Source organism: Rhipicephalus sanguineus, chromosome 5 (assembly GCF_013339695.2).
Source record: "Rhipicephalus sanguineus isolate Rsan-2018 chromosome 5, BIME_Rsan_1.4, whole genome shotgun sequence".
Taxonomy (NCBI): domain Eukaryota; kingdom Metazoa; phylum Arthropoda; class Arachnida; order Ixodida; family Ixodidae; genus Rhipicephalus; species Rhipicephalus sanguineus.
In genome coordinates, this window is record NC_051180.1 from 2,443,352 (window position 1) to 2,587,530 (window position 144,179).

Below are 144,179 nucleotides of genomic sequence, written 5' to 3' on the forward strand. Positions count from 1 at the left end.
ATCTGCAAGCTTTTGCTTGAGCAGAAATGTTCTCTGCTTCAGTTCTTCAATTTCTAGTTCATTGATCCGCACTCTCCTTTCTTCTTCCAGTTCTGTGGCCTTCTCTGCGCGCACTCGAGCTTCTTGCTTTTCAGACCACTCTTTTAACTCCGCGCCCTCTAACCCCATGCGTACGCCCAACGCTATGAATTCCGCCAAACTCATCGCGGTGACTCTCTAGTTGTGCAAGTAGAAAAACAAATGGCTTCGACCTGTCCCGTCCTGTCGTAGGGGACGCCAATTTGTTACGCAAGTTTAGTCTTCTGAGATTGTTTTGAGGCAAGGCCTCTGACGGAAAAGGAAAGAGCCATTTTCAAACTCACACACACACACAAAAATTAACTTTATAGCACACAAGGGAAAGAAGTGAAAAGAAAAAAAACACGCAACAGCACCAAATAAAGTCAAGCTACGCCTAAACTAACACAATGGTGACCGGTGCTAACAAATGTATCTCAGTTCCAAGGAACGTTCAAAAGAAGCAAAGTCACCGGTTTTGAGTCGCTGGTGGTGGCTCGGGTGGCGGAGTCGTCGCTGACACGTTGACGGCGACGGCGCTCGTGGAGCGGACGATGGGTCGAGTCGGCGCAGAGGTTACCGGAGGGGGCGGACTTGGCAAAGCGGCTATAGCCACCTTTCTGCCCACGTATCGAGCGAGGAATCTGGCGGCAGGCACCCGGGCTCATCCCGTGGCAGGCAACCGGCAGCAAGAATCCACTCCCCCAACCTGGACGGCGACGTCTGCTCCACACGAACCGGAACCAGCTGGTCGGACAGCGGGAACGCCTCGTACCCACGAACGCCCGTTTCGGAGGACGTCTGGAGACCCTTCGACGCTGTCGGGCCCTTCGTGTTCGGCTCCGTAAGCCGACGACAGTGACCCTGGCACCAGCGTGTCCTTCTTCCGGGCTCTCCAAGTCCGACTCCTCCCATTCGAGCCCGTCGTCGTTTTCCTCCGTCTGCCGTGCCACCATCTGATTGGTTCTCGTCCGATTTCCACGTGCTGTGCCCCGCGAACTTCGTCCTTTTCTACGCGCCGCACGTGTCTGTTGTGTGGTGCCTCTGTCGTGTCACACCACCGCGTTTGCAGCGCTCGCGACACCATAACATAGCACCGAGTACACCGCACCGTCTTACTGGTCTTACGCTCACTCATCACAGAGGGAAAGACAAGCGCGTGTTATAAAGGTGTTATAAAGAAAACAATACATTATTTTGTGATGCCAAATCTGGAACACAATTGCAGAGCAATGCATACCCAGGTGTTTGAATTTGTCCAGATTTCACTTCCATCGCACGGTCACGCAAACTTTTTGCAATAAGCTTTACATAAAAAAGAATGAAGCATGTTTTAATTGGAAATAACTTCATATCGCTTTGTCATACACTCGGAAAACAAGCGTCGCGAATCTCAAGAACCTAATCCATCCGAAGCAAATCCGAAGCCTGTACTTCCCATCATTCCCATGGCGGTTTAAGCGCCGCTCAAGGAGTCCGCGTAGACACTAGCGCCAGATTCCCCTCTAGGTATCATTGTAAGAAACTCTATGTCGGAGGCGCATCTATTCTTAGACGAAATCCGAGAAGTCCTGCTTAAAGCGCTATCGCGCCGAGGAGGCTTGCGCGAAAATTGGATTCTTTTTCTTTATTTATTGCTTTATTCTTTATTCAATTATTACCCCACTTAGCCCGAAAGCGCTGCAGCAGGGGGGTTACAATGACAAGAAAAACACATCTTCATTGATACTGCACACTTGTTCACTTAATAAGCGGTTCCATTCGAACGGAAGAGAACATAAAAAAGGGCCCCGCGTGGAAAAAATGAACTCAAATGAATTCTGCCTCACGACCACCTTTTTGGGCACAATGGTTCCCGCAAAGAGAGTTGGCTCAAGCATTCGCTATCTGCAAAAAAATCGGCAGATCCCACGTACCGTGGGAGTCGATGTTATGCGAAGCATGCGGCGAGTAGGTGACTGTGGCGTAACCTTTTTACGGAGCGACACGTTACAAAATGATGCTAAAGATTTCTATAAATTTTACACGCACACATATATATGTTGAAGAGCCGCATATTTGTTATATAACCAGTTGTTTACGGTTGGGTAACGCTGCCAATGGCAACGTAGGTATTACCAGCACCAGAGCGGTAAGCTGATATGTAGTGCTTATAAGTGTCCCGAGAACGCATGCACGTTTCACGAACCCGTCTGCATGTGTGCAAGAAGCTCTTGACAAGGGCATTATCACCGTGATCAGCGAGCACCAGCAGCTGGTCATGACTTGTTAGAGGATCCGTTCGTGATCGTGGTGACGAGGGGTCCATGTGTAGAGAAGTATGTGGTATAGTAGAGCTGTTGGAATTCGTGTATGCCTCGGTCATTTCGTCGACCAATTGTCTGTCGACAGAGTCGGCGACAAGTCGGAACCTAAAGCCAGCCTTCGCGTTGGGGAAGTATAGGCCGTCGAGGCTGGTAGACCTGGATAGTGCTACGTAGACAAACATCAGTGGATGGTGTTTGTCGTATTCGTAGACTACCTGAGCGTATGTGGCCTACGTAGCCTAGTCTACAAAGTGGCTGTCAATCAATCTGGCATCATCCTCGGTCAGCATGAGGACATCGCCCAGCCTCGTAAGAAATGAAGAGGACACTGCGTCGCTCTGGTGGACGAAGTGCATTTTACGGTGCGGTGATGTGGATATCATATGTAACTTTCAATAATATATTCCTTCGGGGTCGAGCAATGCTTCAATATAGCTTGCTGAATCATAGGAATACAAACGTAATGTTTATTAGACTGCTATAAATGCGGAGCCAACACTGGAACTACAGACGTTAATCTGATATGACGCCTGTATCGTAGGAGTACACATCGTAGGAGTATAATGTAGTGTTTATTGCTTTCTTGTAAAATTAGATAGCCAGCAGCACAACCACAATTGACGTTGCACCGATATTACGCCTGCGTAGGCTGTTTTTCCAAACGAGTTTATAGACCTGGCGTGGCTCTGTGGTAGAATACCTGATTGCCACGCAGAATGCTTGGGTTCGATTCCTGCTGGGATCCTAATTTTCATTCTTCCCATTCGTTGAGTCAACGCTGCCGATGTTGGTTTTCCTAACGCTCTAGCATTTAAGTTACCAATGTCTGTTGTCGCCGTTCCTGGGTAGAGATAAACTGTCAATCACCTGTGGCGCATACCCGTACACCGCGGCCCGTGGTAAACGGGTATGTGCCACACGTGTCTAGTGGAAAGGGTTTGACGACGTACGCGGCAGGATTTTAACGTTATTCATGCCATGGCCCGGCAATCATATTCGTCAAATCCTCTTACCCTCCCATGCCAATTTTGGTCTACACCAAGTTAAGGAGGCGATCATGAGAGCACCGAGACGTAGGCGGCTAGGTAGATAGATAGATAGATAGATACGTAGATAGAAACGCTCAAAGTGCCAGAGGTTCGCTAAGAAATGCTTCGCAGTTAAAATGGCGACACGTGTGTTAGCAAAACGTCCACTGCGTTGCTCATATGTGAGTTGACTAACTTAGATCATAGATAATGATACTGAAAGCCTGTAGCCTTGTCACGTGCACAGGTTGCGCGCGAGTGTTCTGTTCTTCCCTCTTCTATTTCTTTTTCTGTTTTGTTTGAACAGAGCACTCAGTTGTCAGCCAGCGCTCGTGTTGTTAAGTCTTCTTCCGTGTCTTTCGTCTTTTGCGCTGCTTCACCATGAACTCAAGGAGTGTGTGTGAACAGGCCTGAGCGCCCCGAGGACTCGTTAAGCGAGAGTTCTCGGATTTTGACTTAGGAAAGGTGCGCGTGCGAGTCTCGTATATTGAAAAAATCTTGGTGGCCATACTTTTCTTTATGTTTTATTGCGATAGCAATTATATGGACAGTCTCGGATGAATTCTGCCGTCGCCGTCGCCCGTCATGCACCGTATATGTAGAAGTATATGTATGTATATAAAAGCCCCAAAGAAAAATAATTCAGAAAAATGCTTCCGAAGCGCGGAATCGAACCAGGGACCCCTTGCTCCGCAGCGAGTGGCTCTATCCACTACGCCCCGAAACGCAGATCCTCCACGTAGCTAACGGCGAGCGTTATATACACACCATTTACCGCTTGACAGACTCAGAGACGCTAGGCGCTTATAAGCGTTTCTTCATTACCAGCGAGATGGCGTTAGGAGCGCGACGGGTGGATTTAAAAGTGGTCGGCGTCGCGCTCGCTTCTTGTTATGTTTGCGCAGGGAGAACCTTGCCCTTCCGCTGTCTGCTCACGCGGTTTTCTCGTGCTGAGGGGAAGAGGGATGTTTCACGCTTTCACCGTGATGTCCGCGCTCATGTTACGGAGCGTACGTAAACGAACAAACAGAAGATGAGCGCGAACTATCAAGTGTCACAGCTCGACACTTGAAGCACTCTAGTTTCCTTCGCTGCTTTGGCCGCCTTTACAACAGGAGCGCTGTTCAAACTGAGAGTATCCATTGGCGAGCCTCACTTCGTATAGCATTAGTTTCTTGCTATCGCATTCATTGCTTCGCTCTTGCGGCGAAGCTGTGACTTTTTGTGGAACCCCGTGTGGTGGCGCTACAAATATTTACATTCACTCTCAGATGGGTTTTTATTTTCCTTCACATTTCGCGTCAGCTTTTGTGGCAGTGCGTAGCAAATGAAGTGAGTTTTAAGAAGCGGAAGAAAGAAAACCAGTACAACTTTTAGAAATTGGCATACTACAAAAGATACGCCAGAACCCACGCACTGTGGGAATCGATGTAATGCGAAGCAGCCAGCCAACAGTCGCATACATCTCCTTATATGTCTTTAACGCAAATGAAGTCATTGATGTCATGACATCTAGTCCTCTATATATCGCTATGTACGATATGGTATATACTATGCTAATGAAGCGTATATTCTGGTACATACAATGCACGACCTCTTCGTTATGTTCGTCATACAGTCATGTTATGCCCTACCAATTTTTGTATACCTCCCATTAACGAAACGACCCGGAAAACCAAAAGTCCTAGATAGATAGATAGATAGATAGATAGATAGATAGATAGATAGATAGATAGATAGATAGATAGATAGATAGATAGATAGATAGATAGATAGATAGATAGATAGATAGATAGATAGATAGATAGATAGATAGATAGATAGATAGATAGATAGATAGTGCTTGCCTCTTCTATCTGTTTATGGTCCGTCTTGATTAGCGCTGAACTTCTCATCTTAAATTTAGTACTCTCATTCGTTCATTGCCAGGAGAAGACATACAAGATGGACTATGAGAAGTATTTGCGTTTGCAAGCTTGTTCTATTTAAAAACAGAATGAAAATAAAACACTGCAATAACAACATAAGCTCTCCGTCGGTGAAGAAGCAGCAACAAATTCAAGGTAGTGGTTTTCAGACTATCGATGTCGTTACGCTACAAAAGCCTATCGCAAGGGTCACGACGAACGAACTTTTCGCATGAACGTTGCATCGAAATGTATTGACGGGCGGCGTAGTACTTGCAGCGCGTACCAGGATCGACTACAAGCTTTGCGCGAAAAACCCGTCATCGCTGAGACGCTCTTTCATTCTCGGTGACCCGCGTGGCCTAGTTCGAAGACCTTGTTGGTTTTAGGAGAGGGGCGTATCACGGGTGTCACTACCGAACAAGCAGCAACCGCCACCTCTATGACCGCAGAGGTGAGAGGGGAGCGCAAACATAATGCTGGCCAAAAATGTACCTCGGGCTTTGCGGCAGCTGCGGTTGTATATAAGCGAACGGTGGAGTCCATCTGTCCTCTAAGGCTGTGCGTCCAGGAGGAGACATGCTGACGAGATTCTGTGCGGTGAGTGCTCGTTCAATAGGCTGTAAATGACGTGCGCAAAGGAACGTGTCTAATATCAAAGAATAAAGCCGCGAGGTACTCTACAGCGTTTCACCACTTTCGTTAAGCACTCTTGAAAAGTGCAGACTAATAACGCTGCTGAAGCATTTCTCAGATAGTAAATTCATCTTCCGTGAATCTCGCATCTATGCAGCTTTTGTCACCGAGTAATCTCTATCGTCATCCACCACTACCTTTGGCAATATGTCATTTGTATCCACTACCGAGGGACATAAATCATGTTGCTTATTTCAGAGCTTATAGTTTCTGCAAAATGTATTATTACTTGTTCATTATTTCTGTGACCATGGTGCTTACTTCCTGATGCGTTTTTTCTTTGTTGCATGTAACTATATTCCTATATCTCACCAAATTTCTTCAGCGCACGTTCGTAATTGACGCTCTCCCGATTTATTGCCCGAATGGAATTTAGGGCATATAAATAAGTAAATAAATAAACCCTACTTCCCATGACTTATCAACGCTGGGGCGCAGTCATTGTAAACAGCGCTTAGTAAGCTGGAAAGTTCGAGCAAGAGAGCCAGTGGCAGCCTACAGATTCTGTGCAGTAAGCGGTCTTGCAAGCTCGTTCAGTGCAAAGCCGCTGTAATTTATGAGATTTTAACTTCTTGCGATGCGACGTACAGTCGACTGGAGAAGTTTACGGACCACGCGAGCGCGTGCAGGAATGCCTATCCACGCCATCTAGTGGTGCGCCACCTACCGCCGACCGCAGCCTAGGCTGAAAATTGGTCTTCCCCTTTTACCACTGGAATATCCAATTCCTGCTGCCGCGCAGCGCAATGTTAGTCCATTGTTCTCACGCAAAGCGCTCATCCGCAGTAAGGCCGTCACACTTCTACTGTAATAGCAGTATCACAGCAATCACGCGTGCCTCGAGTGATGCACCGTTTGGGAGATTTCAGTCTGCGCGAAGGGCTGTGACTGATAAAAGTTATATTGATGTGCTATTGCTCTTGAGGCAGAAGCACGTAGCCATGTTAGCCGAAAAGCGCGTTAAAAGGAGGGAGATCGGAAATTATTGAGCACAGTAAGAAAATATATAGAGGGATTAGTGCGCCTTGGGCGTAGCGCTGCCGTTGATCACGCTGACGCATCTAAAATGTCGCGAACAGGCTCCCGGCCACCAACTCGCGTGGTCCGCAAACGTTTGCAGTTTACTACACATAGTACAGACGGGACGCTGTCTCTACCAACGTTTGCGTAATGAGTCAAGATTAAGACTGTATAGTATAATCTGGCTGTACACTCTGCAAAGCGTGGCTGTTCATCCTACCTAGAAGACATAGAGGGCTTGTCCGGAAAGTAGCAGGACTGATATTTCCCGCCATAACGTGGCGAAGAATGCTACTGCGCTGGTTGGGTGGTGGAGAGAGAGAGAGGGAAAAAAAAAACATGGCTGATCCCTCCATCATAGGAATCGGTATAACACGAAAGTGAAACTTGTCTTCACAGAAGTAGTGCTTATTGTGTAGTGATATATGAGAGCTTGTACAATGTCTATTCGTTTTTGGCAGCTATAGCACCGTTTGACGTGGATGCACCCATGTTGACAGCATGTCTCTATCGCGACGACTAACGCCCATGATCATGATTAAACCGTTGTGGTAGCTGACGGTGTGAACATATATTTGGACATAGCGAATCGTGAATCCCGCGTAAGGATGATATCAACAAGCTCATAATCAACAATGGTACCCGGTATGCACTTCTTCAGAGCGTCGTCAATTAAGGAGAGAAACGGCACGGTGTGCGCTTTCTAGTGATGGGTAGCCGACGCCTGTGCTCACGCATACATAACACACACTGCGCTTCAGCAACACGGGAGGTAGAGGTTCGTAGTCTGAGCCGTAAACGCGTGCGTCCCGCTGGCCTCTGTCTCGCAGGCTCTGCTCTCGCTACACCAAGGCACGACATTCGCCCGTCGAAATCGCGTCCTTTCTGCAACGCATATTGCAGCAGTTTTGTTAGTCGGTGCTCTGCCAATTGAAGCAGTCGGCTGCGGAGAAATCCCGTAGGTGCACGTGGAAGCTGCACTACTCCGACGAGCCGACGCATGCTAACACGAAGCCAAAGGGAAAGAACGTAACTGCGTCAAGGGTGCCTCGGCGACGCCAGCGCGGCCAGTCTACCTCTCTGGTATCGAGACGCTTTAACCATGACCTCAGATATCGCGTGCAATCTCGGAGCAAGCGCTAGTAAGTGTCGATCGTGAAGCATTACTTCTTTTCACCTCTCACAGACGGCGGCACCGCCCCGCTCCGCCTGCCGCGAAAGAGAATGTGTGAAAGATATAAGGCGCGTTCTCGCCGTGCCTAGCATCTCCCGACATAGTCTAGTCGGTAGGGCGTCGGGCACTTGCCGTCGCGGCCGCCACGTGGTGGGTTCGATTCCCAGCGGGGTATCTTTTTCTTGATTTTTCTTTCTCACCAGTTTGCGTCCATTTTATCAACGTCATATCCGTGACGGATGTACTTGGTGGACCCCGGCATAAAACACTTTCGTGTTAAAAACAACTTTTATTTTCGAAACCCAAGTCCGGGTCTGAGCTCTAGGGTGAGGCTGTACTGACCTCCCCTAAGATGGTTAGTATGTGGTTAAGGAGAGTTGCTCACGAGGAAGTGGTTTCGCCCAGATTCGCAACCCAGGCCTCCCATGTAAGTATGTTAGAGCAGAGTGAATGGCGTTGTGGCGTGTTGGCTCTGGGGCAGTGCCTGTATGTGTGGGATAGAGTCGGTATGGAACTGCACACTTGGCAATGAGGTGTATTCGGGGCTTGTTGTATTTTATGCAATGTGAAGTCATTCGGTAGAGAGTATGTTTGTGCTTGCCTTAAGAGCGCGGTTTCTTGTCTCGAAAAAGCCTCGGGCGGTCTAGGGAGGAGGGTCTTATACCCGTATTCAGGAACCGACCTTAACTTATCGCGGTAAGACTACTTAGGATAGGAAGAGAAAACCTGCCTTATCGTGCCGTAAGTGCGCCTTATGAAAGGTGTCCTTAACTTGTCAGGTATGTGCCCTGGGATCCAGGGTAGGTAAATTTTTCCTACAAAATGATTACTTCAAGCAGCAATAAATGAGATTAATTGCAAGAAACCAATAACTGCTTCCATATTGCTAGCGAACACGCACAAAGGACGACATAGAAAGAGACAGGACAATCGCTAGACTTCAACTGATATTTAATCGACATGAAGGGCAGAATATACTTCTTTGCGCACACGCAGGTGCCACGACGCAAACAATGTTTTTCACCAAAAAGAAAAAGAAAGGAGAAATTCTCCGCCGCCTATCGGTAACGCCAGTTCGCACGTGGTTGCTTCTTACGCAGATTGTCTCATTCTTTTTTCGACAACGCGATCGATGGAGTGCTGACACATGTGTCACCCGGCTTGTGAATTTCGACAGCCTCTACTATTTCCCTCTTTCTCTGTTCCCCGCCAACGTACATCACAGAAGTGGCGTCATATGCAGGGCACAACCCTCGCACTTCTTGCAGTGCATCGCTAATAAACCACTTCCTGCAAGCGATCGAACAGCCGTACGATGCTCTCTCAACCTTTCATTGACGCGTCTGCCTGTCTCGGCACAATGCACCTTGCCACAGGCAAGTGGAAGTGTGTACACGACTCCTTCCTACAAGCTGTAAAATTTGACTTAGCACACGCAAAGAAATATATTGTGCCCTCATGTCGATTAAAAATCAGTTGAAGTCTAGCGGTTCTCCTCTCTCTTCCTATGTCGTCCTTTGTGCGTGTTCGCTAGCAATATGGAAGCATACGATCAACACCAACTAGCCCAGCTTACTGCATTAACGAAACCAATAACAGTACGCACAAAAGCACCCATGCGTAAAAGCCAGGAATGTTTGCTAAGGCGCAGCCCGCTTTTCGTGAAATCCGCATTCTTTGTCTGGCCACATTTGTTGAACCCCCGTCGACGCAGTGGGGCCGTGAGAGCGCGACTGCTATTTCGACGCCGTCTCACGTACGTTTTCCTTGTTCATTGATGGTATTTTTGTGCTCGCTTCAGCATTTATCGTTATCTCTCACTTTTTTTAACACGAAAGTGTTTTATGCCGGGGTCCACCAAGTACATCCGTCACGGATATGACGTTGATATAATAGACGCCAACGGGTGAGAAAGAAAAAATCCAAGAAAAAGATACCCCGCTGGGAATCGAACCCACGACGTTGCGGCCGCGACGGCAAGCGCCCGACGCTCTACCGACTAAGCTAACTCGCGAGATGCTAGACACGGCGCGAACGCGCCTTATATCTTTCACACATTCTCTTTCGCGGCGGGCGAAGCGGGGAGGTGCCGCCGTCTGTGAGATGTGAAAAGAAGTAATGCTTCACGATCGACACTTACTAGCGCTTACTCCAAGATTGCGCGCGATATTGGAGGCCATGGTTAAAGCGTCTCTATACCAGAGAGGTAGACTGGCCGCGCTGGCGTCGCCGAGGCACCCTTGACGCAGTTACGTTCTTTGCCTTTGGCTTCCTGTTAGCGTACGTCGGCTCATCGGAGTAGTGCAGCTTCCACGTGCACCAACGGGATTTCTCCGCCGCCGACTGCTTCAATTGCGAGAGCACCGACTAACAAAACCGCTGCAATATGCGTTGCAGAAAGCACGCGATTTCGACGGGCGAATGTCGTGCCTTGGTGGAGCGAGAGCGGCGCCTGTGAGACAGAGGCCAGCGGGACGCACGCGTTTGCGGCTCAGGCTACGAACCTCTACCACCCCTGTTGCTGAAGCGCAGTGTGTGTTATGTATGCACGAGCACAGGCGTCGGCTACCCATTACAAGAAAGCGCACACCGTGCCGTTTCTCTCCTTAATTGACGACGCGTTGAAGAAGTGCATACCGGGTACAGTGTTGATTATGAGCTTGTTGATAATACGCGGGATTCACGATTCGCTGTGTCCAAATATATGTTCACACCGTCAGCTACCACAACAGTTTAATCATGATCATGGGCGTTATTCGTCGCGATAGAGACATGCTGTCAACATGGGTGCATCCACGTCAAAACGGTGCTATAGCTGCCAAACACGAATAGACATTGTACAAGCTCTCATATATCACTACACAATAAGCACTACTTCTGTGAAGACACGTTTCACTTTCGTGTTATACCGATTCCTATGACGGAGGGATCAGCCATGTTTTTTACTTCACTTGATTTATGCAATTGTTTGAGCAGTTTTACGGCTTGTGTTCTTCTTAAATTGCGTTCATTATGAAACGACGCACCAAGGCGAACTTCACCGACGAAGAGCGCGGCGTCGCGGCTTCTTGGCGGATCTCGTCAACAAGTACCGTGGGGTACTGCGTTGTTGACATTCTTGCGGGCCACGAACGTGAACGAAACTTTGTAAACAGTGTACTGTGTGTGTGTGTGTGTGTGTGTGTGTGTGTGTGTGTGTGTGTGTGTGTGTGTGTGTGTGTGTGTGTGTGTGTGTGTGTGTGTGTGTGTGTGTGTGTGTGTGTGTGTGTGTGTGTGTGTGTGTGTGTGTGTGTGTGTGTGTGTGTGTGTGTGTGCTTATTATACTCGCGGAGAACTTTTCTTGGCAATGAAGCGAAGGCTACAGAGGCACAATGCACGTATCCTACCGCTAATGAATGTAGTCCCACAACTGCGCCCGTATTTTCTGCGTGAGATAAATAAAGTACTCCTTCATTTTCTACATGTAGCTCTTTAAGACGGAACACAGCGCACACAAGCGAGATATTTGTATTTCTTTTGTTTTATACGTTGTCACTTTGCGTTTTTGCGTGCGTGGCAAAGTCGCGCCTTTTACCCGTACCCTAGACGCTAAGCAGCGTTTGCGTCGAAACGCAAAGCTAGCGATCACTTTCCACGGCGTTACGAGACGCAAGCCAAACCGGACTATTTCGCGTAGCAGTATATGTGCAGACGCTCCGCCCCCGTAGCTTTCCCTTCTTTGCCAAGAAACGTTGTCCGCGAGTATAGAGGTGTGCGAATATTCTAGTTTTGAATTCGAATCGAATAGTTCCTAATCAAATAATTCAATTCGACTATCGAATAGCTAGTATTCGAAGTTTCGAATAATAGGACGAATATCTAAAACACGACAAAGGCCAATGGTGCAACTGGGTTAGGGGATGGTGGCTAAAACTAACGCTAACGTCGCTGTTCGTTGAACATTCACTGACATCCTGGTTCAAAAGCGAGCGCATGTTGATCTTAAAGGAGAATATGTCATTTCCGCACGTAGAAAAACACATGAGAAAACTGTCAAGTCCTTCACAACTTCGCTCTCGAAACGAAGGCACGGACTTCTTGCGTAGTTCGGTCGCATATGCCGCAAGCGCCGTAAAACGACCCGACTTTGGCCTGCGAAACCCTCGGTGATTGGCTTTGCATGTAAAAAGATGGTTGATCCCTCCGTCATAGGAATCGGAATAACACGAAAGTAAAGCGTTCCCTTACAGAAGTAACTGAATATTTGCTGTACATTGATATAAGAGAGTTCGCACAGTGTATATTGATGTCTGGCAGCTATAGCACCGTTTAACGCGGGTGCACCCACTTTGATGATTGGTGGTACATCTCCATCCCGACGACTAACGTCCATGTTAAATGATTACACAAAACGTTGTGGTAGCTGTAGTAGTGAATGGTGAAAGCGTAATCAGAGAACGAGGTGTGATAGCCAAAAGAGCGTAGCATATTCGACGTAGAACTTGGTCGCCATCCCGCGGCATGTTAAAATGTGATTGAACACCACGGCCGGACTAGAGGGAAACGCAAAACGCGTCGTGCCGACCCGGCCGCGATTTTTCTCGGGGCGAGCGCGTGAGCGGGGAACGCGGTGTAACAGCCAAGTGAGGCAGGCGCGCGTCGCAGAGATATTTTTGGTTTGGATTAGCGTGATGCTATGAGTGAGGCCGACGCTTTTACGATGCTTGTGGTAAAGTCGTCACCTCGCGGTGTGTTAAGGAATTGACAAAATTGAACTTCTATTGAAAACGCGCCGAATGGGACGGACGTGTAACGCGTTGCAGGTGCTAATGGCGGAGGCCACAGTAATGACGAATTACTTCATTTTACCGCTCCTAGAGGGCAACACCACCCCGCCGACCGGGAGAGTGGTAGATATAAAAGGCGCGCTTGTAAAGCCTCTAGAGTCTGTGACCGTGGCGCAGTGTATAGCGTGCCCGGCATATCTTGTTGCGGACCGAGCGTTCGTGGGTTCGATGCCCGTTGCCGGAACCTTTTTTTCTTTGCCATCTGATCGTGTAAATTTTTTGACGCCATTTCCGTGACGGAAATACGTCACTGAAGTCTTGGTGGACCCCGGCATAAAACACTTTCGTGTTAAAATTTGTTCGCGCTGGGCAGTCGCCACCGCCGCACCACTAGTTGAGAAACTCCCATCGATCCGGCGCGCAGTTAAGACGCTGCTGTGAACGGGCGCTCGAAGAAGTTTGGGCCCGGAGCACCCATGGCGATGAAGCACAACATTACCGTTGTCAGATGAGCCTTATACTTGACGATGGGGAAAGAAAACTGGCTACCGTAGGCTACGTCTGTTAGGAGGTGAGGAGTTCCGCTGCTGACTGGAATGGCGGCTCTACTATCAACATGCCTGCGCGCCCATAAAAGCTGAAACAAAGGACACTCCCGAACAAGTGTGTAATGAAGCTGTCAGCACGCTGTAGCCTCCCTGATTTTTCCATTGTCTTGCCGTAACTGGCGGTACACATTTCGTGTAAATATACTATTCGATATACGATATTTTTGGCCACTATTTGGCACTATTCGATTCGAGATTAAATTTCACTATTCGCACACCCCTAGTGATTGTCAATGTATATATCGTAATCATGACCCAGCACCTGGAGTATGACGTCAGGCGAATAGCCAGGCTAACAGCTCCTGCTTTTCATTAAAACATCTCTCTCTCTGAAAACAAGAAGACGGACGCCGTGTCCTTTCAGAGAAAACAAAAAACGTGGGAGCAGCTCGCGATAGAATTCATCAGCCGACACAATGTGCATCCGCGTACGGCCTAACAACTAAAGAAGTGTTTACGACACTTCGAGATATTTTACCAGTACGAGAAAATCTTTCTGCAATCAAGGCAGATATCCGCTGGGCCTCTCGTGACACGGTCCGCTGCGAGACATTGACAAGGTCGCTGCTCACAAGTTAAAACGTGCCCACTCCATTGAAGCGCAATGCGGTGAGCAGCTGCACGAGAGGCGGCACAGGGAACCCACAACTGTCGGTATTTTCCTGCAGACGCAGCACATCGAGCAGCTTTTTCACGGCACTTTTTGTAAAGCGGGAGCGGCACAAAAATTCGTGCCCGTCGTAGGTCTCCATCGGGTTCAGTCGATCGCTTAGGATTCGCCGCGACGGGTACGCGTATGCATACGCTGTGCCGTTCAATATTTCTTCATTGCTGTCCACATATAATCAACGAACTGCGCAAAGTTGTCGTCGCCCGCCATGCTGTGTGTCTACAAGGAAGCCTTAAGGTAGGTCATAGGCTACCTTAACCGAACCTTACTTATGACGGCGATAAGTAGGATAAAAGTTCTGCGGCAAGTACAAGGTTCGTTCTTGAAACGCGTTAAGGGCGGACTTATGGTTAAGGGTCACAAGCATAACTTTCAGCTACGTTTGTGAATTCGGGGGTTAGCTACCATCGCACCACCTTGCCTTGATAGTGTGTAGATCGAACTTAAGGTGAACCCCTTTCAAGGCACCGCGGTGAATTTTATTGCGATAGCAATTATATGGACAGTCTCGGCTGGTTTTAAAGACGATAGTCTTTCTTGGAGAACTTAAACGCAGAAATTTTGGTCTGTCTTTCTGTTTGTCGGCACGTTACTCGATTCAGCTACTCGGCCAAAGTTGAACCACTTGCCCAAGGGCCTGCCATCTTGAACGGCTGACTAGGTTCATACTTGTGTACATTGTTGATCAAAAGCAAACATTACGCATATCTGAGGCGCAACATCACTAGATAAGTATTAGGTGTTGTGTTCCTACATAAATACATAGATACGTAATTCTAGAGACCCTAGTTCTAGAGGTACGTAAAACACATAGATACGTAATTGTAGAGACCCTAGTTTCTTAAGCTGCGCTGAAAATGCGACTGCGCTAAAACTTGTCTTCCTCCGTGCCCTCTGCACGAGCTCATTGTTGTGTTTCGGTTTCGGTTCAGTATTGCACTGTACGAATGCCATGGGGCGCCGCTCTGGCATTCCTGTTTTACCCAAGCGACGTGTAAATAGAAGAGTGTGTGAGTACTCCTTGAGTGCGGACGTTTCTTCTGCTTCGGCGCTTCGCGCCAAACAGCGTGTTCGGGCTGGCTGGCGTTCCCGCCGGTCTTCGCCTGCTGCTGCGCCGCGACTACCAGCCCGCAACACAGCACTCATGTTTCCCGACGTATTGCCAGATGGTGTCCATATCTCAAGCAGCGCCTCTTCTATCGTCTTTACGACATTTGCAGCGAAGCACGCAGATACGCAGCCACTTTTTAACGTATATATATATATATATATATATATATATATATATATATATATATATATATATATATATATATATATATATATATATATATATATATACATACACGTTGCATGACGGCGGCAACGGCAAAAAAGTGGCATATATATATGATGAGCGAGAGGTCGGCCGTTCGATTCCGCGCGTATATATATATAAAAGCCACAAAGAAAAATAATTTAGAAATACTGTCCGACGCGCGGAATCGAACGGCCGACCTCTCGCTCAGCAGTCCGCGGCGTTAGACGGCTACGCCAGGGGGAGGTTACTCCGTATGCCTCCCATAGGACGCCTTAATTCATGACGTCAGCGCTGGCAGTGCGAAACGTCCCTTCAGTTACTATCCTGACGGCTGAGATTCAGAGACTCGAACTGCAGAATGGCGGCGCACACGGTATGCGTCGTCATGAAAACACCAGCCGCGCCTCGCACCTCCTCTCCTAGCTATCTGGCACGCACCGTTCTTTTTTTTATCCTTTTTTTTTGCGTGCGCGTGCTGCACAGCCTCCTCCCCCCTCTTCATCTTTTTTTAACACGGAAGTGTTTTATGCCGGGGTCCACCAAGTACATCCGTCACGGATATGACGTTGATAAAATGGACGCCAACAGGTGAGAAAGAAAAAAACCAAGATACCCCGCTGGGAATCGAACCCACGACGTTGCGGCCGCAACGGCAAGCGCCCGGCGCCCTACCGTCAAAGCTAACTCGGGAGATGCGACACACGGTGCGAACGCGCCTTATATCTTTCACACATTCTCTTTCGCGGCGGGCGGAGCGGGGCGGTGCCGCCGTCTGTGAGATGTGAAAAGAAGTAATGCTTCACGATCGACACTTACTAGCGCTTACTCCGAGATTGTACGCGATATCGGAGGTCATGGTACAGTGTACTAGAATAGTACACTCTAGTTATGGTTACAGCGTCTCGATACCAGAGAGGTAGACTGGCCGCGCTGGCGTCGCCGAGGTACCCTTGACGCAGTTACGTTGGTTAATGTCTTTCTTTGCCTTTCGCTTCGTGTTAGCGTGCGTCGGCTCATCGGAGTAGTGCAGCTTCCACGTGCACCAACGGGATTTCTCCGCCGCCGACTGCTTCAATTGCGAGAGCACCGGCTAACAAAACTGCTGCAATACGCGTTGCAGAAAGGACGCGATTTCGACGGGCAAATGTCGTGCCTTGGTGGAGTGAGAGCAGCGCCTGCGAGACAGAAACCAGCGGGACGCGCGCGTTTGCGGCTCAGGTTACGAACCTCTACCTCCCGTGTTGCTGAAGCGCAGTGTGTGTTAGTGTATGTATGAGCACAGGCGTCGGCTACCCATTACTAGAAAGCGCACACCGTGCCGTTTCTCTCCTTAATTGACGACGCTTTGAAGAAGTGCATACCGGGTACCAGTGTTGATTATGAGCTTGTTGATATCATCCTTACGCGGGATTCACGATTCACTGTGTCCAAATATATGTTCACACCGTCAGCTACCACAAGGGTTTAATCATAACCATGGGCGTTAGTCGTCGCGATAGAGACATGCTGTCAACATGGGTGCATCCACGTCAAACAGTGCTATATAGCTGCCAAACACTAATAGACATTGTACAAGGTCTCATATATCACTACACAATAAGCACTGCTTCTGTGAAGACACGTTTAACTTTCGTGTTATACCGATTCCTATGACGGAGGGATCAGCCATGTTTTTTTATGAACCCGCTCGCCCGCCCGCTCGCGCGTGCTGCGCCGGCGCTTTTTTTTTCTTTTTTGCATCAGCTTGCGCGTGCTGCGCCGCGCGTTCGTTGTGCGTTTGATTGTGCCCAATTTGCAATCAGGCATTCTGCAAACACTGCAGTCGTGCAGCATGTACCAGAACGCAAAAGAATGAATTGCACTCACAACACAAAATATCTTTGGTCTCGTTTTATTGTCCTCGTTTCTGAAAATCAACATTTTCATCAAATGTGGTGCGATACAGGCTCAGGAGACTAACAGAAGTGATCAACAGGAGATTAACATACACGTGTTCATGATCACTAAACAAGACGAAAGTTTTCGGCAAAGTTAAGAACTTAAAGAACAGTGGAGCAAAACACAGAACATAACACTAGGGCACATATTAAAAAAACACATTTTTTATACTGACAAAAGTGCAGAAGAGCTTTTGATATATGAGCACGATATTGCACAAAAATATGATAGCTAAAAAAAGTGAATATTCACTGCAATGAAAGCAGTTGAAATACCTAAAGATAGAATAATAATGTAAAGCTCATTTTAAAGACGTCAAAATGAACTCCACATAAACACAACTAATATTGGGCGCACTTTATTGAGTACATTTCCAAAAACGTTGATTTTTATATAACTAGTGATGATAACCGCGGAGAAAATGAACGGATGATATCGGAGGATTCCTGGAAGAGAGGGGCTTGAATTACGCCGATTCTGCAATTCTTCAACTTTTCTCTGGGCACATCGATCAGCTGTGTGGCGTTCCGGAATACTTTGAAACCGCTTCCACCCTAAAGGAAAGGGACAAGTTCCAATCAGATAAAGAGCGCCGTCGACTCGTGCAAAAGTGAACTCGTTTGTTCGTCTCAGAGCAGCACAAGTTTTCACACATATACCTAATGTCTCACGTGGTTGTAGGCGATGGCGAGTAATTCACCGGAGACAGATGCAAAGCACGCACTCAAGCACGCGGCTCTGTGCGAGTTGTAAACCTGTAACTATAGTTACGTCGCATGGGCTTCATGTCCGCTGCTTGTTCGTATAACGATGTAAACGCAGCATCGTGCCCTTTTCAAATCAGTCATTTTTGAAAACATTAACTGTAGCCCCACTGCAGAGAACAGCTAATCCGTGTGGACGTGAATTCAAATTGACGAAATGAAAACCGCGACTCAAAGGGCACGCTCACCTGTCGTTCTTTTGTCGCCGGCACCATATTCCAGGATTTGCTCTGGAAGTATTCGAGCAACAAAGCATGATGCACGAACAACGCGAGTCGTAAAACATCGCGACGCACAAGCACACAGCGAGCGAGCACCAAGAAACGGACGAACGACGACTGCTAACGCACGCCTTACCAATGCCAGACACGAAGCTTTCTAACGGATTTCAAACTCGGCGGCGCCAGCAAGGCGGCGGAAAGCGCGCCTCCTGAAGGAGAGGGAGTTGATCGCGCCAAAGAGGGGGTTGAAGAGAGATGGGAGGAAAGAGAAAGAACGCAGATTTTAACTCTTATCCCAGTCCATGGATGGCGCCTCAATTTGCCATACCAGTCACGTGGGTTTCTTTCACTGGCCTGGCTACGCCACGAAGAGTACCGTCTTTCAGCACGCTAACGGTGAGCTATTTATATACACCATTTACTTCAACGTGCTTTCTTACTTACCAGCTAGATGGCGCGCAGTGCGCGCGGGGCGCGCTTTAAAAGTCGTCTGCCCGCTCCTGCGAACGCCGTTGCTCTTCGCCCTACAGGGCGTGGTCGCCTTCGTGCGCTTATTTCGAGGAAAGAAAAGGGCGGGCGGGGGGTGAAGCGGGGGGTTGTATGTCTTGTGCTTTCCCCGCGATGTCCGCGCTGAAGTCACAGAGCGTACGAAGGTCACTTCGCTCGCTGCAGCGTCCGCGTTGGCGAAAGGAGCGCGCTGTTCAAACAGAAATAAGTAACAACTGTGAGTTAGTTCGCGCACGTCCTGTGTTTACCTGTTTGTTGGTTTCGTGCGTCCTGCTTTATCTTTGAGCAGTGCATTTCAAGTGTCGAGCTGTGACGCATGATAGTTCGCGCTCGTCCTGTGTGTGTTCTTTTCGTGCGTCATTTGCGCTTGAGCGACACGCTGCAAATTTCGAGCTGCTTTCCGTTCTTCGCGTTACATTCTAATTTGTTGCTATCGCATTCATTGCTTCGCCGTTGCGGCGAAACTGTGACTTTTTTGACAAAATTGGCGCAAATGCGAGTGAGACCCATGATATGATCAAGACTGCTTATGCGAGTGATGTCATTGGTCGATAAAATATTTTTGAGTGGCAGAAATTGTTTCGGGAGGGAAGAGAGCAAGTTGAAGATAAGCAACTGTCGGGACGTCCTTCAACGGCGAAAAGTCACGACAATGCTCCGAGCCGCACCGCCTTTGCTGTCATGCACTTCCTCACCAAACATGACATCACGTAGCTTCCCCAGCCACCCTACTTCCGTGATGTCGCTCCCTCGGACTCCTTCCTCGTACCCCGACAGAAAACGGCCATGAAAGGACGGCACCACGACTCGCTCCAGGCCATTCAAGAGGCCATAATGAGGGAGCGGAAGAGCATTCCAGTGTCTGCGTTCCTGGGGTCCTTCAGTGACTAACAGAGTCTCTGGAAACGCTATGTTGATGCAGAAGGGAAATATTTTGAGAAACCATTAAGTCCATGTGTAGAAATCGTTAATCATTTTTTCATGTAGTCAAGAGTTCGACGAAAGTTCGTCTGGTCAGGTATCATGATGGGGATATAGATGGTCTCTGTGTTTTTCACCTTGACTTGGTCAGTGACTGAATCTACATCCCTATCATTTTTTTAATTCAGTCCTACTACTTTCCGGAGAGACCCATGTGTTTTGAGAAGGAAAATGTTCGAGGCCTTTTCGATGTGTCAGAACGGAGCCTCCTTCATATGTGGCCCATCTATAACACTCGGCTATAAGGAACTTTGGTTTCATAGAGGCTAATGTAATTGGTGTCCTTGTATTTTATATTTTTACACACGTTTTATTTTTAGGTTGCGTGACGCTTGGGCAGAGAGAACTGTTTGACGATGACCCACCTCTGTCTCTCTCTTGGCTTGGTATATGATTTGTGGAGGCACAGATGCTGGCAGTCGGCACTTGTCCATGTTCTTTGGGCGCTAACAATACTTTATGCGGTTTCACGTGTGTGATGAGGTGCGCTGACGCCACTGAGAGGACAATGAAGCGGCGCCGAAAACGCTCAAGCACGCGCACTGGAATAAAAGTGCTTCGCTCATCTTGAAGATACCTCCCTGCACGTGCTCGCGGGGCGCGAGCAAAAGAAGAAAAGAACAGGCCACGTCGGCCGATCAGACTGAGCCAGAAGCTCGAGCAGAGAAGACGCGTTGTCCTGGTCGGACGTCAGCGTTCGGGAGGCCAACATCTGTCGGAGGGACCTGGTCGAGCGTCAACGCCCGAAGGACCTCGCAACGACACGTCTTCTGCCCCGGCGCCCAGCGGACGCAGAGGAACCTGCGATATCCCGCCTGGCCCTTCTCATACAATACCCGCAATGCAGCCACGACCGCCAAGTCAAGGCCCGTAGCGTGAGCGCGGCGTTTCATCGAACTTTTTAACACGAAAGTGTTTTATGCCGGGGTCCACCAGAATTCAGTGACGTATTTCCGTCATGGAAATGACGTCAAAAAATATACACGATCAGATGGCAAAGAAAAAGAACGCCAGGCCTGCGCTGAAACCACAGCACAGTCACAGCGAAAGCTGGAAGTGCGGCGTTTCTAGAACCGGTTGTAAGCTCACTTATACAAGTACCCACTACGCCATAAATACAAGCAAGGTACCCACAATGCCATAAATCACAACTTTTGTGAAGTTGGGAAGCACCTACTAAACCATTATTCGTCATTCTGCGGCGAAGCGAGGCACCAGCTACACGTCTGTAAGGCATTGTGTGCACTTTGTTGAAGCGACGACTGATGACGATGAAGAATTATGGCTCAGCCCTTTGTAATGGATTGGAAGCTTTAAACGGCCCACCAGTTATGCAATTTGCATTTGGTGACGCCCGGTCGTTATTCCCCTCTCCCGCCATGCTGTATAACATACGTTGACGTGGGAGCGTGAGGGGGGGGGGGCGAAGAACTTTACTGAGACCCCGAGGAAATGGATCATGCGCTTATGGACTTCCTTGGCAACCAATACAAGTGCACTTGCGAGGAACCCACTACGCTATAAATCAATGTAATTTTTGAGAAGTAGGGAAGCAGGCACTATGCCATTTTTCGTCATTCTACGGAGAGCCGTGGTACCTGCTATACGCATGTGAGGCATTATGCGCTTTGTTGATGCTGCGCCTGATGACGATGAGGCATTATGGCGGAGCCCTTTGTAATGGGTTGGAAGCATTCAACAACCAACTCGTTGCGCAATTCGCATTGTGTGGCGCCTGGTTACAGAATTCGCGTTGTGCGACGCTTGGTGCTCATTTTACTCTTCTACCACGCTATATTGCATATGTTAATGTGGTTCCTTGCCGACATGAAACGCCGCTCTTCCAGCTTTCGCTGTGACTGTGCTGCGCTTTCAGCGCAGGCCTGGCGTTTTTTTTTTTTTTTGCAAAGCAGTTTCAAGTACAGGCTTGGCGCACAGGTTGAATGCTGGGCTCCCACGCAGAGGGCCCAGGTTCGAACCTCGTTCCATCCTGGAATTTTTTAGGGGCGTAGCTCCTCTTTGTCTAACCTTGTCACGTCTCCGTTGTCCGGCGTATCTCCCGGCAGCCGGCAGTATCTGTCCGGTGGTGGTGCTGGTGGTGGTGTGCGGCGTGACCACCCTTACTGCGCGTGCGCATGCCCTCTCCCCTTTCCCTCTCCACTCACCCTCTCCCCTTCCCCTCTCCCAAAACCAGTCTTAAAAAAAACGCCAGGCCTGCGCTGAAACCGCAGCACAGACACAGCGAAAGCTGGAAGAGCGGCGTTTCTAGAGCCCGTTAAGCTCTCTTGGGGCTACAATACAAGTACACTAGAAAGGTACCCACTACGCCATAAATCACAATTTTTGTGAAGCTGGGAAGCACCTACTCAGCCATTATTCGTCATTCTGCGGAGAAGCGAGGCACCAGCTACACGTCGGTAAGGCATTATGTGCACTTTGTTGACGCGGCTACTGATGACGATGAAGAATTAAGGCTCAGCCCTTGGTTACGGGTTGGAATCTTTAAACGGCCCACCAGCTATGTAATTTGCATTGGGTGACGCCCGGTCGTTATTTCCCTCTCCCGTCATGCTGTATAACATAGGGTGACGTGAGAGAGAGACGGGGGGGGCGAAGACCTTTACTGAGACCCCAAGGAAATGGATCATGCGCTTATGGGCTTCCTTGGCAACCAATACAAGTGCACTTGCGAGGAACCCACTACGCTATAAATCATTGTAATTTTACTGAGACCCCGAGGAAGTGGATCATGCGCTTATGAGCTTCCTTGGCAACCAATACAAGTGCACTTGCGAGGAACCCACTACGCTATAAATCATTGTAATTTTTGAGATGTAGGGCAGCAGGCACTGTGCCATTTTTCGTCATTCTACGGAGAGCGTTGGTACCTGCTATACGCATGTAAGGCATTATGCGCACTTTGTTGATGCTGTGCCTGATGACGATGAAGAATTATGGCAGAGTCCTTTGTAATGGGTTGGAAGCATTCAACAACCTACTCGTTGCGCAATTCGCATTGTGTGACGCCTGTTTACAGAATTCGCGTTGTGCGACGCTTGGTGCTTATTTTACTCTTCTACCACGCTATATTGCATATGCTAATGTGGTTCCTTCCCGACATGAAGCCTGTATAGGGCCTTTTTGCAAAGCCGTGTGAAGCACCGGCATGGCTCAGAGGTTGAATACTGGACTCCCACGCAGAGGGCCCAGGTTCGAACCTCGTTCCATCCTGGAATTTTTTTCTTATTTCGTTTTTTTTTTCTTATTTCGAGCGATACTGGTTACGGACACCGGTGGCGGCGGCGGTGGCGGCGGACAACTACGGCGCCAAAAACGGCCGGTGAAATGATCTCATAACAGCTTTCGCTGTAAAACGGAGGGGGCGTGCACACATGAAGGCTCCCTAAAGACAATGCGCTGCGACAGTACGTGATATGTATCGCCCTCTCCTCTCCTACGCTTCCCCCTCTTTCTCCTCTCCTACGGCACCCCCCCCCCCAATCTTGCCTCGCGGCGCAGCGGCACCGACGCAGGCAGCGTCGCGAGGCAGCGTCGCGGCAGCGTCTTGTTTGAAAAAACCGACTGCTCCTCTGCACAACCGTTCACTGACCACCCCGTATATATAGGCACTGGATTTTGACCTCCAAGGTAGTGCGTGTGTGCGATTTCTCCTGTGCGTGATTAAACAATGAAAATTCACAGCGTACATGTAAAATTAAATGAGCTGCAAGTCGTCATAACTCTCATCGAACCTTTAGTATAAACGCGCCCGATCTCACGTCGGTGATGATGTACTGGGCAGAATTCACGGAAGATTCACGGTTTACCGATGAACCTCCGCAGCTTCGCCCACTCATCATCATTCACTCCGTGGATATGCTGTGATTTTTAGGGGCGAAGCTCCTTAAGGCGGCACCCGTTCGTCCCTCGTAGTCGTAGTCGTAGTAGTCGTAGTGCGTAACCAGTCTTACGCTTTGACCTCCAAGGTGGTGCCGGTGGGAGACTTTTCCTGTGCGTTGTTGAACAATAAAAAATTCGCAGCGTGCGCGTTAACTAAAAGCCGAATTCTTCTATCTCTCATTCCCCATTAGCAGCCATCGGCATGTTCCAGTAGGAAACGTTAGTAGAAGTAGAAGTGTAAGTGTTAGCTAAAAGCCGACTTCTTCTGCCTCTCATTCCCATTAGCAGCCATTGTTTACCTCCAAGGTAATGCCTGGTGAGATTTCTCCTGTGCGTGATTAAACAATAAAAATTTTGTTCAAAACGCCGTTGATTGATGAAGTAAACCAACGAAAGACGCCAGATGTTTTGTAAAAGCAAAACGAAAGAACGCCAGATGTTTCTAAAGCAAAACGAAAAGACGCCAGCTGCTTAACGAAAGACGCCAGATGTTTTCTAAAGCAATGGTTTTCTAAACAATGAAAATTCACAGCGTACATGTAAAATTAAAGTGAGCTGCAAGTCGTCATAACTCATCGAACCTTTAGTATAAACGAGCCCGATCTCACGTCGGTGATGATGTACTGGGCAGAATTCACGGAATATTCACGGTTTACCGATGAACCTCCGCAGCTTCGCCCACTCATCATCATTCACTCCGTGGATATGCTGTGATTTGTTTTCTTGTTTCGTTCTTTTTTTCTTATTTCGAGCGATAGCGGTTACGGACACCGGCGGCGGCGGCGGACAACTACGGCGCAAAAGACGGCCGCTGAAATGATCTCATAACAGCTTTCGCTGTAAAAAGTTCCATCAACGGGCATCGAACCCACGACTGCTCAGGCCGCAACAACAGATGCCGGGCACGCTATCCACTGCGCCACGGTCACAGACTCTGGGAGCTTTACAAACGCACCTTTTATATTACCACTTTCCCATTCGGCGGGGTGGTGGTGCCCTTTGGGAGCGGTAATGTAATTCGTCATTACTGTGGCCTCCGCGATTAACACCTGCAACGCGTCACACGTCCGTCCCATTCGGCGCGTTTTCAATAGAAGTTCAATTTTGTCAATGCCTTAACACACCGCGAGGTGGCGATCATAGCCCAAGCGTTCTAAAAGCGTCGGCGTCGCTCATAGCATCACGCTCATCCAAACCAAAAATAGCTCTGCGATGCGCGCGCCTCACCTGGCTGTAACACCGCGTTCCCCGCTCTCGCGCTTGCCCCGAAAAAAATCGCGGCTGGGCTACCTGGGCGGCACGACGCCCTTCGCGTTTTCCTCTGGTCCGGCCGTGGTGTTCAATCACATTTTAACATGCCGCGGGATGGCGACCAAGTTCTGCGTCCAATATGCGACGTTCTTCTGGCTATCACGCCTCATTCTCTGATTACGCTTTCAGCGTTAACTACTACAGCTACCACAACGTTTGTTTATTCATTCAACATGGACGTTAGTCGTCGCGATGGGGATGCACCACCAATCATCACAGTGGGTGTATCCACGTTAAACGGTGCTATAGGTGCCAGACATCAATATATAATATATAGTAATGTCGAAATTTGGGCGAGTTGGTGATAGTTCATGATTATATATGAAGCAGCGCACGACGACAGGCACAAAAGGAACGAAAGGGACACCGCTGCACTCTCAACTAGTTTATTTCGCAGAAAAACATGGTTAATATACAACAAGACGGTGTACCACGTGCCACAATGACGTTCAAGCTACATCATATTTTCTAAAAAGAACACTTCGCAATCGCCCAAAGTTATCGATGCTTGGCTAATGCAGTAATCTTTTCTTTTTGCGATGTGGAAGGCCTCGATCACTTCCCTGGTCACCTTATCTCTGTGACTGGAAAGTATTTCAGTCTCAGAGAACAGCGGGGAGCAGCCACACTCCGAACAATGCCGCCTTATGTGTGAGTAAGCATTATTAGCTAATGCTCTCTTGTGCTCCGTCAACCTTGTATATATGCAACGGCCAGTTTGGTCGATGTACATCTTCCCGCATGACATGAGCAAACAGTATACTACTGCAGTCTTGCACTCAACAAACGAAAAAACGTGCTTGACAGAGCACCGAAAACTATCCTTTTTTGTTGATCGCCTCCTATCCAGCCTGGCGCAGATTTTTCCTAGTCTGTTAGGAGCAGAAAAAACAACATGTATTCCATATCGGCTGCCTACATTTTTCAGATTATGCGATAAACTGTGTGCATAGGGTATTGAGACACATTTCTTTTTCTTTTCTTCAGATCAGAGAAGCCCCTACTTAACTACTCTTCCGGGCATTCAAAGACCGTTAAGAACGGCATAGCCTACTCATGCCTCCGTGCTGCCTTGGCAAAATCTTGTCCCCACAAAATTAATGATAGCTTCAATAGACAAGTAGATAGATTGGCTAGTGCGGGTTACGAAGAACATGTTCTGCGCAGATCAGCACAGAAGTTGGTTCGTCATGTGCGCAGTGGGTGTCTATGGAGCAGCCTCAAAAAGATAGGAATTCTGAAGAAAAGAAAAAGAAATGTGTCTCAATACCCTATGCACACAGTTTATCGCATAATCTGAAAAATGTAGGCAGCCGATATGGAATACATGTTGTTTTTTCTGCTCCTAACAGACTAGGAAAAATCTGCGCCAGGCTGGATAGGAGGCGATCAACAAAAAAGGATAGTTTTCGGTGCTCTGTCAAGCACGTTTTTTCGTTTGTTGAGTGCAGGACTGCAGTAGTATACTGTTTGCTCATGTCATGCGGGAAGATGTACATCGACCAAACTGGCCGTTGCATATATACAAGGTTGACGGAGCACAAGAAAGCATTAGCTAATAATGCTTACTCACACATAAGGCGGCATTGTTCGGAGTGTGGCTGCTCCCCGCTGTTCTCTGAGACTGAAATACTTTCCAGTCACATAGATAAGGTGACCAGGGAAGTGATCGAGGCCTTCCACATCGCAAAAAGAAAAGATTACTGCATTAGCCAAGCATCGATAACTTTGAGCGATTGCGAAGTGTGCTTTTTAGAAAATATGATGTAGCTTGAACGTCATTGTGGCACGTGGTACACCGTCTTGTTGTATATTAACCATGTTTTTCCAAGGTAAATGTAAATGGTAGCGAAGCTTCCATAGAAGCCCATACGTTCAGAAAATGGCTGCTCATCAGCTGCTCATGGGGCAGCTTAGCGCCATCTGTGTGAGGAGGGAACACTTCCGGCGGAACAAAAAATAAAGCGGATGTGACGCAGTATCCGGTAAAAAAGTGACGTCATTTTGTTGGCACTAGCGCGAAATTTGACCTCAAAATATTTTTCTTAGGCCCCTGATCGCTAAGGACTCGCGCTACGGCGAGCCGGCAAGCCCTTGGCGAATGCGCTTGAAGCCAACGCTAGCTAAACTAATATCGACCCGTGACTAAACAGCGGTGTTTAAGTGTACCGTCGTGCAATTCGCCTTGGTTTTACCAGGAAACTTTATTCTCTGAGCTTTTATTCTGCGTTCGTGTCATCTTCCACAGCGTGAATAAAGTAGGCAACAGCGTACCTCTCATGTTTGCAGCGTTGCTTATTTGCTTCGCACATGTGCAGGGGACGTAAAGAGCGCATTGCATATGTGCTTCAGTTCTAACGAGAAGAAATGACGCCTGGTCACGCCGAAATAATGATATTTCAGTTTTATTCAATGATCACAACGTAATTTCACATACCCTACACAATGAGTAACAAATGTCATAATAAGTACAAAAAAGATCGTACACTACGTGCACTACATTTTGCCTTTTGTTCCGATAAATTAACCTTACGTGTAACGTATCAAGACATGCTAATTGTAGTGATTGTAGCGCGACAGATAACTTAGTGATCTGCTCACCGATAACAGGAAATATAGTAGGCGCCGCGTGTTCACGAAGGAAACCGGGCAGCAAGAATACTGATCTATGAAAATCCAGCAAGCACACTACTCCGAACCGTTGCCCCGGTGTCTTATCTAGAAGAGAGGGCTCGCCAGGCTTACGCGTGTTGCTATTGCATCCTTGGAACACCACATCGTTTCCGCGAGTACCGAGGAAAGCGTTCGGCGTGAAATGTTAGCCGCCTCGTGCTGTTGTCCGTTGAACACTGTAGCCAACACGTTCACCAACGATGAAACGCACCTCGCAACTTCGCGCACACCAAAATCAAATTCTCACCACAATAATTCACAGAACGCATGCAAGTGCGAAACACCAGAACACCTGAGGGGGCGTGTCGCCGCAGACGAAGAAGACCTTGGACTGCGTCGCAGAGCAATGGCATGTGTCATTCTTTAGAGGGCGCTAATAAGAAGATTTTTGATAATGCATATACATTTTCATGAATTCTTTGTACACTGGATCTAAATAAATGTTATTCTGAAATAAATCTCGGTCATAAAATATAAATATTATTTTGTTGTTGAATGAAATTAGGTTTTTTGTTATTAGTGTTTGTTCCCACCACACCTAGTCGCGCTTCAATCGCTACTCCCATAACTCCCCATGCTGATGTCGCTGACAATAGGATCTGAACCGCTTTTCGCCCGAAGCTTCGCGACCTATTTGGATAGACCTTGGTTTTTCTGCGAAATAAACTAGTTGAGAGTGCAGCGGTGTCCCTTTCGTTCCTTTTGTGCCTGTCGTCGTGCGCTGCTTCATATATAATCATGATGTATTGTATAAACGTTCCTATATCAATGTACAGTAAACATTCAGTTACTTCTGTAAGGGCACGCTTTACTTTCGTGTTATTCCGATTCCTATGACGGAGGGATCCATCATCTATTTTTCTAAAGATGCTCCGCGTGTTTATTGTCTTGCTGTGCTTTGTGTTTGTGTTGTTTGTGTATTTTCATATCAGAATATATGTTTGTGAGCTGTGCCAGCTGCGTCCTCTTCCTTGCGGCCCTCACAAGCGTCTCTGACACCAAACAATAAACCTGCTCCCCGAACCCACATCGTAAGAACGTGCCATAACCACGACGTGATTATCAGGGACGGCGTAGTGGGGGACTACGCAATAATTTCGACCATATGGGTTTAATGACGTGCACACGAAGATAAGTACAAAGGTGTCCTTCGCATTTCGGCCCTGTCGAAATGGGACCGGCGTGGCCGAGAACCGATCCCGCGTTCTTGAGCTTTTAAGGTGCTATATACAATGAATTCTTCATAAGCTTTGTGGGGGCGCTGGCGGCGGCCACGGAAACAGAAGAAAGCCTCGAGCGCGCTCGGGCTTGGTGCGCTCGCGCTCGGCGGAACTGCGGGCTGTCAGGGCCTGGAGCTTGGCCATTAAAGGTTGTTTCTCCTCTGGCTCCGCCTGGCTCCTTGCGCTTCTCCCACAATGGCGCCCAACGTGATCCCCCCGGTAACCTTGGATCCCGAGTGGGTACGACTGCTTGAGATACTCAAACGGCTCGACACGACGACCGTAGCTTTGCTCGAGGCCACGGAGGTTCCGACCGGTGGGCTGCAGCCGACGGGGCCACTACGCACGCCGGCGCCTGGTGACGACCAGAGGGTGCAAGACGAGAACCGCTACAGCGCTGCTGATGGAAATGCCATGCCTGTGAGGAGAACGTCGAGAATGTGAATGTGCGTCGAGTGATTGCACTGGGCTTGGCAGCACCGTCCGGAGCACTATGATAAACTACGTGCTCTTCGTTCTACAGGTATTCCTCAGACTTCACAGAACTGAATGCTCTTCCCTGCTGGATTGATGTGGTCATTCCGTCACAGCGCCTACGACATCAAGTAACCGACAACACGTGCAAGTTGGGACGACGCTGCCATCGCTATCAGCATGGCAGAACGGACCCCATTATGGTGAAACGCTTCCCACGTCATGTCCGGAGAACCCTTTCGGTGCACCAGCGACCCCTGGCACGTGAGCGGGACAGCATAAAAGGCCCAACAGGATCCGCGCGCGCTTCACTGGGCTTGGCAGCACCGTCCGGAGCACCATGATAAACTACGTCTTCTTCGTTTTACAGGTTGCTGATAAATGGTCCCTTGTTGAATGCACTAAATCTAGTCATGTTGGTCTAGTTGTGCTGCCAAGCCCACAGCACATGTTGTTTTACTACCAAGAGTGTGTTCGCGTGATATTTTTGTTATTGCAACTGAGTGGTGACATTTAGGAAAACCCAGGTCCTGACAAAATAGACCAAATACTAAAAGCCGTCACTGAAATTAAGACATCGCATTCAGCTCTTGAATCGGGTCTCAAAGATGTCCAGCTAAGGCTTTCGCAGATTGAGTGTACGCTTACGTCATTAAAGCAATGTCAGGAGAAGGTCGAAAAATGCGAAGAAACCGTATCGGCCATGCGCAGGGAATTCACTGAAATGCACAACAAAATTGAAGGCCTTGAAAATAGAAGCCGCCGAAACAATATAGTTATCTACGGTCTTAAGGAAACAGAACAAAAACCAGAAGCGGTGGAACAACTGGTGACGCGAGGAATATTTTTCGAAATGTTGGGCATCGAAGTGAAATCTGTTGAGCGCGTACACAGACTCGGTTTTAAGAAGCCTAACCGCGACCGACCGGTAATACTGCGCTTCTATGATTTCACAGAAAAAATGGTACTACGTAACTGTTATAAACTAAAAAATACAGCGATATCTATATCTGAAGATTACTCAGTCTGTTCGTGAAACTCGGAAGAAGCTGTGGCAGGCGTCTGCGCTGAATCGCAGTAACGGAGATAAGGTGAAACTAGTTTACGACAAGCTGAAAATCAACGAAGAATACTTTACATGAAATGAGACAGAAAACGATATGGTAGCTGTGAAACATGCTCTTCCCCATGATCGCAAGAAGGCAAGCACTTCTCGAACGTGACAACAAACAAAAGACCCATTCACGCTGTTGTGTTTTAATGCCAGAAGTATTGTAAACAAAATACAGCAGTTTGAAGAACTGTTGCTATTTTACGGACCTGATGTAGTAGTCATTACGGAAACGTGGCTAAACCCCGACATTCACGACTCAGAGATAGTGCCGTCAGCATACGCACTGTTTCGTACAGATCGAGATGGCCGTGGTGGGGGCGTAGCCATCGCCATTAAACGAAACCTGTCTTTTCAAAAAGAAAGCGGTATTGCTGGTCACGAAAGTGTGTGGTGTAGGGTCCTGATTAATACCGTTCCTGTGTTGATTGGTGGTGTATACCGGTGTCCGGGTGCCCCTGACGAATATCTTGTAAAGCTACAGAACTTTCTTCACGGCTGTGTGAACGAGCGAACGAAAGTGATACTTACTGAAGTTTTTAATATGCCAGAATAAATTGGGGCACTTTTGCCAGCGGAAACGCTGCTGTTAAAGGTTGAGACATACTTTTTGATATAATGTTCAGTTTCTCGTTGACACAGCTTGTGATGGAACCGACTCGCATCCATGGGTCGACATGTTCAGTGCTCGACCTTGCGTTTGTGTCTGGCTTCTTAGCACCACAAATAAGTATTGAAGAGGGAATCTCTGACCACAAGCTCATTCTATTAACATTTCATGGCATGGGTAGCCGCGTATCGCATGCTACGACGTGCATATCAGTTAAAGATTACTGCAGAGCGAACGACGAAAGCGTTATAGACTTCTTAGAAGCATTACAAGACGATTTCTTTAAAACGTCATCGGGTGTTGTTTATCTATGGCACAAACTAAAATCTGGAATCTCACATTGTGAATCAACCTTTATACCCACTAAGCCAAAGAGAACTAAACGTAAAACGCCATGGATTACGAGAAGCATAATTCACCTAAAAAGAAGAGTACAACGAATCTGCAGACAAAAAAAAAAACAAATCCTTTGCGTTCAACGAGCTTTCGCGCCAGTTAAAAACGGAAATAAAGACTGCTAGAGACAACTTTTTCTCAAACATTTTAACTGATTTTATGGTAAACCAACCGCGTAAATTTTGGAAGTACTTATCTAAACCAGAAAGCTCTGTGACTAACATGGAAATATCGGGTAGTATCGTTGAAGACGCGCGGACTATTGCAGATGCCTTTAACACTTACTTCCAGTCAGATTTTACACGTACGCAGCCTTCGTATTTAGCATTGTCTAACGACGAAGGCCACATGCCAGAGGTAACAATATCAGAATCTGGTATACTCAACCTGCTTCTTCAACTTGAGGCCAAAAAGTCGCAAGGCTCGGATGAAATTTCTAATGCATTTCTCAAACGCTATGCTGCTCAGTTATCCCCTTTCCTGCCAAGGGTATTTTCTTTGTCGTTAGAAACAGCGGTGCTTCCTAGTGACTGGTTGTGTGCGAAAGTGGTTCCTATCCATAAAAGCGGGAACAAACAACTGATAAACACCTACAGGCCAATATCACTGACAAGCACATCTCGTAAATTAATGGAGCATATCATAAATAAAGCACTGATGAACTACCTGGAGGACAATAACCTGCTTTACCGCAACCAACACGGTTTTCGAAGGAAGCTTTCGACCACTACACAACTTTTAGAAATTACTCATGATTTTGTCGCAGCTATTAATTCTAGAAAACAGGTAGATGCGATATTTATTGATTTCTCCAAGGCATTCGACCGCGTCCTGCACTCGTTGCTCATACAAAAACTTGAATCACTTGGCGTTAACTCGAAAATAGTCTCTTGGATTGCTGCTTATCTCTCCAATCGTGCCCAGTATGTCTCCTTTAACAATGCTGAGTCTAACCGCGCCGGCGTGTTTTCTGGAGTTCCCCAGGGATCCGTACTGGGACCAACACTCTTTCTCATCTACATCAATGACATTTACACGTCTATGGAACCAGGTATTACAATGAGGCTCTTTGCAGACGACTGCGTCATATACTCTCCTACTAGCGCAACAGAGGACCAGGTAAAGCTCGACAAATCTTTAGAGAATATTGGAAAATGGTGTGAAAACATGGTATGCAAGTTAATACAGATAAAACTATGTGTATTACAATTACCTATAGAAAGACACCACTCCACTTCAAATACACTCTCTGGGGCAGACATCAAACACGTCAATACCGTAAAGTACTTGAGGGTCACAATAACGCAGTCTTTAAAGTGGGACGTTCATATTGATCAGATTTCTGCACGAACATTCAAGCAACTAGGCTTTTTAAGGCGCAAACTGACTGGCACTTCTCCTCAGGTTGAACTGACAGCATACAAAACACTGGTTAGACCCATCTTAGAATACGCAGCAATAGTTTGGAACCCGCACCAAAAGAACATGACTGACGTATTAGAAAAAATTCAAAATAGGGCTCTTAGATTCGTTTATTCAAAGTATGCCAGGCAGGAAAGTGTCTCCGCGCTGCGTTTGCAAGCACGTGTCGCAACTCTCGCTAGCCGACGACAGCTGGCTTGTCTGAAGTTTCTTTTCCTTCTTTCGAACAACTCAGTAAATATAAATAATGACACGTACCTAAAAGCTCCGAACCGTCACTCTAGAAGGACTAACAATGAGAAATGCGTACGCCCATTCTTGTCACGTTGTCACACGTTTAAGTATTCTTTTTTTCCCGCAGTTATAGAGTTGTGGAATGACCTCCCGAATGACGTCGTCAGTCTCAATCACTTGATTCATTTTTGTCGCTGCTGGAATCTCATTTAGAGGCATTGAAATAAATTGACTGGTATCGGTGCGCAAATAAACACACACTGTATCGCACATGTACTTGCACATTGTTACATGTGTTAACAGTTCTCACATGTACGTATTTCATGTTACTTGTTCCTAGGGCATAACCTTGTTATTGCTAGGTTCTTATTTATCTTGAACATGTATGCTAGTTTTTTTTGTTTTTTTTTTCGTTTTGCACCCTTGAAATACTTATATGCATGGTTCATCTATTACTTTTTCTTTGGTGTTGTCACTGTTATGGTTACATTGTACTGCGGATTTTCCCTTTTTGTTTTTTCCTGATATGAGGTCCACTTTATTTTGTATGCCCTCTCCTGTATAGGTCTGAAAAGGCCCACAGTATTGAATAAATAAATAAATAAATGTGGACGGCGCTACTGACGCGAAGAATATATGCAGCCAGGCATCACTAGACGATGACGACGAGGGCACTGGGAACGTGAGTGACGAGGAATATGTGGGAATCGCTCGAGGAGATCCTTGAGGACGAGGTTAGAGACTGCCAGGAAGACGAAGAGGCCGGTGAATCTTAGCAATGCGGAGGGCAGGTGAATACGGCGCTGAAAACTGGGAAGGGTCAGCTGACGACAACGCAGAGGACAAAGAAGACAATACCGCGCAAAACGCAGGCGTCAGCGACGTGAAAGCCTCAGAAACGGAACGTGGCCCGAGGTAAGACGTCGAGAAAGATGGAGGTGAGGAAGAGGTAGAGAAAGAAAAGAACGAGGCGGGCTGTGAGGAGAAGGACGCAGGTGTTGAAGAATGTGGGCTGGTTGAAGAAGTCGAGGGCGACAATTTCCTGGTGGAGCGAGATGAGAACGGCGAGTGGCTGGCAAATCAAGAAAATCGATCGCACTGAAAAAAGTGACGACGCTGAAGGCCATCGCTTCGGCTGCCTCCTCCAGGCGACGCAGGACTCATCAAGCGCTCCTCGAAGTCGCCGACCGTGGCGCGAACCTCGAGGAACGACTCTCCTGGCCGCCAAGCAAGGACAGCCACTAAGGGTTTTCGGCGAGGACGAGAAGGTTGACGTCGTGGAAACTGCCGCCATGGTGGCGTCCGTGACGGAGGGCTCAACGTGTGTACGGTATGTGCCCCGCCGAGGGCAAGGCTAGTGGGACACGAAATCCTTCGCTTCCGGGAGTAGACGGCCGATCACACCCCCGCGCACACCCCTTTCTTCAGAGGAGGAGGGGATAGTGCGGGGTACTGGCGGCGGCCAGGGAAGCGGAGAGCGAGAAGAACAAAACCTGGGACGCGCTCGGACATTGGGCAGTCGGGTTCGGGAGCTTGGTCATTAAACGTGGTTTCTCCTCTGTCTCCGCCTGGCTCCTTGCGTCCCTCCCACAGGTTTCATTGTCATTTTGCTCCCGTGGAAATGACACACAAGTGCATCGCATCTAGATTCACTGCCAGGAGGTGGAGTTGACACAAACAGCTAGGGAGGTCTTTGAAGCCATTATTATCAGACAAAGGGGCGAGGAGTGTATAAGCGTGCCATCTCTGGAATTACTAGATGGGAAATCTGCTACCTAACTTCACTTATCATAGACAATAATTACTGATCTGTGCTTGTTTTCTTAACAACCTTGCAGCACCAATATTTTTTTCGACAGCTAGCCCTAATGAGCATACAGAACGAATTTTTAATGCCCGAGGAAAATGTCTGCCATTCGTGCAAGCGACAAACGTGAATTGCGGCTAGTGGCCCAAATGGTGCGAGTATTCAGCGATTATACCACCGCTGCCCTGCCTGTGCGTACCTAAAATGGAAGGGCGCAGTATTAACGAGCCACCTCGTTTTTGTGCAATACTTGTAATGCGAAGCAGGCATGTGCGTCACGCTGCACATATTGTGTGTTCCCGCAGTTCCTGCTTGCTATCGCAACCACAGCCTCTGGGACTCTGCACTGCCACCTGTTGAAGAGCGGTGGCGGCGCTGCAGGAAGGCCCTTCTTAGGCACTAGCCTTCCAGGCGGCTTCAAGGGTGGCCTCGGAGGTGGTGGCTACTCTGGCTTCCGCAGTGATTTCCAGAGTGGCGGCTTTGCACCTGCTGGATTCGTGCCAGGCCCAGGAGGTTTTGGAGTGGGTCCTGCTGTAGCAGGAGGATTTAGCCCAGGGGCGCCTGCTGGCTTTGGTCCTTCCCTACCTATTCCACTGACATTATCCAGGCCACCAGCGGTCACATTCATCCCAGGAGGGCAGACAAAGGTCATTCTCGTAAAGGTAAGGCTAGCCTCCTGGGGAACTCACACTGGGCCTTTAGTGTACCTGGTACTGAATATGCAACAGGATAAGTGTGGTGCTTTGAGCTTTTCAAAGGGTGCGTGAGTGTGCCTGTCGCCAATGCAGAATTCTCTCTAAGAAGTGCTTTGCAAAATACGAGCTCCGCAGCTTTAATGTCTATAGAAGGAACCCTCGCAGTTGTGCTTGAAAAAACTTGGAGGTTGCTTGAGCTTCGCCCTAAAGAGTATGATAGCGTAATTGAGTCCCGTGCGCATCGCCTTCAACCGTGCCACTAGGACACAAAGGTTTGTGCGGGTAACAGTGGCCGTTCCAAACTTTCCTAGAATGCCTATTGCAAGTGTACTTGCGAAGTGCCCACTACGCCGTAATTCTTCCTTTTGCAAATTGCCGAAGTACGCCCTAGGCCTCCGTAAGGTGCCTCGCAACCAGCGCAGCTGCACACTTTGTAATAGGCGGGCAGCTTTAAAGCACCCACTCTTTGCGCAATTTACATGTTTTGATGCTTGGTGTGATTCTACGATTCTGCCGAGCCATATTACATGCGTTAAAGCAGTTTCAAGCACTGGCGTGGCTCCGTGGTACCTGCTTGTCACGCAGAACACCTGGGTTTGATTCTCACTCGAACCAAAGATTTGTATTGTTTGTTTATTTGCAACTATCACAAATTTTGGCTCAAGGACAACGCCGATTTTTCGCTCATAAGCAAAGACTCCACTGCCGACGCCGGAAGCTCTGCGAAACGAGCTAGGCCAACTTCGATCATTTTTCGAGGTCAATGGATTTCAATAAAGTTCGCTGGGTCCGTTCCTTTTCACGCTCCCGTCATATATGCCAAATTACAGGCAGGAGAGATATGCACATTCATTACAAATTAATTTTAATAATTGCCCTGACTCTTCACCTTCCTTCCCAGAATTATCGGCAACATTGTGATAGTGACGTCATTTTGACAGACCGGAAGTGACGGAACCGAAGTGCCACTACAGCGTCTGCTTTCCACAAGGAACAATTGTGTGCGTTTAGCCAGCACTTCGTTGGCTGCGCGTGCGAATTTCAGTTCCTTGTGGGCGTGCGTGCGATGAGTCGCAAGTGGTGTTGCGTTGTGGGCTGCACACGATTCCCCGTATAATTAACTTGACAAAGTGAGGTAGTGGGCTAGTTGGTTGTTCGTGATTGCAAAAACTGCGCTACAGTTACTGCGAAACACGAAGTTAGGGGGAGACACGAAACGAAACGAAGTGGACACTAAGGCGCTTGTGCTTGTAGTGTCCACTTCGTTTCGTTTCGTGTCTCCCCCCTAACTTCGTATTTCGCAGTAATTGTAGCGCAGTTTTTGTAATCATTCACTTGACAGTCACGAAACGCTCGCACCTAACGATTACCCCGCGTCTTTATATTGGAGTGTTTAGCTAGCAGAACCGGCTTACCACACGGAAAGTGCGTTTATACGGTACCAGTTGAAGAGTGCACATGCGTGAACATTTCCGTACGGAAACACTTTCTGTAACGTATACAGTGTGCACCGTGACCGGACCTATCGGTATACGGTGAGCTGCGTGTCATGCGAAAGGTGGCCCGTACTTGGCTAAATATTAAATTTATTCGGCCCTATCAAAGCGATGTTGAACGCCGCTACGGCCGAACTTATGCACTCTTCCCGTAGCAATATTAAAAAGCTTTAGTTAGTCCACAAACTTCTCAGCGATAGCATTTTACCCGGTCGCGGCACCACAAACTCGAGCCGCTTGTACAGGTGACGCCATCTGGCGGTGGAATACGCAGCCAGGCAAGCAAATAACTAAATAGGTGTGTTCTACTTCATCGAAGAGGAATGGCGATGTTAGTTGGCCTCCGAATGCGTCCGAATCGCGGCTGTCATTTTCCGACAGCTCCGAGGAGCTTGTACACGTAGCACGGTCATTCACAGACATGGTACAGCTGTTGCGACGGGGTCACCTTCCCCTGAGCGTCTGCTCTTCGCCGCTTTCGCAGCTTTCATACTACTCGCTGGTGGGACCGCCATGCCTTCCACGATTTTCTGTTCTTACCGACATATACGCCACGCGAAAACAGTACTGCTCGGTTGAGTTTCGGTTTCAGTGTCGGGCTTTTTAGGAGCGAAGCTCCTTAGGCCCGCGCTCCTCCGCGCCGTCGAAGCTCCCTTCTCCTAAGCATCGCTTTAGGTTTCAGTGGCTGGTGATTTAAGAGGAAATGTTGAAGCCTCGAGCGGTTTGGTTCTAGCGCACCAGAAATTCAAGGTTAAAAGAAATCAGCTCTGTGCACAACTGGCAATAATGGTCGTCCTCACTATCGCCAACTTTATCGTGGAATGTGAAATGACAACCATCATCCTAGCGCACTACGGGCGCTTTCTCGAAGGTAGCAGTAGCAGATGGTCTTTCCATCCGGCGACGGCGCAAAAGGACAATAAAACGCTGCGCGCGCCGAACGCGCGCGGCGTTCCGTCGCCGCCGTCGAAGGTCCCCGCCGCATCACCGCTCGCGCCCCTCTCCCACATGTCTCCCTCTCCCTGCGCTGCGCGCGCCGCGCATTCACTCGCTCAGTCGTTCCCGCCACCGAGCGCAGCAGATGCTCTCCCCATCCACTCCCCACCCTACCGCCTTCACGAGAGCCAGCAGCGAGATCAGGCGCACAGTCGTTTGCGTCCCATTTCTAAGGAGCTTCGCTCATCGGTTTCATTCGTACACGGAACTGCTAGTATTTAAATGCGAAGCATTTCTTAGCGAAATTCTGGGACTTTCAGCGTATCTATCTATCTATCTATCTATCTATCTATCTATCTATCTATCTATCTATCTATCTATCTATCTATCTATCTATCTATCTATCTATCTATCTATCTATCTATCTATCTATCTATCTAGCCGCCTACGACTTTGTCCTCTCCAGGCCCTTTCACTAATGTGATCTATACCAAAAGTAGTATGGCATAACAACTGTATGACTAACGTAAGTGACAGGTCATGACTTCAGAATCATGGCATGCATATCCTGAACGGCATGATTTAGATGCTACGGTGTTGGTGTTCTTGCGGCAATTTCGTTAGCTTGATATACAACAGAATCGGTATGGCGCGACAAGAGTGTATGACAAACATAAATCACAGGTCCTGTCGTGCAAATAATGACACGCATGTCATGTACAGCATGATTTACATGACATGGTCTCGGGGCGCTCGCAGCCGTTTAATCAGATGGGTATATACCAAAATTCGTACGACGAGACATTTCTGTATAGCGAACATAAATGACAGGTGGTAACATGAAAATCATGACATGCATGTCACGTACGTCATGACATACATGCCCCGCTCATGGTGCGCTTGCGGCCGTTTGGCTATCTTGACATGTTTTAATTTGGCATTGCATGAGGTGACTGTATGAAGAACATAAATCACAGGTGGTAACATGAAAATGATGGCATACATGCCATGTAAGGAGAATCTGTTCTGGGCCTGTTGGTACATACTTGAAGAAACGAAAAAACCAGCTTACGGACGCGTACACAAGAGGAGAAGACGACAGACACTCGCTGGAACTAGCAACAGGTTTTAATGAAATCATCACACATAACGTTCCCAGGAAAGTCAAGCGCGCATGCGTCCAACATGAAACACGTGTGATTCACAAAAAAGAAGAAAGTATGACATCAGTAGCCACTTTTTTCTAAGTAAACAATCTCTTTCTTTGATAATGACAGCGAAGGTACACTGATGCATTTTTTTGAACCATGTTTCTAGATTTGATAGGCTTCAATTACTTCACGCTCGTATTGCGTGGATCCCTTCCCAATGATTTGGGTGTCTTTCAGATCAGGAGAACAGCCGCACACCCGGCAATGAGCAGGCAGGTTTGCTCCTCCTCCCGACCTGATAGACGCTTCATGTTCTTTTAGGCGGACATTAATGCACCGTCCCGTTTGTCCAATATACACGCAACCACATGAAAATGGTATACGATAAATAACATTTCCGATGCACGAAGTGAAGCAAGATTTATGACCGGTACAGAAGGCACTCCTGGGTTTCCGCCCATCAATCCTGCCACAGAGACTTGATAGCTTACACGGCGCCGAGAACACAACGCGAACACCATGCCATGTGGCAACCTTTTTCACGTTATGTGAGACCTTATGAATATACGGCATGACTTCTACTTTCTTACGGTCGTCACGAGCAGTTTTGTTAGCACTGCTAGCTCGTTGTGCTTTAGTTGCCTGTTTGAGATTTTTTAGCTTTGTCTCAGTTACCGCCTTTAGAACAGTTTTAGGGAAGCCAGCCGCCTCCAGACGTTCTATCTGTTCTTGAAAACTTTGCTCCATCAAGTGATGGCAGCTTCTGTTCAGGGCATTGTTGATGCATAAGGTGGCTATGGCGCGCTTCACGATTTTAGAGTGTGATGAGTGAAACGGTAAAAGCATTTTCTGGGTACGGGCGCGTACATCCAACACACGTGACCATTATTAGAAAAGGTTAGTCTTAAATCTAAAAACCTTATCACATTGTCTGAAGCTAGTTCCTTCGTAAACGTAAGAGCCTTGCTGCACGCTTTGAATTTGCTAAGGATATCACATGACACCGATTCTAGGTCCAAAGGGTCCTTCAGGTTTACCAACAACAAAAAATCCTCAACATACCTGAAGATTTTTACTACCCTATCGTCATTTAAAGAACTGCTCACAGCATTGTCAAATCTGGAAAGGTAAATGTGGCATAAAACAGGCGCTACACTGGATCCTATGCAAATGCCATTTTTTTGCACAAACAGCTTATCCTCAAACTCAACCACCGTCGACGATAAGTACAAGGTGAGTAGTTCCAGAAACGAATCAGCAGGAACACCACAGGCATTCTGAAAAGAGACTGCCCCATTCTCGTCGATAAGCTCCCGTACGGCGACAAACAGTTCGGCGTGTGGCACAGAATAAAACAGTTCCTCTACGTCTAAAGAGAACGCCGTATTAACAATGGGCTCTTTATCGCGCAGAAAGTTCACAACAACATCCGAAGAGTTTGTGGCAAAAGTGTCAACTACAACAAGTGTATTTAGCCAGCGCTGAAGGTACTGACCCACAAGTTGCTGCCAGGTTCCCTTCTCCGTCACTATGGCTCTGAAAGGGCATTCGACCTTATGGGTCTTGGCTGCAAAGAAAACGGACAACTTATCCGTCTTTGTCTTCCGTACCTCATTGGCTAGCTTGTCCAGATTTGCCTCACTGAGGAGCTTGATGGCCTTTGTCCTAAGTTTTGCGGGTTTTAGGGTTACCGCTTTGAAATTCTTCGTAACCGCGTGCATGGCTTTTTTCCGAGAAGAGTTCGCGCGTGAGGACAACAAATCATGTAAGCATGATTTTCATGCCACGCTCATGGTGCGCTCGCGGCCGTTTCGCTAGCTTGATATTCACGAATATTGGTACTGCGTGACTGACTAGGAGGAACATAAATGAGGAGTGGTAACATGCAAACCATGACATGCATGTCGTGTAGGGCATGATTTAGATGGCATGCTCACGGTGCGCTCGCGGCTGTTTCGCTAGCTTGGTATACCCCAAAATGGGTATTTCGTGACGTGACTGTATGCCGAACATAAATGAGTGTTGGTAACATGAAAATGATGACATGCATGTCGTGTAGGGCTTGATTTATATGCCATGCTCATGGTCTGCTCGCGGCTGTCTCGCTAGCTTCACAAACCAATACTGGTGTTGAGCGACGCGATTGTATGATGAACACTAATGGCAGGTGGCAATATGACAGTCATGATATGCATTTCATGTAAAGCATGATTTACATGCCAAGCTCATGGTGCGCTCGCTGCCGTTTCCCTAGCTTGATATACAGCAAAACTAATATTGCGTGACCTGACTGTATGACGATAATAATATCTGGGGTTTAACGTCCCAAAACCACCATATGATTATGAGAGACGCCGTAGTGGAGGGCTCCGGAAATTTTGACCACCTGGGGTTCTTTAACGTGCACCTAAATCTAAGTACACGGGCCTCAGACATTTTCGCCTCCATCGAAAATGCAGCCGCCGCGGCCGGGATTCGATCCCGCGACCTTCGGGTCAGCAGTCGAGCGCCATAACCACTAGACCACCGTGGCGGGGCGACTGTATGACGAACATAAATGACAGGTGCAAACATGCAAATCATAATATTCATGTCATATGTACGGCATGATTTGAATGACACTGTCTCGGTGCTCTTCCGGCCGTTTTAATAACTGGATATACACCAGAATTAGTACGACATGGCATGAGTGCGTGACGAACGTAAATGACCGGTCATGCATTGTATATTCCAGAATATACGGTTCATTATATAAAAGATTGAACATACATGCATGCATGACAAACATGGGATATATACGAATAGTGAACTGCATATCATGACATGAATGGCTTCATTTTCATAAAAAAGGAACAAGGCAATCTATGTAGCTCTGTGCTGGCTGCATCGCATTACAGCGACTGCCACAGTGCGAGATCTGGTAGATTTTTGCTTATTGAATGCGAAGCATTTCTTAGCAAACTTCTGCGACTTTGAGTGTATATCTATCTATCTATCTATCTATCTATCTATCTATCTATCTATCTATCTATCTATCTATCTATCTATCTATCTATCTATCTATCTATCTATCTATCTATCTATCTATCTATCTATCTATCTATCTAGCCGACTACGACTTTGTGCTCTCCTGGTCGTTTGGTTAATGGGATGTATACCAAAATTGTAGGGCATAACATGACTGTATGATGAACATAAATGACAGGTCACAGCATGAAAATCATGACATGCATGTCATGAACGGCATAATTTGCATACCACGGTCTTGGTGCTCATGTGGCCGCTTCGTTAAGTTGATATATACCAATAATGGTATGGCGTGACAAGAGCGTACGACAAACATAAGTCACAGGTTCTAGCGTGCAAATCACTTCACGCATGTCATGTACAACATGATTTACATGAAATGGCCTCGGGGTGCTCGCGGCTGTTCAAATTAATGGATATATGCCAAAATTGCCATGACAAAACATAGGTGACAGGTGGTAACATGAAAATCATGTCATGTATAGCATGATTTACATGCCACGCTCATGGTGCGCTCGCGGCCGTTTAGCAAACGTGACATGTACCAATTGTATTGCGTGACGTGAATGCATGATGTACACAAATGGCAGGTTGTAAGGTGACGATCATGACATGCATGTCATGTATTACATGCCACATCTCATGGTGCGCTCGCGGCCGGTTCGCCGTCTTGATATACACAAAAATTGGTATTGCCTGACGTGACTGTACGAGGAACATATATTACAGGCGGTAACATAAAATCATAACATGCGTGTCATGTATGGAATGACTTACACGCTACGGTCGTGGCACGCTCGTGGCCATTTCGCTGGCTTATGCACCAAAATTGGTATTGCTAGACATGACTATACGACGAACATAAATGACAGCTGCTAACATGAAAATCATAACGTGCGTGTCAGGTACGGCATGACTTACATGCCACACTCATGGTGCGGTCGCGGCCGTTTCGCTAGGTTGATATGGACCAATTTGGTATTCCGCGACATGACTGTATGGTGGACATAAACAACAGGTACTTGAGAGAACGGCAGCATGGGCTAGTTGGTGATTTATAATCGACATATTTGCACAGCGCTACGTAAACGAGGACGTAAGACAGGACACAACACAGGCGCTGACTTCAACTAAATTTTATTAGCGAAAACGCTAGAAATATATACAGCTGATAACACCAGCACACATGAGCAGGTACTAACATTCAAATCGTGACATGCATGTCATGTATGACAGGATTTACATGAAACTGTCTTGGTGCACTTCCGGCTGTTTTGTTAACTGGATATATCTTAAAATTAGTACGGCATGACATGAGCACGTGACGAACATAAATGACAGATCGTGCATTGTATGTACCAGAATATACGTTTCATTAGCATAGTATGTACCATATTGTACATGCACACATGCATGCGATAGAAAGATGCGATATATAGTGGTCTATATGTCATGACATGAATGACTTCGTTTGCCTCAAAGACAAGTAAGGCGATGTATGCGGCTCTTTGCTGGCTGCTGCGCATTGCACCGATTCCCACAGTGCGTGGGATCTGCCGGATTTTTTAAAAATTATTGTCCAATTTGCCGAGTATTTCTGCTATCGGACTCCTGAGAGGAGCGTCTCAGGAACATAAAAGAACCAAAGTGCGCATTTCCGCAATAACAAAATTTTGAACCAGAACACTAAACATCGCACTGTCCAAATTATATGGGCCCCAGCCCACTCCTCACTCCCTGGTAATGAGGCCGCCCACCGACGGGCCCGAGCCCATGGCCCAACCCAGGTCGGAACGGGGAATGAAATAGAGGAAATTGGGTGGTCGACACGCGACCGTAAGGTGACGTATCACGAAATTACGCAGTATTATCGATTGGGCAGACTTCAGTATCCCCCAGGGAACGAATCACTAACCAAACGACAGGAGCTTCTATGGAGGCAACTCCAGACGGGCTCGTTTCCGACGCCAATTCTCTACTCATATATTTCTCCTACTATATTTACACCTGAGTGCAAGCTGTGCCGGGCCCCCCGGGCCGACTTTTTTCACTTGCTTTGGGGCTGTCCCAGTAAACCTGTGCATCGTGGCCCACAGGGCTTGCAAATTACCACTACGCAGCAGTGGGAGGCCACACTGCTCAGCTCCGACCCTGCCGTGCAGGTCTGGATCACGGGGAGGGCAGAGGCAGCCGTCAAGGAGCAGGGGCTCCTGGCCGACTAACCGTCGTCGCCTCCCACAATCGAGGAAACCATTGGTTTTCATTAAAAAGGTTTTGTTCTCTCTTTGACATGGTAAAAAAAACGCCGGAGTTGGCCTTTAACGCTATCGCGCTAACACTTGCCTTGCTCCCCGTAAATGAGAACTTCCATTTGAACATAATATATGACGTGCAGGTTGCAGTGTCATGCTGTATAATCGGTCGATTGTAATGCATCGCGCACGGGTCATGGATGCCGCTATACTGGCATCCTTTTCTTTTCTGGGCAGGGTACAGTACCAATATAGCTCAAAGAATAGTACGGTAACGACTTTTGTTCAATATTCGTTCCACGTCACGTAGACATTTATTAAATAATAGACGTTGTATAATGACGAAGAGTGGCACCGGGGCTCTGGCGCGTGGGCAGCTAGCTGTAATGTGATGGACGCAGGTCTCGGCGGCGCTGTAACTTGATGTGGAAAGCTGCTAAAAATCTTGAATGCAGAGCCGCCGTCACTTGCGACGAACCGGATCTGGTGAGCTGGCTGTTGCTGCGATGGGCCAACATGGATTTCCTTCCTTAGATCCGTGGGCAGGTCATATTCCTGGTGTTGTAGTGCATCAATTACGAGCGGAGCCGTCCCTTCGGCATGCCCAAGTGATGCCGAACTTGAGCGGCGCGGATTTGAAGTGGTCTCGTACTGTGATGAACTTGAGTTGGATCTAGTGATGCAGAACTATCGATGGAACTATCGATACTGTCGATAGCTGAGTCACTATCGAACTATCGATGGTAAAAAATACTATCGATAGCGCTATCGATAGTAAAAAATTCGATGGTACTATTGGTAGTATAAAAACTACAGCACGAACTCATTGCAGAATAAAGTTGGTTCCCCGCGCGCGTGGTACATAAGGGAGCCGGAGAAGCAGGCTGGAGGGCAAGAAAGTTAACATGTGTTCTTCACCTGAGTGCTTTGCTCACACATGATCATAAAGTGAAACTGTTCAGTTGTAGCGGAAAGCAACGCGTTACATGTAGTGGAACTGCGCAGCTTCGAATTTATATTGCACTTTATGATTTTAAAATACAAAACATATCATAAACTAAGGTTGTTAATTGTAAGGTGTAACTGGTTGCTTTTGGATGTGAATTTATTGATTTGTTGATGGACATATTCCGCCCTTTTCACTGCGGAAATAATTTATTTCTTTTGCCAAGAATTGCTCATAAATTAAGCGAAGCTGATAGTAGGCTATCACAAATATTTTGGCATTATGGCCGACCCGCAACAGCATCATTATACACACCACTATTGATAGTATTGTCACGCGGTTGTGACGGTGAAGAATGCTGCAACAAGACTGGGAAATATGGAGCTCTTTATTTGGGCGATTTTGTGACCAGAAAATCAAAGCTCAAAATACAAGCGATACAGGCTACGCACTGAGAGCAGCGAGAACAGTCGTCAGCCGTCGAGTAATCTGGTCGTCGGTGGAAAGCGTCGTCTTTTATACATCAGTAATCGAACCTTACAGCGTTATCGCTAGTGTCCGCGTAAGCTCTCGAATAAACTTGACCATTCGCGTCCGGCGCGTAACCTTAAGAGAACGACCTCAAACAATCGTGAAGCTTCTCAAACATTACGGCGCGGTCTGCATCAAACGTTGCTAACACTCTTTGTGGGTGAAATCCGAATACATCAAAACAAAGCAATAAACACGCGTGGCAGTAATATCGCTTGTAATATTAACGATGGTACTACCGATTGCACTATGATAGTTTATCGATAGTAGTACTATCGATAGTTTGTCTGCACTATCGATAGTTTAAAAAAAAAATCACAGCATATCCACGGGGTGAATGATGATGAGTGGGGCGAAGCTACGGAGGGAATCATCTGTAAACCGTGAAACTCTTCCGTGAAATGCGCCCCGTACATAATATAAAGAGTGTGAAACATCGTGTATATATTAAACATCAAACTTTTATTGTACTGTTGGTTTACGTGGTCCCTTCATTATCACTTGTGATCGGCGAAATGCAAGGAAGAAGTCCACTCCCGAGTAAAAGAGCGCCAAGAGCGACCGCATTCCCCGCTCGCCCTGTGCGAATTAAAGGCAAGGCTAGAGAGAAGACAGGACGCGCGTTCCACGACGCCAGGTCGGTAGCATGCCCAACGAAAGCCAACGGAACGCGATCGTGCAAGTGCTCCGGCTTCGCATCGCCTCATGGTTCCATTTAGCGTCCCAAAACCAAACATATTGCTCAAGGTGTGCCTTGCGTTTTTCGTAGAAATAATTTCTTTATCATGTACACTAAGACGAAAAGTTGAAAGCTCACTAGAGTGTATCGCCCGCAAAGTATGTCTTTTAGTGTGATTTAACTCTCGTACGGCAGGGTCCTCGCGCCGTTGCCGGTCCACCTCGCCCGTTGACAATCGGGCGAGGGGGCTACATGCAACTACTACCCTACTACTACTACACTTTAAGAAAAACATCTGGCGTTCTTTCGTTCTGCTTTTACAAAACATCTGGCGTCTTTCGTTGGTTTATTTCATCAATCAACGGCGTTTTGAACAAAATTTTTATTGTTTAATCACGCACAGGAGAAATCTCACCAGGCACTACCTTGGAGGTAAACAATGGCTGCTAATGGCAATGAGAGACAGAAGAAGTCGGCTTTTAGCTAACACTTACACTTCTACTTCTACTAACGTTTCCTACTGGAACATGCCAATGGCTGCTAATGGGGAATGAGAGACAGAAGAATTCGGCTTTTAGTTAACGCGCACGCTGCGAATTTTTTATTGTTCAACAACGCACAGGAGAAATCTCCCACCGGCACCACCTTGGAGGTCAAAGCGTAAGACTTGTTACTCACTACTACGACCACTACGAGGGACGAACGGGTGCCGCCTTAAGGAGCTTCGCCCCTAAAACTATCGATACTATTGATAGTCAATTTACCGAGAGTTCTGCATCACTAGTTAAATCCCGCCACCCAATTGTCGGCGTCGTCAACAAGCGGCCTATTAACGTGGATGGAGCTCACGAGGGGCACCACCTCGAGGCTGCAACTGTTCATTGCAATTCGCCTGCAGACAGGTTCACAAAAGCACCCCATTCACAGCATTTGAAAGAACGACCACGCAGGTCATCATCCCATGAGCACGTCAATGAGACCTCCTTCCACCAGCGACTGTCGGAGAAGCAGCCCTGACTTTATGCATCGCCGCACCCGAAGCCCGACCTGTCCGCAACTTCCAACAACCTCTCTGACAAGACGGAGCCGGATATGCGTACCTCTTGGCAGTCATTGGCCGACGGTGCGAACTTTTCGCTAAAGGAGGCCAACACGACCGGGGTCATGGTCACCGGAAACATGCCTGTTTTGACAACAGTGCACATCGATGCGCCCCAGATTTTGAACTACGCGACGTTACCCACCGTAGCGTAATCCTTGCCAGAGACTACGACCACCTTTTTGCAACGACAGTAGGCGAGAAGCCTTCAAGACTGCCAACGCCCAGGAATATGAAGGCGCCACCTTACTGTGTCTCAGCTTGTGGGGAATGAACCACCGACGGTCACTGCTGCTTTGACCCACCGTCAGATGTCCTGCGTGCTTGTGGGTCGTCACAACTATACTCAATCCCGAATGACAGCCGCCAGACCATCAGTCAGCCTCCCAGTCTCAGCTGTGGACAGTACAAGCGCGCGCAATTCGCATTGCGAAGCGAAACCGAAGAGCGTCTCCTCGGTGTATCAAACACAACCTAGACGACCCCAAGGCAGCGTGATGCAACGCATTCAGTTTGCCCGTTCGTTTCTAGAGAAGGCGGCTCTGCATTCAGAATGTTTCGCTCTCTTTCCACACCAAGTCACAGTGCCGCCAAGACCTGCGGCCATCACATCACAGCCAGCATCGTCAAAGCTTCAGGCTAAGCCCCACCACAGCATGGGCGAGACCGACCACTGCGACACAGCAAGCGCAGCCCACCGGAGATATTGTTGGCAGCTCTGCGTGCTCGCAGTCTGGCCGAATGTGATGAAAAGGGCACCTCTGGCCCCGGTGCCGCTCTTCATCACGGAAAAGGAGGAAGAGCCAGCGAATAAGAACAGCCGATATTTTAACAGCGAAGCTAGAATTGTGTGACCGAGCCCGAAAACTATCATCATGTGACAGGTTCTGCAAACGAAAAGAACTTTTAACAGCGAAGCTGTTTAAGCTAGCCTTAATTTGTGTGTGTGTGGCCTATTAGAAAACTATCATCATCATAAATGGGAAAGAGAGTTCTTCATATGGTGTTATACAGCAAACATGGTGAGGGCGAGCAGCTCACCAAAATGTCGTACTAGTCCGGTGTAATGTCTAGTTCGTCATAAATGTCCTTTAGCTGGATAGCCAATCGCTAAAAGTGCGTGCTTGAAGAAGTGCTGGGTTCTGCGTTGCGATCTTGCATACGTATCTTCCATAAGCCGTGCGTACCCATGAGGAAAAAGCATACGCGGCACTGCATCAAGCGATGCTGGCAAAAATAACGTATAGTGTGACAATTAATGACAAATCTTTTCTTGAGAGCTCGCTGAAAGACATGCCAGAAGAGAATAGCGTCTTTGCGACTAATAAGCAATGTTTTCTTGTCTCCGGCACATCACATAGATGGGAGTTAACCGAAGAAACAAATATATCTTTCTTTTAGGGGCGTAGCTCCTCTTAGTCTAACCTTGTCACGTCTCCGTTGTCCGGCGTAAACGGATCTCCCTAATGGTGCAATAGATGGCGCTGTCTCATAGAAGTACATACAAACTGCAGTTCAGGGACGATATTCTAGATGGCACTGTACACAATCTGTGTCGTCATCACCATTTCTCGTCTCATTTCCTAGATGGCGTTGGTCCAATAGAATTGTGTGCAATATGGCGCTTGTGTGAATCGACACTAGACGGCGCTGGAAGTGCCGCTACTCTCCGATTGGCTGCTGCGCGGGCTGCACGGGGATGCGCGGGGAGCGAGCGCCTCTCTCATTCTCCTGGATCGTCGCCGTACGTGTCGGATCGTTGGCGGAGCATGGACGGTGCGCAGCGGCGGGCGCTCGCTTGGCGGAAGCCAGGCGGATCCCGTGACGGTGCGCGCCAAGAACGGCGCTGCGAAACGGGCTCAACGAGAAGCGAATCCCGAGACCATGACTGCTTCAGGAGCTTCGCCCAAGCTCTTCATCATTCACCCGTGGATATGCTGTAATTTTTTTAACCATGTTTTTACTGGCAGCGTTTCCGAATGGAGTTTATAGAAGAATTTTTTTGAATTATGGGGACATACATCTTAAGCACTCCTTTCAGCACATCGTGGCCTAGAAAATTAGAGTACAATGAACGGTACAACGGAGGTGGAAAGAGCATAGATAGTAAATCCTTATACAGGGCCTTGCGCGATACTATGTAAAGGGTATTCTACGGAAAAGCGAGGTTTAAGGAACCAAGCTGCGAAGTAAACTTCCCGCGTGAATCCCTACAAATACGGGCGTTCGGAGAAGTTTGAAGAAACAACTAAGTTCGGTAAGCAATCAACCAATTTAACCTTCAAGAATGAACGGATTACTGGATGGGAATTGTCACGAACAAAGAAGAATCGTGAAACTGTTTGCCATAGATAAAAATGGACTAATCCCAACCCACCGTCACTAAGAGGACTGAATATAAAAGTTGAAGACCATATTAAAGTTGCGAAAGTTCGATGAAAGCGCTGTGCATAAAATCTTGCTTAATGGATAGTAAAGCTTTGTCGCTAGAAAAGTATTGCAAGCTTCAGCTCTCCCAAATATTGAAAGACGATGGGGAACAGATGCCTGGGCCTGTCGTTCAAGCTCAGGGACACGCTCCTTGCAGTAATGCGCACTGAATCTATAGGCATCTAGTGGTACGCCGAGGTACATTGGTGAAATTCGTGTCCAGTTAATCCTTGCGAACGGAGTCGGCGTACTACCCCACGAGCCAAATCATACAGGCTTAAACTCTTAGAGGCATTTAAACAAGCTCCTGATACAATGCCAAATTTGTCTATTGTAGATACCACATTTTCTACGCTTGGTTTATCTGTTGAAAAGAATGCAACATGGTCTGCATAAGCTAAAAATTGAAGGACACTTTGTAAATTCCAAAGTGTGTTCGGCGAAAGCCTATGGCCATTCGACTAATTATGCCATCTTATCGGGAGAATCTACATTCCTGGAGAACTTCTCCGAACCGCTTACCGTGGAATCATCACCGGGTCGCTTGGGAGCCATCCGACTAACTCGACTGCTGCAACGAGACGTCTGACGAAAGAGCCTTGGCGCGCGCGCCGCTGTGCCATCACGTGATCGCTGAGAGTGTGAGGGGGCACGGAGGAATGCCGCAGCGTTGCGCAACGCGCGTTGGAAGAAGCAGCGCGCAACTGTTCCGCGTTGACGGACGGACGCCGCCGCTGGACGCCGCCGACACGTTGCGCAACTGTTGCGCAACGCGCATCTGTTGCGCGTTGACGGACGCTGCCGCCATCGCGTTGCGCAACTGGTGTCCAACGGCAACGTTACTATGCGCCGCTGTGTCATCACGTGATTGCTGAGAGAGTGTAAGGGGGAGAGGCCACTGCTAGCACCGTTCCAGGGCACGCTTGTATCAGACATTGAAGGCTGTCTCCTTAAGAGCTAGTGCTTTAATCTTACTGCCTAATACATAGAAGCCGCGGATACAACTGTATTGTATTATGCTTACGCACAGCGGCTCTAGATAAAGGGCAAACAGAAGTGGTGACATCGGGTATCCCTGCTTTACAGGAGAGCAAAAAGAAACAGGTTTCGAGAGTTGACCATTAGCAATCAGACGAGTCGAACAAGGTCTAACGCCTTTAAGCACAATAGTGCCAACATTGGCATGTTCAAGAAGAGAAAAAAGAGACGAATGACTAAACACGATCAAAGGCTTTTGCAAGGTCTACCTGTAGCATTGAAAGCTGTTTTTGATAACCATAGCAGTACTAAAGAACTGTACGAGCGACGTGTGTATTGTTTTTATAGATCGGCGCCTAATTCCACATGTCTGATGAGACTCAATGAGAATCGACATCGGAAATTGCAACCTATTTGATAATAGTTTCGCAAAAATTTTGTAGTCTACGTTTCACGTTTTTTTGGATATTGGGCTGTAACCTTCGACAGAGTGAAGTTTTTCCTTTTCAGAGCTTTTCGGTATTAAAACAGTGTGGCTTCTGCAAGAAGACCGCGGGAGTGTCTCGATGTCATAGCTCGATCATTTGAAAGATATCCAACAATATTGGAGAGAGCGTTTTAAATGCGAAGCATTTCTTAGCGAACCTGTGGAACTTTGAGCGTTTCTATCTATCTATCTATCTATCTATCTATCTATCTATCTATCTATCTATCTATCTATCTATCTATCTATCTATCTATCTATCTATCTATCTATCTATCTATCTATCTATCTATCTATCTATCTATCTATCTATCTATCTATCTATCTATCTATCTATCTATCTATCTATCTATCCGCCTACGTCTGGGCGCTCTCATGATCGCCTCCTTAGCTTGGTGTAGACGAAAATTGGCATGGGAAGGTAAGAGGATTTGACGAATATGTCTCCTGTCGCGTACGTCGTCAAGCCCTTTCCTTCAGACACGCGGGCGCGCAATCCCGTTTACCATTTACCATGGTGTACGGTTATGCGCCACAGGCGACTGACAGTTTATATATACCCAGGAACGGCGAGAACAGACAGTGGTAATTTAAATGCGAGAGCGTTAAGAAAAACCGACATCGGCAGCGTTGACCCGACGATTGGAAAGAATAATAATAATTAAGATCCCAGCAGGAATCTAACCCAAGCATTGTGCGTTACAGTCGAATATTCTACCACAGAGCCACGCCAGGGCTACAAACTGGTTTGGAAAAAACAGCCTATGCAGGCGTAATGTCGGTGCAACGTCAGTTAAGGTTGTGCCTGGCTGCCTAAGTTTACAAGAAAGCAATAAACACTATACTCGCGGACAACTTTTCTTGGCAATGAAGGGAAAGCTACGGGGGCGGAGCGTCTGCACATGTACTGCTACGCGAAGTAGTCCGGTTTGGCGCGCGTCTCGTAACACCGTGGAAAGTGATGGCTAGCGTTGCATTTCGACGCAAACGCTGCTTAGCGTCTAAGGTACGGGCAAAAGGCGCGACATTTAGGGGCGAAGCTCCTTAAGGCGGCACCCGTTCGTCCCTCGTAGTCGTATTCGTAGTAGTCGTAGTGCGTAACCAGTCTTACGCTTTGACCTCCAAGGTGGTGCCGGTGGGAGATTTTTCCTGTGCGTTGTTGAACAATAAAAAATTCGCAGCATGCGCGTTAACTAAAAGCCGAATTCTTCTGTCTCTCATTCCCCATTAGCAGCCATTGGCATGTTCCAGTAGGAAACGTTAGTAGAAGTAGAAGTGTAAGTGTTAGCTAAAAGCCGACTTCTTCTGTCTCTCATTCCCATTAGCAGCCATTGTTTACCTCCAAGGTAGTGCCTGCTGAGATTTCTCCTGTGCGTGATTAAACAATAAAAATTTTGTTCAAAACGCCGTTGATTGATAAAATAAACCAACGAAAGACGCCAGATGTTTTGTAAAAGCAAAACGAAAGAACGCCAGATGTTTCTAAAGCAAAACGAAAAGACGCCAGCTGCTTAACGAAAGACGCCAGATGTTTTCTAAAGCAATGGTTTTCTAAACAATGAAAATTCACAGCGTACATGTAAAATTAAAGTGAGCTGCAAGTCGTCATAACTCATCGAACCTTTAGTATAAACGCGCCCGATCTCACGTCGGTGATGATGTACTGGGCAGAATTCACGGAAGATTCACGGTTTACCGATGAACCTCCGCAGCTTCGCCCACTCATCACCATTCACTCCGTGGATATGCTGTGATTTTTTCACGCACACAAAAACGCAAAGTGACAACGTATAAAGTAAAAAAATACAAATATCTCGCTTGTGTGCTCTGCGTTCCGTCTCAAAAAGCTACATGTAGAAAATGAAGGAGTATTTTATAGATTTCACGCAGAAAATACAGACGCAATTGTGGGACTACATTCATTAGCGGTAGGATACGTGCATTGTGGCTCTGTAGCCTTCGCTTCATTGCCAAGAAAAGTTGTCCGCGAGTATACACATGCGCTCCTACGATACCGGCGTCATATCCGATTAACGTATGTGGTTCCAATGTTGGCTCCACTTTTATAGCAGTTCAATAAATGTTACATTTGTGTTCCAATGATTCAGCAGGCTATATTGAAGCATTGCTCGACCCCGGAGGAATACATTCCCGAATGTTACGTATGATATTCCCATGACTGCACCATAAAGTGCACTTCGTTTCGATAATACTGACGTATGCGCTCTACCGTGAGTGATGACGTTACGTCACGCCATAAGTTACCCTTTAAAGGCCAGTGTTGTCGACGTGCTTGGTAAGCCCACGATGTGCACACAGCTGCTACACTTACCAGAACACGTCGATCCACCTCGTAACGTTTGGCTCAAAGCCCTAAAATACAGCATAGAAGTACTCACTGACTGCTTCGCATGAAACCGATTGCAACAACGCGTGGGATCTGCCGAATTTTTTTTAAGTTTTGTAAAATTCAGCAGAAATGCCATCAGGGCCAGGTGTTTTCGAAAAAGGCAAGTTGTCAATTGCCTGCTCAAATACTTGTATTCTAATGGGACTGCTAATGGCTGCACAATCGTAGTCCTTGATGGGGCTCAAAAGAGAAATAAAACTAGCTTTGAGGTCAACATGAGGGTCATCAGAGGGTGCACTAAATAAACTTTCATAGTACTTTTCATAATTCAAAGTAATGTGTCTTGTATCTGTTATGAGAGCACCGTTGGAGTATAGGTTTGGGATTACTTTATGAATCGCATGGCGTTGTTCACTGAGTAAAGCTTGACGCGTCGGTTTGCTCAGCATTCAAAGTCCGCCTGTTTCAAGATCGAATACGCGCCCCTCCGCAGCGGCAGCATTTTGAAGTTGACGTTTACTTACTTATTTATTTATTTATTTATTTATTTATTTATTTATTTATTTATTTATTTATTTATTTATTTATTTATTTATGTTAATACTCTCAGGGCTTGAAGGGCATTACAGAGAGGAGTGGTGTGACATTAATATATGCTGCGGTTTTGAAGGCGGCAGATTCTTCGATTGCAGCAATGGAGGCAGGAAGGTGGTTCCAGTCACTGCTCGTTTGCGGCAAAACAGAAGCAAGGCAAGTGTTAGTGCGGCATATGGGAACTTTAACTTTAAGATGATGGTCGAACCGTCGTGATACAAAATCTGGGGGGAGGAAAAGATCATTTTTAGGTTCTCAATTTTATTAGTGTACGTTCCCGCAATTTCGCATTCCATCCCATAAAGATTGGAAAGGCTTTTAAGGACTGCCTTTTCTTCATTCTTCTTATAGTAAGACTTAATAGCTCCAAACTCTACAGCTACAACACGAACTTCTAGTTTAGAAAGCTCCCGAGCAGCGAACATGTGCAAACCTATTGAAAAAGACTATCAGTGCCGTCAGAACACGATTGATGAGTACCTGATCGCATAGGAGCTCTTGAGTTTATCTTCCAAAGGGCCCACTGACGTCGGAATTGGTTACGACGATTTGAACAAATTTGCGCAATAGCGATACAATCATCTGAGAACGACACTGGTTCCGTGTTACGGGACATTTGACGAGAGAGGAGCGATGAGGACTCGCAAATCCGATCAAGGCGAGCATACGAACATCCCTGAACTCTTGTATACGTAGTTTCTTGACTTGAGACACCTATGTCAATTAGCCCTGCATTATCTAAAATACCGGATGAAAGTTCGCCATTCCTGCCTCGTCGACCATTAGGGTTGTTACAATCATTAGGGTCACATACACAATTGAAGCCATTAGCTCAGTGCATCGGTCAGAGTCAATTAAGTTAGACATATAATCGAATATTTTAGGTCACTTTGAAGCCTCATTACGCATATAGGTTGATAACACGCCAGGGCGGTCCTTGCAAAAGAAAATCGCAGCAGATGTACCTGCCTTCGTTATCAAGACTAGTACTTATTGCTGAACAGGGTAGGCTATTTCTCAGAAAGAGCCAACAACCGCAGATAAACCTTTTGCATATGGAACACACACGTCATACTCAGACAGAAAAGACCGCAGGGCCCTCTCAGTCTCTTCGTCGCTCTCAATCTTTGTCTCCTGGATGGTGACCAAGTCAGGACGCTTCCGATTGAAAAGTTGACGGAGCTGCGCCTGCTTCTGCGAACACCTAAGGCCGCGTACGTTCAAGGTGGCGAAGTGTTATGAACTTCGAGGTAGAGGGTACAAGAGAGCCGCAAAGCGGACAAGACGACGTAGTCGTAGTCGGACTTTCGTTCAGAGGCAGAGTAAGGAGGCAATCGTTTTTCGCAAAAGGATAACAACTTTTATAGCAGGTAAAGTTTTCGTCGTACAAAGCCTGCCAGCACGACAAAGTCGGCTGGGGCGACTGCTCTAACACGGCGCCGGCACGGCCTTAAATAATGTACAAATCCATAGTTTCTTGTCCTCTCCACGGTGTTTGGGGCGTGGTCCACAACGTCCGCCCACGTTTAGGACGTCCTCCGCATAGGCAAGGCGTTTACCGATCATCGTGTAACATGCGCGACACTACACGGCACTGTCGAAGACAGTCCGATGCCCACAGGTAAATTTAAGCAGTCTGAGGAATTCCACCTGCGCGGTCGGGACAGAGACAGTTCGTCGTAGGCCGGCGCAGATCCGTCGAAGACGGGCCTGTACCCCGGAACCGTAGCGAAATGGCGTTGGTGGGGGAGAAAAGAGTTCGTTGAAATTCTGGCAACTGCCGGTCCTCGTGTGGGAAGAAGCGTTGCTAGAGGGCAACGGCTCCGGCACAACAGAGGATAAGTCGCTCAGACAGCACCATGGTGACTACCTTCTATTGCGCGTATTGTCCCGTGTGATCCGACCTGGAGGTTGACGGTGAGGCTCCCCTTGAAGTCTCACAGGGCCTTCTAGATCGTGGTCGCCGACACTTCTTTTTGTGCGCAGACGTTCGACGACGGCGTGTCTTCCTACTGACAGTCGCTGTGTCGCTCTCCTTGCTTGAATCCGAGCTGTACGTCGCCCGCCGCTTAAGTATTGTAGCATCAACAGAAGCTTGCATGTCATCTGCTAATACCTCATCGTGAAGAAAAAGCTGCTGTGGAACTGCAGTACAAGCAGGTGAAGAATCTTCGGCGGCATCCTTCGTGAAGACTTTCTCTTGTGCTAAAGGCTGTTCGGAACCATTTTGGGTCAGGTGCTTGCAGGAATCACTTGGTTCTTTGCACGCAGAAGTTTAAACTGCTGTAGCAGTGGCTGATTTCCTTGCAACTTCTGGATCGTATTGGCGGAAGCCAGCAGAATGTGTAGTTGAGAGAGTGTGTCCTGTTGCATCCAGTACTTCTGTGGCATCCATGGTATGCTCTTGTAGTCTATCATCTGGCTGCTGCGTGCGCTGTCGTAGTTTGTTATGGTATGTCACGACAAAATCCTCGGCTGAATGACCGAAGCGTCGACAGTCATCACAGCGAGGAGCCCGACCGTTTCTACGGATGTGTCTTACTGCAGCGAAGGCAAAGTGGTGGGCGGCCATGAATCGGAACGAGGCTTTGCACTCCACAGACAGCAAGAATGTGAGGAATATCGCCTACTCGGACTCTCCCAGCAAGGGACAAAACAACATCACAATTAAGCGTCCGCTTTGCCCGATGTCCGCTACTTTCCAGCTTTCTGTTGATATTGTCACGTCGCTTCAGAGGTCCAGGCAGGGTTTATTTAACGTAGAGTAACAGGGCTCTTGCCAGACGCGTCGGTTGAGCTTGTTCGCCAAAAGGGACAGCGCGCGCACTTCTTCCTTTCGTGGCCTGTGCCTCTGCCTTTGCGTATAACCCACTACTACAGGTGGCATTATTCCCTCCTCCACGAAAAAGAGCATCGGCTCGATGCTGCAAGGTAGTTGTAAGAGAAAAAAAAACAAAGCAGCTTACACAACGCGAATGGACAATGGTGAAATGTTACGCGCGCAGTCAATGAACGGTGAGGCGATGCTAGTGGCACAAATAAAGGAAACAAAAAAATGAACGGTAGGAAAATTATGAACGCGCAAAATAAGGCTTCATGCGCACGACATGAACTATGTCGGAGCTCGGTTGTCTTCGTTGTGTTCCAGTTGACGACGCAGTGTCCGGAACCACTTCGTAGTTTACGTCGCTCACGCGGCGTAACACCTTATACGGACCGAAGTATCTGCTCAGCAACTTTTCGGAGAGGCCACGGCGACGAACAGGGGTCCACACCCAAACTTTGTCTCCTGGACTGTAGGATACGTCTCTGTGGCGGACGTTGTAGCGTCGTGCATCTGCCTGTTGCTGCAGACCGATGTGCAGTTGCGCGAGCTGGCGAGCTTCCTCTGCACGCTCTGCAAATTCTTCGGCGTCAGTTGTTCACTGATCAGCGTCTTGACAAGGAAGCATAGCGTCCAACATCGTCTGAACCTCGCGGCCGTAGAGAAGGCGAAATGGTGTGAATCGCGTTGTCTCTTGCACGGCGGTGTTATAAGCGAACGTCACGTAAGGTAAAATCCAATCCCATGTTTTGTGTTGGACGTCGATGTACATGGAGATCATGTCTGTGACGGTCTTATTTAACCGCTCGGTAAGTCCGTTGCTCTGCGGATGGTAGGCAGTCGTCTTTCGATGTTTAGTGTTGCTTAATCGAAAAACTTCATCCATGAGCTGCGCAGTGAACGCTGTGCCTCTATCGGTTATGACTGCAGAGGGAGCACCGTGACGCAGTACGACGTGGCACATGAAGAACTGTGCTACCTCGGAAGCCGTGGCTCGTGGGACCGCCTCCGTCTCGGCATACCGTGTCAGATAGTCAGTTGCGACAATCACCCATTTGTTGCCGTCGGTAGACAGAGGAAAAGGGCCGAGAAGGTCCATGCCAACTTGGTCAAATGGCTTATGAGGAGGGTCAATTGGCTGAAGTAGTCCAGCCGGCTTACGGGATGATGTCTTCCGGCGCTGGCATTCACGATAGCCTTGGACGTACTGCTTGACGCTTGCCGAAAGTCCGGGCCAATAGTAAGTCTCGCCTACTCTAGCGAGTGTTCGTGAGTAGCCTAGGTGGCCAGATGTGGGCTCGTCATGACAAGCGAAGAGGACGTCGTCCCGCATGTCCCTTGGAACCACGAGGAGGTAAGCGCGGCTCGTAGAACGAGTGTTTTCCTTGTACAGGACATTGTCTCGGAGGCAGAATGATGTCAACACGCGGGATAGATGGCGTGGTATAACTGCGCTACGACCCTCTAAATAATCGATGACCGGTCGAATTTCCTCATCGTCTCGCTGCCGTCTGCTCAAGTCCGATGAGCTAAGGGCGCCCAGGAAACCGTCATCGTCCTCTGCTTCTTGGTTGACGAGATGAATGGGTGCACGCGACAGTGTATCAGCGTCTTCGTGCTTCTGGCCAGATTTATAGACGATGGTTACATCAAATTCCTGTAGGCGCAAGCTCCACCGGGCCAGTCGTCCTGAGGGATCACGTATGTTTGCCAACCAGCACAGGGCATGGTGGTCTGTCACCACTTTGAATGGACGACCATAGAGGTAAGGGCGAAACTTGGTGATCGCCCATACGACTGCGAGGCATTCTTTCTCTGTGGTCGAGTAATTCGCCTCGGCACGGGACAGGGAGCGGCTGGCATAGGCTTACTCTTTCCTCTCCGTGTTGATGCTGGACGAGCACTGCGCCGAGGCCGATGTTGCTGGCGTCAGTATGCACCTCGGTGTCAGCATCATCGTCAAAATGTGCAAGAACGGGTGCTGATTGCATGCGCTGTCGTAGTTCGGTAAAAGCAGCCTGTTGCTCGTTATCCCAAACAAATGGCGTGTTGTCTCTTGTAAGGCGAGTCAAGGGTTCCGCTATCTTGGGAAAGCTTTTAATAAACCGTCGATAATAGGCGCACAAGCCCAGGAAGCGCCGGACAGCCTTCTTGTCGGTAGGAGCCGGAAATGTTGCTACAGCGGTAAGCTTGTCAGGATCGGGTCGGACTCCTCTGGCGCTCACTACATGGCCGAGGAACTTGAGCTCTTCATAACCAAAGTGACACCTTTCTGGTTTGAGTGTGAGATCTGCCGATCGAATAGCCTCTAGGGCACTACGCAGGCGGTGGAGATATTGCTCGAACGTTTCAGAAAAGACGACTACATCATCGAGGTACACGAGACAAGTCTGCCACTTCAGTCCAGAAAGTACAGTGTCCATCATTCGCTGGAAAGTTGCCGGTGCTGAACACAAACCGAAAGGAAGTACTCGAAATTCATAGAGGCCGTCGGGGGTCACAAATGCCGTTTTCTCGCGGTCCCTCTCGTGTACCTCGATCTGCCAATACCCGCTTTTTAAATCCAGGGAGGAAAAACACTGGGCACGGCGTAGCCTATCTAATGAGTCGTCGATACGTGGCAGCGGGTACACGTCTTTTTTAGTCACGTTGTTCAACTTCCGGTAGTCGACGCAAAAACGTAGCGTTCCGTCTTTCTTTTTGACTAGGACGACCGGAGATGACCACGCGATGTTGGAAGGTTCGATGATGCCGTCGTCAAGCATTTCTCGGACTTGCGGTCGAATCGCTTCGCGTTCTTTTGTTGACACGCGGTAAGGTTGCTGGTGTATCGGGCGTGCGTCGTCGTAAGTAATTATCCTGTGCCGAGTGATGGAAGTCTGGCGCACCTTAGAAGCACTGGCGAAGCATGACTGGAATTCAAGCAAGAGCCTCCGCAGTGCTGTCTGATTATCGGACGACAGGTCAGAATTTATATCGATATTGGCTAGTGACGTATCTGCGGGCTCGACTGCCTCAGATGTGAAGCAGGTCCGAACGTTTGCTATTTCGTCTGCAAACGCTAACGAAGTGCCGCGCAAAAGGTGTCGATGTTCGTTACTGAAATTCGTAACAAGCAGTTGAGATCGGCCATTACGAAGCCATATGATACTCCGAGCCGCACAAACACCTTTTGTCAGCAGGTGTTCGAGGTTACTTTCTGCGAGCGCTTCACCATTTCGTAATCCACAGCATGTGACGTCGACTATGACACTGGCTCGTGGCGGGAGCGTTACACTGTCGGCAGAAACGCGAAGAACGTCGGCACGCCGTTGATCGTCCTGCCCGTCGATTGCTCGGTCGACTGAGAAAGTGATACAACACTCTTGGAGATCAATAACAGCCCCATACTCCTGCAGGAAGTCGACACCAAGAATGACGTCGCGGGAACATTCACGTAGCACAAGGTAACTTGCTACGAAGGTAGAACCGCAAATCCTAACTCTACTCGTGCAGGTTCCCAGCGGAGTGACGACGTGGCAACCAGCCGTTCGGATCTGCGAGCCATGCTAGGGCGTCATTACCTTCTTCAAAAGTGTGGCCATTTTCCCGCTTAATATCGAATAGTCAGCCCCGGTATCCACTAAAGCATTAACCGCATAACCGTCAATCAGCACCGGTATATCGAGACCACCATGCCCTGTGCTGGTTGGCAAACAATATTGTCTTGACCTTAGGGGTATTCCGAGTGCTCAGAAAGCCAGAAAAGCTTCCTCTTTACTTCTGTGGGCTCCGGGGAGGCATCGACGACTTTTGACAAAAAGATCACCCCGGGTGGCTAACTTTGTTTTTGTCATCGTTGATACGCACGTGACCATCCATACATGTGATAATTAAAATGGGTCTATAGAGTTCATTTCCTTGAAGTTGATAATGTCCCGAAGAGCATCTCCGAAGTGTTGTACCCGGTAAGGGTGAGCAGCTAGGTCCGCATGTAGGAAAACGGAATCCACAACCAGCTTACCGGTGGGGAGGTGAGGCAGTACAACACGGTAGTCATTCCCGCTGGCGGAATCCTGAGCAGCACCTCGGCCCAAGGTCAATAAATCTTTTGAGGCGGAGAACATGAAAACGCGACCGTTCGGAGGCGGTCTTCGTCTTCGTCTTTCTCACACACTGGAGACTTTACAAACGCGCCTTTTATATCTCACACTTTCCTCTCACAGTGCTCTTCGTCGGCAGGGTGGTGTCACCCCCTGGAAGCGTTTTATTTATGCGATGTACACCAAATTTGGTATGACATAACATGACTGTATGACGGATATAAATTACAGGTGATAACATGATAATAATGGCATGCATGCCATGGACGGCATGATTTACATGCCACGCTCATGGTGCGCTCGCGGCCGCTTCGCTAGCTTGATACACACCAAAATTGATATGGCGTGACAAGCGTGTATGACGAACATAAGTTACTGATTATAACGTGCAAATCATGACAGGCATGCCATGTAAAACATGATTTACATGACATGGTCTCGGGGCCCTCGCGGTCAATTAAAGGGGTACTCACACCTTTTTTCGAAAGCGAGATTACTCTGCCATACAAATCTCCTCTAGGCAGATACGGCTCTGAGCAAGTGTGAAGCTCAGCAAACTTTGACAAGACATTTTATTTCGATAGTAAGGTCAATTTTTCTATGGCGCACCTCCCGAAATCGACACTAGCTTGACGTCAGGCTACAGTACTATTTCTGGTGACTTGACGCAGCAGTCTGGCTAGTTGTCATGACGTCAGGTACCAAAACTTTCACGATGGCCGCTTGTACGTCACCAAAACATTCAAAATAGCCGCTTGTTCGTCACCAACGGAGCCACGGTACGGAGCGGCCGTGGAAACGTCACCAGATAGTGTGCGAGCACGTGATGAAAAGCTCATACCGTGTTGTGACGTCAGGGTACAGTAGGAACGGAAACTAGGTTTTAAAAACATACTGTAATTACTTTTTCAGGTTGCACTCGCGCTTAGCACTACCTTTTCTAGGCTCTTGAGGGCTTGGCCTTTCATTGGACGCTAAAAAATGACAACTGAAAATTTTCGTGTCTGTACCCCTTTAATGAAAATCATATATACCAAAACTGACATGACGAGATATTTGTGTATGACGAACGTTAGTGACACGTGGTTACATGTATATCATACCTTACATTACATTTGTTCCATTATTTTCATGTTACCACCTGGTGTCTATGTTCGTCATACAGTCACGTCATCTGTGATGCGTCACAATGTAACTACTGCTGACTGAGGAGCGCATGCGCGCACGTGTCCTAGCCGCCGCCGCTGCCAAATCCATCGACAAACCGCCTTCGCTTGGCAGCCTCTATCCCGTAACGCATAGCTCGGCCACGAGAACGTCGCGCCCATACTTGAGCTTGGGTTTTATTTTTCGTTGGACGTGCGAGCAAAACTTGTGCCGGCGTCAGTCTTACCTAAGAAATGGATACACTGATATCAGCTAGCACGCTTAAAATATCTTGGTTCACGTGTGCATGAATTCTGCATCTTACTTGGTAAATATTCCTCCCTGCACTTGATCGATCCTGTATCTGCCTTTGATTTTTGGTTTCGCTATTTTTTGTGATGTGAAACGTACCATGGAATATATTAGGCGTGTTTGTCTGCAAATGATATCCTTCTGTTTTAAATGCGAAGCATTTCTCAGCGAACCTCTGGCAATTTGAGCGTTTCTATCTACGTATCTATCTATCTATCTATCTATCTATCTATCTATCTATCAGCCGCCTACGTCTGGGGGCTCTCATGATCGCCTCCTTAACTTAGTGCCGACCAAAATTTGCATGGGAGGGTAACATGATTTAACGAATACGACTGTCGGGTCATGACATGAATAAAGTGAAAATCCTGTCGCGTACGTCGTCAAACCCTTTTCTCGAGACACGTGTGGCACATACCCGCTTACCACGGGCAGCGGTGCATGGGTATGCGCCACAGGTGATTGACAGTTTATATCTACCCAGGAACGGCGAGAACAGACATTAAATGCGAGAGCGTTAAGAAAAACCGACAGGCAGCGTTGACCCGACGAATAGAAAGAATGAAAATTAGGATCCCAGCAGGAATCGAACCCAAGCATTCTGCGTGGCAGTCAGGTATTCTACCACAGAGCCACGCCAGGTCTATAAACTGGTTTGGAAAACGGCCTCTGCTGGCATAATGTCGGTGCAACGTCAGTTGTGGTTGTGGTGCTTGCTATCTAATTTTACAAGAAAGCAATAAACATTATACATGATACTCATACGATGCGTATACTCCTACGATACAGACGTCATATCAGATTAACGTCTGTGGTTCCAATGTTAGCTCCGCTTTTATAGCAGTCTAATAAACATTCCATTTGTATCCCTATGATTCAGCGAGCTATATACATGCATTGCTCGACTCCGGAGGAATACATTAACGAAAGTTACGTATGATATTCACATCATCGCACCGTAAAGTGCACTTCGTCCACCAGAACGACGCAGTGTCCTCTTAATTTCTTACGACGCTGGGCGATGGTCTCATGCTGACCGAGGATGATGTCAAATTGATTGACAGCCGCTTTGTAGACTAGGCTACGTAGGCCACGTACGCCCAGGTAGTCTACGAATACGACAAACACCATCCATTGATGTTGGTCTACGTAGCACTATCCAGGCCTACCAGCCTCGACGGCCCATACCTCACCAACGCGAAGGGTGACTTCAGATTCCAACATGTCGCCGCTCTATCTACTCACAATTTGTCGACGAATTGACCGAGGCATCCACGATTTCAAACGGCTGAACTATACCTCATGCTTCACTACACAATGACCCCTCGTCGCCGCGATCACGACCTGATCCGATAACAAGTCATGACCAGCTGCTGGTGCTCACTGATCATGGGGATGATGACCTTGTTCAAGAACTGCCAGGAACTTCTTCCACACATGCACACGGGTTCGTGAAACGTGCGTGCGTTCTCTGTCACAAGGGACAAGTATAAGCACTACATACCAGCTTAGGGCTTCTGGTGTTGGTATAATACCTACGCTGTCGTTGCCAGCGTTACCCAACTGTAAACAACTGGTTATATAACACATATGCGGCTCTACAACATATATGTGTGCGTATAAAATTTATACAAATCTTTAGCGTCATTTTGTAACGTTTCTCTCAGTAAAAAAAAATGACACCACAGTCACCTTCCCACCGCATGCTTCGCATCACATCGACTCGCACGGTACGTGGGATCTGCCGAATTTTTTCTAATAATAAATATTTGTGGGACTATACGTCCCAAAACCAGGATATGATTATGAGAGACGCCGCAGTTGAGGGCGCCGGAAATTTCGACCATGTGTTGTTCTTTAACGTGTACCTAAATCTAAGTACACGGGCCTCTGGCATTTGGCCTCCATAGAAACGGGGCCATTGACAATTTTTTGTTGCAGCACGAACTTGGCACAGGGACACGAGAAGGAAGACGAACTACGCAGCGCTGCAACCTGCTGAAACCAAAAATTCGTCATGACTTACCAACAAGCGCACTTCGCAACACTTGTTGGGGGCCACCGGGATTCGATCCACTAGAAAACCACGGCGGGTTTTCTATATTCCTTTCCGTGGTTTAAGCACGCCTTCTGCGTTGTCTGATGCCCTTGTATGTATGTGTACAGTTAACTCTTTTTTATTCTTCGCTGCTTCTGTGTTTCAAGGTTATCTTTTCGTCCTGTCCAAAATCAATACGCAGTTCTTTTTCTTCAAATCATGCACGATCACTGTGAAACGACTAGTGGTAGTCATTAGCAAATTCTGCCGTGGAGCACCTTATATCTGTAATTGCTTTTGTCAGCACAGTCACTATAGCAGCATTAAAGGAGTACGATTTTGAGACATCAGAAAAGGGACATTTTAGTCTCCTTGGTATGCACGGTCAACGCTCTCCACATACCGGAGTCAGACAACATGTATAAAATAGTTTACTTTGACTTTAAAGTTTTCGTCGCTGAGCATCTGCAAGCCATCCCCACTGCAATGGACATTATCCCAACGAGTCAACACAGTTTCCCTGAGTTTACAAGCTCTGCGTCCTGCATGCAGCCTAAATCGCAGAAATCAGTGTCGGGGTCACTGGACGACAATTCCCTCATCGTTGTTTACATGCACCACGAGCAGATGACAGATCTGCCGCTAGTACGTCGCGAGTTTCTGTATCCCCGTGACATCACATTACTACGAAACGTCAAAACTTTAAAAGGATAAGGGCTTGAGCTTGCTGGTAAGGCTTCGTGGGTTCGAAACAGCGCGTAGACTATGAGGACACAGAAAGAAACAGAGAGGACCAGGCGCTGACTGATCCTGTCTGTTTCTGTCAGCGCCTGGTCCTGTCTGTTTCCTTCTGTGTCCTCGTAGTTTACGCGCTGTTTCGAACCTATGAAACGTCACCGAGAAGCCGCCCCCTTGATGTCGAAACCGAGAGGTATCGATATCGGTTTCGAAACAGGAGTGCGCATACAAACAGTACCCGCGCAGCGTCTATACAAGAAGACACATGAAAACAAGCAGAAGGCGGGGCATCGTTGTGAGCAGTAGGCACGCTATGTCAGTAAAAAAATACAAGAAACAAAGTCAAGTTGTACAATGAATACCTCACGGAAAACCAGTCAATACAATAAAAAGTCACAGCGCCCCTTATGCATTCACTTAAGACGACTCGAAAGCGAAAGCCATCTTCTCAGTTTCTTGCGCACCTAGCATGGTTTTGCATTGCCTCCAAGATGGGAAGCACCTCACCTGCTTTTGCACTGCCTCTGTGATCTGCCCACTTTTGAACAAGCTACGATGTCATGTGATAACGGCATCATGTGAAGTCACGCCAAAAGTTGTGAAGTCATTATGACGTCATATGGTGACGTCATGACGTGACGATGATTTTTTGCATCCCTCGTCCCCGACGCTGGACGCCGACGGTCAAATATCGAGTTTGATGAGGCATTTAAGGCTTTCACCTTGAAAAAAATCGTCCGCCTCGGTGGTATAGTGGTTACGGTCCTCGCCTGCTGACCCGAAAGTCACGGGCTGGATCCCCGCCGCGGCGGCCGCATTTCGGTGGAAGCGAAATGCTACAGGCCCCTGTACTGTTTGATGCCAGTGCAGCTGTTAAAGAACACCAGATGGTCAAAATTCATGGCGCCCATCACTACGGCGTGCCCCATAATTGCATCTTGTGTTTGGCACGTAAAACCACAGATATTATCATTAATAGCAGAGACAAATAAACGCCGCAGTGGATCTGCCGTACAATGTGCAAAACAGTATTTGAAACACTCAATAACATGTGCATGCAATTGGGCATGCGAAAAAAAGAGAAAAGCTGCAGATACAGAAAATGGAACCGCAAATACAAAAAAAAAGACAGGAAAAACGCACAGATACTGCGCGTATGCAAAGTTTTCATCGTAAAATATATAACAGCGCAACAGCGCATACTACACAGCAATGTATTTCATCGTTTTGATAAGGAGGACTCAAGGTGCAACTCGAGTGCCGATACAATAGCGGCCCCAGATTGTGAGCAAGAAATGTCAGCAATAATAATGATAAAGAAGCTTTCATTTCATTTTAACAGGATATTTCCACCATATTGCCCCTCGGCCTTTTATTCTGTGTACAATATGTATGAGGCCATTTATAATAAACGAGTGAATGGTTTGTAAACATAGCACATAAGCCACCTTAATCGCGTTGAGGTAGCTTCGAAACACTAAAACGTGTGTATGAGATACATATACTCAGGGCTGGGCAAATATACTTTGAAGTTGTATCGCGATACGATACAAGATACTCGGGCAAGAAGTACTTGAGATGCAGATACAAGATACTAGCGGAATAATTGTATCCGATACGATACTTTCCAATTGTATCTTAAGATACTTCGATACATTTCCAAATTCGCTATTATAGATCTATATAATGAAGCAGCAAAGGCCTATGTAGAAATGTGTTTACTTGACAATTTCTTAACTGTGACCAACTTTGTTTAATTTTAACAAAATACCTGTTCGTATCACAAGATACAAACTTTCTTGCTTATGGTATATTAGTTTCAGTTCTGAACGACCTATTCGCATTTGTTTGGCTGCTTAACATGATAGCGCTTTAACCGCTGCGCTGTTAGTGGTTTTTCCTGACACTTCTGTAACTTATTCGTGTCGCTGCTCTACTTGGCTACCATCTAGCTGGTTGCCATCTACTTGCAAGTGCCTCCGCACGATGGTGCAAATACCGCTGTGCAGTCTTACCTTGTCCGCAAGCGTGTTGTTTTCGTAATACCGCTTTCATTGATAGGTGCAGAGCAGCGACAACGTTGGTAGCGATATTGTTTGTGACGCATTGTGTGAAGACGATGAACGACATAGTTGGCGCTCGCAATTAATTGAGGACATAAAACTGCAGTCATTTCTCATATTTTACTTATCGGCTGGCGTAAAGCGTTCGTTAGGAACCAATTCACTAACGTGCAATCTTTTACCATTTGTTGTCCGAGAGAACCTGAACCGCCAGGTAACGCCTCAGGCGTATTCTAGCGGAACAAAACGCCGCAGGTTATCACTGCTATTCGGACTATTGCCACTTCTAGCTGTGCTTTCCTGCAGATTTGTAAGAATAAGAATGCTTTAATGTGACATAAAAAAATGAAAACGAATATATTTCAGTCAAATAGCAAGGTGGTTCCGTATTAAACAATCAAAGTGAATAAGTATACAGGGTGTCTCACGTAAGTAGAACCAAATATTAAAAGAAAAACAAGTGGTTAACAGCCGCAGAATGAAACCGAAGGTATTTGGTTTGCTGTCATGTGGCACTCGTTATGGGATTTTTCTGGTAAATAAAGAACTTCAATTATGCGACATATTTATTATTCAGTTTAAGGCCAACTGCGCTTCGACACATCCTAGAGCGCTGTTAAAAACGACCGATCCAACTTTTTTTGGCAGCATGCTGCGTGGCGAATATTTTCGGGAGAAAACTACATAATGTATGGGACGCAAACGGAGGACAGCAAAGGAAGCACTTGTGCTAAGAATCAAATTATCATTAAAATAACTTCTCGAATAATTTAGCAGGAAGAACAAAGACACAGTGCGCCAAAATATTTCCTGTTACGCAAATGCTTCTTCTATTGCATCTAACGTCGGCACCGATAGTGGGACGGTTGTTAGAATTTCCTTTGCATGTACTATGTAATCTCATCGTACTATGTAAGTCAAGCTTACATCTACAAGGTCTTTCAAATCACTGATGTTTGAAAGCCGCGAGACGCAAAGGAGCCCCACTCTTGCATTCTTGAGACTGCAACGAAGCACCACGCAAGAACTTCGATAGCGACAGTATAGCAGCATCAGAATTTGTGCGAAAGACGCCGCACGCATTTGGGTATGCAGCAGAGCGCAGTGGTTGTGAACAAGTCTCATGACGTCAACACAACTAAAAAATTGGCCGCGTATCTGCGTGCTTCGCTGCAAATGTCGTGTAAAGACGATAGAAGAGGCGCTGTGTGAGATATGGACGTCATCTGGCAATACGTCGGGAAACATGAGTGCTGTGTTGCGTGCTGGTAGTCCAGGCGCAGCAGCAGGCGAAGACCGGCGGTGACCAACGCGACCGGCGGGGACGCCAGCCAGCCCGAAAACGCGGTTTGGCGCGAAGCGCTGAAGCAGAGAAACGTTCGTACTCAATGAGTACTCTCCACACACTGTTTTATTTACACGTCACCTGGGTAAAACAGGAACGCCAGAGCGGCGCCCACAACCGGCAGCCTGAAGGCCGCCCACAACGCTGCTTTTTCATTTTTTAAATATTTTTTTCACCTTCTTGGCCTTCTCAAAACTAAAGTTTTTCAACACCAACCCATGGCATTCGTACAGTGCAATACAGAACCGAAACCGAAACACAACAATGAGCTCGTGCGAAGGGCACGGAGGAAGGCAAATTTCAGCGCAGTCGCATTTTCAGCTTTGTTGAAACAGCGCTCACTAGACGACGACGAAGTAAAAGAAGGCACACGACAGGCAGCGCCTGTCCTGTGCCTTCTTTTACTTCGTCGTCGTCTAGTGAGCGCTGTTTCAACAAAGATGAACGCATACCAACTCGCTCAAGCTTCCATTCTTATGCATTTTCAGCGCAGCTTAAGAAACTAGGGTCCTTAAAATTACGTATGTATGCATTTTCTATTAAAGGAACACGCCACCTAATACTTACCTAGTGATGTTGCACCTCAGATATGCATGATATTTACTTTTTGATCGACAACGTTCACAAGTATGAACAGCCATACCAGTTCAAGACGGCTGGCCCTTGGGCAAGTGGTTCAACTTTGGCCGAGTGGCTGAATCGAGGGACGTGCCGACAAACAGAAAGACAGAAAGACAGACCAAAATTTCTGTGTTTAAGTTCCCCAAGAAAGACTATCGTCTTTAAAAAATCCACGCATATCCACGAAGTGAATGATGATGAGTGGGCGAAGCACTGGGGATCGTTCGGTAATCGTGAATCTCCCGTGACATTACCCACTCGCGCATGTAAATGAGTGACAACGCGTGTGTACAGTGGGTACAATGTGTTTTGTTGGTCATAACACGTATGCCGTGTTCAGTTGTGGATTCCGTTTGCCTTCATTATTACTGCTTTGTGGTCCATGAAATGTAAACCAATGGTTCTTCGATCGGATCAAGCCTGAAGTTGGCAAAGACGAGGCCGCGCGGCGCCGCGCCCGAGAACGCTCCATTTTGGGACCATGTGCGCGCTACGCGTGCTCTGTAAATGGTTTCGCGCATGTTGTCGCCTGTTAATCGATGCGCTTGTTTTCGAGCAGCTTGAGCTGCGCCGCGCCGAGTACGGTCTATTTTTAAACCATATGCGCGCTATGCTCGCTCTGTAGACGGTTTATGCACAGCTATTTTGCACCTGCGCTTCGGCTGTAGACTACAGGGGACGGACGGACATTGTGAGGTCTTAAAGTGCTTCGCCCCTAAAAGAAAAAAAAAACATATAGAAAAAAATTGTAGGCTGCGCGTAGACGTTCGCACGCTTGTTCTTGTCGAGATGGCTCGAGCGCCACCACGTGAATCTGCTCCACCAATAGGGACGCCTCAACATCATCGCCTGTGCTCGCTGGAGCGCTCTGGAGGAAATATACAAAAATGTCACTGTCGCTAGTTTTATTCAGGTGGCTTAGTGGCAGCAATATGAGCTTGAGAACCGAAATTCCGGTCGACGCTTATTGTTTCGCACGGTGGTGTTTCTATAGCAGTATCTTGTATCTTAAGATACACGATACATTATTGAATGTATCGGAAATACAGATAGAGATACTCGTTTTGCGAGACGTATCGCGATACAGATACAAGATACCCAAAGAGTATCTAAGATAGGAAGATACATGTATCTTCGATACTGCCCAGCACTGCATATACTGATGCTGCTGCTGACATGTATATAAATACTTTAAACGATTATTTGTGTATGTGGAATGCAGAGTTTAAGGGAAAGTTAAGTAAGGCAGAGTTAAGTAAGACTTAACTCTGTTGTTTCCAGCGTAGCAAGAGGATTCGTTTTCAACATAACGGAGTCTACATCCACCTCTTCCACCTCTAGCGCATAACACATGCACATGCCGTCAGCTTACATGAATTTCATGCTTCCTTGATAAACATTTGGGCAACAACATCACTAAAAGCTGCCCAAGCTTCAAGAAAGAAAAGAAAGAGATGGTTGATCCCTCTGTCACAGGAATCGGTATAACACGAAAGTGAAACGTGTCGACACAGAAGTAGTTGATTGCTTTAGTGCGTTGGTATATCAGAGCTTGTATAATGTCTATTGTTGTTTGACAGATGTAGCACCGCCTGACGTGGACGCACTCACGTTGACGCCTAGTGGCACATCTCCATACCGACGACTAACGCCCATGATCATGAGTTAACCCTTGCGGTAGCTGAAGTTCTTATTATATACGTGCACTCCGCATATGGTGAATACCGCGCAAATATGGCATCAACAAGCACATAATAAACACTGATACTCGATATGCACTCCTCTAAAGCGTTGTGAAACACGAAGAGAAACGCTACGCGCGTTGTGTCGTCCCTCTAGCCCTGCAGTTCATTCTCACAGGGCGAGCGGGTAACGCGGTGCGACAGCCATGCGAGCGTCGGACAGTTATTTTTCGATATGGATGGATGCGATGAGCGAGGCCTGGGCTATAGTGAACTAGAACCAGCATATATGTTCTATACTCGGGAACAACATTCTGTGGCAATGAAGGGAAAGCTACGGGGGCGGAGCGTCTGCACATGTACTGCTACGCGACGTACTCCGGTTTGGCGCGCGTCTCGTAACGCCGTGAAAAGTGATGGCTAGCGTTGCATTTCGACGCAAACGCTGCTTAGCGTCTAAGGTACGGGTAAAAGGCGCGACTTTTAACACGAAAGTGTTTTATGCTGGGGTCCACCACGGCTCCACTGACGTATTTCCGTCACGGATATGACGTTGTAAAATATAAAGACTTACAGTGGGCAAAGAAAAAACCAGAAAAAAAGTTCCGTCACCGGGAATCGAACTTACAACCCCTTGCTCCGCAGCGCGAAACGATTCGGCCACGGACGACACGTTCTTCGCAATGCTAACGGCGAGCTCTTTATATACGCCATTTGCCGGTGGCTGTTCGCGGAGATCTGTGTTACAGCGTGTTTTCGTTATCACTAACGAGATGGCGCAGAGGGCTCGAAGAGCGCGCTTGAAAGGTCGTCGCCGTTGCGACGAGCTCCCGCGTCCACAGGGCGTGGTCGCTTGTGCGTGCGCTTATCTTGTGATCGCGGTGGTTTGTACGTCTCGCGTTGAGAGCAAGAAGGTCGGTTGGCTCACTGCAGCGGCCGCTTTTGCGAAAGGAGCGCGGTGCTCACGCAGAAATAAGTTACAAATGTGACAGTTAGTTCGCTCTCATCCTGTGTATGCTCGTTCCGTGCCTCCTTTCTGTTTCAGCAGCGCGTTGCAAGTTTCGAGCTGCTGGCTCTTCTTCGCGTGACATTACAATTTGTTGCTGTAGCATTCATTCATTCGCTCTTGGGGCGAAAGAATGCGCAACAAACGCTCAACTACGTCTGTGAAGACACGTTTCACTTTCGTGTTATACCGATTCCTATGACAGAGGGATCAGCCATGCTTTTTCAAGCACGCTAAAACGCAAAGTGACAACGTATAAAGTAAAAGAAATACAAATATCCCGCTTGTGTGCGCTGCGTTCCGTCCCAAGGAGCTAGATGTAGAAAATGGAGTATTTTATATATCTCACGCAGAAAATACGGACGCAATTGTGGGAGTACATTCATTAGCGGCAGGATACGTGCATTGTGGCTCTGTAGCTTTCCCTTCACTGCCACAGAAAGTTGTCCCCGAGTATAGTTCACTATAGCCTGGGCCAAAGCCGCCACCTTGCGGTGTGTTAAACGAAATTACACTTCTATTGGGAACGCGCCGAATGGGACGGTCGCAGCAACGGCGCGTTTTTTTTTTTTGTTTTGTTTTTCGAGCCTGGTGGCACACATGTCACCACCCCTTAAAGGGAACTCTCATAGCATCCACACACCCGTCCATGCAAGAGCACTGCGAGAGGAAAGTGTAAAAGATAAAAGGCGCGTTCATGTGGTACCGCTGCCAGTCGGCAGAAGTTTTCTGAAAATAAGTTTATTTCAAAATAGCCAAGCCATAGGGGTCGAGGGCAGGCACAGCGACACGCCCTGGCAAGACCCTGGGGTCCAGGCCCTCTTCCCGTTTGCCATCAACTAAACATAGCGAACACGCTATGCCAGCGGGGAACCCTTGGGAGTCAATCGGACTTCTCCCCGCTGTGCCCCCCCTCTTAGCCGTGTGAGCTCCGCGGCCACCCACACGTTGCCCGTGGCGTACCTCGAGGAGGTGGGGGGGGGGGTCATGTCGTTATGTGTTTGGCGGTAGCTCAGTGGGCTAAACGCCCGCCAGCCATCGTCGCGGACCGAGAGGTCATGGGTTCGACTGCTGTCAACGGAACCTTTTCTTAGTATTTTTCATTGCCATTTCATGGCGTACATTTTGCTGACGTATTTCCGTGACAGAAGTACGTCATGAAAATCTTGGTGGACCCCGCCATAAAACACTTTCGTGTTATAATAAAAAGGTCGCTAGCGTGCACCTATTTCCGGAAGTATCCGCGCAACGCAAGCGCTTCGTGTGGCGCGTTTCGCATGCTGCCTAGCTGCAGCCGTCGTAGCAGGCGACGCGGCTGTCCTCACCCTCAGCAGAGCGCGCGAGATGAAGGCACCCTTAAGCCTCGGCGTCGCGCATAGCATCCATCTATACCGAAAAAATTACACCATCTCCCACTAAAGAGAACCATGTGGAGTGCGAAGTAGCGCAAGGTTTGACTTAAAGTTCCGTTCATCACGGGCACCTTGCCCGATGTTTACGCGTCCCTGCAATTTGAGCTCACCGTGAATTCACTGCAGTTGCATGTTACTCGTCCCGAACTCTTGTTGGAGCACGCCACGCGGGTTCATCGCCCCACCACGCGGGAGCACGAGATGTCATCACGCGTGTACAGAATATCGTTCCCCGACACCATCACGTGATTGATGAGAGAGTGTAAAGGGAGAGGCCATAGCCTCTTACCCAGCCCCTGACACAGGCCCGGACGCGCTAGCGTGCCAGCGCGTTCTGACTAGGATACAACGCGTTGGTTCACCGGGCGTCTGCAGAATCTCGTTCCCCGATGTCATCAGATGATTGCTGAGAGAGTGTAAGGGGGAAAGGCCACAGCGTCTTACCCAGCCCCTTACACAGGCCCGAACGCGCTAGCGCGTGCCACCACACATGGTTCCCGAGCGGACGGTCGCCGATGGAAGGACGGACACAGCCCCGAGAAAAAGCTGCTTCACATCTAAAATAGCTCTGCGACGCGCGCCTGCCTCGCCTGGCTGTAACACCGAAATCCCCGCATACGCTTGCCCCTGGAAAAATCGCGGCCGGGATACGGGATAGGGCGCCAGACTTTCAACTAGTTTATTTTCCTCAGATCACCCAAATACATATGCTTCCAGACATATATATATATATATATATATATATATATATATATATATATATATATATATATATATATATATATATATGCTTCCGATCACTTTGTACAAGAAGGAATGCCTATTTGTGATAGCGCTGAGTGATAGTTTTTTTTTCTGTGTGCTTTTTTGTTTGTGCTATGTGATAGTCGCTTGTGCGGCGCCCCACCTTTGTGCGCTTATCTGGAAGTATATATATTTGGGTGATGTGAGGAAAATAAACTAGTTCAAAGTCTGGCGTCCTATTCTTTCTTCTCTTTTTTTCCTTGCTTGTGTCACTTGCGCCACAAATATTTTATTAAGCTATGCACCAATTCGCCCAACGTCACACTCTGCTACAGAGGACCCCCGAGAAAAATCGCGGCCGGGCTACAGGGGATACACGACGCGCGTTGCTTTTCCGCGACAACTTATCTTGACAGTGGAGCGAAGGCTACGGAAGTGGGGCTTACGCACATGCGTGTTGTTCAGCAAGTAATACGGCAGCTTGCGGCTGATTTCGGTTTTGCTCGCTCGCATCGTTAACGCGTTTAGAAAAACACAGGCACGATAAATGTGAATGGGAGAAAAAAACATGGCTTATCCCTCCGTCATAGGAATCGGTATAACACGAAAGTGAAACGTGTCTTCACAGAAGGAGTGCTTATTGTGTAGGGATATATGAGAGCTTGTACAATGTCTATTCGTGTTTGGCAGCTACAGCACCGTTTTGACGTGGATGCACCCATGTTGAGGGCATGTCTCTATCGCGAACGACTAACGCCCATGATCATGATTAAACCGTTGTGGTAGCTGACGTTGTGAACATATATTTGTACACAGCAAAGGATGACATCAACAAGCTCATAATCAACATTGGTACCCGGTATGCACTTCTTCAAAGCGTCATCAATTAAGGAGAGAAACGGCACGGTGTGCGCTTTCTAGCAATGGGTGACCGACGCCAGCGCTCATGCATACACTACCACACACTACGCTTCAGCAACACGGGAGGTAGAGGTGGTAGAGGTTCGTAGCCTGAGCCGCAAACGCGTGCGTCCCGCTGGCCTCTGTCTCGCAGGCGCTAGTCTCGCTCCACCAAGGCACGATATTCGCGCGTCGAAATCGCGTCCTTTCTGCAACGCGTATTACAGCAGTTTAATCGTTAGCTTAATCGGTAGGGCGTCGGGCGCTTGCCGTCGCGGCCGCAAGGTCGTGGGTTCGATTCCTAGCGGGGGATCATTTTCTTGGTTTTTTTCTCTTTCTCGCACGTTGGCGTCCATTTTGGCAACGTCATATCCGTCACAGATGTACTTGGTGGACCCAGGCATACTACACTTTCGTGTTAAAATTACACCATCTCCCACTAAAGCGAACCATGGGGGGATGCGAAGCAGCACTGGGTGTTCACTTGTGTTTCCGTTGTTGTTCCATTTGTATGTTTCCGTGAAAGTTTCATTTGTGTGTGGAGTTGTGTATGTGTTGTGTACCGCTTATGTTACCTCCCCCCCCCCCAGCTCGATGTTTCCGTTGCGCTTCGGCTTCGCGTTGCCTCGCAGCTTCGAGATTAGCTTGACGGCGTTGCCGTTTACGTGCAGCTTCGCGAGCGTGAGGCTTCCCAAGCAACGCTTAGTGGCGCTGCTGCTCTTGACAGGCAGCGCCATCTCTGGCAGAAAAAGAAAAACTGGGGTGCAAGCAGCGAGCGTTTTCCCTTTTCTCCACCGCGTTTACGCTCGCTTCTGTGCACGTGCAGAGCTCTCGCGGCGCCTCGCAATGTGCCGCCTGCAGTGCGGGTTCAAAAAGATCGCACAGCTGGACAAGCACTTCCGAAAAGCGAACTTCATAAAAGGAGAAAGGCTCGTCAATCACGTTAACGGTGAAGAGCAGTCGATCGACGACAACGACGCCCGACTCAAAGCGAAATGCATTTCCCAAGTCGGGATTACACCGTGTAGGACGTATACATCGAGGTAAGTCTCATTCTGTCATGTTAAAGATGATTAATGCTCCACATGCACTCCGAAATGAAGCCGTACACGCTATCGATGTTCTGCGGTGTGGACTACGAATCATATGATTGTTGTTTTGATATGGCATGCTTACAGTAGCAGCCGTGTACTTTCGTAAACAAAAGTTTGCGGCGTGCGAAAAAATCATTATACGGCCAAGGCACTGTTTCCTGAGAAGGTTAGAGTCAAGTCCTCCGTGCCGCTGGAGAATCACCCGCCGATTAATACGCGAGGCAGTTAGCTGAGCTTTAACCACTGTGAAGCAAGGTGAACTGCTCGCCTCCTTTTTTCGGCTCTCGCGTCATGCTTGCAGTCTCTTTTTATGATATCGACTTGACAGGCGTATAAAACCTGCTGCGCGAACGCGGCTAGAAAATCGCACCAAGTCAGAAGGTGGTTACTTCAAGGTTGCAATTGCAAAGCAGTTATTAAGTGCCTGTTATATTTAGCGGCTTAAATATATATCACCCTAATAAAGCGACAAAAACAAAGCAAACCTGCAGAACGATGTCAAAGCTTGCTGAAAACGCACAGACGTCCGTTCCGGCGTGATGAAGCAGCCTTCCCGACGCGTGAATTGCAGGCGCCGAACTTCTGACAATGTGCTGAGTTCAGTTGAATTCAACCAACCGCGCAACGCTAACGGTATAACGCGAGTGTGAACGTTCAACAGCGACGCGTAGGTCTCACGAACACGGGGAATCAAAACACAAAGTTGCTTCGCCTACAACCGTAACTTGACTTTCACAATGCGAGAAGACGGCGAGTAATCATTACTGCAGTCGCTGCGTGCATGCGCCGAGTTACGTACTGATTCATGTAGTCGAAACGAATGAAAGCGATGAACTCAGACAGCCAAAATAGAGGGCAAGACAGCGCTGTCAGCTATCCACGCTTGCCGCCTTTATTTCTTGTGCGACACGCCCGGGAAATGATACAGTTTCACACGTGAATCGTGTGCCTTGGTGTTGTCTGCACTGTTGTGGCAGGCCACTAAACCGCAATACTTTGGACCTCGCTTGCGCTTCCGCACGGTCGCTTCTGCCATCGCGGAAATGCGCAGCTTCGCACAGCAAGCCTCTCGGTTCAACGTGCCGAACTGACGGCCCCCCAGTAACCCGCACCGACAGAAGAACGCTTGCGCACGTGCGCTACCGCTACCGTGAAAGGGGCTGAGTCCGCCGCGCATAAGCTCCAGAGCTTTCCGACAGAGCCGCAGCGCGGCCAGCGCGGCGCTGTCGTCGCGCCGCAAACTTGACCTTGGGTTCCCTACAGCACCGTTGCGAAGTAGAGTGGAACGGTAGCGAGCGCGCGCCGCAGTATATCAACACCACCTATAGTCGGGTACAACTTTAGAAAAAAGGAGAGGCCCCGCCCATATGACCGAAGCGCAGCAGCCGATTGCCTCCGCGGCAAAGAAATAGTCCCGCTTCTTCTCCTTGAGCGGAGGCACCGGCCGTCCGGCTCGTGACGTCAGTCTAGAGCGCGTGCCCATTGGTGGAAGCGCGTGTGCATCCGCCTTTGAGGTGCAAATGCCGCTTTTTTCTAAAATTGTACCCGACTATAGACTAGATTAAGGCCTCTCCATGCCCGTCGTGACGTCACGGTACTTGCCCGCGCCGCTCACTTCGCGGCTTTGCATGCTGCAAACAGTCCACTTTATTATTCGCATTGGAGGTGCGCACGGCATGAAAATAACTTAACGAAAGCTAGAATTCCGTGTGCGCGCTTATTGAGACTGAGTAATTTTACAGCAAGAATAGCGAAAAGCATTGACCCGCTTTGAGAAAAGCTGAGCGCTGTTTGGTCATGCTTTCACGTGTACGATTGAAAATGGGACGTTTCCTATATCCAATGACATACACATTTACATAGACCCAGTCAGCTTTTTTAACACGAAAGTGTTTTATGCCGGGGTCCACCAAGTACATCCGTCACGGATATGACGTTGATAAAATGGACGCCAACGGGTGAGAAAGAAAAAACCAAGAAAAAGATACCCCGCTGGGAATCGAACCCACGACGTTGCGGCCGCGACGGCAAGCGCCCGACGCCCTACCGACTAAGCCAATAATAATTATTTAATAATATCTGGGGTTTTACGTCCCAAAACCACGACATGATTATGAGAGACGCCGTAGTGGAGGGCTCCGGAAATTTCGACCATCTGGTGTTCTTTAACGTGCACCTAAATCTAAGTACACGGGCCTCTACCATTTCGCCTCCATCGAAATGCGACCGCCGCGGCCGGGATCGAACCCGCGACCTTCGGGTCAGCAGCCGAGCACCGTAACCGCTATACCACCGCGGCGGACTACCGACTAAGCCAACTCGGGAGATGCTACGTACGGCGCGAACGCGCCTTATATCTTTCACACATTCTCTTTCGCGGCGGGTGGAGCGCGGCGGGCGGAGTGGGGCGGTGCCGCCGTCTATGAGAGGTGAAAAGAAGTAATGCTTTACGATCGACACTTACTAGCGCTTACTCCGAGATTGCACGCGATATCGGAGGTCATGGTTAAAGCGTCTCGATACCAGAGAGGTATACTGGCCGCGCTGGCGTCGCCGAGGCACCCTTCACGCAGTTACGTTCTTTGCCTTTGGCTTCGTGTTAGCGTGCGTCGGCTCATCGGAGTAGTGCAGCTTCCACGTGCACCAACGGGATTTCTCCGCCGCCGACTGCTTCAATTGCGAGAGCACCGACTAACAAAACTACTGCAATATGCGTTGCAGAAAGGACGCGATTTCGACGGGTGAATGTCGTGCCTTGGTCCCTTGGTGGAGCGAGAGCACCGCCTGCGAGACAGAGGCCAGCGGGACGCACGCGTTTGCGGCTCAGGCTACGAACCTCTACCTCCCGTGTTGCTGAAGCGCAGTGTGTGTGTTATGTATGCATGAGCACAGGCGTCGACTACCCATTACTAGAAAGCGCACAACGTGCCGTTTCTCTCTTTAATTGACGACGCTTTGAAGTGCATACCGGGTACCAGTGTTGATTATGAGCTTGTTCATATCATCCTTACGCAGGATTCACGATTCGCTGTGTCCGAATATATGTTCACACTGTCAGCTACCACAACGGTTTAATCACGATCATGGGCATTAGTCGTCGCGATAGAGACATGCTGTCAACATGGGTGCATCCACGTGAAACGGTGCTATAGCTGCCAAACACGAATATACATTGTACAAGCTCTCATATATCATTACACAATAAGCACTACTTCTGTGAAGACACGTTTCACTTTCGTGTTATACCGATTCCTATGACGGAGGGATCAGCCATGTTTTTTTTTTGTCGCCTTAACACATAATAAAATTATGTCAAACAAGCTCTTTTTGACTAATGTATTGCAAAACATCAGCCGAGAGTGTCCGTATAATTGCTATCGCAATAAAAAAAAGGACGGAAATACAAGCAGCACACTTCTCTTTTAATAAATATGTCGCTACGCTACGCACACTTCACTTCTTTTTTAATGTATTTGCTTTGCGCATGGCAGCTTTTTTTTTTCTGGGCGTCATACTGCACTGCACCATTTTTCACTTTGCAAAAATTGTTCGACAGTGTGTTCGTCGCTGCATTCACTGCTAAGCGCATCACAATTTTGGACAGTTGGGGAAAACTGTGGGCACAGCATCTTCCCTCAGGCGAACTCTCACTTATAACTCGAATGTTCTTCCTGTAGTCTCATCGCAGTGGGTCAACGTGGTGACGAAGTCACTTGTATGGAAGTGAAGCTCGCATACCTAGATTTTGAAGAAAACATAACAAATAAAATGTCAGGATAAAAGTGATATTCTGAAAACTGCCGCGAATCGACTTACTGCAGCTTTACAACATTGAAATAAAAATATTACCTCAGCAGTTTGTCTGTGCAGTGAATGACATTAATTGACGCTTCTATACAATCTTACATCAGAATTGTTCACCACGTTGTTCCCGTGTACTATTGATAAATCTTAAATACTATCGTCTGAGCACGAAGCACGCGTAATGTACTACGTGAGGCAGAACCATGAAAATATGCATTGCCTGTTTGTAATTGTTACTTCTGTTTACTTACCTTCGAATGGATGCTTGGAGTGAAATCCTTCATTGGAATTGCTCGCAGCCACTTATCCTTCCGGTCAACGTCCCTCGGAAATAAAAACACATGAACCTTTGGGCCACGGTCATAATTTCCTTTACAGCGGAGGACGCGACAGCGACCGGTGTCGCTGGAAGCGCACGACCGCGTGTGGCTCAAGGAATGTCACACGACGAACGTTCGGCAGCGGTTCACTTCACGATACACGAATACATCACTAGCACAAACGCGCAGCCACGTAGTGTCACTCGCCAACAAATCCACAGCCTAAATATAAATTCAGAAAAAAACGCCCTACTGAAACGTTCCGTATGCCATGCCAATAATTGCGTATGTTTCCGTAAGAATCTTACGGAAATACATGGAAAACATATGGAAAATATACGGAAAACATATGGATTCCGTATGGAGACATATGGAATTATTGGAATGGCTTACGGAACGTTTCAGTAGGGCGCTCACAAAAAATCTAAAACGTGCGCACCACGTGTAACTTCGCGACGAAAAAATGTCCTGCCGAACTGGCCAAGCACACGAAATGAAAGGGGCAAAACGCAGGTGCGGCAAAAGAAGTTCTGTTGAGCAGGACAACTAGTATGACGTAGCGCGCTGGTGTGGAGAGGGTTGAAAAGGCCTTAAGCTAGTCTAGGTGGTGTTGATTATATACGAGCGCATAGGCGCTGCGCCGTGCTCCCGACCGGGCTGCAGAAATTAGGCGCCTTTTCCTCTTCAAACCACTACCACCACCACGAGCGCACAGCTGTGGTGGAGTGAGAGAAACGGGAGAGGAGAAACGAAGCGGGGGGAGCTCTCACGCCACCTCCTCCACCCCACCTCTTCGCGTTCACACGAGGAGAGGGGTGAGGGTTGGAGCATGCGCAGTGGGGAACGGACGCGTGAAGGAAGGACGGACACAGCCCCGAGCAAAAGCTGCTTCGCATCTAAAAAAAATTCACAGCATATCCACGGGTGAATGATGAAGAGCTTGGGCGAAGCTCCTGAAGCCATCATGGTTACACCGTGAAATCTTTAGTGGTTTCGCCCAGCAGTAATCAAAGCGATAGCCCAGTACATCATCAAAGACGTGACAAACACTGTATATATTTATACAAGAAATTTTATTAATCGTAAGTTGTAGCTAGACGTGGCTTCCGTTCTCCCTTCATTATAACGGCTTTATGGTCGGTGAAGTGATGGATCGGTGATGGGTCTTAGTGGGATGTTTGCAAAGACAAAGTAGTTGGCAGTTTGCAAAGGTAGCTTCCGTTCCCCCTTCATTAAAACGGCTTTATGGTCGGTGAAGTAGTGGATCGGTGATGGATCGTAATGGGATGTTTGCAAAGACGAAGTAGTGGGCAGTTTGCAAAGGATCGGTGATGGGTCGTAGTGGGATGTTTGCAAAGACGAAGGAGTGGGCAATTTGAAAAGGTGGTTACGCCGAAAACGGAGACGTGACAAGGTTAGACTAAGAGGAGCTTCGCCCCTAATATATCGATTGCGCGTCGTACATTTTCGTGTCATATAGGCTCCCCAAGCATCGCTTAGTGGCGCTGCTGCTCTTGACAGGCAGCGCCCTCTCTGGCATAAAAATACAAACTGGGTGCAAGCAACGCGCGTTTTTCCTTCTCTCCAACGCGCTGCCGTTCGCTTCCGTGCACGTGCAGAGCTCTCGCGGTGCACTTGCGGCGCCTTACAATGTGCCGCTTGCAGTGCGACTACAAAAGGATCTTCAAGCTTGACTGGCACTTCCGTAAAGCGAACTTGATAAAAGGAGAAAGGCTCGTCCATCACGTTTACGGCGAAGAGCAGACGATCGACGTCAACGACGCCCGACTCCAAGCGAAATGCATTTCCCAAGTCGCGATTACACCGTGTAGGACGTATACCTCGAGGTAAGTCTCATTCTGTCATGATGAATAATGGTCCACATGCACTCCGAAATGAAGCCGTACACGTTATCGATGTTCTGCGGTGTGGACTACGAATCATATGATTGTTGTTTTGATATGGCATGCTTACAGTAGCAGCCGTGTACTTCTGTGAACAAACGTTTGCCGCGTGCGAAAAAAAGAAGTTATACGGCCACGGCACTGTTTCCTGAGAAGGTTAGAGTCAAGTCCTCCGTGCCGCTGTAGAATCACCCGCCGATTGAGACGCGAGGCAGCTATCTGAGCTTTAACCACTGGGAAGGAAGATGAACTGCTCGCCTCGTTTTTTCGGCTCTCGCGTCATGCTTGCTCTTTTTATGAAGATATAGACTTGAGTGTCGTATAAAACCTGCAGCGCGAACGCGGCTAGAAAATCGCACGAAGTCAGAAGGTGGTTACTTCATTGCAAAACATGTATTAAGTGCCAGTTATGTTTAGCGGCCTAATATATATCACCCTAATAAAGTGACAAAAATAAAGCAAACCTGCAGAACGATGTCAAAGATTGCTGAAAATGCACAGACGTCCGTTCCGTCGTGGTAAAGCAGCCTTCCCGACGCGTCAATTGCAGGCGCCGAACTTCTGACAATGTGCCGTGTTCAGTTGAATTCAACCAACCGCGCAACGCTAACGGTATAACGCGAGTGTGAACGTTCAACAACGACGGGTAGGTCTCACGAACACGGGGAATAAAAGTTGTTTCACCTACAACCGTAACTGGACTTTCACAATGCGAGAAGACAGCGAGTACCCATTACTGTAGTCGCTGCGTGCATGTGCCGCGTTACGTACCGATTCAAGTAGTCGAAACGAACGAAAGCGATGAACTCAGACAGCCAAAAAAAAAATTCGCAGAGCCCACGTTACGTGGGAATCGATGTTATGCGAAGCAGGCGCGGGATGGTGACGGTGGCGCAATTTTTCACAATGAACGAAACGTTACGGAATGACGCTAGAGAAATGTGGGAGTGGTACACGCACACTATATGTTGAAAAGTCGCAGATGTATTATATAACCAGTTGTGTACAGTTGCGTAATGATGCCAACAGCAACATGGGTGTTACCAACACCAGACGCGGTAAGCTGATATGTAGCGCTTATATTCTTCAATACTGGATAACGCGAATCCGAGCAGGACAAAGAAGGAACACAGATGCACAGGACAGGCGTTACTCGCAACTAAGATTCATTTAGGAAAGTTTCCCTAGATATATGGTGCGCAGCCGAGTGGCACGCGCAGGCGCTACAGTTGTTTATACAGTTGCGTTACAGTTGTAATGCTTATATTTGTCCGTTATGACGGAGAACGCACGCACGTTTCACGAACCTGTGTGTACGTGTATGAGGGGTTCTTGAACAAGGTCATCACCACCGTGATATGTGTGCACCAGCAGCTGGACCGGACTTGTTATCGGTTTCCGTTCGTGATCGCGGATACGAGGGATCTAAGTGTAGTGAAGTGCGAGGTATGAAGTGCAACTGGCGGAAATCCTGGATTCCTCTTACGATGAAATGATCTATGATGCCTCCTGTCCTGCACGTGGCAGCGAGGTATTTTGATGCCTTGTCCACATCCAAGCCGTCTTTCACGCAGTATAAGGACCAGGCGTTGTTGAGTCTTGATAAGTCAATTTTGAAGTCACCGGTAATGATGAGAGGCATGTTTCTCTATGCAGATTTATCGTAGGGGAGCCTTCACCTTGCTTTTTTGTTGTAATGCATGTAGTCCACGTTGCTAAACACGTGGACGAGTCGATGGTAGTTGAGCGTCATCCAGGGGTGCTCTGTCTTCAGCTCCCTCACTTTCCTTGCGTCGGCCGCGGTGGTGTAGCGGTTACGGTGCTCGGCTGCTGACCCGAAGGTCGCGGGTTCGATCCCGGCCGCGGCGGTCGCGTTTCGATGGAGGCAAAATGCTAGATGCCCGTGTGCTGTGCGAGAATACCAGATGGTCAAAATTTCCGGAGCCCTTCGCTATGGCGTCTCTCATAATCATATCGTGGTTTTGGGACATAAAGCCCCAACAATTATTATTACCACTTTCGTTGCGTGTCACTGTGTGTGCTCGCCGTTACTGTGTTGGTTGAGACTTTGTATCACCTGTGGCACATACCCGCATAACATGAACTCTGATATTTATTTATTTATTTATAGAATACTGCGGACAAAAAGTCCAAGCAGGGTGAGCATACATGATACACACTAAATAACAGAATGAAACAAGTTTGCAAAGCGTCTTTTACACAATTTTTTTGGACATAAGACGGAGGGTTACGACTTAAAAAAAGAAGAACAATTGAACAACTTGGTCATAATACAATTCTAAGGAAGTCATGGAAGAATAGTATCTACACAAATGGTAAAGGGCGTTGGGGAAATGCTTCGGTTAGTTTATTCCAATCAGCTATTGTTTGAGGAAAGAAGGAGTACCGAAAAGTGTCAGTCCTTGCGAAGATCGACGTTAGGGAATGAGGATGAATGAGGCGGGTATGTGCCACACGTGACTGAGAGAAATGGTTTCATGACGTACGCGACAGTTATTTTGCGTTATTCATGTCATGACCAGTGAATCGTGTTCGCCATACACTGATCCCCTGCTATGCCAATTATGGTGTACTACAAGTTATGGAAACGACCAGGAGAGCGCCCAGGCATAGATAGATAGATAGATAGATAGATAGATAGATAGATAGATAGATAGATAGATAGATAGATAGATAGATAGATAGATAGATAGATAGATAGATAGATAGATAGATAGATAGATAGATAGATAGATAGATAGATAGATAGATAGATAGATAGATAGATAGATAGATAGATAGATAGATAGATAGATAGATAGATAGAAACAGCCAAAGTGCCTGAGGTTCGTTAAGAAATGCTTCGCATTTAATAGAAGGCGAGACAGCGCTGTCAGCTATCCACGCTTGCCGCCTTTATTTCTCATGCGACACACAGTTTCACACGTGAACAGCCTGCCTTGGTGTTGTCCTCACTGTTGTGGCAGGCCACGACACCGCAGTACTTCGGACCTCGCTTGCGCTTCCACGGGGTCGCTTCTGCCAACGTGGTAATGCAGCTTCGCACAGCAAGCCTCTCGGTTCAGCGTGCCAAGCTGCCAGCACGGTGCCCCAGTTCCCCGCACCGACTGTGCAGCGCGCGCGTGCGCGTGTTCCCGCTGCCGACAAACAGGTTGAGTCGGCTGCGCTTGCAACCAGTTGCCCCAGAGTTTCTCTTCAGAGCCGCAGCGCGGCGCTGTCGTCGCGCCGTAAACTTGAGCTTGGGTTCCCTATTACGAGTATATTTTTCTTGGAGAACTAAAAAGCGCGTTCGCGGCCGCACACTGACCCACCTACGTCATGGACGCCATGTTTACTTTGGAAAACGGGCGTGCTGAAAAGGTGGTGCTGTCTAATAAGTGGAATGAAAACGAAGGAACTCTTGCAAAGTCAACAATAAGTGTATTTTACCTACGACTTCCCACAACAGTTTGGGTCTTATAATAAATAAAACAGCATTTATTTCAGCAAGGTAACTGAGAAAATTATCAGTAAACTTAAGTACTATTTTTTGGCACGGTTACAGGCATGCGCTTAAGGTTCTGTAGCTTCCACAGTGCTCTCAAGAAAAGTTGTCGCTGTGCTCTTGTGAGCACTGCGAAAGCACTGAGAGCACTGCGGTTGTCGTAGTGCTATTGAGAGCACTGTGGAAAAGTTCCACGGTGCTCTCAAGAAAAGTATAATCCGGCCTTGGTGTTCAATAACTCTTTAACATACCGCGGGATGGCGATTTTTGTCCAAGTTGTGCGTCCAATCAGCGACGCTCTTCTGGGTGTCACACCGCTTTTTTAATACGCTCTCACTGTTAGTACCACAGCTACCACAAGGGTTTGTTTTAATCATTTATCATGGACGTTATTCGTTGGGATAAAGATGTACCACCAAGCGTCAACGTGGGTGCATTTACGTCAAACGGAGCTGCCAAACACCAATATACGTTTTCCAAGCTCTCTTTTGTAAATGTACAGTAAACAGCGAGCTGCTTCTGTTATGACCCGTTTTACTTTCGCCTTATACCGAACCCCATGACGGTGAATGCGACAACACTAAACGAAGGAACGCCGTGCTGTGTAAGGCTGCCTAAGCGATACTTCATGGCTCGCTCCAGTGCCTTTCCTCAATTGGGTAACGTGAGTTCAACAACTATTGTGCTGTTGTGCTCGTGTGCCCGTGTATCATATTTTTTTTAATGTTCTTAGCGAACTTCTGCCTCTTTGACCGTCTATCTAGCCGCCTACTACTTTGTGCTCTCGTGGTCGTTTCGTTCATGGGATGTATACCAAACGACATCACATGGCTGCACGACGAACGTATAAAAATACAATATTAGAGGCAGGGGAGCGAAATCAGTTGCAAATTGTTGACAGTCGTCCTGCGCACTAGACACAATTTTTGTTTGATAATTAATCTATTTGTTAAATATGATTAATAAACTAAGTTGCTAAATACTGACTTCAGGCAAGAAATGCGACTTGCACAGTTCTAGAACGTCTTCAGAAACACCCATTCCATTATTTGCGATAAAGAAAGTCTCATGTATACCATTTTTTCCAAACTGCAAAGAAAGCCCGCGAAATACAAAAAAAAAACCCATGTGACTAGCGATTTCGCCGCGCGGAGAACATGCTGCTCTCAGCCGTGGTTTGAGCGAACGAAATGAGCTGCGGCCGCGACTCGCCGGCTCCGTTGCAGCGGTAGGCCGATAAGTTCGCGGTGGTGGACGAAAAGATAACTTGCCGCCGGCAGGGACCGAATTGCTACAAATAACACCCCCTATACTTTCCCTGGCATTATTGTCTGTTAGTTCTCGTTAATATTGTGTCTAACAAAGAAAAAACGAGTCCTTAAAAGTCATCTTCTTTCCTTCATTCATAGCGAGGGTCTCGTTCTTAAAGACTTGATTCCTTCAGATAGTATGCGAGCGATTATTGGTCAGCTGCCGCCTCGTAAAAAGGTCACGTGCTACGTAACGCCAACAGGCAGAAAAAAGAGTGTTCCACACTCGCCGCCATGGCTGCAATCGGTGCTGACTAGCAATCCTAGGTTTAAATGAACATATATACCCCATAAAGTGGACGGGAGGATGACCACCGCCGTAGCTCAGTGGTAGAGTATCGGACGCGTTATTCGAAGGTCGCAGGTTCGGTCCCTACCGGCGCCAAGTTATCTTTGCGTCCACTCTAGTTTCTTTCTTCACATTTATATCAGAATTGCTGCAAATAACACCCCCTCTACTTTCCTCGGCATTATTGTCTGTTAGTTATCATTAATATATATATATATATATATATATATATATATATATATATATATATATAGTCCCGTGAGGGACTTTTTTTTAATAAGTGAGAAATTAAGGTACTAGTGTCTTAGCAGATTCTTCATACTGATCGTATTTGCAACGCCGAAACGAGTCTGTGAAGTTGGCAGATGGAATGCACAGATAATGAACAGGTTAACTGTGGCTGTACTTCTTATTATTGACTGTGTTTTTCCATAATGTTATAAAACACTGCTGTGTTGTCCGGTATAGGGCGGCCCAGCTTACACAGTCTTTTTGTGGAGCTTCTTCCTTGATTTCAGACAACATTTTTGAAAAGCGAAATATTTCGCTGTATATAAACAATCAAGTCAAATTGAGGGCATCTCTCTCTCTCCACACACACATTATATATACATATATATATATATATATATATATATATTGTAGGACCGCCGTCAAAACCGGACGCACGGTTCTTTTTTTTGTTTACTTGGTGCGGCCAACTTAGGGGGTCACGCCGGTGGGGTGCTTCGAAGTGCCTGCGCATCGCCCCAAAAAGTACTTACCCCCGAATGCAGAGATGTTACTTGTCTCGTACTTGACTCAAGACAGCTTTGCCGCTCGCCATAAATCGTTCTCGAACTTGCGGACGACTTGCGGGCGACTTGGCTCGGTCGAAGTCAAGACGAGTTTCAAGTCTGCTGCGGGGCTAGCTTGAAACAGTCTTGATGGCCGCCTCTCGAATGGACGTCGCGCGGAGGTTGTCCGCTTTTGAATTTGCTGGCCACGCTATGGACGTAGCATTTTCGGAGGTACATTGCCTAACGAAGATTCCGCGACCCGCCTTACGTGACCGAGGAAATCCGATGGAGTTGTACGACGAGGAACAATTCCACGCTCGCTACAGGTTCACCAAGAACGCCGTGCGGCAGCTTCTGGCTATGTTGCCGCTCCAAGAAAGCGGGGACAACCGAGGACAGCCTGTGCCTCCCATGCTGCATCTACTGATGGCGCTCAGGTTTTACGGCGCTGGCACATTCCAGACAGTCACGGGGGATCTCGTCCGCATTCCGCAGTCGACAGTGTGCCGCGCAGTCGGAAAAGTGACCCTACTCATCGCAAAGCACTTGTGCTCGATGCTGGTGCATGCGCTTACCGCAGCCGGCGTTACAGGATGTGTCGACTGCACACACGTGCGCATTAATAGCCCCGGTGTATTTACGCTCACGAATCACTCATCTCCCGAATACAAAACATGTGGAAGGTCACAAGAATAATAGCTCAAGTGAACCAGTCATGCAAAAAAATGTTCTTACCAGTTTTGTGGCGCTCTCGCTTTTCTCTTGCAGCTTCCTCTTTCCATTTCTGCTTGAGGTTATTCCAGCATTTCTTGAGCTGCCGGTGGTGGCACCTGGTAATCCCGTGGTTGGCGTTGTAGCGCTTGGCTATTTCTTTCCACGTTTCATTTTTTTTTTTTCGTCACTGACGCAACATCAGTTTTTTTCCCACTCGATAATGTGCCTGAACTGCCTCACAAGATCGATCAGCACACTTTTTTCGTCCTCGGGGAAGCGCGGGGCCGCCTTGCGCTGAGGTGTCTCTTGGGACCACAACGTGCCTTGTTGCGACGTCTCAGCGAATGGTTCTTTCTCCTTGATTCGAAGACTTCGCTTCGAAAAGTGACGTGGGGGACGTAGCATGAGCCGAAAAATGTTTTCATAGTACACAACATTTTATGTAGTTTTTGTCTCGTTCGGTGCAGCTGCAGTGTGGGATTGAGAAACTTGACAGGCATCAGTTTGCAGCACAACGATACGAAAAATTCCTTAAGCTTTTCTCAGAAAAAAAAAAAGAGCTTCCCCTAGTGCGGGTTTAATCCACGAACCAGCAAAAATTTTTTGGTGACAAGGCGAAGCTTTTCTTGGGACTTCCTCGTAGCTTTGTATTACAAACAGGTGCTCTCGTACAAATACGTGGATGAGCTCTTCGTTCACCTCGCAGGACGCATATGGCAGGCCTGTGTCTTTTTCGTTGTTCGCGACAAAGCTTCCAGCAGATAACATATCCTGACCATGTGCGCCCCCCCCCCTCCCCTCATCAACATGCAGCGCGGCATTGCTGCACCCCGCGAGGCAAAATGCCGCCGCGGCCCATGATCCCGACCCCCGCTTCTTGTCTTATTTACCAAGAATCAGATGTTTAACGAAAGTAGACAAATAATTAGCATTTGCAGTTATATTCTTTAGCTTCTTTTGTTGGGTGGCGGCACCCACATGGGCCTGAACAACGGCTTTGTACACTTTGTTTGCAGAACTTGTTGCATTTTTTATTTATTCATATATAACTGCGACCTAGCTCGCTACAAGCATGTCCATAGGCGAATAGAAAGGCTAGTACCTTGAAAATTCGCGATACCTCGCTTAAAACTTGCGAGCCAGGGCAGCGCATATTGCCACGCCCACTTCTTGTCTTGTTTTGATGTATTCGGGTTTGACCGGCAGGGACGGTTATCAACGCTCGACGCTGTCCACGAAGTAGTGTTCTAGAATCGTCGCGATTGTAGTAGATCGGTTTGTTAAGATTGTGCCCCGCACGCGAATGTTCCAGTTTTGTCTAGAGATAACGCCGCCACCAGCGATATTGCTGGTGGCGGCGTGAAAACATCGACGTGACCACCTACCTACAGCGCGCCGAAGAAGCACGACAGCTCGCCCGCCTACGGATAAAGAACCAGCCTACGACTGACAGCCGCCGCTACAACCTTCGACGACGCCACATGGAATACCAACCCGGTGACCGTGTATGGGTATGGACGCCAATACGCCGACGAGGACTTAGTGAGAAGCTTCTTCGACGATACTTCGGACCGTACAGGGTACTTCGACGCCTCGGCACACTCGACTATGAGGTTGCCCCTGACGGCATTACGAACTCTCAGCGTCGCCGTGCGCGACCTGAGGTCGTCCATGTCGTGCGCCTTAAGCCGTTTTTTGCGCGTTAGCGAGCCTGGGGACTCTATTTTTTCCTTCGTTATTGTAATTCATTTGTGTATGCACTTGTTTTGTTTTTTTCTCTTCTATGTTCTTTCATAAGCATCGGGACGATGCCTTTTCAGAGGGGGGCAATGCCACGCCCACTTCTTGTCTTGTTTTGATGTATTCGGGTTTGACCGGCAGGGACGGTTATCAACGCTCGACGCTGTCCACGAAGTAGTGTTCTAGAAGCGTCGCGATTGTAGTAGATCGGTTTGTTAAGATTGCGCCCCGCACGCGAATGTTCCAGTTTTGTCTAGAGATAACGCCGCCACCAGCGATATTGCTGGAAAGTTCGATAGCGCCTGTATAAAAGCCGACGCGCTTGATCGCTTGTCAGTTGATCGACGGACGACGCTCTGTTCGCCGCTATCATTGTACAGCGTGCATTGCTGTAGTTCTAGTTCTCATTTTCCGGCCACAAGTTCGGCCAAATAAACAGTTTCATCCTACAAACGCCGACTGCTGTGTTCGTCGACGTCACGACCACGTGACAATATACACTCCGCGTTCCATAAGAAAAAAAAAAAACGACGAAAGGACACAACGCAAACCATGCCTTGTTTCGCATCTTTATGGGAAATTCTATTAGCACGTAGGCCAGAACAAGCAAGCTTGGAGTAACGCGCCGCGCTTGGGCAGCCACTGAAACCAGCAGGCAACGGACGCTTTACACAAGCAACACTGCGCATCGCTGCGGCGGCGGGAACCACGTGCCGCTCGTTAACAGTAAAATGACAAAAATATGCTTGTAGCACTTTGATGGGATAGTTCTTTTCAAATATACGAACTTTTTTTGCTGTAACACGTGTCTTACGCCAACAACTTCATTATTAACCTCGGTACCAGGCGAGCAACGTGTTTCTGCATTGAAGCTCGTTCTTGACTTGACCAAGCAAGACAGCCTCACGTCTATGAAACGCGAAGGCCGACTTGGGCGTTTTCAAGTCCGCTGCTTGCTTCGGGCTGACTTGCTCAAGTCAAGTTGAAGGCACGAGCCAAGTAACATCTCTGCATTCGGGGGTTAGACTCTGGAGATGGGTGAGCCCATCGGATTCCTTGTCGCGCCCGGGACAAAGGTGCCCGGCCCCACTCGCGGGCGGCGGCAGGAAGGGTTGGAAACGTTGTCGTAATGACCTCTCTGTTTGCTCAGCGATGCCTTTCGGCGGTGCATGAATGGGCCGCCTCCGGGCCGCGTCGTTTGCCGTTCACACGCTTCGCGGGCGCCTCCCAGGGAGGTACAAGACAAAGCGGCCTGCTTTTTGGGCACCACGCGGTCGCCGGAGGCAATCGTCATGTGTGGCGTGCATCCGGCAGAGCAGACGGCGTACAGGCCCTTGACGCTCGAATACGTGATCGACGAGGAGCGGGCCCACGTCGTGGGGCCTCGAGCGCATCGACGAGGAGAGGGCCCACGTCGTGGGGCCTCGAGCGCTCGGTCGGCAGCTTTGACAATTGTTTGTGCGCTGCCCCCCCCCCCTTCGGCGTGGCATCCATTTCCGCACTTTGCTTACAGTCTGGTTCGGCAGACTAGCTGGAGCGGGAGCTGAGAGCTGAGGTAACGAGCTTGTACTGGTGTCGCGTGTAACGTTGTGCGCGGTGAGGGGAGCAGCTAAGTGGCCCGAGGGTGGTCGAAGTGGAGTGTCCCTTCGGCAAATGTATTTGACATACCACCAGGGTCGCTTTTCTCAGGCACTTTTTTCTGTTCTTTTCGCGTCACTACACGCGTACATTTAGTTCTAGGCACGTGTCGCGTCAGCTGAGCCTGCCCTGGTCACAGCAACTTTAGTTTACTTTGTTTTTATTTGCCTCTTGTTTGTGTGTTGCTTGGGGCGAGGAGCATGAGCCCGCATAGGTGTAAGGAGGCGGTGACCTTGTCGCGAGTTTGTTGATTTGCTGCATGCACCTCCCAATTACAGGGCAAACAGGCGGCTATTCGCCGACAGTAATGTAAAGGCGGAGCATCAGGGTAATAAAAAGCGGCCCCGGTGTTACGTTTGGCGTTCTGAACCGGGCTTAAGGTGTTCGGAACCGTCGGCTCTGCCGAATCTCGTAGGGTCGCCCTACAGACGGTTCATTTCCAGTACTTGTTTTTCTTTATTTCTTTGTAACATTTATGCTTGTAACTCTTCTGTAAGTCTGTAAATATAAGTTGTCTTGATTTTTCTCTAAACTTCTCCAGCGTATCTCATTCTTCAAGCGACCAGCGAATCCAACGTTAATTCCTCCCACTTCGTTTATACCACCTTGGGTGATGCGTCTCGGGCGCCGAGTGTGGAGTGGGGTTTCTCATCTTCAAAAGAACCTGAACTTTACTTATATATATATATATATATATATATATATATATATATATATATATATATATATATATATATATATATATGAGGGTCGCGGGTTCGATCCCGGCCTCGGCGGTCGCATTTCCATGGAGGCGAAGTGGCAGAGGCCCGTGTACTGTGCGATGTCATTGCACGCTAAAGAGCACCAGACGGTCGAAATTCCCGGAGCCCGCCACTGCGGTGGGCCTCATAATCATATCGTAGTTTTGGCACGTAGAACCTCATATATTATTAATATTAAACAATACATGCGGGCAGAAGTCTTCAGAATAAGCCAAGTGTGATTTTTTTTTACAGTAAGAGCCCTAAATATTGTCACGGGGTCGTGACGTCAACGAAGGCAGCAGTCAGCGCTTCCGAGATGAAACTCTTTATTTGGCCTAACTTGTGACCGGGAAAGTGAAAGTCAAATTACAGCAATACACGCTGTACACTGATAGCGGCGAACAGAGCGTCGGCCGTCGAAAAACTGATTATGGCTGGGACGCGCCTGCCTTTATACATCCCGCATCGAACTTTCCAGCCTTATCACTGGTGCTCGCGCAAGCTCTGGAATAATCTGGATAATCGCGTCCTGGAATAATCGCGTCCTGGAATCTGGAATAATCGCGTCCTGCGCGCAAGATCTACTACACCCGCGAAGCTTCTAAGCCACTGCGGCGAGGTCTGCGTCGAGCGTTGCTAACCGTTCTTTCGGGTCAAACCGGAATACATCAAAATAAAACAAGAAGCGGGCGTGGCAATATTGAGCGTTTCTGAAGAAGACCAAGTTCAGTCGATTAATTTTTATGCAAACTACATTAAACTGGTTATGTATGTAAAAGTATTAGTGACTACGAATTTATATAGTAGGTGTCGTTCCTTGCCCTCCTTTTTCCATATTGGGCGGGGTGTGCCGGGAAAAGAGGTTAAGTGGCCCTGTGCTCATCTCCTCCGGCGCCTCCAAGTAAATACGCCAACGTAAACTGTGTAAGCTCAAATTTTCTTTGAAAAATAGTGGGCGATTATAACGTTAAACTACGCCGACTCGTCTCCTTCCGTCCGTATACGTCGTTAGCTGTTAATGATTGGTCGAAACTTTCTGGGTCATGCTCACAGCACCTGCTTGTAACACGACGCAACAAATGACGCGTATGGGATCCACCGTGTAATGACCACTTACGCAAGACGACGTCAAAAAAAAAAGCAATAAAGAAAATTAACTATTTTCAATACGGCATATTGTTGCTCATTTCTTCTTCACTATTCGTCAAAACTTTTCGGTGTGCCATAAAATTGCCTCCTTCAAGAATCAAGCAAGTTTATTTCCAACATAATAGTTGGGGGTCACACCAGGCGAAAAGAGGCGAAATGCAGCTTGAAGGTGCCTGGGTGCCCATACACAAGGCAGCGTACACATACATTTCTAGGCAGCATAAGCGTACATAATGAACTGTGACGTGTTTTATTGACGCGTCTTCAGGGAATGTCAAAGGGCGTCTAGAGTAGGGCGTCGGAGAGCGGCGGGCGTCAAGCAGCCAAAATCCGGGCAAGCGCGAGCTGGAGTCCCCTGCTACTCTTGACACTGCGGCTTGCTTGCTTGCTAGCTTGCTCGTGTGTTTCTTCGTCGTCCTCTCTTCACTACAGAACAAAGGATATTTAAAGTAGTAAAAATACAAAAGTAAGGACATAGAATATTGGAAAACATATGACATGCATATATACACTACATACACACGCATACATAAACGGAAAGAAAAGTATACTAAAAAGTAATTACATCGCATCATGATACGTGAATTTAAGCATGCTGGCTTTGAACAGGTTTATATCGATATATTGTTACAGCAGAAACATTTTTAAAATATATGACATTGTACAATAAAAGAAGTGTGTAGCGGTAAGAACATATAGCACTGTTTAGGACAGTTCAGACAAAACATTCGCGAAAGTCTTTTTACAATCATTGTTAAAATCAACACCCTGCTTCTCATATTTGTTAAAAAATTACGGTACATTGAACCAAGTTATTGGTTCCCATAGGTTGTGCGCCATCGCAGTACTAACCATTTCTCGTGACCTGTAGTTCTAGGATCGCCTATTTGTTAAATGCGAAGCATTTATTAGCGAACCTTTGGCACTTTGAGCGTTTCTATATACGCATTTATCTATCTATCTATCTATCTATCTATCTATCTATCTATCTATCTATCTATCTATCTATCTATCTATCTATCTATCTATCTATCTATCTATCTATCTATCTATCTATCTATCTATCTATCTATCTATCTATCTATCTATCTATCTATCGAGCCGCCTACGTCTGGGTGTTCTCATGATCGCCCCCCTAGCTTGGTGTAGACCAAAATTCGCATGGTAGGGTAAGAGGATTTGACGAATATGACTGTCAGGTCATGACATGAATAACGTGAAAATCTTGTCGCGTACGTCGTCAATCACTTTCCTCCAGACACGTGTGGCACATGCCCGTTTGCCACTGGCCGCGGTGTACGGGTATGCGCCACAGGTGATTGACAGTTTATATCTACCCAGGAACGGCGGAAACAGACACCATTGAGAACAAAAAGATACCCACGGAGTCAGTGATTGTGACTTTTGCCGGTACGAATCGACCAACAGAAATTAAGGCGTGGCCTCTGATCTATCGCGTTGAAGCGCTAACCCCTCGCCCACTTCAGTGTACAAAATGCTGGAGGTACGGACACACCTTAAAGGGATGTAGGTCCGACGTGAGGTGCCGTAAATGCGGAAAACAACACAATACTACTGAATGTTCAACACAAGAAGTGAGTTGTTGCTTGTGTAGTGGATCCCATCCAGCTGATGACGGTAGTTGTCCGTTGAGGACGCAAGAGTTACAACTTCTGGAGATCATTGAACAGAAGCGATGCTCGCGGCGTGAGGCCCGAGCTGTACTTTCAGAGCGCACACGTGGTTATGCCACCGCTGCCAATCGAGCAAATCAAATGTTAGACTCTTCGCTGACTGATATAATAGCATCAACGGTGGAAAAGACGATGACGAAGATGATGGAAACTCTGTTTGTGAGCTTAACAGAATCATTGGCGCAACTAGTGAATACACAAATGACACAAATATTTCAGGGCGGTAATCGACAGCCTAACACCCCTCCACTATCTACGACAGTTGAGGCGATTACTGAGGTTTCATCGGAACCAGGTCCTTCAAAGGCAAAGCCAGGCAAGTCAAACACAGGCCGAAAGATAATTGTTCCCATTGAACAGGAGTTAGATTGGAGCTCCGATTCCGGTTCCCATGACTCACAGATGGAGCAAATGGAGTTTGATTCAAAAACAATGAAAAGACGTGCTTCCCCTGAAGCACAAGGTTGCTCAGTGAATCCCAAGTCTAAGACTAAGAAGTACCAGAAAGAAAACTCGTCAAAAAAGGACTTTTTAAAAGATAGCATCTTGGAGAAAGCAGTGAGTGCTGCTGGTATCTCAACAAAATAGGTCGTTTAAAAGTATTACAGTGGAACTGCCGTTCCATTTTTTCAGCAGCTACCGATTTATTATATCTTTGTGAACATCACTCCCCTGATATAATTGTTTTACAAGAAACTTGGCTTTCAGAGGAAAAGTGTTTTAAAATAAAAAATTACCGATCATTTCGCTTAGACCGCCCCACTCGGGGTGGCGGTTTGGCAATATTTATTTCTGCTAAGATCGCTCATAGAGCGAAAGTTACATATCAGTCTATGACTTCAGAAAGTGAAATTTTAGCTTTAGACATAACTCTCCCGGGATACCTTCCATTTTCATTAATTAATGCATATTTTCCAGCGGGTGTACAGAATTCTGCCGTGCTAGATGCCGTAATTTCATATTGCCGAAAAGATATAGTATTAGTGGGGGATTTCAACTCTCATCATATTTCATGGGGTTTCAGAACTGACTTGAACGGGAAGCGTCTATGGGATTGGGCTGCTAAGAATAACTTTGCGTGTATTAACACCAAAACACCTACTTTTATGTGTAATCAGTCTTATTCTGCGATCGATCTGACTTTTTCTAGTTTTACTATGTCCATCTCAACGTGGTCTGCTATAAATTCAGGCACAAGTAGCGATCATATGCCTGTACTGTTTGAGGTTGTATGCCCGGTAACTTCTGTAACAAGGCCATCGGTTACGCATGTAAATTTCAGAACATTTGAAAAACTATTACGCGCAGCTTTATCTAACCGAACAGATGATAGGGAACTCGATGCCATCAGATTAAGCGACATCTTAAAAGACTCGTTAAATCATTCTAAATTTACCATTCAGGTCACGAAAAGTGGATCCACTAACCCTTGGTGGAATGCGGAATGTTCGCGTGATTATAGGTTGAGAAAAGCTGCATGGAAAAAATTACTTTTTAACCAGTGCCCTCGTAACTGGAGTGATTATAAATATGCGGCCGCTGTTTTTAAGAGAACAGTAGCCAATGCGAAGGACAGATATGAGAGTGAACGGTTAGAGTTTCTTTCAAAGACTGCCAATAGAAAAACATTATTTCGCTTCCTAAGAACCAAGAAAGTTCTTCCTGAACTGAAAACCATGGAATCTGTTGTATCAACGCCAAGTGAACTGAAGAATTTTCTCGAAGATATAGCTAAGGGATTAGAAAATCGCTTTACGACTGTTTTATTATACCCCTCCCAGTCTCCTGATCGGGGAGAGGATTTTGAAGAGGTCACAGTTGCAGAACTAGCAAATGTAATAAGAACGCTGCCTAATTGCGCGCCAGGTCCAGATGGCATGACCACGTCGGTTATAAAAAAATTACATAAAATTCACCCCATTGGACTACTCGAAATTGTTAATTACTCAATCAGAAATTCATGGATTCCACCGGATTGGAGAGTTGCGAAAGTAATTCCATTATTGAAAAAGCAAGGCGCTGGATTTACCTTAGATAATATCAGGCCTATATCTCTCACATCGAATCTAGTAAAACTCATCGAAAGAATTTTACACATTCGGATAGACAATTGGTTGAATGACAACATGATATTGAGCCCATGCCAAATTGGATTCAGGCGTGGCTGCTCCATTTGGTGTGCGCACGTCGACCTAGAAAGTAGAATACAACTTGCTCGATATGACAAACAATATTGCGCTTTAGTAACATTAGATATAACAAAAGCTTACGACAGTGTGGAGCATGTGAAACTTATACATTCACTCCAGAACTTAGGTCTGCCACAATACTTTGTAGCGTGGATCTATGCATTCTTAAGTGATAGAGAATTTTATTGCTCGCAATCCGGTGTGGCTTCTTCAAAATATAAACAAACGAGAGGTCTCCCACAAGGGTCTGTATTGTCACCGTTATTGTTTAATATTCTGCTATGTACCATTCCCATACAACAGGATGTACAGGTGTACGTGTATGCCGATGACATCGCATTTTTTGCTACATCAGCAGACATTCACACACTATACCAAATTCTGCAGGCATATATGAACAGACTGGAAACATGGCTGGAGGCCATTAACTTATCACTCAATATCAATAAAAGTGCCATTGTAGTGTTCACACAAAGTGCTCCAGTGCAAATTTCTTTACTTTACCAACAAGACATCATACCCCAGGTAGAGGCAGTTAGGTATTTAGGGGTAACCTACACCGAAAAACTTAACTGGAGTCCCCATATAGAAAACATGGCTGTTAAGGGAGCACGCGCAGCAGGTATGCTACGCAGGCTCAGCAACAAGCGCGCAGGTTTACGCAGAGATGTGCTTCTTATGATTTATTGTATGTACATTCGACCGATATTAGAATTCGGCTGCGTTTTGTTTTCTGGTGCTCCAGCCTACAAAGTTCGACCACTGGTTCTTTTAGAACGTGAATCATTACGATTATGCCTTGGGCTTCCTAAATTTGTCGCAAACAATATTTTATACGAAGAATCACGACTGCCCTCTCTTATCAAAAGGTTTCATATTCTAACAGTACGAACATTCTTAAAAATTTATGCGTCTCCACAGAGGAGGTCACAGTATGTTTTCATTAATCAGCCGGCCTCATTCTTTAACCGCCAATGGTCTAGATTACGCTGCCCCCAAGTCATTTTTACACAAAGACTTTTGGACCCATTAAAAGTTCACCTCTATGAAGTACTTATACTCAGCACTGTAGAAACGATTAGGATTGAATTTGACGACATATATCCACAGAATGCTAAACAGTTGCCATATCGATATCTAAACGGCATTTTGGAAGATCATTTGGCCAATCTGGAAACAAACATTGTGATAGCGACTGATGCTTCCGTTTGCGAAGAAAAGGCAGGGGTGGGAATCGCATCATTCTCTCTAGATTGGTCTTTCTCAATTCGGTTACCTGACTATACACCTATTTTCCAGGCTGAATTGCTGGCTATAGTCTTAGCATTGCGTAAATTGCCTCAGTGCCTGTCGGAAGCGGTTATTCTAACTGACTGCCTCTCTGTCTGTTCTTCCTTAAGAGCACCAAATTTGTCAAGTACCTTAGAGACATTCTATTCGCTAATTCCAAGACACTTACGGCTTATCCGATTAGTGTGGGTACCTGGCCACAAAGGTTTGATACTCAATGAATATGCGGATTCACTTGCAGTATCATCCCTCGATGGCCCTGTTATGTCTATTTTGCCGACGTCGGCATATGTCACTGCAGCGAGATTTGAAAAGCTTACAAGGTCCAATCACTTCGACAAATCTCCGGTGTTTTCATCAGACTTCCCGCAACTGAAGTTTCCTTGGAAGAGCAGATGGTGTTCCTCTAGAAAGGAAGAAATCTCAGTTACAAGGTTACGATGTCGAGTCCCCCCACTGAACTTTTACCTTCACAGGTCTGGTCTGGCTCAGTCACCTTTATGCCTTCACTGCATGGAGAGTGAATCTCTGGATCACTTCTTTTTGACGTGCCGCAGGTTTAAAATCCAAAGGAAAAGACTACTAGAAGATCCCCTTCGAAAGATGGGATTAAATTTGTCACTTCCGGTGGTTCTTTCATTTGGTGCTACCGTACTTGGTTTTAGCCACAGGAGTGTTTTCGACGCTGTATGCAATTTCCTACGAGAGACTAAAAGATTTGAATGTTAGGGGTAACATAGCTCAGTTTATTTTTAGAGCGTTTCTTTCTCTAATCACAGTTGTATATATAGGTACTTTTGGCCCTTTTTCTTTCGTTTCGTTTTTCCCCTTTAAGCTTTATGAAGTTGTACTGGTGATGTGTAACGCATAAAATGTTAATCTTTAAAACCGTTTCTTTCAAAAAGCGAATCCAATCTTCGAGAAAGGCACCGTCCGATTCATGGCCTATCCCCCTAAGTGGGTTGCGCCAAGTGTCTGAGGAACAACAACAACAACAACAACTTAAATGCGAGAGCATTAAGAAAGACCGATATCAGCAGCGTTGAACCAACGAATGGAAAGAATGAAAATTAGGATCCCAGCAGGAATCGAACCCAAGCATTCTGCGTGGCAATCAGGTATTTTAGAATAACAGAGAGCTGAGCTAGTTGGTAAGTATTCATTGCAAAAAGACAGGGCGTGCAAACACAGACACAAGAAGGAAGTCAGGACACCACAAACGCCGGCTAACAACTGAAGAGACGCACAACGGCTGAAAAGAAAGAAGGCACGAAAACTTATCTGCGCATGCCCATCCAACAGGCGAACCTATCAATCCGGCACGCGTGGCGGTCTACGTGGAAGATAACTGTTAAGGTATTTGATTTCATCTTTATGCAGGTTAATCGACGGTTGGCTCACGCATGCGCTACCACTATTCTCGATATGCCATGCTTCAATCATCAGGCGCGTTTCTTCATTTCTATGCCGGTACAACGAGATTGTAAGTGCATGCCAAAATTTGATGAATGCGCAGTGTTGTACCGGCATAGAAATGAAGAAACGCGCCTGATGATTGAAGCATGGCATATCGAGAATAGTGGTAGCGCATGCGTGAGCCAACCGTCGATTAACTTGCATAAAGATGAAATCAAATACCTTAACAGTTATCTTCCACGTAGACCGCCACGCGTGGCGGATTGATAGGTTCGCCTGTTGGATGGGCATGCGCAGATAAGTTTTCGTGCCTTCTTTCTTTTCAGCCGTTGTGCGTCTCTTCAGTTGTTAGCCGGCGTTTGTGGTGTCCTGACTTCCTTCTTGTGTCCGTGTTTGCACGCCCTGTCTTTTTACAATCAGGTATTCTACCACAGAGCTACGCCGGGGCTATAAACTCGTTTGGAAAAACGGTCTATGCAGGCGTAATGTCGGTGCAATGTCATTTGTGGTTGTGGTGCTGGCTATCTAATTTTGCAAGAAAGCAATAAATACTACGTGATACTCCTACGATGTGTACTCCTACGATACAGGCGTCATATGAGATTAACGTCGGTGGTTCCAGTGTTGGCTCCGCTTTTATAGCAGTCTAATAAACATTGCCTTTGTATTCCTACGATTCAGCAAGCTATACTGAAGCATTGCTCGACCCCGCAGGAAGACATTAGCGAAAGAGACGTATGATATTCACATCATCGCACCGTAAAGTGCACTTAGTCCGCAAGAACGACGCAGTGCCCTCTTCATTTCTTACAAGGCTGTGCGTTGGCCTCATGCTCACCGAGGATTATGCCAGATTGACTGACAGCCGCTTTGTAGACTAGGCTACGTAGGCCACATACGCCCAGGCAGTCTACGAATACAACGAGCGCCATCCACTGATGTTTTTCTACGTAGCACTATCCAGGCCTACCAGCTTCGACGGCCTTTATCAACAGACAATTTGTCGATGAAATGACCAAGCCATTCACAATTTCCAATAGCTGTACTATATCTCATACTTCACTACACATAGACCCCTCGTCACCGCTATCAGGACCGGATCCGATAAGTCATAACCAGCTGCTGGTGCTCACTGATCACGGTGATGTTGACCTTGTTCAAGAACTCTGAAGAACCTCTTCCACACATGCACACGGGTTCTTGAAGCGTGCGTGCGTTCTCTATGATAAGAGATAAGTATAAGCACTACATATCAGCTAATCGCTTGTGGTGTTGGTAATTTGGGTACCGTTGCCGTTGGCAGCGGTACCCAACTGTAAACAACTGGTTATATAACACATATGCGGCTCTTCTAAATATATGTTTGCGTGTAAAATTTATACATATCTTTAGCGTCATTTTTTAACGTTTCGCTCAGTAAAAAAAATTACGCCAATGTCACCTTCCCACCGCATGCTTCGCATAGCATTGACTCCCACGGTACGTGGGATCTGCCGAATTTTTTTTAACCTGCAGCTACTACTGCGAAACTACTTAGTACTTTTACGGGACGCCACAAGCCTGCGAAAACTCGCGGCGTTAAAATGAAGTGGGCAAAATAAACAGCGCATTCCTATGCTGAACGATAACTAAATTTTTTCGGAATAGCCATACAGTGTCTCATTATGAACGTAATTCAAGAAGGCTGCCCGCCAATCACATTGGCAGCGGCTACTTATAGCAGCTGGTGAGACTGACATATATGCGTATAATAGATACTTTCAGAGGTAGTAAAAGGATGTTGAGCTGTTTTTGCGCATATACAACTCTCTGTGAACTCGTCCTTGCTGGGAGAGAGAGGTAGAGAGAGAAGTAAACATAACAGACACAATCCTTCGGAGGTCGGCAGTCTTCTTAGTCCAGAAAACCGTGGACGCTAAACATCTCCATGGTCATGTAGATCATACAGTCTGATACAGCTGATACTGATACAACTGATCAGCTGATACAGTCTTGCATCAGCTGTCCGTCACTTGCGCTTGTACCTGAATGGATACCTTGCTTTGGCTTTTGTTTGTTCTTTCTGCGTTGTGTGTAGCCACGTATGTGTATATACCTGCTCTGTGCTATTGGATAAACTTTAGTTGTGAGTCAGCGCTTGTGTTCGTGTGATCATTTGTCTTTTCGTCTGCCTTGTTTGCGCCGTTCTAAATCCATGCATCAGTACCACCTCGCCCAATTGTTAGGGCTACTCAGGTAGATCAAATTATGGGGAAAACTTGGAAGTTTGGCTTCTCAGTGTGCTCGAGTCCACTGCCTTATTTATCGATTTGTTACAAGCCGCTGCTATCGCTGCAGGCTACCTTATGACAAGCAAGGTGAAGCAGGTTATTCTGAGACTAAAGCGGGAACCTCTTTTAGCTATCCTGGCTCGGCACAACTAATATACTCGACTCTTCTGCACAGTCATCAACTCACAGCTGCTTGGTTATGGGTGCAGCGGCGATGCTATTCTTTTTCAAAGAAAGCAACTAAATTCCTCAAACAGGAAGAGCATTTGATCGGGCCATAAAATGTTTACTGGTTACCACCCGTATTTGCGTCGCCGATTATGTAAATTTCAGGCCAGGCAGAACAAAATAACATCATGACAGATTGCCCTAATGCTATAGAGCCCCTGCTGAGCGCTATCCTCCTCTGCAATGCTCGAGCGCAAGGTGCGAGGGCGTCGCATAGGCAGCCCGCACCGCAGAAAGCCTGCAGTGCGTGATCATGAAACAACGGAGGACAGTCGTCACAGCAGATTCGTAGGACAAATTTTATTACAAAATTACTTGATTGCTGCGTTCAAGTAAAACTTTGCCTCATTATGAGTTTCCCAGTCGGCAGCCGACAATGACCATTGTCAAAGGTGGGGGGGGGGGGGCAGCGCCCTCTTGCGCCCCCCCCCCCCCCCGGCAGATACACCTATGTGTACGGCATGACTCACATGCCACAATCACGGTGCGGTCGCGACCGTTTTGCTAGCTTGATATGTACCAAAATTTGTATTGTGCGACACGAATGTATGACGGACATATATTACAGTTGGCGGCATCAAAAAACATGGTATGCATGTCATGTACTGCATGACTTACATGAGACACAGTCTTTAAGCGCTCGCGGCCACTTCATTCACTCATTTCACTGGATATATGCCAAAACTGTTATCGCGTGACATGAGTGCAGCCCCTTCGTCGAGCGTGACACCCGAAGAAGAGGCTGCTTATCGCAAGGCTCAACGTGTTGCCGATTGAGAACGTAGCCGTCGAACACGAACCGATCCAGTCTTCGTGGCCAACGAAGCAGCGGCGAAACAGCGACGGCGGGCAGATCCGGACTGTGCTCGGCGCGAGAATGAAGCGGCGAGGAAACGAGCCATGCGCAATCAGCCCGGAGGCCACCGAGCCGAGTACGAGCGGCGAAAAGTGCGTGCGAGCACCGAAGGAGCCGACGCCTGATTTGCTCGTGAGTTTCTGGCGCTCGAGTTTGGACATTCGTGTAAGGTGTTAGATAGGCTTTGGTTTAACGCGAATTTAACTTCAACCAGATTCGTGCGTTGCAAACGAAAAGCGCGCCAATGGCTACCGAGTTCTACGAGATTTTCCCCGAAGAGAACGACCACGGTGATGATGATGATGATGATGATGATGATGATGATGATGATGCAAACTTTATTGGGGACCACGGTGAGCTGAATTTGTGCAGGGCGTTGTGTCACAATTTAGCGTCACCCAGAGTGTCGGAGCGGAACGAAAACCGAAAACGAAAAACGAATAAAACGATATTTTTGACCGGAACGAAAACGTAACTGAAACTTTACCAATTATTTCGTTCCGGAGTGAAACCGAAATTTTTTCAATTGTTTTTCGGTTCACGAGAAAATTTCGCAATCCGGAACAACTGAGCTCATGCAATGTGAGCATAGGGTATAGCATTAGCGCGTACCTCAGACAGGAAATCCAAAGCAATGTTGAAATTGTGCGAAAAACGAAAACAGTGGCAACCAGATATGTTTATATTAACGCAAGTGGACTTTTGCGCGCCTGTCAAGCTGGCCAAAGTGGAGAGGGCATTGTCGGCGCTGAAGTTTGTTACAGCGAAAGCTGTTATGAGATCACAACAGCCTATTTTGGTGTCATAGTCGTCCGCCGCCGCCGGTGTACGTGACCGCTATCGCGTGATATAAAAAAAAATAAATGAGAAATAAGTTTCTAGGATCGGATGGGATTTTAATCCGCGCCCTCTGCGTGGCAGTCGGGTCTTCCACCACAGTGCCACGCTGGTGCTTGCAACTCCTTCGCAAAAATACTCTATACAGGCGTCATGTCGGGCAAGGAATCGCGTTAACATATGTAATATAGCGTGGCAGAAGAGTAAAATAACAACCAGTCGTCACGCAATGCTAATAGCGCAAAGAGTTTGTGGTTTAATGCTTCCCACCAGTGTTGCGTAGTTGCCGCACCAGAATTGGAATGACTCCGGAATCATTCCACGTTTTCGCGACCCCGGAATGGAACGGGGACAAGGCTCGGGGGAATGAAATTGGAATGAAATTACGTCTTTTTCCGAAATTACAGCTCGTTTTCGTCTACGTGCTGTTTTTCAAACTTCAAAAGTTAGTAAGTCAGAGCCTCGCAAATTAACAATAAATCAGTATTTTTAAAATGGCTTGGCTGATTACAAGCACGGTACATTTATAAGCAACGCGCCTACTACGAACCGAGGCATAGGTTAGTGTACAAGCAAGTGCATTATATCAGCAGATACAGAAGGGAGAGACAAATTACCCCTGCGCGTTAGTTCCCAATGATACCCCCACACGAAACCGGCGAATACTCTATGCACAGCCTGACCTTTATCTCACGAGCAGTTTAGTACCTGACATATGTAAATGACCTTTCCGACAAGGAAGACATTGCATACCTGCGCACAGGCGAACACAGAAAGTTCTCCTCACCCCATCCATGCTTGCGAGGAGCGCTTGACAAGCGTGAGTGCTGAGGTGCAGTGCGGCCCAGTGCTCCATATTCGATGCAAAGGCTGTCGCATAAAATGTCAGCATAAAAATACGCCATGTCGTCATTTTAGCATTAACAAATTTACGCTTAAACAATATTGAAACACCACCATTCGTCCAAACACGTTGACCATGCAAATACTGTAGGTAGCGGGAGAACTGGCCCTATGGGAATTAGTAGGGTGGTTGTACTGCACGAGATAGGTGACCAAGCTACTTTCTCTCGACCTTGGTAACGTGTTTTGCGTACTTTTTCCGTTCCTAATGCATCTGATGACATCAGCTTTATGGGACATTCATTCTTAACTTGATAAAACTATAGATGCCTTTCCAACGTTGAGGAATTACAGGAATGGAATCGAACTGCCAAGCCATTCCCGGAGTGCGAATGGGCGAAGTTTTTTCATTCCGAAGAATTGAAAGGAATGCAATTGCGGTAAGTTCTAATTCCACGGAATGGAATTGGAATGGAATGGAGGCGCCCATTCCGCAACACTCCTTCCCACCCACTGTAAAGCGCTCAGCCATATTCTTCATCATCATCAGCCAGAGCACAAAGTGCAGATAATGCCATACAGATGTGTAGCGGGTACCGCGATTCTCCGAAGAATTACGAAAAATGGCCTAGTGGGAACTTCGCTACTTCAGAAAAATTGCGATGATTTATGACGTAGTGGGTACCTTGCATGTGTACTTGTATTAGTTGCCCATAGAGACAACAACGAGCTCTACGAAGTCCGCTCTTCCAGCTTTTGCTGTGACTGTGCTGCGTGTTCCATGCAGGCCTGGCGATCTTTTTATCACAACAGCGGTCTCGCACATCAGAGAGTACATTCAATGACGTGCTGCTTCTGAGATCGTGCTCACTCCCTTGACACAAAGCATTGAGCCCACTAAAAAAATTCTTATTTGTCTTGTGAGAAAAATACTATGACTTTGAAATGAATACCGGTTTGTGCTAGTTGGTAGGAATACGTGGTACAGTTACTTCCGCTCCTCTGAAGAACGTGTTTTACCCTTGTCCCACTTTCTTAAGAGGGCAAGTAACTACATCACAAATCCAAGGTTTTTTTTTTATGATTGCCTTGCCTTCAATTTTTTTCATACAAAAGAAAAAAGAACCGTTACGAACAGTTACGGAACGTTCTTTTTCTCGTTCCGGAACAGAAACGGAACGCTACTTCTTGCGGTAGAACGAAACTAAAACCGAAACGAAAAACATTTCGTTCCGACACCCTAGCGTCACCAACGTTTTCAAGTACCCTGACTAGTGCGCATAGCTACCGCTACTCAACGAGGTGGAAGAACGAATGTTGTCGCCGAGAATACCGTTCATGAACATGCTACGGCTCATCCACGGCTACGGGGAGTATGGGACACGGGGACAGGTCATCAACGGGCCCATCGATGTGCAAAATTTACACCATCTCCCGCTAAAGGGGACCATGAGGCGATGCGAAGCCGGAGCACTTGCACGATCGCGTTCCGTTGGCGTTCGTTGGGCATGCTACCGACCTCGCGTCGTGGAACGCGAAGAGAGACGCTACGCGCGTCGTATCTTCCATCTAGCCTGGCCGTTAATTCTCACAGGGCGAGCGGGGAGCGCGGTGGACAGGCGGGCGAGAGGGGGCATGGTAGGAGAGGAGAGAGAAGGGAAGGGGACGCGCATGCGCTCGAGCTCATCGCGGCGTTGCGCAGGAGAGAATTTCGGCATGTCTAGCCCGCGTTTCAGAGGAAGAGTGGAAAGGGGAGGGGAGAGGGAAAGTGGAGAGGGGAAGGGGAGAGGGAAAGTGGAGAGGGTGAGTGGAGAGGATTTGTGTGGAGGGGGTATGCGCATGCGCAGTGAGGGTGGTCACGGCGCACACCACCACCACCGGATTGAGCTCCGCCTTAAGATACTTCGCATCTAAAAACTCCACAGTTACTGCCGTGCCGCGCTGCGGAGAATGCCGAGGTGGACGTGCACTTCAAGCGGAGACTGCTCGCCAAGCCATGGTTTGCAAGAGGCGGATTTATGCTTGCCAGCTTCGCTGTTTCAAGGCCAGTGCAACTTTCTTCATTTTTTAAAACACGAAAGTGTTTTATGCCGGGGTCCACCAAGATTTCATGACGTATTTCCGTCACCGAAGTACGTCAGCAAAATGAACGCCATCAGATGGCAAAGAAAAAAAACTAAGAAAAAGTTCCGTTCACGGAAATCAACCCATGACCTCTCTCTCGGTCCGCGACCTCTGGGTAGCCCACTGAGCTACCGCCAAACACATTACGGAGGCGACATGAACGCGCCTTTTATCTTTCACACTTGCCTCTCACAGTGCTCTTGGATGGATGGATGCTATGAGCGTCCCCTTTATAACGGGGCGGTGACATCTGTGCCTCCAGGCTCGAAAAAAAAAACAAAAAGAAAGGCGCCGTTGCAACGACCGTCCCATTCGGCGCGTTTCCAGTACAAGTTTAATTTCGTCAACGCTTTAACACACCGTGAGGTGCAGCTTTAGCGCAGGCCTCACTCATAGCATATCGACAAATAGCTCTCCGACGCTCGCCTAGCTGTCGCACCGTGTTGCCTGCTTGCCCTGTAAGAAGTAACGGCCAGGCTAGAGGGAAGTCCCGAGGCGCGTAGCGTTTCTCTTCGCATTTCACGACGCTTTGAAGGAGTGCATATCGAGCATTAGTGTTTATTATGTGCTTATTGATGCCATCTTTGCGCAGGATTCACCATATGCGGTGTCCACGTATATGTTAAGAACGTCAGCTACAGCAAGGGTTAAATCATGATCATGTACATTTGTCGTCGGTACGGAGATGTGCCACTAGGCGTCAATGTGTGCGATGCGTCCATATCAAGCGATGCTATATATGCCAGACAACAGTAGACATTGTACAAGCTCTCATATACCAATGCACTATAAACAGTAAACTACTTCTGTGACGACACGTTTCACTTTCGTGTCATACCGATTCCTATGAAGGAGCAATCAGCCATCTTTTTTCTTTTGAATGTACGTTTTACTTTGGTCGGCGCTGTGTTTTTATTCATAAAATTTAAGAAAGTAGTTGCATCAAAATATTCTGTCTTTTCGCTTTGTTTTTCTGTTGCAGAAGGTAGCTAATGTCCATGGGGAGAAATAAGAGAGGAGGAGGAGGAGGAAAGCAAAAACGGAAGGACAGGGAGGTTAGCCAGTTCTCAGACCGGCTGGCTACCCTGTGGTGGGGAAGGGGGAGTGAAAGATGATAGAAAAGAGATGTTACAAAAAAGGAAGGGAGAAAAAAAGGACAATAATACGATAAACGACACTACTTTAAGTCTCTCTCTGAGACTAGTTGTGCGCAAAAAGCGCAACAACGCTCTCAAAGCTTTCCGTGCCGAGGACGGGTTCGGCCAGTGTCCTAAGAGCTTTTCCTCCAACAATGGGCGATTTTCAAGTCTATCTAACACATTGGACAGTTCTTTTCTTGGTGCACTGAAGCGAGGACACTCATAGAGAAGATGGGCGATTGTCTCCTCGCAGCTACAGTTATCACATGCCGGGCTGCTGCCCATCCCAATTCGAAATGAGTAGGCCTTCGTGAAGGCCACCTCGAGCCCCAGGCGACACAGGAGCGTCTCCTCAGCTCTAGTTATTCCCGACGGAGCTGTAGATTCGGGTTCAAGTTGTGAAGACGGTCGTTGGTAAATCCGTCGAGTTCCACTGTGGCAGTGTCAGTTCACGTGCAAGTTAACAAACCCTTGTTGCGGCGTCGTTCTTGACAGCGGTACAGCTGCACGATGGAGAGCATCATGGGCAAATCAGGCGGCTTCATCAGCACAGTCATTTCCGTAGATACAGAAATGGCCCGGTATCCACTGATAGGTTATGCTGTGCTGCTTCTCAATAGCGCGGTGAAGAAACAGTCTTATGTCAGCGACTAACTGTTCATTTGGTCCGTGATGATATGGTGACATAATGCACTCGAGGGCTGCTTTGGAGTCGGAGAAGACTGACCACGCCTGTGGCGGTTCTTCAACCATGAACTCTACAGCAGCACGGATGGCGGTGAATTCTGCTGCCGTCGATGATGTCAAATGCGATGTCTTGAACTTTGTGGTGACCAGTGTTGCGGAGTTGCCACCCCGTAATTGGAATGACTCCGGAATCAGTCGATATTTTCGAGACCCCGGAATGGAATGGGGCAATGCTTGGAGGAATGGGAATGGAATTAAGCGCCTTTTGCACGGAATGGAATAGGAATGGAATTACGTCTTTTCTCGAAAATAGAGCACGTTTTAGTGTGCGTGCTGTTTTTCAAACTTCAAACATTAGGAAGCCAGAGCCTCGAATTTAACAGTTTAACAACAATACAGTGCATACCGGCACAAGGCGAACACAGAAAGTTCTCCTCATCCCATCAATGCTTTCGAGGCACGTCTGACAAGCGTGAGTAGTGAGTGCTGACGAGCAGTGCGGTTCTGTATTCGATGCAAAGACACAAGGTGCCCAAGCGGTGCACTGTTCCAACTAATACCAGCGGATCTAGAGGGTTTTGTTCCCCATTAACCAAATCTTAGTTTTCTCCATATTCACGACCGCTGCAGAGGCGTGGCAAAACTGCTTGGACTTCTTGAACACTACTTTTGTCAGCATAAAAATACGCTATATCGTCATTTTAGCATTAACAGATTCAGGCTTAAACAATATTAAAACATCATTCGTTCCAACATGCTGACCATGCAAATACTAGAGGTAGCGGGAGAACTGCCCATATGGGAATTAGTAGGGTGGTTATACTGCACGATATATGTCACCAACCTACTATTCCTCGACCTTGGTAATGTGTTTTGCGTACTTTTGCAGTTCCTAATGCGTCTTATGACATCAGCTTTATAGGGCGTTCCTTCTTAACTCGCTAAAACTATCAAGATGCCTTTCCTACGTTGAGGAATTACACGAATGGAATTGAACTGCCCGGCCATTCCCGGAGTGGGAATGGGCTAAATTTTTCATTCCGAGGAATTGAAAGGAATGGAGTTGCGGCAAGTTTTAATTCCCCGTAATGGAATTGGAATCGAATGAAGGCGCCCATTCCGCAACACTGGTGGTGACGGATTTCTCGGGTATAACCACTGCCTTTGCTGAGCTTGTAGAAGAAACTGAACCGTCTGTGTAAATGTGAAGGCGTCCACTGTGTTTTTCCCGTATTGTGCCCCGTATTGGAGTGGTGTACAAAACATTTTCTCCCCGTTATGCACTACAGAGGTCAGCGCATTCTTCCAAAAGCGCATGCAAAATGACTATGTGCTAGAATTTTCCAATTTGCTCAATGCGCAGCGCAGGCCTGCTACAACCAACGCCATCTATCTTTGACAGCCAGCAACTACAGCGAGCGTGTGTCATCCTCTCTTCAGAGCACCGCCGCGCAGTTCGCTTACCCCTCTTATTCTTCCACCGTGCTAATGACTCACTTACTACAGCTGGAATCAGTGCGCAACGGTTACTTGGAGCCCTTTTTGTAGCACCTAGGGGCACTTTCAGTTTTACAGAGCAGCCTGAAAACAGGGTCCAATTGCAAGCTTCTATGTGATCACATCTGGTCACGTGACCGCAAAAAACCGACGTGCGCACCATGCCCGCCAACGCGCGCTCCACGTGTTACTCGTTTGCCTCGTCCACCGGTCTCGTTACGGTAGCTGGCTCCCGCCATTCCCGCCATCGTTCACATAGCCGATGTTTTCCAGTGAGGAGACGCGTTCATAAGAAGAAACTGACGTTCATTTACATAGTTACAAGACAGCGCTCATCCAACATCCAACATCTTTGTACAAAAGACTCCGGCTTTTATAACCCCATGCAGGGCTGGGCAAAGATACTTCGAAATTGTATCGCGATACGATACAATATACTCGGGCAAAAGGTATTTGAGATACAGATACAAGATACTCGCGGAATAATTGTATCCGATACGATACTTCCCAAATGTATCTTAAGATACTTCGATACATTTGCAAATTTGCTGTTATAGATCTCTATAATGAAGCAGCAAAGGCCTATGTAGAAATGTGTTTACTTGAAGAAAGTTTCTTAACTGCTACCAGCTTTGTTTAATTTTAACAAAATACTTGTTTGTGTCACAAGATACAAACTTTCTTGCTCAAGGCGTATTAGTATCATTTCGAAACGACTTATTGGGATTTGTTTGGCTGCTTAACAAGACAGCTCTTTATCTGCTGCGCTGTTGTTTTTGCTTCACACTTCTGCAGTTTATTGATGTCGCTGCCCTACTTGGCGACCATCTAGCTGGTTTACCATCTACTTGCAAGTGCCTCCGCACGATGGCGCAAATACCGCTGTGCATTCTCACCTTGTTCATTGTTTTCGTAATACCGCATCCACCGACAGGTGTACGGCAGCAACAACGTTGGTAGCGGTATTGTTTGTGACGCGTCGTGTAAAGACGATGAACTACATAGTCGGCGCTCACAATTGATTGAGGACATAAAACTGCAGTGATTTTTCATGTTTTACTTATCTGCTGGTGTAAAGCGTTCGTTAGCGACATATTCACTGACGTGCAATATTTTACCATTTGTTCTCTGAGAGAACCTGAGCCGCCAGGAAACGTCTCAGACGTATTCTAGCGGCACAAAACGCCGCAGGTTTTCACTGCTATTCACACTATTGCCACTTCTAGCTCTGCTTACGTGCGGATTTGTAACAATAAGAGTACTTTAAGGAGACATAAAAAAGGAAAACGAATATATTTAAGTCAAATAGCAAGGTAGTTCCGTATTAAAAATCAAAGTGAATAAGTATACAGTTTGTTTCACGTAAGTAGAACCCAATATTCAAAAAAAAAAACAAGTGGTTAACCGCCGCTGAATGAAACCAAAAGTATTTGGTTTGCCGTTATGTGGCACTCGTTATGGTATGTTTTGTATTAAGCTGAACTGGTTAATTAAATAAGGTCCATTATGCGACATTCCGACGCTTTTAATATTCACTTTAGGGCAAACTGCGCTTCGACACGTCGTAGAGCGAATTTAAAAACGACCGACCCAACTTTTTTGGTAGCGTACATGCTGCGTGGTGAATATTTTCGGGCTTTTAGAGAAAGACCGCGAAATATGAAATAACACCACGTTCGCAGACAGCGAAAAAATAAAAATAAAGCAGAGAACGTATTTTAGCAGCAGGACAAAAAACGTATTACAATAAAGAGACGGGCGAAAAACTATGCAGACGACTAGGTAATGTACGGGATGCAAACGGAAGAGAGCAAAGAAAGCACTTGTACTAAAATCAATTTATCATTAAAAGAACTTCTAGAATAATTTAGCATGAAGAACAAAGATACAGTCCGTCAAAGTATTTCCTGTTACGTAAATGCTTGTTCTATTGCATCTAACGTCAACACCGATAGTGGGACGGTTGTTAGAATCTCCTTTGCATGTAAGTCGATCTGATCGTACTATACAAGTCAAGCTTGCGTCCAGAAGATGTTTCAAATCGCTGATGTGTGTGAAAGACGCGAGATGCCAAGCGGCCCCATTCTTGCATTCTTGAGACATTGCAACGAAGCATCACGCAAGACAACCTTCGATGGCGACAGTATAGCGGCATAAGAATTTGTGCAAAAGACGCCGCACGCATCGGAGTACGCAGAAGGGTGCAGGGTCTATGAACAAGTGTCATGACATCAACACAACTAAAAAAAAAGAAAACATCTAGAAAAAAAGGTAGGCTGCGCGTAGACGTTCGCACGCTTGTTTTTGTCGCGATGGCTCAAGCGCCATCACGTGACTCTGCTCCACCAATAGGGACTCTTAAACATCATCACCTGTGCTCACTGGAGCGCTCTGGCGGAAATATGCAAGGATGTTACTGTCGTTAGTTTTATTCAGGTGGCTTAGTGGCAGCAATATCAGCTTGAGAACCGGAATTCCGGTCGACGTTTATTGTTTCGCATGGTGGTGTTTCTATAGCAGTATCTTGTATCTTAAGATACACGATACATTATTGAATGTATCGGAAATACAGATACAGATACTCGTTTTGCAAGACGTATCGCGATACAGATACAAGATACCCAAAGAGTATCTAAAATAGTATCGAAGATACATGTATCTTCGATACTGCCCAGCACTGACCCCATGTCTGCTAACACTGAGACACTCTGGAAGCGGTGACACCGGTTCCCGCCAATCCGGGGTCTTGCCGTCTCAGTGCTCCGCCCACCACAAAGGGTGAAATGGCCCACTCGATACGTGCGTTGATGAGGAACATGGTCGAGATGTCCAATAGGGGAGACCCGCTCAAGTTTGCCCGCCGACGCCAGCGCTTGCCATTCCCCTGCCGGAAAAAGCGTACTAGAGTAGCCTGTTACGACCCCTCCGCTCCCTTTGGCTCCCACGCATTTGCGAAGCGCCGCGCTGCACGTGAAACGCCCTCGTTCCGCGATGTCACCCCGACAACTGTCACAATGGCCATGGAAACAAGAAGGGGTTGACTTCACCAGTGAATTCTACCGATTCCCAAACAGATGGCGCGAAAAAGCAGACGACAGGCATAGATGCGAAGCTCCCGCTTGAGTGGGCACGACCACGACAACTACGAAAAAAGAAAAAAAAAAACACGCCATAGCCACGGAATGAATGATGATAAGTGGGCGAAGCTCGAGAGGGGGAGATCATCGGTAAACCGTAACTCTCCCGTGAAAGTTAGCCCATTACATCATTAGAAAGGCGGAAAACTGTGCGTATATTATACAAAATCAACTTTTATTTTGTTCTTCTTCGTTTGTTCTTTTCATTTCGTCGTCATGGCGGCTGGATTGCGAGGTCCCTTCATTATGACGGCTTTATGGTCCGTGAAATGAAGCGAGAGAGGTTCTTGTACTGGCTGCAGTGGGAAGTTTGCAAACACTAAGTATATGCACGTCCCTCGGATCGTGGTAGGTTGCATATGGATACATCTGAGTGCATACTTGGAAAGCATGTGCTGCACGATCCAGTCATTCGCAATGAGGTCCACGTTGAAGTCCCCAACCAGCACAAACGGACGGTTCTTGTACTTGTTGTCGTAGTCACGTAACGCAGCGTCTATAAACGACTTGACGTCCCCGATAGACAGGACGGGTGCGATGTACACGGTCATGACGGCGACTAGCAGACGGCGACTGAATCGGTGGACCTGTGTTTCGACGCGTGGTGGCGATTCCGGGCTCGATTGTCGGCTCCGCGATGGAGTGCCAAGCATGAAGCTTACCCCGCACCTCCACCAGTGTAACGACGTGGGATCGACGAGGACACGGAGCACGACAAACAAACACGTTTTATCGATCAGAGAAAGAACTGCAACGTCTTCTTCGTCCCTGCGCTGGGCCAAGAACACTCGCGCTGCTTCGTTGCCATCACCATTGGCACATACGCGCGGCATAGGCGGTCACGTACGAGCTAGGAGGGACAGAGCCACGGCTTTAGGAGCTTCGCCCCTAAAAAATGCATTTGCCGTTGTTGCACGTCCATTGGTTTTTTGGCAGATACAGTGAACTAGTTGTTACTGAGTCTGCAGGTACAGCCCATACCACACGGTGCACTTTCGATAGTGACCAAGATAAAATGCATTGACAGCAATTGGCTCTTCCCCCACGCAGACTGCACAAAAAAAAAGTTTTTTTCTGAAAGTTGGGCGCTCGTCATGTCACTATTAACAATGCTATGTCACGTTGATAGTGCGCACGCTGTTCGTGAACTCGCGAGTACCGGCTATGAGAACGCCGATAACGCAAGGAAGGACACGCGAGATAGATGTCAATTTTCGTTGCAGGACAGAAAGAAGCCCCAAAGAGACCATTTATTTTTGGAGTGAAGTGCGGTACGCACCACTCCGCAGAACTAATTTTCAATAAGTCGAATGGCTGCTAGTAAATTAAGGTATCCCAACTAATAGCAGTCACTGCTCCAGGGCCGCTTAACCTAAAGCACGAGAAGCGGCCTTACCCGTAATCCATTAGCAAACATAGAGGGCGCATAGTTCACACATCAAGCATCAAATCAAACAGGTATATAATTATGGACGTACAGAACATTGTACTAACTCCACGTCGTAAACAGCGTCGTCCTTCGCTTGCGAAATGCACTTCACTCTGACGAGGACGGCGTCGTCTGCTATCACTTGCTCCGCATCTGCTACATGGCTGAGCAGACGCTGACCTTTAACCGAATTGCTGCTACGCGGACAGAAGCGTGTACATCCTAACCGCGCGCGACGCGAAATTATGAAAAACATGTGCAGAACCCGTGCAGCGTGCGAGCAAGGCAACGCGTTTTCAAGGCAGCTTGAAGGGAACAGCTGAGGGGTAAACACTCGAGTAACGAGTTTTTTCCTCACATTCACCTGCAGCGCTCGGCACCGCAGCGCCTCCCACGGCGTGGGTCTCCCCTAAGTGCACCACACAATGAAGACATCCAGCACCACGCCTTGACGACTCGATACGGTGAACGCCAGGCGAGGAGGTTAAGTCTGAGGGGGGAGGGGAGGGTGTCGATGGCTTCGGAGGAGTTGACAGCCATTGTCTCGAACACCTGCCAACGCTTATGACTGTGTTCAAGTGCAGACGGGGCTTGGTTCGATGGGAACCTCTCCAATGGTTGCGTCTCACGTTGAGCACACCGGGCCCGGTTCCTCGTAACGTCACCACGACGGGATGCCTAGCTCATTCGACCACACGTGCCTAAGCCCCTTCCAGAAAAATGTGGGTCCAAGTGCCGTTACCTGGGCAATACTTTGTGGCTGACAGGTGCATGCACAATGGCGTCTGCCATGACGGATTCCAGGGCCAAACGTAACAGTATGTATACACGCACACATACAAACGCACGCACGACCATACACAAAGTATGGTAGATCACCACCCTCCACCCTAAAAAAATTGCAGCATATCCACGGGTGAATGATGAAGAGCTTGGGCGAAGCTCCTGAAGCAATCATGGTCTCGGGATCCGCTTCTCGTTGAGCCCGTTTCGCACCGGCGTCCTTGGCGCGCACCGTCTCGGGCTCCGCCTGGCTGCCGCCAAGCGAGCGCCAAACAAGCGAGCTTCTCGGGATCGAGAGGCTGCCGCCAAGCGAGCGCAGCGCCAGGTGGATCTCGAGGCGGTGCGCGCCCGCGAAGCCGCCGCCAAGCGCGCGCGGCGCCAGGCGGCAGCCTCTCGAGCTCGCACCTCGGGATCCTGCCGACGAGCACGAGACGCAGCGGCCTTCCGCACCCGGCGCTCCTCGTCGTCCACGGTGCGCCAATCAGCACGATCCGGCAAGCGCACTCCTCCACGTACGGCGACGATCAAGGAGAATGAGAGATAACGGGCGCAGCAGCTAATCTGACAGCAGTGGCACCTCTAACGCCATCTTGCACACATCTTTATGGGACAGCGCCATCTAGTATATCGTCACCCAACTGCAGTTTGCATGCATCTCTATGAGACAGTGCCATCTATTGAATGATACGGGAGACGCGACGGCGGGGGAACGCCGGACGGAGCGACGATCGACCAGGCGACGTTATAAGAAGCTTCGCCCCTAAAAAATATCTGTCTACGCCCCTGTTGTGGTTCTTAGTTTATATCCGAACCAAGTTGATGTCAATGTCGTGACGTGTTGCGTTTAGCGCTTTTATGCACGGCACAAACATTAGAATATATTTTAAGCGTGTGCATGGCTACAATTGGTGTTTATGCTTCGTGGATGGTGTGTATATGTCAGCACAAACCGATTTCACGAGTTATCTCATTTTCAAAAATTTGTCACCAGTATTTTTAAAAGTCCCTGAACAGGTCTTTCGATTTAGGCTATGAAGTGGTTAGGCGACAACTAGGATAAATCATTCACGTCATAATTAAAGCAAAACGAGTTGCATCATTGGAGCTACCGCAGATGCAAGGTTATCGTTTTTCTAAAACTTGTTTACTTTAGTTGCCGCCATACCCCGCCCGCGCGCGGCTGATAGTGGAGGCCACGCTTTTTGTGTGTGTGTGCGTGTGTGTGTGTGTGTGTGTGTGTGTGTGTGTGTGTGTGTGTGTGTGTGTGTGTGTGTGTGTGTGTGTGTGTGTGTGTGTGTGTGTGTGTGTGTGTGTGTTGATCTCTGCGTCACCAGGTACTTCGACAAGCGCGGACGCACGCGTTTTCTTCTGCGGTAAAAATAAAAACAAAGCAACCAATCTTATCCTTCACCCATGTGACGTCCGAAACAATATCAGCTCCCGTATTATAGACGGCTGAAAACTCGGCGCGCCGTTACACTGCGACCCGCAGCGGTCCGCAGGTTTAAAATCTGAAAACAAGTTGGGCACCTCACGCATTAAGAAATTGAGTAGTGCTTAATTTCCCAAGGACCTCGCTGCCGACTCAACGGGTTTGTGCAAAATAGTGAAAGTCGTTTGTTTTCAGCCGAAACAAACCGCTCAGTGTTTGTGCTTGCAGGTGAAGCACTTGGGAACAACCACACACCACCCGACAGGCTTCAACGGCGGGCCGGCACAGGGAGGTCCTCTGCTGGGACCTCTCCCTTTCGGACTACCCAGTTCAGCGGGATATGGGGCGCCACTGAAGTCGGCAAGAGGCGGATGGTGGTAAACAGGCAAGCCCACTTTTGCTGAACGTGTATACCTGTTTTTTTTTTTGTATTGCGATAGAAAGTATCGATAGAAATGGTGCGAGAGGTACGGGGATCGATACCCCGCACCTCCACCAAATATGTTACGGAAAAAGACACCAACTCAGAGGGATACGTATCCCTGTATTGTTTTCAGCTTAGGCGAGCAGCACAACCGACGCGAACAGCACGCGCCCGTCTGCCTGTTTCGTCCTTCTCTTCGTCTCCTTGGCCGCGATGCCGCTGGTACGTAGCAATATGGACACTCGCGCTTGTCGTCGGCGTCGCCATGACGTACAGTATATATATACATAGGCAAGAAGTGTTAATTTTAAGGGCTCGTTTCTTGCTAGTGCTCATTAATACTGAATATATATATATATATATATATATATATATATATATATATATATATATATATATACTGTAGCGAAGAGACACAAGAGATAACGCCCGTAGGCTAGGCCGGCTGCTCTTGTTCTGCTTCATCTACCTCTACTTCGCGCTAGCCGAGTTCGCGCCAGGGACCGAGGGCCGCTCTTGCTTCCATACACTCGGCCACGTTGTGACATTGAAAGGCTAGCTGCGAAATCGCCTCTGTAGGGCCGCATTGACTGTTGCGGGTCGGTCGGTCGATCTCGGCCACACAGCGACTTGGTCTGATGAGGTGCCAACGATGCCTCTGGCGGTCGGCATTGGCTGTGTCACATAGGTCGGCCGTGTGACTGGTATGGTTGTGGTGGTCGCGACTTGGCCAAGCTGACGAACATTCTGGAGGGAGATACTGGCTGTGTCGGGGTGGTCTTTGACGGCGTCGGTCGCACTGTGGCCTAACGTGGTGAGTGGCAGAAGACAACGCTTGCAGCTGGCACTTTCTTTTGGCAACCTCGGGACAAGCTTCCGCACTGCTGCGTCATCAATGCCCCCTACTTTAGCGCCGCACACATGTGAATGCTGTGTCTGCGACAAAACTTCACGTATTTTGGTCATAAGAGAGCGACGCTTAGATTGCAGGGTCATGTGTTCGATGGCTGCAGCCGTGCTGGTCTCTCCGGCCTTCATCAGAGAGACATCGCTGAACGGGATGGGAATGCCTCTGCAAGTACTTTCTGGCGCGCGTCTGCGATATGCTGGAACCATTGAATTCGGAGTCGTGGATGTGGCGACTTTGGAAGCCATCAGTGATGAGGCCATCGGCGCACATGGGCTGTACTGGCAGGTCTCTTGTACCAGCAGTTTGGTTCTTGCTCAGCGCAAGGTGACCATCTGCGTATGACTGCACTGGACTTCCAGTACGTAGCTCCGGCGGGTCTGATAGCACATTCATGTCGATTGTTGGCATGGGCTCCTCCGGCTTTTGAGCTGGTAGCGTGTTGACAATTAGGGTAGCCGGCGCCTCCAAGTGCCAAAGTGGTGATGAGCTTCCGGCTTTCGTCGTCGACATTTGTGGAGTGGAGGCGGTCTTGGTCTCGGACATGTAAGGTCGGAAAGTGGGTCGCGACGCGGAGTTTGGGTCCTCGGCCGCGAAGCCCACTTTGCGGCCGTTGTCGGTGTCTGTCGCTGGGCGTTCCGCGACGCTTGCTGTGTAGGTGCTGCAGGACACAGATGTACCATCGACGCAGTACCCCTCAGGAACTCGGTACCTGATAGAGGGTACGTTGGTGCGGGGCGCAGCTGTACAGTCGGGACGCTGTCCGTCATGATCTCGAGCATCGAGCGAGGGAAAGGTAGTAGAGGCTGCGCTGTGTACTCTGTGCGTCTCACAGCTGCTACCCGCAGCAGACAGTGAGTTACCAAGGAGGGAGTCGCATTTACTTGAAAGCGGGCGACTGGTTAACTTAGCGCACCATTCTGACCTGGATCGCCGTCTGACGCCTTCGTAGGCATTGTCATGCCTTGGCGGCATCGCGAAGGCGATCCATCGCAATCGGCCATTTTTGTTGGTCCGACGAGGCATCGTGGGTGCCGAGCCAGTTTATGGTCTCAATCCAAAGAAAAACGTCGTCTTGGAAGCCCCGGAACGCCGGCACTGCCCAAACAGCCGACGACGGTGAAGCGGCTGGCGAGAACCCGGAGTTCCCCGACGGCGAGCGGTCGAGCTGACGATATATTTCCTTGAGAATAGTCAATAGTTCCACGCCGTTGACGGTTGAGGCGCCCGGTGAGCTGTGAGTGGAGTACGCGGTGGTCCCATTTCTCACGCCGTTGGGATCCATGGCTACGGACGCATGAACGGCGTCCCTTGTCATGAGCAGGTATCGGTGAAGTAATGTCTGTCGTTCTTCTTCTCGGTCCCGTCTTTAGCGCTGTTTGTTCTCGCCTTAATCATGTACCAACCAGCCCAGTTAAGCACACTCCTGAAGTAACGTGGAGCCGCCGAGGAGGCCTACACGCCGTCCCCGAACAGTGGTGGCAGCGGCGGCAGGTTAGCAGGTGCGGAGGAGCCCTGGACGCCGTCCTCAACCCGCGTGGCCGTAACTCTTCGTTTTCGTAGACTGCGCCATTGTAAACACACAAGCGACACAAATTGTTGCTTGTGTCTCATCATGACAGCGCCAGATACAATTTCGGAGCTCTTCATGCAGTGTCGCGGCATGGACGAGTATAACGAAGAAACGTGGAACCGGGACTCGGGCGCTCACGCGTGCTCGATCAGTCAGCGCGAAGCAGAGAAAAACGATGTCAGAACAAGAACAGGTGGTCTAGCCTAAGGGCGTTCTCTCTTGTGTATCTTCTTCAGAAGACACACGCACACAGACACACACATACACACACACACACACACACACACACACACACACACACACACACACACACACACACACACACATATATATATATATATATATATATATATATATATATATATATATATATATATATATATATATATATATATATATATATATATATATATATATATATATATATATATATATATATATCATCAACCTGTCTACGCCCACTGCAGGGCAAAGGCCTCTCCCATGTTCCGCCAATCAACCCGGTCCTGTGCTTTCTGCTGCGACGTTATACCTGCAAACTTCTTAATCTCATCTACCCACCTAATTTTCTGTCTCCCCCTCACGCGTTTGCCATCTCTTGGAATCCAGTCAGTTACCCTTAATGACCACCGGTTATCCTGCCGACGCGCTACGTGACCGGCCCATATCCATTTCTTCTTCTTCATTTCAACTATGATGTCCTTAACCCCCGTTTGTTCCCTGACCCACTCTGCTCTCTTCCTGTCTCTTAAGGTTACACCTATCATTTTCCTTTCCATCGCTCGCTGCGTCGTCCTCAGTTTAAGTTGAACCCGCTTTGTAAGTCTCCAGGTTTCTGTTCCGTAGGTAAGTACCGGTAAGATGCAGCTGTTATATACCTTCCTCTTGAGGGATAGTGGTAGATTACCATTCATGATTTGATAATGCTTGCCGAATGAGCCCCAACCCATCCTTATTCTTCTAGTTATTTCACTCTCATGAACTGGATACGGAAAGTAGAAGAGTAGGTCTGAAAATTAATATGCATAAAACTAAAGTAATGTGGAACAATCTTGGCAGAGAATATATATATATATATATATATATATATATATATATATATATATCAGTGGCGTTGCCAGGAATCTCGTTCGGGGGGGCCTCACGTTGCAGCGCGACCTCCTCATTGAATTTTTCGAACGACTATGTATATGAATAACATGTATTACCGGTGACAATTTGTATTAGGTGCTGCAAATCACTTCTTGAATGCTGCGCACTGTCAAGAACGAGTAAGAAATGTGTTTTTTCATAAAAATATTATTTTAGCATGCCCGCAAAATCTTTTCAGGAATAACTGTCGCCAATCTTTTCAAACTTTTAATTTTTTTTGTGTAAGAGGTACAAGAAATATCGCGTAAACTTTGCAACTGCAGCATTTTTAATCTAAAGAAGCGCCTGATAACAAAAAAATGAAGTCCACAAGATAACCAGGACGAGATCAAATATTTTAGTGCACATTGTTTAAGGATAATGTTCATTATTTTTGGCACCAATGATGCGGCCAGGGAAAAACAAGAATGGGAAAGTACACCTCGAATACGGGCAAAACATAAGTCACCGGAAACAGTTCGCAGTATGCTTACACAAAACATCACAAATGTACATTTAAATATGCAATCAATATACAGAACTGAACAATGATCACAATGCATAATGCCCAAAATAAGGCAAAAGAACATGCTGCACAATCACAGAAATTGATATGTCCTTGGGCCAAGCTGCTTTCTCGGGCGCACCATGTGGAGAGACCTATTATGGAAGAACGCAGAAATGACGAAAGTAACTATTTCAAAACTGTTTAAAAAGTGCGAACCACAATTGTGCACTCAATATAAAAGGAGGGTTGTCGCTTCTAGTTCAAAAAGCAATAAAGAACAAAACCGAGAAATGAAAGTAACAAACAATGCCGCTAGTATGGCTTCCCAATAGCTGAATTTGTTTGGTAACGCCGCATATGCCGACCTCTCAGTGAACAAGGTGAAGCTGTCGATTCGCTGTTAATGTCCACCTGATGCCCGTATTCGTATGTTTATATTAGGCCACGGTGTTAACTGCTAAAAGGTGCAAAATCCTCACAGCTTTAAAAGTTGGGGAACAATATTATTACAGGCTCATTGACCTCAACTATGGAACAGCAGTGTCTTTTCCTTTCGTTTGCGCTGATTTTTGTCCTGCTCGGTATCAAAGCACAAAGTTCACCCGGCGAGGAAGCTTATTGAAGTGGTCAATAACTTCCGACACGCTGATATCGACATTTCTGTGGGCGTACAGAAGTGCCAGGCCTACCATGCGTTCCTCAGACATCGTGGAGCGTGAGTAGTTCTTAAGTAACCTCATGCTTGAAAACGTTCTCTCTGCGCTGGCAGTGGTCACTGGAAGGGTGGCTGGAATATGGAGTAGCTTGTACACATTCGGATAGAACCTGCTGTCGCAATGAGAGAGAGCATCGGTTCCTGCACTGGGGCGATGGTTTCCTGCTTCGTTCGTCCACTTTGTCCACCATAGTCGCAGTTCTCCCAAAGCAGCCCTCGTTTCGACGTCACGCGCAAAAACTGTCAGGAGATTTTCTGCTGCTTTCTCCCGATCATCTTGAATTGGTGGTATTGAGGATGGTACAATTACTGTAAAGTACTTTAGAAGTGCCCTTTGTTTTTCGAACCGTTGGTATAACTGGGCTAGTACGTGGTCCATGAACTTAATGAACAGGGTTTTGCGAAAATATTCTTGCGCGCTTTCGAATGCATTGCTTTTGCTTCCGGACACCGGCTCGACGGCTGGTGATCTGGTGACGGCTCCTGCATCTCGATGCTGGGTCGAGAAGCACTGCATCGCGCTCCTCGACCCAGCGCGCTTCGCATAGTCCCAAGAGCCGCTGCCTTGTAGACTCAGTACAGCTCAAGCTTATCATTTTTCGCAAAACGTGTGAGCGGCTACAAGATTTACGGAAAAAGACTGACGTCGCCTTCAGAGTCCGAGAACAGTTTCGGATGTTTGTGATGGCGCACACAGAAGCAGATTAAGGGAGGGACTGGTGCACTGAGTATAGAATGCGGCTGGATATGTCTCACGAACAGCAGCTTGAACACCATTCGTTTTGTATTTAGTATTTTGTATTTAGTGGTCGCATTGACAACGAAAACAGTGAGACACGGAATGCTAAATATTGTTTTGTCGTGTTCTTTTCCGCGCGATTTTTTGTAACCACGGAAAACAACACGCGAAAAAAAGCATTCGCGCCTTGCGCTAAATAAATGTGAAAAATAATCCCTGGGGATTAACAGCTCATCTGGACTGGGGATAAAAAGATCATTCGCATGCAGTGTGTGAGCGGACCGACTATTCATCTGGCGAGGTGATGTGTGAGGACCAAAAGTTGCCTTGTAGAAGTACTGCTAAAAAAGAACGGATCCCTGAGGTTCTTGGACCTGAGGCTCAGACCTTTTTGAGTAGCCATGTATGCTAGAGATATGAGCCTCGTGCAAAAAAACCTGTGTTGCCTTTTGCCTCTGCACACAGCAAGCTGGTCCAGCGCGGAATTGCTCGTGCCTGTTTTACACAACGCATTGACCAAGCCTTGCTACCATTCGATGCAAGAAAGCTTCTGCGGGCAAATTGCTCGTTTGAAGGCAGCTGGATATCCACGCCGCCTGCTGGTATCTGTTTCAGAGAAGTTGCGCAAGTTTTCGAAGATCAGTGACACGTGTACTGATTCGCAGGCAACAGTTCGTAAGAAAGTGGCTGTGATTCCATACCTGCATGGTATATCACACAAAAGGTTGGTCTAAGAGCGGGGATTTCAGTTGCGTTTTCTGCGCCTAATAAGTTGTCGCAGTTATGTGCCAGAACCAGTCCGGTAAGAAGGCCTTCCAACAGCTGTAAAATTAGGCACCGGAATGAATTTGTTGAATGTGTGAAGGGCGTAGTGTATAACATACCTTTGTCCTGCGGTCAAAGTTACGTCGGACAGACAGGCAGATGCCTGAATGTGAGATTGCTCGAACAAAATCAGAGAGTGAAAAAAGGTTGTGATGGTTTCTTGGCGGCTCATTGCGCGGAATGCAAATGCGTGCCTTTATTTGACAGTACAACAGTGTTGGCAGCTCACCCTAAGGATAGCACCAGGATCATCATTGAGGCGGCAGCGATTGCTAATGGAAGCGGCGTCAGCAAGTCATTCATCGCACTAACAGAACAGGAACTAGATTACTTAAATTCACCCGCACGTGTTGGTCCTGCGTAGTTTTGCTGTTTTTTTGTTTAGGTTTTCCTCTTGTGCGTTGACTGATATCGTTGTAATCACATGTGACAGGTATATATCTATGTGTTGTTTTAAGAAACGATAGTTGGAGGTTAGCGCTTGTACTCGTCGTTTCTTTGTCCGCTGTGCACTTTTTGTGCTAAAGTTTTAGCAGTACGGAATAACAACTAGCCCGCTCCGACACCTTGCTTTGTAGAAGTAACTGCACGGAGAGTAGTTAGACCCGGGGACGTTAGTCTTTAAAAAAATAATGTACTTAAACGTGCGTCGCCTTGTAGACCTTCTAGGTTAGGAAGAACACAATGGCAGACGCCGGCTGCGTGAAAGTAAGGTAAAAATAGGAATAATCGTACCATAGTCAATTTTCTTTTTATTGTTCAAAAAAGAAATAAGAGTGATACCCTGTTTCACAAACTGCATGGTTGAAAAAAATATTGCAGAAAAGTCACCTTCCGGTACCTTTCAACTGTCCACGGCATTGTCGTGCTCGAAAAAAAAAACACATTTTAGACGACATCCTGGGTGGTTTTCGGTGAAGGTGGTTATTTCGGACGGCGGTGTATAATAGAACGAAAAAAAAAATAAACATTTCAAGGGGGGAGGCGGCGAGGAGGCTGAAGCCCAATAAATCCCACCCCCCGGGAGACACCCCTGGTCGGTGGTGTATGAGAGCACGAAAAATTTAGGAGTGGTTGCCTTTGGTTGCCGTATGAGAGGTGGCACTTCAAGAAGACTTCATTTATTACGTCGACGTTTCGGTCAGAGCCTGACGTCTTGAGAAAGGTCAGGCTCTGACCGAAACATCGACGTAATAAATGAAGTTTTCTTGAAGGTGCCACCTCTCATATATATATATATATACAGTATAACCTCGTTATAACGAAGTTGAAGGGGGAGTCGTAATTACTTCGTTATAACCATTAGTTCGTTATAGCCAATATCCATTTCTACCGACAATTAGCACGCAAGAGAGGATGTACTGACCACCAAATCCCACAGCAGCCCGCCACGCAAACGAAAAACGCCGTCCGCACGGAGAAAAACTAGTAAAAGAAAAAAACTGCAAAGAATTCCTACTTTATTCACGCCAAACTCGGCACGCCAGCTGGCGACTCACTTAGCAGAAAAAAAGTCCTTAATAGACTTCTGCCGTGTCTTCCTCAGGCGGATGACGGCTTTTTCGGCCGCTGCCGCTATGTCGAGTCCGTCCGCGCCGTCATCGTGAGCGCCGAAGAAGCGGTGCAGCAGGTCTGTCGCATCCAGCGTTTGCGCGGACGTCGGAACATCAAATTCGCCAACTCCGGGCTGTCGTCGACACATCGTCACAGTCGTCATTCACCACCCCTGTCACCGCGCGCACAATTTCAGCCTCTGTCAGCTCTTCGGTTGTCACCGCGTCAGCATCGGCACTGACGTACATGTACGTGCAGAAGGTGTCGCAGTCGAGCACAACTCCGGCGTCAAGGAGAACGTCCCACGACGCCAGGTCTTGGTCACCCGCGGCACCCTCATTGGCGGCAGCACAGATATCTTCGCTGTCACCGCCGCTGTTCACGCCAAATGAGGCATGCCGGAAACTGTTGGCGATCGTGCTTGCTGTTACAGACATCCAAGCAGCCTGTAGCATCTCGATCACCATGTAGAGGCAGTAGAGGTCGATTGTAGTCTCGCGCTTCGTGCTCATATTGAGTAGAATTCAGTCGATTACACGCTTGCGGTACCGTGCCCAACGCTACGCCGAAATCTTCGGCAACTTTTTTCTTGACGCCGGACTCAATGGCTTTCAACATAGCCACCTTCTGCTCGATTGTAATCGTTTTGCGCTTTCGTTTGCCGTTCCGTCGTCCATCTCCTGTCTAGCGGCGGGAACCGAGAGAGACGCTGTTCTAATGCACACGCAGCGAACGGCAAGCAACAACAAGGCCCGCACTGCCGCAGTCGCCGTCCACGCGCGCGCGCAACAGGAGAGCGGGCGGGTCCACGAGTTCGGTGGGAGAGGGGAGGCCGGGTGACGTGCGCGGGTGGGTCCACGAGTTTCAGTAGAAAGGGGAGGCAGGCAGACGCGCACACGCGTGTTGGCAGGCGGCTCCTCGGCAGCGCGAGGCGCGAGTTTTGATTTGCCGCATCCGTGATGGGACGTAAACCGTCGCGCGCTATAAGACATTGACTTGCCGGCTACCAAAATGATCAGTAAATGCTCGGTGGGGGAAAAAAAGGTTCGTTATATCCATTGCGAGGAAATTTTAGCTTCGTTAAAACGAGGTTTTAAATACATGGGCGTCTATGGGAATTTCAAGGGGAATTACGATTGCTTCGTTATATCCATTAGTTCGTTATATCCCGCTTCGTTATAACGAGCTTCTACTGTATATATATATATATATATATTGTAATGATGAAGAATGGCACAGGGCACGGGCGCGCGATCGGATTGTGCAAGAAAGAGAAGGACGAAGCTGGGAAGAGAAAGAACAGCCGGCCCAGAAACGGGCGTTGTGTCTTTTCTCTTCACTACAATGGCGCAGTCGTCGAAAACGAAGCCTTAAAGAAGACACCGCCTGTGCTCGTGCGTCGTCGGCCACCCGGACCGCCATCCAAGGAAAGCCGTACACGCCTCCTTGGCTATGGAACCCGCCTACCTGCCACCGCTTCAAGCACAGTTCGGGGACGGTGTCTATGCCTCCTGGGCATCTCATAACCTCCAGGCGCTGCGAACGCCATCCGGGGACGGCGTCCAGGCCTCCTCGACGGCTCGAATTTCGTTCACCGGCGCCGCGGTACCAGTTCACCCGAAGACGCCACCGGGGCTTCACTTCTTTGGGAACGCGGTTAACGCTCCCAATGGCATGGATCCCGTGAACAGGACTCTGTCATCATGTAAGCCTCTAACGGACACCGTCCACGCGTCCTTAGTAAGGGATTGTGCCGCCGTGACTACCGGGGTTGACGTATCCTCCGCAGATGCTAGCCCTGGCTTTGCATGCGAGTCACCCGAGAGCACCGGGGAGATTTTTCGTGCTCTAACGCAACTCTCGCAAGAGCTTCACCGCTTCGCTTCGTTGCGTTGCGGGTTCTTGCCAGCCGCCTTACCATATCCCACGCATTCGGAAGTACCGGTGTTCCGCGGCTTCCAGGATGACGCCGATGTGTGGGTAGCGACCATCAATGCGCTCGGCTTGCGCCATGCCTTGCCTGAAAATAAAAAATGGCTGGTGGCCCTCGACCGCCTTCGCGGTGCTGCCGAAGCATGGCATAAGTACGAGGGTGTCAAGCAACGTTCCTGGACCGAATGGAGTGGCAGGCTCATTGCTGTTTTCGGCCGGGTTCGCCATGACACCTGCGTGTTGAACCAGACGCATACCGAGGACGCAGCTCATGAGGGGAACCTCCTCGAGGCTGCAACTGCACACTGCAAATCATCGACATGCAGCTTGGCAGCCTGCCCACGACCGAACACCGGACTCCGCTTCTTCTCACCGCCATTCCACAGAAAGGACCTCCCGCCGAATTTCGGTGGCCGGATCGACGTTACACCACCAGATGCACGACATGAAGCCACACACCACCAAACGCGGTCGCTTCTAACCGTACAGGTCCACGTCCTCGGAATCGGCGAGCTTACGGCCCTTGTGCAAACTGGCGCTCCACGCACGGCGCTGCACCGACGCCATGCCCCAGCGAACCTCCAACCATGGCCTGAGGCACCCCTGCGTGGCTTCGGTGGTTGCGCATTACCTGTCGGGGCGCTTGACCTGCAGCTCCAAACCGAAGCCGGGAGCAAGTTCCTTGCCGGCGTTCCCGTCTTCGAGGACCTGCCCGCTGATATGATCCTGGGGGCTGACTACCTCCTCTCTGGCGAAGTTCGCCTCACCGTTGATTCTGCTGGAGTCAACCTCAGCCTCTTGACTCCAAGTACCGCATCGGCCCAAAGGTCCCAATTCGACAGCCCGCAACCCGAAGTGTCTGCTGATACCAGAAGCACCTTCTGTGACCAGTCGGGCACACATTTGCTGGCATCACAGCCGTCACTGGCCGAGGGTGCGAATGCTTCGTTCAAAGAAGCCAATACGGAGGCCATCGATGCGACCCGAGCAGACGTAGCCGGCATCGGCCATTCCAGAAGCCTTCCGCTCCAGGTCGACGGAGCCAGTATCGACCATTCCGGCAGCCCCACGTGCGAGTCTGGTGACGACGGCAGGTGCTCTATTCTGACACCTGGTATACCACCTGAGCGCCGCGCGGATCAAGACGAAGTGGCTCTCGCCGTCATGGGATCCGTCACTGACCGGTCGGACGGCGACCAGCTCGACCAAAGTAGCGAGATGCTTTCGGAAACCTTCAGGAGTTTCGACGTGGAACGAAGATACGCTGGCGTTCACGTGCACGGGCGTGGTACGGAGGCACCAGAAACCACCTTTTGTCCTTGTTACCGCAGACTTAAAGATTGCAGGGACAGCAACGCAGACGCTGCTACGTCGAATCGCGACCACGCTCCGCAGCTTGTCCAAACTTGTAAGCATTCTTCGCTGTGCAAGTATATGCCTGCTCAGCGCGCAAACGGGGATGAAGACCAGCGCCCCAATGTGCTGCAACAAAATTGTCAGCTAAGCGTGCAGCGACCACTACGGCACAGCCAATGCCGCCCTCCGGAGATGTCTTTTAAAGAACGTCCAGACAGCCTGCAGCGTTTGAAAGACCGACCACTGAGGTACAGTCAGTGCAGACCACCAGACATTACTGTTGCAAATGTCGGTGAAGTGTCCAGGATGGCTAAAGACAAGACATTGTGCACAGGATGCCATACTTGCAGCGTGGCCGAGTGTAATGATGAAGAATGGCACAGGGCACGGGCGCGCGATCGGATTGTGCAAGAAAGAGAAGGACGAAGCTGGGAAGAGAAAGAACAGCCGGCCCAGAAACGGGCGTTGTGTCTTTTCTCTTCACTACAATATATATATATATATATATATATATATATATATATATATATATATATATATTGTTAAGGTACTTATTTCACAGCACTCAGCGGCAATACGCAGTGGCGACAGTCAAGGCAAAAGCACGGACTCCGAGCGCGAGCGGCGTTCTTTCAGGAACGAGCCGAAGAGGACGACCCACCAGAAGATGCTGGAGAGCACCACCCATTACACAGTACCAAAGCTTCACCACAATTAACCCCGGTACAAAAAGGGAGCCGCCGGCGACCTAACAGGGTGTCACTATGAGCGGGTCATAGTAGGCCTTGAGGCGCTCCACGTTCACAATGTCGCGCCCTCGAGGCGCATGTCCGAACATGGCTCAATGGGTTCGATCAGGTAGTTGACCGGGGATGTGCGTTGGACGACACGGTAGGGGCCTTCGTATTTCGGCAGTAGTTTAGTAGAGAGGCCAGTTGCAGTGGTAGTGACCGAGAGCCATACGAGCACTCCAGGGAGGAACATGGGCTCAGAAGTGGTGGTGTCACCGCGAATGCTCTTCTGTCGCTCTTCTTCATGCGTCGTAAAGGTCTTGGCAAGCTAGCGTCGCTCTTCAGCAAGCCTGGTTGTGGCAGAAATAGGCGCACGCTCAGATGGATCCGGCTTGTATGGAAGTATCGTGTCGATGGTGTGCGATGGATGCCTTCCGTACAATAAGAAGGGTGAAAAAACAGTAGTGCTTCGAAAGGCGGTAATATAGGCATTAGTGACGAAGGGCAGAATGGCATCCTAATTTGTGTGATCGGCGGCGACGTACATGGAGAGCATGTCGCCGAGCGTGCGGTTAAAGCGTTCGGTTAGGCCATTTGTCTGCTGGTGGTAAGCAGTACTTTTGCGGCGAACCGCATGGCACTCTTTGAGAATGGCTTTAACGACTTCCGACAAGACACGGCCTCGATCGCTGAGAAGCTCCTGGGGTGGACCGTGACGCAGCATGAGTCGGTGTAGCAGGAAAGAGGCAACATCGCGCGTGTAGCCACTGGGAGGGCGGCGCTGTCGGTGTATCGCGTGAGATGGTCAATAGCGAAGATGGCCCAACGGTTACCAGCCGACGTCAGAGGAAGTGGTCCGTACAAATCGATGCCCACGCGCCCAAATGGACGGTTAGGGCAAGGTAATCGTTGTAGACCTGCTGGCGACACGTGCGTTGCAGGTTTTCCGCATTGGGAATCGAGGTAGAAGCGAACAAACTTCGGCACGTAGCGGTACATCGCTCGCCAGAAGTATCCTTGTCGAATGCGATGGTAAGTTTTGGATACCCCAGAGTGCGCGCATTGTGGATCAGAACGCCCACAAAGAAGAATTGTTCAGAAGAAAACTTTTCCGAAGCGGATGACCGAGCATTCCAACCTGCTATCCCTCGCTCCACTGCGCGACGCATTGAAACACTCCACCACGCAGCATACGTTCTCCAGCATGCCAACGGCGACCTATTTAATCACACCATTTACCACTGGCGGTACGCAGAACTCTGAGGAGCTTCAGCGCGCCAGAGCCTTGTTCGTTATTATCTGCGACATGGCGCAAAGGTTGCGCTTTAAAGGGCCCCCCACCAGGTCACATAAGAAGTTGTAGTTAGATACTGGAAGTTGTTTTGTGCCCAGTGAAGAGCGTTGTGCGACAAGAATTTTTCAAGTTGGTTCATTACGAGCTGAGAAAATCAGTATTTCGAAACGGCGGGACACCATGATGCGAGAAGGCGAGCCTGAAAGCCTTTCCACTCGCCCTGTACAGCCTTCGCAAGCCAAATTCCTTCCTTGCCATCTTCGGTATCGGAGCCGGAGGATCACATGACGCAGACGCATCAACGCGTCATGCGCTCACAAGGTAACGTGCGCATGACGTGCCCGAGCCAGCCCGATCACGCGAGCGGTGTTGTGTTGTTCCGGCGTTCTCTGTAGTGTACTGCCTGTTTCCGCGGATGGATTCCTCATTGCGCACACATTCAGAGAAGCTGGCACGTATCCTTACCGCGACACAGCGCATCGCAGCGCTGGAACTGCTGTCAGCGATGATGCAACAAAATTACACGTCATCTCTCCCTACGGGCAATCATGGTGGGATGCGAAAGCATCGCCGGGAGTGCGCATGGAGTGTCCGTTTCTCTTATGTGACTTTTGAGACGGTGTTTGTCGAGGTGTTTGAATTACCGCTTGCTGACGCTGACGTTTGCGTTCGGCTCCCCGAGCCTTCCTCTGCTTCGCGGCGGTGGCGCTGCCGCTGCAACTAGCGCCGAAGTTGACGTTGTTCATGGCGTTCCACACACCGTTGCACAGAGAGAGAATGACGGAAGCACAGCGAACGCGCGCTTTCGCAGCCTCGCAGCTTCGAGATGCGCTTGCCGGCGTTGCCGTTTACGTTTAACTTCGCGGGCGTCCATAGCGCCCTGCGGAGGAGAGTGCAACGCTGGTGCAATGGGAGCGAGCGCGCGTCGCATTATATACGACCGCACAGCTGTGGCGGAGAGAGAGAAACGAAGCGGAGGCAGCGCTCACGCCACCTCTTCCCACCTCCTTGCGCTCACGCGAGGAGAGGGGGGAGAGTTGGCGCATGCGCAGTATGGGTGCGGACGCCGCAGAACGGACACTGCCCCGAGCATAAGATGGGCCCGTATTCTCATACTATCGCGAAAGGCGATAGTATCGCGTTTGGTGACGTAGAATCTGATGCGTTCAATGCCTGAAGAAACACTTACCTGTGACGTCATTGTTGCACTGGCCGTTGCTGTTACGAATGTCTCAAAACACAGGAGTGAGCGTACCGTACGAGCACAGAGCGACCGGCGTGTGGCGTTTCCGAGCGTATGCTGGCTTCTACGCAGTGGCCGGACTTGGCTGTGACTACTTGAAATATAAGATGTGTTGAAAGTCCTTTCAAGCCTTTTTTGTGCAATTGTTTAATGCGCAGTATAATATTTAAAGAATGCAACTTTGCGTGAAATGTATTTTCGTTGAGAGCTTAACACGGCGCTCTTTCTGTCTACTCTTTCTTTTTTTCCTATGTTCGCGTGCTGCAAAAACCTGCCAGTATAACACGGCATACTCAGAGAGTTCAGGTGTAGTGTGCCGCCGTAGCGACATCGTCTCAACATCTCAACATGTTGCCGGCGCGCGATAAACCACGCGAGCAACGCACGGTTCATGTTCCTGGAACGTCCAAACCACGAAAAAACACGCGCTGGCAAAGAACGAGCACTGAACACTCCAAGGCAATGCTCACTGAAAGCTTCAGAGTGAAAAATGCTGCGCACATCCACAGAGGTTTGAACACTAGAAGATACCGTCTATGTCACTGAAATGTTGACTTCACCACCAACCGACGGTGATAAGGTGTGTTCGCTTATTCCAAACATGTCAGGAGCACCGCAGAGCACCGTCACGTCGATGAAAACACTAGATGGCGCCCTCACTTTTCCGGTTTTGCTCGATAGCTAATCAGCGTGCACCAAAGGCGAATCTTCCGATTGTCGACTTTTGCGATCGTTTGAGAATGCGGCCCATGCTTTCGCATTTAAAAACGCGCCAAGCGCTGTCAGGGCTAGCGCCTGCACGACGTGGAAGCAGCGGGAACACGAACGCATGCGAAACAGAGGCAGATTAGTATCGCATCTCGCTGCCATTCGAAGTAAAAAAAAACGCGCACATATTCCGTTTCTTCGTTTTAATATTTCTCTCATCTTTCTTTCATCTATTCAAGCAACAGATTAGACATATTACCCATGTCGCCTCGAATAATTCTCGCAGTGTCATGTGCTATTGTGATCAACGTCAAAGCACCGCTGTCTACGTATAGGAGCGACGTCAGTGCACAGACAACTACGTGGGGCCATTCCTTTTTGTACGTCATCCTCTCCATCTTGGGCGCGCGCCCGCGAGAAGGAAGGACAAGCGGCGTTCAGTTTGAAATTTCTTCTCTTTCCGCGGCGCGTAGCGTTGGAAATCTTGTGTGAGTGTATGCCCAGTACTTGTCAGCTTGAAATGCTCAGACCTTATGAGGGGCCCTTTAAAGGTCGTCGCCCCGCTCGTTTTACAGCGAAAGCTGTTATGAGATCATTTCAGCGGCCGTTTCTGGCGCCGTAGTTGTCCGCCGCCGCCGGTGTCCGTAACCACTATCGCTCGAAATAAGAAAAAAACGAAATAAGAAAAAAAACGAAATAAGAAAAAAATTCCAGGATGGAACGAGGTTCTAACCTGGGCCCTCTGCGTGGGAGCACAGTATTCAATCTCTGAGCCATGCCGGTGCTCGAGACTGCTTTGCAAAAAGCTACTATACAGGTTTCATGTCGGGAAGGAACCACATTAACATATGCAATGTAGCGTGGTACAAGAGTAAAATAAGCACCAAGCGTCGCACAGAGCGAATTCTGCAACCAGGCGTCGCTCAATGCGAATTGCGCAACGAGCAGGTTGTTGAAATCTTCCAACCCATTACAAAGGGCTCCGCCATAATTCTTCATCGTCATCAGGCACAGCATCAACAAAGTGCGCATAATGCCTTACATGCGTTAATCAGGTACCACGGCGCTCCGTAGAATGGCAAAAATTGGCATAGTGCCTGCTTGCCTACTTCGAAAAAATTGCAATGATTTATAGCGTAGTGGGTTCCTCGCAAGTGTACTTGTATTGGTTGCAAAAGGAAGCCCGTAAGCGCATGATCCATTTCCTCGGGGTCTCAGTAAAGTTCTTTCCTCCCCTCTCTCCAACGTCAACCTATGTTATACACCATGGCGGGAGAGGGAAATAGCGACCGGGTGTCACCCAATGCAAATTACATAACTGGTGGGCTGTTTAAAGCTTCCAACCCTTTACAAAAGGCTGAGCCTAATTCTTCATCGTCATCAGTCGTCGCGTCAACAAAGTGCACATAAAGGGCGAGACAGCCGGTACGATTTTCCATGCGATGCGACGTCCGACACGCCGGTGGGGAAACCGGAATGGTGACCTTTCATAACATCGGACAGCCACCATTCCCTCTGCCTCACCGCCGTGTCGGACGTCGCATCGCATGGAAAATCGTACCGTCTCGGCCTTAATGCCTTACAGGCGTGTAGCAGGTGCCTTGCTTCTCCACAGAATGACGAAGAATGGCTCAGTAGGTGCTTCTGAACTACACAAAAATTGTGGTTTATGGCGTAGTGGGTACCTTGCTAGTGTACTTGTATTAGTAGCCCCAAGAGAGCTTACAACGGGCTCTAGAAATGCCGCTCTTCCAGCTTTCGCTGTGACTGTGCTGCGGTTTGAGCGCAGGCCTTTCGTTTCTTTCGCCGTAGTTGGGATGCGCGCCTCCGCTTTGTACTTTAATCTACAGGACGTGGTCGCCCGTGCTTGCGCGCTAACCTCTGGGGGGTTGAGTTCGTGCGTGTTGTGTTTTCACCGCAAACATTGCGTTGAAGCAATAGACCGCACGAAGGTCACTTCGCTTTCTGCTAGCTAGAAGAGCCAAAGTATGGGCTAGTTGTTCGTGCATAGTCGATATCTACAGCTGGCTCCTCAAACACAAAAGCGACGTACGACACAACTGTCACAGCTGATCGCGGTCGTCCTGTGCATACCTGTGTGTTTTCGTGCGTCCTTCCTTGCGTTTGAGCAACGCACTACAAGTATCGAGCTCCTAGCGTTTCTGCGTATGACATTCCAGTTTTTTGCTGTCGCTATAATTGATTCGCGCATGCGGCGAAACTGTCACTTTTCGTTTTTGTCCCGCCGACCGCTATTCACCAGCTCAAAACCGTTGCTCAGTGCTAGGCATACGCACCTTTATGATTCGTTGTCTGGAATGTCATTGTGGATTTTAGAACGAAATAATATATCGTAACTTAGCAGAAGGTGTTGCTGGGCTAGTTGGTACACAACTTCGAAATGACATAGCCTGTAATTAGATTGTATGAATGTTATGCATGCGCGTAGTAGCACGCGTTGTACAATATGTAGAGTACTCACGGGCAATTGCAGCTCTCAAGTCTGGCGTGCTTTCGTATGCAGGCCGAAAAGACCCGGCTGTGCACGTCGACAACACACAGATCTCGAATAGGGGCCACAAAAGTTCGGGAGATATCAGCGTAGGCGCAAGCAGGAGTGAATAGCTTAGAAAAGGGCTTTGAGAATAGCCTCTCGCGTTTGCAGCGATACGACGGCGTCAAAGAAAGGATAGGAATATTAAATGGCAATTTGACATTTAATGACAACAAGAGAAAATGAAGCTTAGAATAACAGAGAGCTGAGCTAGTTGGTAAGTATACATTTTAAAAAGACAGGGCGTGCAAACACGGACACAAGAAAGAAGTCAGGACACCACAAACGCCGACTAACAACTGGAGAGACGCACAACGGCTGAAAAGAAAGAAGGCACGAAAACTTATCTGCGCATGCCCATGCAACAGGCGAACCTATCAATCCGGCACGCGTGGCGGTCTACGTAGAAGATAACTGTTAAGGCATTTGATTTCATCTTTATGCAAGTTAATCGACGGTTGGCTCACGCATGCGCTACCACTATTCTCGATATGCCATGCTTCAATCATCAGGCGCGTTTCTTCATTTCTATGCCGGTACAACACTGCGCATTCATCAAATTTTGGCGTGCACTTACAATCTCGACAATGTAAAAAAAGATTAGAAGGTGAGCCTCCTGTTAGCGATCTCTTATGTTCCAACAATCTCTGGTTGATGCATCGGCCCGTCTGTCCTACGTTGAAGCGGCCGCAGCTGAAAGGGATCTTATACACCACACTCGTACGGCAATCAGTGAACTTGTTGGTGTGTTTTACGAAACAAATATCGGTCCGCTTCTTGTCTTTTACTCCCTCTTTTTACAGCGAAAGCTGTTATGAGATCATTTCACCAGCCGTTTTTGGCGCCGTAGTTGTCCGCCGCCGCCGCCGCCGCCGCCGCTGCCGCCGCCGCCGCCGGTGTCCGTAACCAGTATCGCTCGAAATAAGAAAAAAAACTAAATAAGAAAAACATTCCAGGATGGAACGAGGTTCGAACCTGGGTCCTCTGCGTGGGAGCCCAGTATTCAACCTCTGAGCCATACCGGTGCTTGAAACTGCTTTGCTAAAAGGTCCTATACAGGCTTCATGTCGGGAAGGAACCACATTAGCATATGCAATATAGCGTGGTAGAAGAGTAAAATAAGCACCAAGCGTAGCACAACGCGAATTCTGTAACCAGGCGTCACACAATGCGAATTGCGCAACGAGCAGGTTGTTGAATGCTTCCAACCCATTACAAAGGACCCTGCCATAATTCTTCATCATCAGCCACAGCATCAACAAAGTGCGCATAATGCCTTACATGGGTTTAGCAGGTACCAACGCTCTCCGTAGAATGACAAAAAATGGCAGAGTGCCTGCTGGCCTACTTCTCAAAAATTACAATTATTTATAGCGTAGTGGGTTCCTCGCAAGTGCACTTGGATTGGTTGCCAAGGAAGCCCATAAGCGCATGATACACTTCCTCTGGGTCTCAGTAAAATTACAATGATTTATAGCGTAGTGGGTTCCTCGCAAGGGCACTTGTATTGGTTGCCAAGGAAGCCCATAAGCGTATGATCCATTTCCTCGGGGTCTCAGTAAAGTTCTTCGCTCCCCCGCCCCCCCGTCTCTTTCCCACGTCAACGTATGTTATACAGCATGACGGGAGAGGGAAATAGCGACCGGGCGTCACCCAATGCAAATTACATTACTGGTGGGCCGTTTAAAGATTCCAACCCATTACAAAGGGCTGAGCCATAATTCTTCATCGTCATCAGTCTTCGCGTGAACAAAGTGCATATAATGCCTTACAGACGTGTATCTGGTGCCTCGCTTCTCCGCAGAATGACGAATAATGGCTTAGTAGGTGCTTCCAAACTTCACAAAAATTGTGATTTATGGCGTAGTGGGTACCTTTCTAGTGTACTTGTATTGTAGCCCCAAGAGAGCTTAACGGGCTCTAGAAACGCCGCTCTTCCAGCTTTCACTGTGACTGTGCTGCGGTTTTAGCGCAGGCCTGGCGTTTTCTTCCTCTGCACAGCTGCACAAATCTTACCTAGCTTATTGGCAGCCGTGAAAACAACATTGACGCCGTATTTAGTTCCTACTTTCTTTAGCCTGTGAGATACGCGATGAATGTACGGTATACCTACGACACGTTTCTTCCTATCGCTTTCTGCAACCATGCTCGGACTTAACACAATGGACTTCTTTAAACGTTCCGCGACCGTGGCCACTGCATCAAGAGGATACCCTACATCTAAAAGACGTGTAACCTGTGCGTTAAAGCTATCACTCATTTTGTGCTCACACGACTTGGTGAGGGCTGACTTAAGGCAAGACATGGCGATGCCGTTTTTTACAACCTTCGAGTGCTTCGACGAAGAAGAACGAGATTCATAAGAACGAAACACGACGTCGTCCAAGTACACAAGGCACGTCTGCCACTTCAAGCCAGCCAGCACTGTATCCATAACGCGTTGGAAAGTCGCAGGTGCCGAGCAAAGACTAAAAGGCATGACCTTGAACTCGAACAGGCTGTCCGGTGTTATAAAGGCAGTCTCTTCTCGGTCTCTTTCATTGAGTTCAATTCTCCAGTAGCCGGCCTTAAGGTCCATCGACGGAAAGTACTTCGCGTTGTGGAGTCGATCGAGGGCGTCGTCTATCCGTGGGAGAGGGTTCACGCCCTACTCTGTGAGTTTGTTTAGGCGACGATAATCGACGCAGAAACGTAGGGTCCCATCCTTCTTCTTCACTAACACCACGGGAGACGCCCACGGGCTGTTGGACGGCTGGATGATGTCGTCGCGTAGCATTTCGTGGACTTGTTTCTTAACGGCCTCCTGTTCTCGCGTCGAAACCCGGTAGGGACTCTGACGGAGTGGTCGAGCACTTTCTTCTGTTATAATGCGGTGCTTAGCAAGGGGCGTTTGTCGGACCCGAGATGACGACGAGAAACAGCCCTTGTATTCCTGCAGAAGGCATCGAAGCTGTTGCTGTTGGCGAGCGGGAACACTTGGGTTTACGTGGAAGGGTGGCTCAGATATTGGGGTCGTCGTAGTAGCTTCGTCAGAATCTGAAAAGGCAAACGCATCGCTGACGGCCAAGATTTCTTCGATGTATGCAATCGTCGTGCTCCTGCTCAGCTGTCTGTATTCTTGGCTGAAGTTCGTTAGCATCACGCTTCCTTTTCCTTCATGCAACCGAGCAATGCCCCTTGCAACGCAAATGTCACGGTAAGCAGCAAACGCTGATCGCTGTCGATGACACTTTCGATGTCTTCAGATTTTCGGTGCTGTCCGCCGCGGTGGTATAGCGGTTACGGTGCTCGGCTGCTGACCCGAAAGTTGCGGGTTCGATCCCGGCCGCGGCGGTCCCATTTCGATGGAGGCGAAATGGTAGAGGCCAGTGTACTTAGATTTAGGTGCACGTTAAGGAACACCAGATGGTCGAAATTTCCGGAGCCTTCCACTACGGCGTCTCTCATAATCATATCGTGGTTTTGGGACGTAAAACCCTAGATATTATTATTATTATTATTATAGATTTTCGGTGCTGACGGGAATTATGACGCTGGGGCGAGGTAACTTGATCCTCGAGCACGTTCAGGGCATGTTGACGTGGATTCGTATCCGGCGGTGTCGTTCTTATTAAGTCGATGACGGCGCCGTGATGGTTTAAGAAGTCTATGCCAAGTATGACGTCCCTGGAGCAGTGTTGCAAGATTAGGAAACTCGCAGGATACGGCGATTATTGATTGTGACTCTTGCCGTGCAAAATCCAGACGGCGTTATTAGATGGCCTCCAGCGGTACGGATTTCGGGGCCTTCCCAAGCAGTCTTAACTTTCTTCAACTTCGTGGCGAAGGGCCCACTGATGACGGAATAGTCGGCTCCAGGATCGACGAGAGCGGTGACGTTGTGGCCGTCGATGAGAACGTCGAGGTCGCTAGTTCGTCGTCTTGCTTTGCGGTTGGGTCACGGCTGCGTCGATTTGTTCCGCTGCTTCCATGTCGGGTCGTCAGATATTCGGTGCGCGAGGTTTCGTCATAAGAAGTCTGTCTGGTTCGCGTCGTGTTCTGCAGGTCTTGTCGCGTTGTCGTCGTCGGCGGCCGCGGAGGATCTTCGGCATTTCGTCGTACAGCAACCGCACGTCCATCGGTTGCTGCCCTTAGTTTCCCGGATACGGGCTAGCCGACCGGCGCCGGTTTGGGCCATTGTACTGCCGGCGGTGCGGTGAGATGTAGCGGCCGGGCGAAGGCGGAGCGGGAAGGTCGTCGTTCTTGCCAGTGTGTTCCGGTGAGGTAGTCGTCGATGTCGCGAGGCCGTTTGCCTGGCTGCGGGCGCGGCGCGTTGACGGCGAATCCGCGTAGCCACATCTGTCGGTACTTGCAGCGGCGGTACGTGTGGCTGACCTCCCCGCAGTGTTAGCAGAGCGGGCGGTTGTCAGGGGCGCGCCAAACGTCGGTCTTCCTCGGCGTGTATCGCTGGCCGCCTGGCGGGCGGTATGAGGTCGGTGCTGGCGGCGGTGGTGCCTGGCGGCGGAACTGCTAGGGCGGCGCGGCGTCTTCGCGTGGTCGACGACGGTGGCGGGGGGGGGGGGCGTTCCGTCGGGCTGCCGCAGCATAGTTCATTGCTTGCAGCTGCGGTGGTGCCGTCTGAGGAACACCCAATGACTGTTGGATTTCCTCACATCCGTCAGCAATCGATGCCACTTCGGGCTGTGCAAAAGGTGCGAGCTTTCGCAGCTCCTCTCGCACGATGGCTCGGATCCTTTCGCGCAGATCGTCGGAGCCGATGGCTTGAACCGCTGCGCTGTCTTGGATCAAGCGGCGGTTGTACTGGCGGGCTAGCACTTCCAGCGCCTTCTCGATGGTGGTTGCTTGTGAGACAAATTCTTGGATGCTGCTTGGTGGGTTCCGCATCAGTCCCGAGAAGAGCTCCTGCTTGACTCGTCGCATAAGGAAGCGAACTTTTTGGTTCTCGGGCATGGCAGCGTCAGCGTGGCGAAACAGTCAGGTCATTTCCTCTGCGAAGATGGCCACGCTTTCGTTTAGGAGTTGTACCCGTGTCTCCAGCAAGGCTGCGGCCCTATCCTTTCGGACGACGCTCGCGAACGTTTCCAGAAAAAGTGCTGCGAAAGACGTCCCAGGTTCGAAGGGTGGACACCCGATTCTCGAACCAGGTCCTTGCTGCGTCTTCCAGCTAAAAGTACACGTGGCGCAGCTTGTCCTCGGAGTCCCAGGTGTTGAATGTTGAGACCCTTTCGAACGTCTCGAGTCAGGTTTCGGGGTCGGCATTTGGCACTCCATAGAAGGTCGGCGGCTCTCTGGGTGGCTGCATCACAATCACTGCAGGGGACACCGTGGCCGTCATCGTACCTGTCGTCCTCGTCGCGGTCTTCCTCTTGTCGGGTAGGGGTCCGTATTCAGGTGGGAGACTTTGCTGCCTGCGGTTGGCCCGTTGGTTGCGTCGATGTCCTCTTGACGGTGCGGGTTTGGCTCACGGTTGGAGGGGGGTGTTCGGTACATGGAGCGGGAAGCACCTCCACCAGATGTCACGGGTCGTGACGTCGATGAAGACCGCAGGCGACGTGTCCAAGATGAAACTCTTTCTTTGGCTGAACTTGTGACCGAGAAACGGAGAGTTAATTTACAGCAATACACACGGTATGCACTGATAGCGGCGAACAGAGCGTCGGCCGTCGATCAACTGACAAGCGGTTTAGCGCGTCGGCATTTGTGCATGTGTCGTAGAATATTCCAGCCTTATCGCTGGTTGTCACGCAGTCTCTAGAACAAGCTCGAGTGTTCGCGTCTTGCGCGCAGTCTTAACAAAATGATCTACAATAATCGAGAGGCTTCTCGAAGAATGAGGCGCGGTTTGCGCTGAGCGTTGCCGACAGTCTTTGTGGGCGAAAACCGAACACAGCAAAAGTGATAAGAAACGCACGGGGCAATATATATATATATATATATTGCCCCGTGCTTACATATATATATATATATATATATATATATATATATATATATATATATATATATATATATATATATATATATATATATATATATATATATATATATATATATCACCAGATAACTGTTCCGTAAGAACATCCGATATGAGAACGCAACGATGAGAAGTACAAATGATAAAAAATATAAAAAGCAACTGCCAACCATGGCCACAGTCTGGATTGCCTTGCAGAAAATAGTTAAACTCACCGGCATGTACCACTTTCCAAGAACATGAGCTCCTGATTTGTCAGGGTGACTGAGGGTTTACTCAAACAAGACAGCTGATACCGCACTATGCTTGGAGCTTCAATAATTATTCTTGTGCGGTCATCTTTACGTTTATCAATCACAGTTGTGCTGCCATCGGTGAACCAGAGAATCTACTTCTCCGGTCACGCTATGAAATATGAATACATTATGGTTGCCAACGGCATCGCGCCCCTATCCAGGTCACAGAGTACTCCAGACAGGCTTACTACGTAGGAAATTTTCCAATAATATGACGGGGCTTTCATAGAAGCAGTCTAGGTCGTTAGAAAAGCAGAATGCTACGCCCGTTTAGTGCAGAACAAAAGGTGCTCACGACGTTTATTATAGTGTCCTTTGTACACATTTGTCCTGGCTCTGGAAAATTGTTGGGATTATGGTTTTGTTGTAATGTTCCGTGCGCCTGCACACGTGAATCATTACGCATATAATTATGCATGCATCGTAGCAAACAAGGTTTTTTTTTCATTCTTGGCCAAGCTGGCATCACCAGAAATGTCGATTGAAAAGGAACCATGCGATCTACGATTTTGTTATTTTTGTTGTGGCAGGTTAGCTGTGAAATGGCTGTTGGTGTTCTTTGCGAGAATGACTCTTCTGTGGCTGAAAAGAGCTGTTCTCTTGCAGGTATCCTTGGCGACAGCTACCTCCCCAGAAGTCTTGATCGATACATCAACATCTATACAGCATAACCACTGTGTCCGCTGCGGATACACCTGTATACCGGCTCTTCACAGACAGTGCTGCAGTAGTTGCGCCATGAGTACAGTGGAATGAATGTTCGGCAAGACTGTTTGTGTTTCTTACAGTTTAAAGAAATCAAGACTTCTAAGTTGAAAACGCAGCGCAGATGTACAAAGTAAAAACGATTCTGAAAAACTACTTTACGAGCTTGTATAGTAGTCAAGTGTCAGTGTTTATTTCCTTGCTTAAAACCACCACAGCTGCATGAGTTCAGTGGAAGGTAGAAGCTTGAGTAGATGAAATATCCTTGAACTCAGGGCGCCACTGGAGCCAACATTTTGACAAGGGGCCTTGCCTTCTTCAAGGCAGCAGCCGCCTATAATGTGCATGTGTACGCTGCGTACCCTCTCCACCAACCAAAAAAGAACCGGCTTTTCTTTGACACGGGCTCCTTAACGCTGTCGCCTTATGATTTGCGACGTCTATTCTTGCCGTTCCTCGGTTGGCATAAACAGTGAATCAATCACCTGTGGCACATACCCGCATTCCA

General features: G+C 48.1%; 1 protein-coding gene across 1 annotated transcript; it reads left to right on the forward strand.

The window, feature by feature from the left end:
* Window positions 1–5,762: 5,762 nt before the first annotated feature.
* LOC119393123 (galectin-3) lies at window positions 5,763–118,907 on the forward strand. The gene is made up of 3 exons (XM_037659948.2): window positions 5,763–5,898; window positions 35,407–35,763; window positions 118,734–118,907. Exons 1-3 carry the CDS (start codon window positions 5,878–5,880, stop codon window positions 118,884–118,886), a joined length of 531 nt encoding a protein of 176 aa, XP_037515876.1. The 5' UTR covers window positions 5,763–5,877; the 3' UTR covers window positions 118,887–118,907.
* Window positions 118,908–144,179: the final 25,272 nt, after the last annotated feature.

Bases quoted from the DNA above. Each gene is read 5' to 3' on its own strand.
- LOC119393123 (XM_037659948.2), top strand. From the start codon at position 5,878: ATGCTGACGAGATTCTGTGCG. The intron at 5,899-35,406 runs GTGAGTGCTCGT...GTGTTCCCGCAG, and splicing joins TGCTGACGAGATTCTGTGCG to TTCCTGCTTGCTATCGCAAC. The intron at 35,764-118,733 runs GTAAGGCTAGCC...TTGTGCTTGCAG, and splicing joins CAAAGGTCATTCTCGTAAAG to GTGAAGCACTTGGGAACAAC.